This window comes from Narcine bancroftii, chromosome 5, assembly GCF_036971445.1.
Source record: "Narcine bancroftii isolate sNarBan1 chromosome 5, sNarBan1.hap1, whole genome shotgun sequence".
In the NCBI taxonomy this organism is placed as follows: domain Eukaryota; kingdom Metazoa; phylum Chordata; class Chondrichthyes; order Torpediniformes; family Narcinidae; genus Narcine; species Narcine bancroftii.
The window spans coordinates 120,938,474-121,067,196 of NC_091473.1; the positions used below are offsets into that span (position 1 = coordinate 120,938,474).

The 128,723-nt window shown below is 41.9% G+C and overlaps 1 protein-coding gene across 2 annotated transcripts; it reads left to right on the plus strand.

Annotated features, from left to right (window-relative positions):
* Nucleotides 1-1,225: 1,225 nt before the first annotated feature.
* Nucleotides 1,226-65,577, plus strand: faah (fatty acid amide hydrolase). 2 transcript variants are annotated; one of them, XM_069938935.1, is made up of 15 exons: nt 1,226-1,597; nt 8,726-8,839; nt 9,395-9,535; nt 13,624-13,757; nt 16,123-16,329; nt 17,951-17,991; nt 22,151-22,275; nt 30,316-30,441; nt 31,899-31,996; nt 33,999-34,098; nt 36,577-36,620; nt 37,506-37,545; nt 39,045-39,153; nt 42,154-42,299; nt 64,290-65,577. In XM_069938935.1, the coding sequence occupies exons 1-15, from the start codon at nt 1,352-1,354 to the stop codon at nt 64,413-64,415; spliced, it is 1,797 nt and encodes a 598-aa protein (XP_069795036.1). In that variant the 5' UTR covers nt 1,226-1,351; the 3' UTR covers nt 64,416-65,577. The 2 variants fall into 2 exon arrangements, with proteins under 2 accessions (XP_069795036.1, XP_069795037.1); XM_069938936.1 differs by lacking the exon at nt 1,226-1,597 and adding an exon at nt 2,846-2,887.
* Nucleotides 65,578-128,723: the final 63,146 nt, after the last annotated feature.

Genomic DNA, 128,723 nt, shown 5'->3' on the forward strand with positions numbered 1-128,723 from the left:
TAGCATTTAATTCTATGATTAGACCTTGGTTCAAGATGAGAAGCAAACTTTGCAAATATCTGCTCTGGATCATGTTTCTCCACCTCTGTAAACTCCCAGCTATTAAATAAGTCAAGGCCTCGCTCCTCTGTCCAGAGAAATATATAACTGACCTTCTCTTCTGCTGTGGCATTTTTAAATAGCTTTTGAATGCTAAATTGCACTTCTGCTGAAACTTTTTAAATGATTCAACAATGTCTTCAGCCTCCCAGTCCATCGCTGGGTGAATTGCTGATGCTCCAGCCACTTTTTTTCCAGTGATTTTTTTTTCTCTTCTTCCCCTTCATAGTTCAGTGGGCTACAATCAATTGTATGGATTGATTCTTGTTCTCTTACACCGCTGCCACCATGTCAGATCTCTGTGTTACTTTGGAGGCTTCTTAAATAACCCAGGGATACCAGATTCCAAGAACAGAAGCCACTTTACTTACTGATGCCTTCCACCATCTCAGGAAACGTCACACATAACCCCCCCCCCCCCCCACCGTGGTGATGCACTACAGTTATTAGAATCAGAAGGGTGTATTCTTACCCAGTTATGAAATAGTTCACATTATCCTGACCATGTAACACCTTTCTCCACCCACTAGCTCCTCCCACTTCTCCACACCCCTAGCCCCTCCTTCTCCACACCCTAGCTCCTCCCCCTTCTCCACACCCCTAGCTCCTCCCCTTCTCCACACCCTAGCTCCTCCCCTTCTCCACACCTCTAGCTCCTCCCCTTCTCCACACCTCTAGCTCCTCCCCTTATCTCCACCCCCCTAGCTCCTCCCCTTCTCCATACCCCTAGCTTCCTCCCCCTTCTCCACACCCTTAGCTCCTCCCCTTCACCACACCCCTAGCTCCTCCCACTTCTCCACACCCTAGCTTCCTCCCCTTCTCCACACCCCTAGCTCCTCCCCTTCACCCCCTTCTCCACACCTCTAGCTCCTCCCACTTCTCCACACCCCTAGCTCCTCCCACTTCTCCACACCCCCTAGATCCTCCCCTTCTCCACCCCCTAGCTCCTCCCCTTCTCCACACCCCTAGCTCCTCCCCTTATCTCCACCCCTAGCTCCTCCTTCTCCACACCCCTAGCTCCTCCCCTTCTCCATACCCCTAGCTCCTCCCCCTTCTTCACGCCCCTAGCTCCTCCCCTTCTCCACGCCCCTAGCTCCTCCCCCTTCTCACGCCACAAGCTTCCACCCCACCCTTTCTAATTTGGTGCCTGCTCAGCTTTCAAACGTTTGCTTCCAGGAGCTGCATGACCTACTGAGTTCCTGCAGCAGGACATGCTCGAGCTTTCTTGCTTGCCTGCAGGTTCAGCCCCAGCATGGTGTCTGCATGGACTTGGGTGCAGGACGAGCTCCTGCTCAAGCCTTGCCTCTATCCCACGGCGCTCGCGTCCCTGTGTGGCGGCGCTGCGCTGCTCCTCCTGCTGCGGAAATGGACGGGGAGAAGCCGATATGAGGCGGCGATCCGAAACGCTCGGACACAGCGGGACGAAACCCTGAGAGCCATGGAGAGGGACGGACTGGGTGTTGAAATGGTTGGCAAGATGGGCCAGCCGGCTGTCAAGGTCAGATGTAACCAATACAGCGATAAGTAACCACGCTCATTCTATCTGGTTGCTGAACCAATGGAGCTAACGTGGCAGCGCCTTTAAAATTAGTTTTGTCTACGGCTGCTGCGCTTTGTAGATTGTGGTTGATGATTGCAGCAGGGACGGACCCGTGGATTCAGTAAAATCCTGGCGGATCCGGCTGTGGATTTCACTCCACCCCAGGAGCCTGACTGTCCCGACAATGCAATCCTCCACGGCCTGCTTTGGCCGGAGCATTTCACCGGATCACCTCTCTCTGGGAGAAAGGCTTTCCTCCTCACTTTGGACCTTAATCCGAGACCTTGGGGCTATTTTGGGCAAGCTGGTTCTCTTCCCTGTCGGACTCTGGCCTTACCTTACTCTTAATTTAGTCTATGTGTGGTCTGAGTCCAGCGTGTTCTTTGAATGAAGTGATAGGAGAAGGTATTCGGTTCAACAGTCAATTTTTTTACACAGCACAAGAATAAAGCTTAACAGAGCTCTGGATCAGTCGTTAGTTCATAGGTCACCTGCACAGTGAGCTATTCCCCAAGACTGACCCCTATTGTCCAGTTGGCTCAGTTTATATAGATCAACCTTATCATACAGAACAAAAGTAGGCTTCCTTTGCTAGATCTTTTTGCATAAGGGTTATCACAAGTCATCTCCTGTTTTGCAGATATCTGGGGTGTAGTGCTCCCATCTTAATCCTCCAGGCCAGACTATCCTGTTTTGATCAGAAATTAATTCATCCCCAGATATTTCTAATCACCATTCTGTTCCTGTCTGGCCAATTTCTGCTGTTCTCTTTAACACCTGCTCATGCCTTAATCTTCCTCCTAGACTGGTTTTCCCATTCCCTTTGTTTCTTGCAGGCCATTCTTTGTTCTGGTCTGGCCTGTGTCTCCCGTGCTACTCAACATCTTCAGTTTGAGCATTCCTCCTAAATTGTTTCATCCATTTCCTCTCCCTGTATTTGGGAGCAGACAATTTTGCTCAGCCAACTTTGCTCCATGCTGTGATTGCCACTTAATCACAATCCTCTTTTTCCCTGAACCATGCAGTAAATATAAAATTATTAATGAATCATTTCTTTCATAATGTTTTAACCTCTAGATTCCAACATCCCACCCACTATTTTAAAAAATGCAACAGCAGAAGAGGTCAGTTAGAAGCTTTTTCTGCCTGAGTTACCTGCTGCTTTCACTTTATTTCTCCCATTCATCTGAATTGCAGCTCGTACAATTCCAGTGACTCAAAATCTTCTCAGGCGAACCTTCTGCAGAGGTAAGGTTCACTGTGCTTTAGATTGGTGTTGTTTGATCCATCAAATGCACATTGGTTGATTGGCCAAAATATTAATACAGGAAGGGGGCCTAGGATCTGTGATATTGAACAGTACAGCCATCTAAATTCTTCTAGCGCTGGCAAAGGACAGCAAGAGACTCTGGAATGTGGTTACTTTAATGTAGCAATTTGACTTGATTGCAGTACAGTGTTTACTTGACAAGTTAGAACCTCATGCACAGCCACTTCATTGCAGGATATCTACGGCTTTTTTATGCTATGCAAAAAGCACTGACACAGAATGGCGGGGGCGGGGGGTGTGGTGACATTCCAGTCCTGGCTTTTACCCCAGCAGCGTAGTAACAGTGCCAGAATGCCATCTGTGTGAAAGGGGAAATGTAGCATTCCAGCACCACGACAGGAAAGGATGTGTTTGAGTACCATTTTTTAGTGTATTTACAGGTAAGCATTTAAAACTTGGATAAAACATACAATAAGAAAAATATTTTTTAATAATACTGCTGACCTGCTCTCCCATGGCGGCTTGCTGCCTGCTCTCTGTTGCTGTGGGCCGCTCATGGAGAAAGGTGAGGGCAATCACAAAGTGTGGCTGGGTTCAGCACCAACCCAGTAGAGCACTGATTTGACACTAGGTGTGCCAGATTGAGCTGCAATTAACGGCAAAGGTAAAAGGCAGAGTCGATCTGGCTGACAGCGTGTAGTTCACTAAGGAATGCCTGACTGGCAGGCACTTGGGGTTTAGCCCATCTTGGATGTCTACGCATGTTCCCATAAATGAAATGAGCTGGTGATGGAAAAGTGATGCATTCTCTACTTGACTCACCGTTTTGTTAGGTGGGTGAAGCACTGATTACCAAGAGAAATGGTTACTTAAACAAAAGTTGCTTTTAATTATGAAAACAGAATCACACTTCAACTTAATCCCCTTCTAATTCTAAGCGCACGTGTATGTAATGTGTGTGTAAGTTTAGAAAAGTTTTTTGATTCACAGTCCAATCTCACTTCTCATTCCTCCAAGTTTACTGGTTGCAGGCAATTCTTATACTGAGCACAGAATTTAACATTTATGAAGTTCACCAGGCTTTGATGCTTGAAAGGTAAATGGATTCTGCTCAGGAAGGTTCTTGTCAGTTTTCAGAGAGAGATTTGTTGTTCGCTGGACACCCACAACTGATTCTTTTTAATCAGCCACTTCAGTGTCTTGCTGAAGAAACTTGCCCCATCAGGGTTCTCCAGATGATAACCTCTTTCTTTCAAGTCATCACAGATTTCCTTTTTATTTCCCTTATTTCAAGTAAAACATTAAACAGCCAGTCCTCTCCTCTTGTATGAACCACAAGGGCTTTGACCAGGCTGAACTAAGCACTCACAACTTGTCTTCAAAATGGGGTTCTTCCCCAAGCTTGCCACCTTGTCCTATTCCAGTCCCAGCTGTTGTTGTTGACTGTGAAACTGAAGAACTGATCTCTCTCTCTCTGAGAAAAGCCTGTTTGACTCCCTCTCTGCTTGCAAAACCAAATGACCCTCCTAGAACAGCAAGCAGCACTCCCAGACAACCTGATGCTTCGAACCTACTCCTCCGAGTTCTTTCATCTGTTTCTTTTCAAAACAACTATCCATTAGTGACGTCTCTTGGGAATTCTCCAAAGTTTTTGCAAAGGCTCTTGGAGCCGGCCTGTCTGGCTTGAGCAGATCTCCAGTATTTTAAATGAGATCTGTTTTGAAGTGTGGGAGAGGGTTTAAACTAGTTTGGCAGGGGGGTGGGGAGCAGAGTTTGTGAGCAGTGTCTAGGGTGCATGGCCACCTAGTTAAGAATGATAAAGATAACAAAGGAAGGATGGAGGTTAAGGTAAAAGGTAGAATAGGGAATATATGAGAGGGTCATTCTCTGAAATGCATGTACTTTAATGCAAGAAGCATAGTGAACAAGGTAGATGAGCTTAGTGCATGGATTGGCACTTGGAATCATGATGTTGTGGTAATAAGTGAGACCTGGTTACAGGAGGGACAGGACTGACAACTAAATATTCCAGAATACAAATGTTTTAGATGTTATGGAACAGGGAGTAAAAAAGGGGGAGGAGTTGCTCTGCTTGTTAAGGAGGACATTACTGCCGTGAGATGGCAGGATGGTTTGGAGGGATCGTCCAGTGAGGCTGTTTGGGTGGAATTGAGGGTGGAGGAGGCATGAGGGCACTAATAGGAGTGTATTATACACCACCAAATGGGCCAAGAAAATTGGAAGAACAAATTTGTAAGGAGATAGCATATATGTGTAATAAACATAAGGTAGTGATCATGGGAGATTTTAACTTCCCTCACATTATATGGGATAACCATACAGTAAGAGGGTTGGATGGGCTAGAGTTTGTCAAATGTGTACAAGATAGCTTTTTTAATCAATATGTAGAGGAACCGACTCGGGACGGTGTAATACTGGATCTCCAGTTAGGGAACGAGATAGGTCAGGTGTCTGAGGTTAGTGTTGAAGAACAAATTGGGTCTAGTGATCACAACTCCATTAGTTCTAGGGTAGTTTTAGGGAAGAGCAAAGAAGGGCCTAAAGTTGAGGTTCTGGATTGGAGAAAAGCAAATTTTGAAGGTATAAGAATGGATTTGGGGAATATTGAGTGAGACATGATTTTTTCAGGAAAGGATGTAAATGAAAAATGGAGAATATTCAAAGAAGAAATTTTGAGAGTACAGAGTAAATATGTCCCAGTGAGGATCAAAGGAAAGGCTGGAAGTCATAGGGAGCCTTGGTTTTTGAGGAATATTAGAAATTTGGTTAGGAGAAAGAGGGAGATGTACAAGAGATATAAACAGCAGGGTGTTGAGAAATTGAAAGAGGACTACAAGGAGTGTAGAAAAAAATCTTAAGAAAGAAATTAGAAAGGCCTCTGTGTCCACTAGAAAAACAGCATCCTCTTTGTTGGGTCCCACCTGGAAATTTATCAAAGGTTCCCCGTGGGACCCAGGAAGAAGAAACCCCTGAAGTCATCAGAGGGATCGCATCCCTTTCCCTCTTTAATTCGGGACATTCCTGTTTGAAATGTCCCACTTTCCCACAATAGTAACACCCTTTCCTGCTGGGGTGACCCAAAACTCAAGTACATCAACATAATAACAACTGGAACATTTCCATCACTCAATTTCCCTATCAGAGGCATCCCTCTGGTGGAGTCTAATCTCCTGGGTGGAAGGTATGAGTCCTCCTCATGTTGAACTAAATCTTGGGGTCCCACATCTCTTCTTCTGGGCTTCCTGCCAATTTGCCTGGCTGGTAGAGTGGTATCTTGTGTTTTTCTGCTGAGTTCTCTCTGTCCTCACTGAGAACAGCTTAATTTTTAAACTGTGCAAATGCAGACAAACTTGTTTTAACAAAAGCTTCTAGAATTTTCCACAGACTTTAAATCTTAACTTCTTTGTTACAGTGGCCGGATGATTTATCATGGCTCTGGGTTTGAGCACTAACAGGAACCGAAAATACTTTGGGTATTGCTGGCGCAGAGGGGACCACTGCTAGGGGTCTAGATACGGGCAGATGATATGCTAGTGGTGGTCCTTAGGGGGTCCCTGAGGAGTACTCGGGGTCACTCATCTCTCCCTCCTCCATCAGTCTTAGGACTTCCATTTATCCTCCTGTGCAGGAGGTTTCTCCTGCCTATCCTTAGCTTTTTTTTCCTCCTTTCCTGATTTTTTTCTGTCCTGCTCCTTTCTATGTGAGATGGCTATTCTTTCTGGAGGACTTCCATAGGTTTTACTGTCCCCCCTTCTGCCAGTTTTACAGCATTAATTTGGCAACCTGCAAGCCTCTCTCTATTCCTTCTTGTGCTAACAGGTGTCACTTTCCAATGATCTCTTTAATGAATTCATCATCCCAAGTACCCCCCAATGGCTAGCCTTCTCTCCCAGAAACTTTTTGAATTATTTTTTCATCCTGACCCGTGTACAGGTCTGTCACGACCCTTTCAGATCTAGACCACCAAGGTAAATACCCGTGTACAGGTCTGTCCATACAGGTACCTCACGACCCTTTCGGATCTAGACCACCAAGGTAATACTTAAAAGTCCAGTTTTCTTACCTTGTTCCGTGCACAGAGTTACCTGGTCAGCGCTGTTCCTGCCTCTTCGTTGTCCATACCGGTTCACCCAGACTCAGTCCGGTCCTTAGTCAGTTCATCCAAGGTGCCAAGCTCACAAAGTACCAAGACCATTCAAACCGGAAATGGGATGCGTCTTCTTCATACCCTATAAGCCGTGACTCTTGGAAGATGACGGGATCCCAGTCGAGCCCCCAAGTTGTGAGAAACACAGCACACTGATTAAATAATTTCTCAGAGTCAATAGATGAAGCAATATAACCTTTTATTCAACATTCTTGCAAGAGAAGACACACTCATTGATATTCAACAACCTTTTTTTTATATATTTCTTTGTGTTAATAGCCTCTCCTTTGTTAATTTAGTTGGTTAGTTAACTGAGTAATTGATATGTTCCGCTCCTCATCTTAAAGCCCGCCCTTGTTTACTTCTCCCATTCCCATGATTTTTGTGACCGCAACTCTTATTTATTCTTATCCTTTTTTGGTATGATGCTTTGTCACATGTTCCAGTTCTTTCACAGTTTTAAAAAATATATCAAGTTGGCCTTCCCTGCAATCTCTTGCAAGAACTGTCCTTCCTTTGTATTCTAGCAGATACCACCCCCCCCCCCCACTTTTCTTCTCTCACGTCTCATCTCTGTGCAGCCATTGTTAACACTGATTATTACATTTTTTTGAAACAGCACTTTGGAAAATTCTCACGGTGCCTATAATTACCAACCTTGATGCCTTGAGTGGAGATGGCTAACTTGTAGAATTCCCAAAAGGGAATCCCTTTGTATGTTAAGTGGCTGGTCCAAACAGTTCTGAACATAAAACATCAGGCACCTAAAATAAACTACAGTACTTTTGTTATAAAATTGAAAGATGTATCTTCTCTTTCTTTTATTGCTTGCTTAGTGGTGCAAAAATGTACGAAAAGACAGAATATAAAGTGACAAACAGGCTATACAATTCCATGGCTGTTTTTACAGTGTCTTACATAGGATGATTGGTTTCAATGGCCACTTAAAGTATTATACAGGAGATGGCCACTTAATGCTTTCCCTGAGGTTCAATGACAACTGATTAACATGCAGGTCCATTTATTATCTTCCTCTGCATAGTTGCAATAGAACAGAATCAGGTTTTACCACATTTATTGATACAATCTGATTCTGCTTATCAAATTAGTGGGACATAAATTGTTGACAGGATTTTTTTCCCTCTGAATACTGGACTCATTTGAATTAATTCTCACTATATCCAGAGAGTTCCATAACTTGTGAATAAGCTCAGTTCATTCTTAGTTCTTGAGCAGAATGACATCCATCCATTGCTGAATTTTGTTACCATCCTATTGTTACAAAAAAACATTGAAAATCATGTGGTTTGCACCCATGTGCTGACAGGTGGAGGGATTGCCGCAGAGGTAGATTAGTAGAAGTACCAATTAGCCACGATCTTAGAAAAGTGTCACTTTTGTATCCTGACATCACCTTCGCAGTTCTGCTTCCTGACTCAGTGAGGGTAGGTCACACTTACCTTTTTAATGCCAAGTATGCAAGACACTCTTTCTTAGTCCAGCCAATTCTTCCACTCTGCAGCTTGGATATTGGTGCAATTTCCAATTTCCAAGAAGATTCTTCACGTAAACACTACAAGAACTGCAGTTTCATTGCTTTTTGATGCTTTTCTTTAAAATGTAAACTTTTTAAAATTTTCTTTTTCAGAAATGTTCTGGAGACGTTGAATCCATTCTGTCCCTATCACTTCACGAGCTCCGTGACAAATTGCAGGGAGGCTCCTTTGACCCTGATAGTGTACTACATGCCTACATGGTGAAGGTATGAGGCAGTAAAAGGGAGGGGGTGATACTGACTGCTTTTCCCTTGATTGGGACAGAGTGAATCAAGGTGAATGTCCAGCAATTCCCTGAATGGAAAGTGCAATGCAAAACTGAGGCCAAAAATTAACTTTGTTGTTGGGCTTGAAGAGCCCAGTGTCAAGAGGAGAGAATGAGATGTAGAGAGAATGAATATAATCCCACCCATTGTCAATCCTTGCCTGAAAAAGGGATCTGAATATTCCATTTGTTTTTATAAGGTGTTCAGTGTAGAAGCCAACTTTGCATTGCAAGTTAAATTTTGGGAATCCCAAATACTATGAATGTCACTTTATTCAGGTTATTTTTTTTATCTGCTCTTTTATTAATGCTATTTCTTCAGGTTCCTCTGTGAAGAACTGACATTAAAACTATTAATATACGTATTGATTAAAGTAGTGTGCAGGATATCTTGTAATGCATTTAAATGGGTTATCTCATAAAAAATCTGCATGTTTGGCTTGTCCATGTTAGATTTGGCTAATCATACTAGCTTTTTACATTTCTTTTATTGAAGGCCTTGGAAGTCAATAAACAACTGAATTGCCTCACGGAATTTCTTCCTGAATGTCAAACACAGCTTCAGGATTTCCAGGAGAAACACAAGGGGCTACTTTATGGAATCCCTATCAGCATTAAGGACAACATTAACTGCAAGGTATAGGCCTACCAGAGAGTGGAGATAACTCATTGAAAGTTTACTGCAAGAGAAATGATAGTGGTTCAATTATCGCAAATTTATGACAGGTTGAAGCCAGTCCAGCCCCTTGTACCTGTTGGGGGAAAAACAATTATCCAGTCAGAACCTGCCTCGCATTGTTAAAGCTCTACCTCCTGGCTCTTCAATATATCATTTTACCTTTTAAATCAGTTAGTGTTTCAACTCTGTTTTCAGACAGTGAGATCCAGATCCCGTCATCCTCTTGGTGAAACTAAAAATCATTATTTTCTATATAATCGCCAACCAATCAGTTTTGTGAACTTGCTTTTTTATTTTTGAGTATTTTATTTTTGATTTTTTTTTCAAAAATATACAGAACAAAATCTTCAGTATCACAATATATTAAACTTTTTTTTTATAAACAACAACAAATCTGCACACTGTCAGAGCTTGCATATCTGAGATTGAAGGGGGAAAATTATAAGGGGAGCAATGGGGGAAATTTCTTCACGCAAAGGGTGGTTGGGATGTAGAATAAGCTTCCGGCGGAGGTGGTTGAAGCAGGGACGTTATTTACATTTAAGGAAAGACTGGATAATTACATGGAGGTGAGAGGATTGGAGGGGTATGGACCAGGTGCTGTCAGTGGGACCAGGAGGGTGGGGATTTGTTCCGGCATGGACTAGTAGGGCCAAACTGGCCTGTTCTGTGCTGTATATGGTTATATGGTTATCTTTTAAATGCATAGAATACAATTAGGGAAATGACATTTAAATAAGTATAATTAGCAGCATTTATATTCCTTTTTTATTATTGTATTTTGGCCCCAATATGGTCCAGATATGGCTGCCAGATCTTTACAAAATTAGCATATTTTTTCTTTAAATTATTCTTGTTTTTTCTCCATAGATACACAGCTGTTCATTTCCGCAGTCCATCATGCGATAAGTAGAGGGGAGTTGGACTTGCAGTTGATCACAGTACTTATTTTAGCTACTGCCAGTGCTATTTTTAAAAATGAGATTTGATATTTATTCAATATATTGCTTATTTCCATAAAATTACCTTGTAGATAAAGCTCGGGGTCGTCCATGAAGGCCACTCCTGTTATCCTGGTTAATTTTTCTGCAATATTTTGCCAAAATGACCTCACCTTCACGCACGACCACGTGGCATGTTTAAAAAAAAAATGTTCCTGTTTCAGTCCATCATCTGAAACACCTCTCTGATACTCCTGCTTTTGATCTATGTAACTTCTGTGGGGTAAGATATAATGGGTTTAAAAAAAATTGTACAGGACTAATCCATATCTTGCATTTATAATTGATGTCATGCTGTCCTTGCACCAATCTGACCAGTTTCTTTCTGAAATCACGACACGCAACCTTCCGATAATCTCAGTAATCCTGATTTTTGTTCTGAAGATCATAGTCCATTTTTGTTATAAATTTGGGTGTATTCCCCTCCAGACCATTTGTTCCATTTTAATAATTTCAGGTGGGATTAACGTTGGTCCCCATCTTTCTCTTAAGAAAGATCTTAGCAGCAACTGCAAAGAAATGTACAGTGGTAACATGAAAAACTGAAAATGTGGTAAAATTAGGCAGACGGCACATTGAAATACAAAATTGTATACCTTTAGAAAAAATTACATAGTTTAAGAAATCGAGTTGAAAATTTCTAGAAAATTTGGAAACCATATATGGATTTTACAAATAAAATTCCATCCACCTTCTCCACTTTACCCATCCCTCTCAATTAGAAGCTATAAAAATAATCAATGAATAGTATATATGCTCATAATATATATGTCGAAGTAAGTGTTCTTTTTTCTTCTTTTGGGAGGGAAGGGGTTGGGGAGAAAAATTAAAATTTTGTTGCATCATTGTGTATGACTTATGACAATTACTATATTACTGAATTATTCCTTTTTGTATTGATACAAATGATAAATAATTTTTTCAAAAAAAAGATCGATCTTAGCTGGAGAAAACAAAAGAATATCCCATTGGCCACTCTGTATTTATATTTCAGTTGTTCGAAGGTCATAAGAGAGTTCCTTCTGTGTAACATTATTTATTGTATCTTATTCCTTTGTCATACTATCAATTTAATATTCTATTGCCCATGTTCATAGGCAATAAGATATTTTTATACAATGGTGCTTTTATTCATATCCCTACTTTTTTTCTTATACATTCATTAATTTCCTGCCACATTTTGATCATGTATATTAGTATGGAATTATCTGCCATTTGACACTCCATTTATAGATAAAATCCTTTGATCCTTTGATCCTCCCCCACTGAGTACATTCCCATTTGAATCCAAGATTTGGGGGGGGGGGGGGGGGGGTGGTCTGTCTTCCACAAAGAAGGCTGCAAGAAATCTAGCCTGTGAATCTAGGTAGTATTTTTTTTAAAAATCTGGAAATCTAACTTCTCCCAGCCTGTAGTCCCATGTCAGTTTTTCCAGTGAAGTTCTTGGTACCTTGTAATTCCATAGCAACTGTCTAATATGATTTAAAGAAATTTTTAGGTAACATAATAGGTAGCGATTGAAAAAGACACTGTAGTTTCGGCATTACTTTCATTTTGATTCAATTAACCCTTCCCACTAAAGTAATCAATAAGTCCCTCCATTTCTGCACATCTGTTTCTACCTCCTCCAAAAGAGGAGCATAATTTAGTTTATGCAGATTCTGTAAATTTTTGTCAGTTGCTATTCCCAGATATTTTATCTCACCTTAAGCAATCCATTAATAATCACAGAACACCGATGGCATAGGGAATACTTAAAGTGGTAGATGAGTAGAAAGAAAAAGGTTGAGAACTGCAGTTTTATAATAATCTTTGATAATAATCTTCTCAATTATAAATGTGAAGCTGACTAACTTGTGTTATCCTTCTTTCTGGCTCTCTTACTTTTGGAATAAGGGATAACATTTGCTGATTTAATTTAAAAAAAAACATCCATCCCTGAATAGAGAGAATTTTGGAAAATTAAAACAGGCATATGCCACATAGGCATATTAATGGCTTAAATTTTTATGGGAGGCTTTTTTTTATTCATGTGGATGTGTCTAATGGCAGTCCTTAACAGGTGTTGCTGCACAATGCCATCTTAAAAATAAATGCTGTTTTTAAAAACTCTTGATTAACTGTGAGGCTTGATGGATCTGGTGTACATTTACCAAATGACTGAAATGGCTTCCAAGTTGCAGTGGGTGAGAGCATAACACAGATTATAGTTTTCCTAGTGAGGTGATGCAAAAACCTTTTTGCACCCTGTATTGCAACAGTTTATAGCAATTACAGGGATGCCTAAGTTACAGTTGTCCTGTCTTATGGAAATTTGTACCAATTCTCCTTTGTATTTTACAAGATAATAACATCTCATGCATTGTTGATTATTGATTGGATACTGTACATGTTCCATTAATTAAATTATAGGTGGTGCTCGGGTGAATATTTAACTCAATAAAAGAATTATAGCAAAGGCTCATAGAGAATTACAAATGAGTTGCTATATATATATTTAAAAAATTGATGTTTCTGGCTTAGGGAGAAATCAGTTTCCAGGAACTCTTGTGTGCCCAGGGACTTCTTTTTTGTACTAATGCAAAACATATCTTTTGTGAATCTGATGTTACAATGTTGACGTACATTCAGACTTTCTGTATTGTTTATGTACAGATTTAGGCGACCCACAAGTGGTGATTGCTGAGTGCAACATTTGAGGAGAGAAACAGAGGTCACAGTTCAGGTCAATAACATGGAAATTTGACTCTCTTTCCCTCTACAAAAATTCTGTCTGACCTGGTCACTTCTGTAGCATTTTTTTTTAATTAACTTGTGGTAAACCTGGTTGTTTTTAGGACATTGTTGCAAATGTTTGTCTTTTAAATGGAGGTATTGAAGATCCAGTCCAGATGCAACTTTTCTCTTTGTTTCATCCGTTTGTCCTGTGCAGCTTCCCATTGTCTTCATTCTCCACCATCCTTCCACTCTTCTCTTTTTGACTCCTGTGCAAGTAGAAGAGGAAAATATACTTTATGTCAAGAAATTTTTTTTGTTTGAACACAGGGTCATGACTCAACTTGTGGACTTGGTGTATTTTTAAACCAGCCTGCAACTGAAGACAGTGTAATTGTCCAAGTGCTGAAGAAACAAGGGGCTATACCCTTTGTGAAAACTAACGTCCCTCAGTCCTTACTAAGGTAACAAGTGCTCCACTGAACACATGGATGATGATTGATAACTGAAATATTTTCTTAATTGTTTCTGCTATAATTCAAAGGATGCTATGAACTGAAGAATCAAAATTATTTTTCTGTCACGTTTATAATATGTTCATAATGGCTTTTGTGTGGCGATCAGTAGTAATGCAGGTGTGTTTGATATTCAAGGAAATTCTAGTAATTATCTTTCTCCAAACTCTCAGGTCCAAAAGCCATGGTACAAGAAATAATTTATTAAGCAAACAATGCAGATAATCTGTGTAGTAACTATCTTATATAGCTGTCTAGACAGCCTGGATTTTCTTTTTTATGACTCGTTTTTCATAAAAGATCCATGACAAAGTTTAATAGCGTTTTCTGAAGTTTATCAGACCTTATGTGGGTTATTACTTATCAACTTTGATGCTTAATAGATACTTAATACAAGAAACATTACTTGATGCAGTCAATAGAGTTTCAGGACTATACCAAAGTCCTCCATAAGAACTGGCTGTCTTATCGAAAACACAGGAAAAGACCTTGATCTTTGCAGGCTACATTCAAAAGAATGCAAAACAGACTGCTCCAGATTGGCTGTACAAGTGATTTTTAACCCCTTCTGCAGGGGGCGACCTCTGTACCTGTAGAAGAGCACGGGGACAAGGCAACACCTGGCCGGCTGTCAATCACCCTCCAGGATATAAGCCAGATCCGGCCCTTCGAAGACAGTCTCAGCTTGCAACAGCATTTCTCACAGCTATCTCTGTGGAGGATTATGCCGAATAAAGTCTGTAGAACAGACTTTATATTTTATGTGTTTGCTTCTGTTCGATAGCACAGCACATAATCTGACTGAATAATTCTCCTAACAAACCAGGAAATAAAAGAAGTACATTTGTACTATAATTTTGAACATGTAGTAAAATTTGGAACATACAAATAAATTAAAAACACTAAATTATCATGATCACCTAAATATATATGAGTTTCACATGGAACATTTTGTTAATCCTGGATCTCTTTTTGAAAGTGTAAAGTGTATTAATGACTTGGTTCTGAAAGGCTCTTCATACAACCACTAAAGCACTGAATAGATGACCAGTAGTGACCAAATACACTATTTTTGTTGACTGACTAAGTTGTATCTTTTTTTATGATGATGAAACATTTTTATTCACAGCAGTTGTAAATGTCTTTGCAATTTTTCATTGTATGAAAGCCATTGTTGTTTTTCATTGAGAATGAAGTGCATCACAAACTTGTCAAAACTTGAGTAGTAGCTTTGATTAATATTCCATTAGTAGGATACCCCTTTTCTATTCATGCAAGTATTTCTATTAACTCACCATCTATTTCCTATTTCCATACTAGTTTTAGATGCATTGACCCTACCCAACATTTCCAGTCACTCAATCCAGCCGCAGAGAACATCATGCACATATAGCCAAATGCATTTGGGAGATACTGAACCACTTTTCTTACTAGGGCCTGATACTGCTGCACTGTCAAAGCCTTCAGAAAATGTACAGGGAATATCTTGCATTGGATTCACTCTGCAAACTTGGCATAGCGGTTAGCACAACACTTTTACAGCGCCAGCAATCGGGACCCGACTGGGGTTCCAATCCCACGCTGTCTGTAAGGAATTTGTACATTCTCCCTGTGTCTATGTGGGTGTTCCTGGGGACTCCGGTTTCCTCTCACCATTCAAAATGTACCATGAGTATGGGTTAATGGGATGTAAATTGGGCGGCATGGACTGTTACTGTGCTGTATGTATAAATTTAAAAATATGATGGTTTGGACTCTACCTATTCCCTGTTTTTTTTTGTGTGGGATATCTTATTGGGCTTTAGCTCATCCAACAGTGCCTTTGAAATACACCTGTAGAGCTTCTGATTGGATCTTAACCCAGCAGAAGGCTGTCCCTTTCATTTTTGAGGGCCCTTTAATTTACAGCGTTTCCTTCTTGTTTCTTTGATCCTTGTCTCACCAAGGGTGGGAAATGCAAATCACACTTTTACCATCTAGTTACTGCCATTACACATGAAAACAAGGTTGCACGGATCAGTTGATCTCCTTTGCCATTTGGGAGACGAGTGCCTGAAGCTACCACTTAAGTGATGACAAGAAGTTGATGTTCACGAACAGACATCTGCCTGTCAGTGCCTGAATGATTTATAGATGACCAATTTTCCAGGCCAAAGGCTGGGAGGATGAGTTTCCTCCCCCAGTTCTGAATTACTTTGGTATGGTCTCTGAAGGATCAGTTTGTTATGTTTGTGGAGTATAGTTCAAGAGAATGAAGTAGGGTAAATTTGGGAAATCCCGATACTTTGTAATGATAATTTGTTCTTTGCCAAAGCTACGAGTGCTGTAATCCCATTTTTGGACAAACAATTAATCCTCACAATACCAAGCGGACGTCTGGCGGGTCATCTGGTGGAGAGGCTGCCCTGATTGCAGCGGGAGGTTCTATCCTTGGCATAGGAAGTGATATTGGCGGTAGCATCCGGGTGCCAGCTTCATTCTGTGGAATTTGTGGTTTTAAACCAACTGGCAAACGATTGAGGTAAAAAAAAATTCAATAACTTTTGATCCTTAGAAATCTAAGATTTTGTTTTTATTAATACATGATTACTTGATAGTTCTGTCATCAGAGATGGTTTGAAACAAGTTAACTTTAGTGGAAGAGCTCCCTCATTTCTGACTTATGGGGTTAGTAGGGTAATTGGTCACATGGGCTTGTGGGCCAGAGGGCTGTCAAAAAAAAAAATTCAAAGCCACATTGCCTTATTTCAAGCCCTTCAATGAGGATTTGTGCACCCTCTATATTCTTGGTTTCTTTTAAGGCTGCTAATTTGGTGCTGTTTGACCATACAGTATAGTGGAAAGATGACAAATCTGACTTTTAAAATTTTTTTTAAAAAACCTACAATGCTACAACAATGTAAGCAAGTCCCAGCTGGTTTGTGATTTAAAAAAAAATCAGTCCTCCTTCCTGATCTGGATAGAATGTGACTCCACACCTGGCAATGTGCTTGACATTTAACTCCCACCTCCGTTCGATGACTGTTAAGGATGGACATTAAATCCAAACATTTGTCAACTACATCCACATTACACAAAGTTTTTTTTTTAAAAGTGAGGAAATGAGGAGAGTTTGTATTTTAGAGAGGTAGGGATGGACAATTAATCTTTTCACAAGTCATCAACGTGCTTAAAATGGAACAAAATAACATGCTGTGAGAGGGGTGTAGTATAACATTTCTTAAATTTGGCTGTTGTTTTCCTCTGGTGGCAGTAACTATGACTATCAAAACCTGCCACACTTTTTTCCCTTAAAATTGTTAAGTGCCTTTTCTGTCAGTTCTACACTCTAGAGATGCAAGAACACTGAGTTAATCTGGAATTTGCCTATGTTTAATTGGTACATTTTAACTGAAAGAGTAAGTGAGTTTGTGTAAAGTACATGTGCAGAATCACACATTTGCAAATCTAGCATGAAATAAGATGGGGACAAATTTACCTTTTGTGCTTCTGTCCATCTCTTCAGCTTGGATATTGGCAGAGAGGGGCTCTTTATTACATAATTTTATATTTTGTGTATCTACTGCTTTAAAAGAAATAACTTGAGATGAGCAATAGAAAATGGTAATGTTGAAATTGTTACTGTGTATGACAATAGTTAGCCGCCCACGTTTTCGCTACAAAGGCATAGTCAAGCGCGATCTCCATGTCAACCATACTGACTGGTCGGGCCTCACAAAAAATATCGCACTGCATGTCAGTAATCATGCAAAAATCCGCGATTCGCAGTGGCAACACTACAAAACGTTCTGTGAGGGCAGAAGAGCGACAAGGCACCATGTTCATCTTCGCTCATGAAGGGATGGGCCATGACGATAATGACAATAGTTAATTTATACAGTTTATTTACAGATTTTAAAAAATGTATGCTACCTTTAGAATACAAATGAGGTTTGTGGAGTATTTTTAACCCATCATAGAGTAAAGGACTATTTGTGATGATTTAGATTCCTTATTTCTGGTAATGGAAGATGATTGTGCATGAAAACAAGAAACCGATTTCTCAATGATTTTGAAATTAATTTTCACTTTGATCTGATACAAAAGAAGACGAGGGGGAATGTTAATTTTTTTTGTAATAGTTTGATCAATATGTTACACAGCTCTATCGGACTCAGGGGTTCAATACCTGGACAGAAAGCTGGTAAGTTTTAGTATTTTTTTTCCACCAAGCTAGAATGTTATTTTAAGAATATAATTTCAACATTTCATCACATCCTCTCTCACTTTTCCTTTAATGTTTTTATTTGGTTGTCATCGATACTGATCCTTGAATTTGTATACACTCTCTGTACCAAATTTCTTTTACTTAATTCATTTTCAACATTTCTCCCAATTTAAAAAAAAACAACTTTCTAAAAGAATGCAATTTTCCCAGTCTTTCATTTTAATGTGTTCTCTGCTTATTCCTTGAAGGAGGACTCAGGTACTATCTTTACCTCCCACAGATGCTAAGTTCCTCCAGCATTTCCGTGTACTTGTACTATAATCGGTGTCTGCAGACTTAACCATATAACCGTTTACAGCATGGAAACAGGCCATGTCGGCCCTTCAAGTCCGTACCGGTTCACTTGAACAGTCTATGAGTGGTAGGGCTGTTGGAGGGAAGTAGGTCTCCGTTCAGGACAATTCCCCTAATGACAGGAGTGCAACACAAAGGAAGTCTCTCTGCAGAGAGATTTTGAACTTTGAGTTAAATGAGTAAATCTGCAGATGCTGGGGTCGAGTGCAATGCACAAATGTAATGGAGAACCTCAGCAGGTCACGCAGCGTCCATTGGAAGTACAGTAAAAGGTAACCTTTTTTTTTTAATTTTTTATTTTTTTTATTTTTCACACCATAAATCACATTAGCCATGATATACACTATTTCTTTTTCACACATATACAGTGACTTTTTCTCTCCCCCCCCCTTTCCTCCCAAACCACCCCCCCACCCCCCCCTCTCATCCATTTTAGGTATACAATCTAGGTTGCATTAAGCCAGTCAGACAATGTTGTCATTCAACAAAATTACACCAGAAATTCTACAGAGTCCATTCTTTTCTTTCCTTCTCCTTCCATCAACTTAGGTAATGTTTGTCCCCGGTAGGTTTTCGCTATTGTATTTAATCTAAGGCTCCTATACTTGTTCGAATATTTCAATATTATTTCTTAACCAATATGTTATTTTTTCTAATGGAATACATTTATTCATTTAAATTTGGTAGTTTCTTCCTTTTAATTTGGTTATGTATTCCATTAATATTTAAAGACATATAGTTCAGCGTAGCCCTTTTATATTTTGTTTATCTTCTCTTTCCGTTTTTCCATCATTACTTTTCCTCCTTTTCCATTTCTGTTTTCTTATTTTCGACTCTTTATAAGACAACATTCCTACAACATCTAACATTTTCCTTATTCTCCTATTTCTATCTTATTTATCCCCAATCTCCCCTTCACCTCCTGAGTTGTCCTTTATCCCTTGTCGGACAACCACATCTCCCCTCTCCATTTGGATTTGCGAATCCACTCGCAAGCGTCAACTGATTTTGCAGTGACCGCTATTTCCCCCCACCCCGCCTCCCCCAGAAAAGATTTCACTTTTCATATGTCACAAAGGTCACTCTTTTAATTCCCTCCTTATTCTCTCTATTCCATTACCTTCCCTTATTAATTCTTGTCTATACTATCTATATTTTCCTCTAAGTACAGATACATTCATGTATGCTCATTGTCTCTATTCACTCTTATACCTTTTTACCCGCATACATATCAATCGTGATCATTTTTACTCTCATTACCCGTCTTCATCCCTCAGTCTATTTTTGTCTTTACCCACATACATATCAATCGTGATCATTTTAACTCTCATTACCCGTCTTCCTCCCTCAGTCTATTTTTGTAATTGTTCTGCAAATTTTCGTGCTTCTTCTGGATCCGAGAATAGTCTGTTTTGTTGTCCTGGAATAAATATTTTCAATACCGCTGGATGCTTTAGTATAAATTTGTACCCTTTCTTCCATAAAATCGCCTTTGCTGTATTGAACTCTTTTCTCTTCTTTAGGAGTTCAAAACTTATATCTGGATAAATGAAGATTTTTTGCCCTTTATACTCCAGTGGTTTGTTGCCCTCTCTTACTTTTTCCATTGTCTTCTCCAGTACCTTTTCTCTTGTAGTATATCTTAGGAATTTTACTACAATAGATCTTGGTTTTTGTTGTGGTTGTGGTTTAGAGGCCAATACTCTATGTGCCCTTTCTATTTCCATTTCATGCTGTAGTTCTGGACATCCTAGGGTCTTAGGGATCCAATCTTTTATAAACTCCCTCATATTCTTGCCTTCTTCATCTTCCTTAAGGCCCACTATCTTTATGTTATTTCTTCTGTTATGGTTTTCCATTGTATCTATTTTTTGAGCTAGTAGTTCTTGTGTCTCTTTAGTTTTTTTATTAGATTTCTCCAATTTCTTTTTTAAGTCTTCTACCTCCATTTCTGCTGCTACTGCCCGCTCTTCCATCTTGTCCATTTTTTTTCCCATTTCTGTTAAGGTCATCTCCATTTTATTTATTTTCTCTTCTGTGTTGTTTATTCTTTTTCTTAAATCCTTAAATTCCTGTGTTTGCCATTCTTTAAATGACTCCATGTATCCTTTAATAAGAGCAAGTATATCCTTTGCCTTGCCTATCTTTTCTTCTTCTATTTCACTGTACTCTTCCTCTTCTTCTTCCTCTGGGTTGACCATCTGTTGTTTCTTTGTTGCCCTTTCCTCCTCTTCTTTCTTGTTTCTATTGTCTTCTGTGGTCTCTTCTTGCTGCAGGTGTTCTGCAGCTGTCGTTGCCGGCTGTGGAGATCGACTCCCCAGCTGGTCCCCCCTCCCGTCGGTGTGTTTTTTTTCATTCGCATCGCGCATGCGCGGTTGCGCATTTTTACTCGGCTCAGCGAGCCATTTTTGTAGTCCATTATTTACCGACCTGAGGGAGCGGGTTTCTCTCTCCGCAGCGGGCCTCTTCGGACAGGTAAGGCCTTCACCTTTTTCCTCCTTTGTCTTCTCTTCCTCTCTTCTTGCCGTTGCTTTCGATTTTTCTTTTTTTGTCGCCATCTTCTTTCCACCTTTATACTCACTTTTCTGTAACTTTTATTTCTGTGCCTTTGTGTTTTCTCTTGTTTTTCCCGACTTTTCTGGAGAGGGCTGGAGTTCACCGTCCGGCCACTACTCCATCACGTGACTCCTCAAAAGGTAACCTTCTTCAGGAATAACCAAAAAATCAGGTTAATGTCTGAAGAAAAAGATGGTGGGAGAGGGGAGGTGGCGAGGAGTGAGGAAGGAATCAACACAGGCTAACAGGTAAGAGGTCATAGTTGAGAGGGTAGAAGAGACCCAAACAAAGCTGAGAAGTGTGAGAGGCAGAGGGCTAAGAAGGGTATGTTTGATCAGAGAAAGGAAAGGATGTAACTCTGGAATTGTAGATTCCTGCCACCTTTCAAACAGTCATTGTCAGTTTGTATGATTTTATAAATGAGCCTCCATCTTAAATCTCTGGATTAAATGTACATTCCCTGCACACCACCCCCCCATTCCCAAAAGCATCAACCATTGCCAAAATGCTTCCTCAAAACAAAGTGGGAAAATAAAGGTTGGCAAAGGTCATCTAGCAGCTACGGACGATAGAATTCGTTTAGGATTCAAGGTTATTGGAAAAGTAGTGGGAACATATTGGGAATGATATGGGTCTTGGGGAGATGGGTCACTGAAATTGACCTTGTATCGAAACACAGCTTAAATACAATAAGATGAGTGGCTCTGTTTAGAGAGACATTTGGAGTTCGGCAGGGGGGGGGAGGGTGCAGGGAGAGGTGAGGAAGAGGACTGGAGGAAGCTAAAGGCATGCAGAGTGCTGGTAGGGATGAGAGGTTGTGTGTGGAAGGACAGAGAAGAGATGAGGTTAGCCTGGAGAGATGTGGGATAAGATAGGTGGTGGGGAATAGAGCAATTGGGAGTTGAACTGAGTAAGGAGATGGAGAGTGGTTGAGGGATTGGCAAACTGGGATGTGGGAGTAAAGTGCTAGAGAGTGAAGAAGGGTGTTAGAGAAACAATAAGGGAAGAGGACGGTGGAGGGGGAGGGGAATGAATGAGGTTGTAGGGGGGGGAAAAGTGAGGAGACTGCTTTTGACAACCTTTGTTCTATATTGGGGTGCTATCCTATAGTTTTGTTTTTCGAGGTAATCGGTTGGCCTTCCATTTTATGACCAGTTACATACAAACTGTTTCATGGTATAATGCAAGAGATGTTTTTGAATGATGGATTATTTATGCCTCCCAGTTGAAGCAGCCATTGGCCCTCTGGCCAGAGATGTGGATAGCTTGACATTGTGCATGAAAGCCTTGTTGTGTGAAGACATGTTCCATTTGGACCCCACAGTGCCACCACTTCCCTTTAATGATGAGGTAATGTCTGAATTGAATGACATTTTTCTTTGCATGTTTGTCTTGGCTCTCTGATTTCCAAACCTTCTGCTGCTCACAATAATTATTATGTTGTTTACTTGGAGAAGTACCTTGTAGGTATTGACCTTTGCATTATTCTATAACATCACTGCTGAATGATAGTGAATCAGGGTTTTTAAAAAAATAAATCTGGTGGTTTTATAGTCACTGTCACATGACTAACGTTCCATTTGAGATGTACTTAATTATCTGACATTAAATTCCACAGTTGCTTTGCTGGGATTCAAACTTGACGGGCCAGAGTTCCTTCTGACTACTAATCCAGTAATATAACCACAAGGCAGTAATGCCTCTAGCAATCATTTTCTTTCATGGGTAGAAAATCATGAAGAATAACATAGAACACCACAGCATAGTGCAGGCCCTTTGGCCCTCGATGATATGCTGACCCATATATTCCCTACCCCATAACACTTTGTATTTCATCCACGTGCCTGTCTCTTATAATGCACCTAATATTTCAGCCTCCACCAGCATCCCTGGCAAGGCATTCACAAATTTCTCCTTCTTTTAAAAAAGACTTACCCCTGATATCTCCCCAAAACTTCCCTCCTTTAACTTTGTACAAGTGCCCTCTGGTATTGGCTATTCCTGGCCTGGGAAACCGGTGCTGGCTGTCCACCCTATCTATGCCTCTCATAATCCTGTAGACCTCTATCAAGTCTCCTCTCCTCCTTCTACACTCCAAAGAGAAAACTCCCAGCTCTGCTAACCTTGCCTCATAAAACTTGTTTTTCAATCCAGGCAACATCCTGGTAAATCTCCTCTGCACCCTCTCCATAGTTTCCACATCCTTCCTATAATGAGGTGACCAGAGATTTGTAGAGTTGCAACATGATCTCTCTATTCCTGAACTTTATCCCCCTATTAATGAAGCCCAACATCCCATAGACCTTCTTGACTATCTTATCAACCTGTGCAGTAACCTTGAGGGATTCATGGGTTTGAATCCCAAGGTCCCTCTGTTCATCCACACTCTTAAGTAACCAACATTAACCCTGTACTAAGCCTTCTGGTTTGTCCTTTCAGAATGGATCACCTCACACTTATCCGGATTGAATTCTATCTGCCACTTTTGGCTATATCCTCTTGTAATCTTCAACAACTTAACAGCTCTATCTACAACTCCTCCAACCTTCATGTCATCCATAAATTACCCTTCTTTCCACCTCCTCATTCATTTATAAAAATCATAAAGAGTAAGGGTCCCAGAACAGATCCTTGCAGCTCTCCACTAGTCACCGACCTCCAGGCAGAATACTTTCCTTCCACGACTACTCTCTGCTTTCTACCTGCAACCCAATTTTTTAATTCACACACCCAAGGTTCCACTGATCCCATTCCTCATGTCCTTCTGGATGAGCCTCTCGTGGGGGACCTTGTCAAAAGCCTTGCTAAAATCCATGTAGACCACATCTACCGCCCTACCTCATCAATTTCATTTTTGTTACCTCCTCAAAAAAAAACAATTAGGCTCATGTGGCATGACCTTCCCTTCACAAAGCCATACTGACTATCCTAGAGTAGACTATACTTCTCCAAATGCTCATAGGTCCTATTAAGAATCCTATCCAATAGTTTGCAGACCACTGACACAAGGCTTACCAGTCTATAATTCCCAGATTCTCCCTATTACCCCTTTTAAACAAGGGGTCTACATTTGCCATTCTCCAATCTTCCAGCACCTACTCTCTCTTCTCTCACTTCCCACAGCGGCCTGGAGTGTATCGCATCCAGCCCCATGGACTTACCAATCTTGATGTGTTTAAGAAGATCCAACACTTCCGCTTCCTTAATCTCCACATTGTCCAGCACCATATTTTGACCTCACAGTGATCAAGGTCCTTTTCTCTTGTGAATACTGATGCAACATATTCATTTAGGACCTCCCCAAACTCCTCCGCCTCCAGGCACATGTTGCCTCCTTTATCCTTTAATGGCCCCAGCTTCCTTCTCATCATCCTTCTGTTCTCACATATGCATAGAATGCCTTTGGGTTCTCCCTAACCCTACTTGCCTAGGCCTTCTCATGTCCCCTTCTAGCTCTCCTAAGTCCTTTCTTAAGCTCCTTCCTGATTACCATATATTCCTCATGAGCCCTTCCTGTTTCCTGCTTCCTATATCTAACATGTGCTTCCTTCTTCCTCTGGACTAGGTGCCACATCCTTTTCATCAGCCACTGTTCCCTTTTCCGACCATTTGTCCCAGTGGGACAAACTATTCTGAATCCAGCACATGTGGTCCCTAAACTTCCTCCACATTACTTCTGTGGTTTTACCTTTAAACATTGTTTCCAATTTACTCTCACCAGTTCCTGTTACATCCCTTCATAATTAGCCCTTCCCCAGGTAAGCCCTTAGCTATTTTGTCTGTTTTCATCCTTTTCTTATAGCTATGCTGAAGCTCAGGGAGTTGTGGTCACTCTCACCAAAATGCTCCCCACCAAGAGGTTCACCACCTGACCAGGTTTATTACCCAGAACCAGATCCATTATGGCCTCTCCTCTCATCGGCCGGTCCGCATACAGTGTCAGGAACCCTTCTTGAACACACCTGACAAATTCAACCCCATCTATTCCTCTTGTAGTCAAGAGGTGCCAGTCAATATTAGTGTAGTTGAAATCACCTATAACAGCTAACCTGTATTTCCTGCACCATTCCAAAATCTGCCTACTTATTTACTTCTTGGTGACTGGAGGGCTATTTGGGGGCCTATAGACTACACACAGGAGTGATATCTCCCTTCATATTTTTGACTCTCAAAAGCACCTACTCAGTGGACACTCCTTCTGTAGCATCCTCCTTTTCTATAGCCGTGATACTATCCCTGAACAGCAATGCTACTCCACCCCCCCCACACCTTTTTCTACTTCCCATCCTATTCCTTTTAAAACACCTAAACCCCAGTACTTGCATTAGCCAATCCTGTCCTTCCTCCAGCCCATTAACGGTCACAACATCATAGTTCCACGTACTGATCCATGCTACAAATTCATCCCCTTTATTCCTAATACTCCTCACATTGAAATAGACACATTTCAACCCATCTAACTGGCTACATTTATGTTTTGTCCCCTGCCTGTTCTTCCTCACCAACTCAGAACATCGTGCTTTTGTCCTACCCTAATCTCTGCATTCACATTCTGATTCCCAATCCCCTACCAAACTAATTTAAACCCTCCCCAACAGCTTTAGCAAACCTGCCTGCCAGGTTATTGGTCCCTTTTCAGTTCTGGTGCAGCCCATCCTTTTTGTACAGGTCAGTCCTTCCCCAGAAGAGATCCCAATTATCCAGAAATCTAAATCCCTATCCCAACTCTTCAGCCACACATTCATCAACCACGTTTTCATCTGCAACAACTTCCTGTTCCTACTCTCTCTGGCATGTGGCATGTGGCGCAGGCAACAATGCTGAAATTACCAGCGTTGAGGTCCTGGTTTTTAATTTCTTTCCTAACTCCCTATATTCCCTCTTCAGGACCTCATTTGTACTGTTATCTGTGTCATTTTCCCCCACCTGGATCACCCACCCCTCCAGAATGCTATGAACCTGATCAGAGACGTCCCCGACCCTGGCACCTAGGAGGCAACATACCACCAGGGAGCCTCAATCTTGTTCACCAACTCTCCTAACCAATGAGTTCCCAATGACCATATCTCTCCTCTTCTCCCCCCCTTCCCTTCTGAGCCAAGGGGCCGGACCCTGTGCAAAAGACGTGACAACCTCAACGTTCCTGGTAGATCATTCCCCCTCCCCAAAACAATATCCAAGACAGTATACTTGTTGAGGGGAACAACCAGAAGGGTGCTGTGCACTGTCTGCCTCTTCCCCTTCCCTCTCTAACAGTCACCCAGTTATTAATCTCCTCACTTTTAGGGGTGACTGTCTCTCTAAAGTTCCTCTCCATCACTGCCTCTCCTGTTGTAAATGTGCTGAATATTTGTACTGTGCAAGCGTTGTGTGAAATACAAGCTTAGACCCAGAGAGAAATGACAGACACCAGAACAAACCCTTTTATTTGCAATTAGAGAACTATTTATAGTATTTACAATTCCCTTTATCCTGAGGAGCTCTCACGAACCACCTCACACACGTGACTGGATTAGTTGATCGAAGGCTAAAGTCCCGAGAACACTCACTCCTTGTTACGGTGGGGTCACTATGTTTAGGATGTCCTAGCATCTGCCTCCTGAATGATCCTGAGTTCATCCAGCAACAGTTCCAGTTCCTTAACGTGGTCTCCCAGGAGTTGCAGCTGGATACATCTCTTGTAGGTGTAGTCATCAGGGACAATTGTGCTGTCCCAGATTTCCCACATCCTGCATTCAGAACTTGCAACTGCCCTAGCTGCTGTCTACATGAACCCTTCCTAATTTAATTTCAAAGATCTTTCCTTATTGGAATCAAGTTCCCCCAAAGCCTCTTAGTCCCATGCCTACCTTGAGCTATGCACACCCACTGGCTGCTCCACTTCAGCTACTCTTCTTTTTATTTGTCACTACCCCTTATGCAGGTACATAATCCTTTATCTGGACATCTAAAATCCGGAAAGCTCCAAAACCGACATTTATTTCCTGGTGCTGGAGGGAGAGAGTGAAACTGCAGCGCGACTAGGTTGGGCGGGTGGGGGGGGGGGGGGGGGCAGAGAGATGGCAGCGCAATTTGGGTGGGCAAGGGAGGAGAGGGGGAGAGAGATGGCAGCATGACTTGGGTGAGCTGAGGGTGAGAGATGGCAGTGCAACTCGGGTGGGCGAGGGGAAGAGAGATGACAGTGCAATTCGGGCAGGCGGGGAGGGAGAGAGATGGCAGCGCGACTGGAAGGGGGTGGATACGGCAGCACAATTTGGGTGGGCTTAAATCTGGGGGCAGCTGGCTTTTGTTCTGAAATTCAGAACACATTCTCCTCCAAGGGTTCTGGATAAAGGATTGTGAACCTGTATTAATTACTCCTCCCACCAATCGCCTTTCTGTTTAACCCTTAACTTTCTTTTTAAAGGTACTCCCCTCCCGACAATCCCAGCTCTCTCGATTCCCATGCTCCTCTATCAGTAAGTCTGTGCTTTTCAAATCTTGCTTCCCACTGCTTGAGTCACCTGACCTAAATTGCCCAATCAGCTGCTTTCTGCTGAGTTTGATCTTTTCAAATCTCTCCTCCAACTATCTGGGTCATGTGACCTTGATTGCCCAATATTTTGCTGAGTTCTTGTCTGTTTCCAATTTAAAATGATTCTGGCAATTTGAACTTTTAAACTGCACTGAACTTTTCTTCACACACTTTGCAAAAGCACTTCTTTTGTTTATCTATACTCATTTTAATTTCACTTGTGGCTTTACTTGCTTATTCAGTGAGTGGGTTTGCTGATTAGAGTCAAAACACAGATTGTTTAAGTAACAAAGTAATACTACAGGGAAATTGGTCCTTGGGGCCGACTTGTACATGCCAACAAAGTTGCCTTTCTGATCTAGCCTTATTTCCTTGCGTTGACTACATTTCCCTAAACCAGCCATTCTCAAAAGGGGTACTATGGTTCTTCCCCCCCCCACCTTTTTAAATTTTTCCCCTCTCACCTTTAATCTATGCCCTCCAATTTGAGAAGTCCCTATTCTGGGGGGGGGGAGGGGTGTTGAAGGGAAGGGAGAGAGACACTCACATACTTTTCCCCTTATTATTTTCGATACTTCTGTAAGGTCTTCACTGGGGAAAAATCCAACTTCTCCTTGTAGCTCATGCCCTCCAGTTCCAGTAATATATCATCGAGAATCTTTCCTGCACCTTTTCCAACTTATTGACACCTTTCCTGTAGCTGGGTGATCAAAACTACACAATATGCCAAGCGTGGTCTTACCAACTTCTTGTACAGTTGTAACATGACATCCCAGCTCCTGACTAATGAAGGCAAACATACTCAATGCCTTCACCCTGCTTCCTTGTTTTTATGGAACTATGTACCTGTACCCCCTTTGTCTCTCTGCTCTCCACTCTACTGGGCCCAACCAAGCATAAGTACTAACCTACCAAAATGTAACATCTTGCACTTATTGGGTAACATTCCATCTGCCCATTTACTCTGTCTAGATCCTGTTTTAACCACTTTTATGGTCTACCATTACCAGTAAATTTGGGGTCATTTGTAAATGTATTAACCGTGCTAACTACTTTATCATCTAATATTTCTAACAAAAAGTGGACCCAGCACCATTCCCAGCAGTATACCACTGATCTCGTCTCCAATTAGGTAAGCAGCCCTCTATTACCATCCTCTAACTCCTTCCACCAAGCCAATTTTGTGCACAATAGATTACTTCACCCTGGATCCCATGTGGACCTTCTGGGCCAGCTATCCAAGTGGGACCTTGTCCGTGCGTTAAACGTTCGCCGCCTGCTGCCGTCAATCCTCTTTGTCAATTACATTTTCTAGTGTGATTTCTCATGCACAAAGCCATGCTATCTCCAGTCAGTTTTCACCTTTCCAAATCCAAGTAGGTTCTGCCCCTCAAAATCCCCTCCAGTAATTTCCCTACCACTTATGTTAGGTTTATTTTTGGCAGTTTATTTTGCCGGTTGCTTAAATTCTGGATAATGGGGGTTTTTACAACAAGTAGGATCTCCTGTATTTTACCTGCTGAGCTATATCCTGTCAGCTTTTTGTCCTTATGATTTCTCTCAAGTGCACTCCTACAACTGTAATACTCTTCAAGGGATTGACTTGATCCCAACTGCCCATACCTCCCTCCTTTGTCCTTCCTAAAGTCTCCATATTTTTTGTCCAGCAGGGTTCCCAACTCCTGCCAGGCTCGTCTTTCGCTCTTAAGGGATAACACGTTCCTGCTGCTTTCCCGATCTCGCGTTTAAAAGCCTGCCAGTTGTCAGCCATCCCATCAGCTGTAAACAACCTCTTCCAATCAACCTTTGCAACCTAATCCCTTCAGAATTAGACTTGCCTCCATTTGTGGACCAGTCCCGTCTTCTTGCATAACTACTTTAAAACTAAAACAATTAAGGTCGCTGCCTCCCCACTTCAATCACTTGCCCTGCCTCATTTTACTGCTGTATTAGGTCGACTGGCTGGACTGCTTGCACAACAAACTTCTTCACTGCACCTCTGTAGATGAGACCATGAACTTTATTGTGTAATTCGGCCAGTCATGAACAGCAGCTTGGACTTTGCTCAGTAACTCGCATAGTTGCCTATGAGAAATCAGACCAGATCATAGGGTGGCCAACATTGCCTCATTACAATGGTGGGGGGGATTGCTGGTAGTTGGACAGAGAGATGCCAGATTGTTGACCAGTTGAGGGAGAGGTGATGAGCCTCAGGCTGTAGCGATTCATTGTATTGGGTGGATTTATTCCAGAATCTGGCTGTCAGCAGTTTGATTGACTTTAACAGAAATATTGACTATTTTAAAATATTTAGCCCTTTATGTAATGTATATTTAAAAAATATTTATATTTTAATATTAAGACATATTCCTGCCCAGGAGCTCATGCTGCCCAATTACCCCCAATTAACCTACAACCTTGGTATGTTTTGAACAGATGGGGGAAACCAGAGCACTTTGAGGAAACCCACTCAGACATGGGGAGAACATACAAACTCCCTACAGACAGTGCCAGATTTGAATCAAGTTGCTGGTGTTGCACTAACTGCTACATCAACCGTGCTGCCTGAGCTACGCTAACTGTGCTGCTATACATGTACACAAAGCCTGTGGGGTGTTAACTTTGGCGGCAAGCTGATCATTAAATTGTAGCAGAACTGATACAAGATATATCTGTCTACGTGAAAGCTACCAGCCTGTGGTTACCTCATTCCTCTCTATCTCAGTCTTCCTACTGGATCTACATTTATTTACTCTTTTCTGGAAAGAATTATTTCATGAACCAATTTATTTAAAAAAAAATTATTTATAAAAGCTTGCCCAGCTCAGCATTTAAAATTCATTCTTGTCACGTTGGATCTGCTTATTTCCCTTTAGGTGTATTCCAGATCCAAGCCGCTGAGAATAGGTTATTATGAGAGTGATGGGTTCTGGATTCCCACTGCCAGCATGAAGCGAGCAGTCATGGAAACCAAGCACCTGCTGGAGGAGGCTGGTCACACGGTGGGTGAGCAGACATATGGTGTAGGACAGTGGTTTCCAAACTTTTTCTTTCCATTCACATACCACCTTAAGAAATCCCTATGCCATAGATGCTCTGTGATTAGTAAGGGAATGTGAATGGAAAGAAAAAGTATGAAAACAACTGTTTTAATCGTACTTACTTGACTCGTTATGTGCATGGTTTCATAACTCCAAAGCAAATGGGCCAATGACAATTTTTCTCAAGCAAAATATTTCAGTAACAATTGGGCCCAGAGCAGTGATTCTCAACTTGTTTCGCCACTCACATACCACCTTAAGTAATCCCTTACTAATCACAGAGCACCTATGGCATAGGTGAATGGAAAGAAAAAGTTTGAAAACCACCGGTCTAGGGAATCGTAACACAGAAACAGGCCCATCAGCCCATCTAGTTCTGTGCTGAACTTATTATTGTGCATAGTCCCATTGACCTGGACCCAGGTCATAGCCCTCATTACCTCTCTCAGCCATGTAACTGTCCAAATTTCTCTTGAAATGTTGATATTGAATCTGCTTCCACCACTTCTGCTGGCAGCTCACTCTACACTCTCACCACCCTCTGAGTGAAGAAGTTCCTCCTAATGTCTCACCCAACCTCTGGGAAAAAGCCTGCTTGCATACACCCTATTTATAGCTGTCATAATTTTATATAGCTCTTTCAAATCACCCCTCCTTCTACAACACTTCAGGGAGTAAAGTCCTAACCTATTCAATATTTTCATATAACTCAGCTCCTCAAGTCCGAACTTGCACTTAAGGTTTTGGTGGTGGGGGGGGGGGGGGGGGGAAGATGTTTAAAGAGGACGTGCAAGAGAGTGATTGGTGTCTGGAATAGGCCGCCAGGGGTAGTGGTAGAAGTAGATGTAATATTAGCAATTAAAAGGCTTCAAGATAGGAACTTGAATAGTGTGATACATATCATGGGTAAGCAGCAGAAATTTAATTTGGCATTATGTTTAGTATAGACATCATGGGCTTTCTCCTGTCTGTATGGTTCCATATTCTAATCATCACACAGCTCATTCCCTGTTAGGTCAAGATTACATCCTTAGTGCACCTGAAAATTAGTTTAGTTAATACATTTAAGTCTAATAGTTGTTGTAAACCATGCAAATGGAACCAGTTTTAGGAATCCTTAATTACATGTTATAGACTTTAAAAATAGTACAGTAAAAACAATGGTATCCAGCACCTCTGGGGATTGGTAGTTGCAGGGTAAGCAAATTTTCTGATTGCTTGAGATTGCAAATTAACGACGAGGCTCAACAATTTTAAGCATCCGTATTTTTTTTCCTGGTTGCTTGAATTCCATATGATGGGTTTTTACTGTATGTAATCATTTAGGTTGGTAAAAGAAATTGCATATTTTTCCAATAGATTTTATTACTTTTCAGCTGTATTGACTCCACACTAATGTTTTGATTCCTTTTTTCCAGCTGGTTCCTTTCACACCTTTAAGAACATCATATGCATTTAAGGAGTATGTACTGAAGGGTATTTGGGCAGATTGTGGCTTCTTAATCCTTGAAAATCTGTGAGTGTTATTTTGATAAAGAGATTGTGGACAATGCAGTATTTTTCCGTGCCATTTTAAGAATTTGGCTTACAATCGTACTCAAGGGCAGCACGGCTGGCATAGTGGTTAGTGCAAAGCTGTTACAGTGCCAGCGATTCAGACCGGGGATCAAATTTGGAACTGTCTGTAAGGAGTTTATGTTCTCCCCATGTCTGTGTGGGTTTTATTGGGGGATCCGGTTTCCTCCCACTGTTCAAAAATCAAAACGCACCAGGGCTTTAGGCCATTGGGTGTAATTGGGTGGAATGGGCTCGTGAGCCAAAAGGGCCTGTTACTGTGCTGTCTGTCTTGTGGCAAAGGCAGCAACAAATCCATCCACTCCAACTGTTGTGGTTTCCATGCCATTGGTACTCATTGGATGATTTGTGAAGTGGTGTGCACTTCTTGGAGTGCAGCATTAAGTGCACGTTAAACAAATACATGCACAGACATCTTCGCTCCGTTCTCTCTGAGGACCACTTTCCAAGAGCCCGTAGGAATGAAGACCATTATCCTCGACCTTGAGGGATGACAAAAGGTTCCATTATTTTTATGTAATACTACATTTAGAATGTAGCATGCATGAAACTCTTTTAACATTGTCTACCGTAAGGCAGACAGAGACTCGCCACTTTGTCCAGCACCCCTCACAGAAACCTATGGCACTTGGTGTTCCAAGGCGGTCTCCCCTCCAAGTACTGACCAGGCCTGTGCCTACTTAGCTTCCGAGATCAGACAATCTCAGGCATATTCAGGCTATTAAGTGCTGCAATGAGTTGAGAAGGATAGTTGTCTAATTGGAGACGAGGAGGGATTGGGAGCTGAAAGAAAGGAGATGGGTAGAGAAAGAGAGATCAAGGAAGATGGTTAACAGAAATTGGAGGTCAATATTTTATTGTCTGGTTGGAGACTGCCGAGGCAGAATACAAGGTGGTGTTCCTCCAATTTGCTGGCAGATTCAACTTGGCAATATATGAGGCATGTCAGTCTGGCAGTGGGGTGTAGAATTACAGTGGTTGATGGCTGGGAAGTTCTTGCTGTTGCAGCGGATGGAGCGAAGGTGCTCAAGAAAACTATTTCCTGGTCTGCGTCGTCCTCCCAATGGAGGCTGTATCAGGAGCACCGGATGCAGTAAATGATCCCTACAGAATCATAAGTAAAGTGTTTCTTCACTTGGAAAGACTGTTTCAGTCCCTGAATAGTGGTGATGGAGTGTTATGTCTCTGTGTTATTTGGGAGGCTTCTTAAATTACTTAGAGATGCAAGATTCAAATAACAAAAGAGACTTTTATTTACTGATGCCTTCCACCATCTCAGGAAACTGTTCACACACTCACATAGACATGTACATACGCCCCCTCAGTGGTTCACTACAGTTACTGCAGTGAGAAGAGTGTATTTTTACACGGTTACAAAATAGTTCACATTGTCCTGACTAAATAACAGGGAGGAGGTGGAAGTGTAGCACTTCCTATGGCCACAGGAGTAGGAACCAAGGTGGGGGTGGGGTGTGGGGGGGGGGGGAGTTGATTAGAAGGGAGACACTGAAGGAGCAGTCCCCACAGAGAGCAGGGAGGGGAATACGTGTTGAGTGGGGGATACCATTGTAGGTGGCAAAATAAACATGAGGCTGTCAATTATCGAAAGAGACTGTTATTTTTATTTACTTGAGGCTACTTTTTCTAGTTTGTTTGTATAATCAGCTTTTGATATTTTGTTGCTTATTGTATAGTGAAAAAACATAATTTGGTGTGATCTGGAGACTTCAAATAATGCTTAAAGATGTCAATAATCTATGGGTATTTGATAGATCTTGATGTTTGACAATAGATGCTTTTACTGATCATATAGCCACAAACGAACCTGCAGCTGACGTGGACATTTATCCCCTCCATAAATCTTCGTCCGCGAAGCCAAGCCAAAGAAGAAAGAAGACATGCAAAAAAAATAACACTAACTCATTTTACTTTGCATTTCTCAGCAAAGGTGACATCATTGATCATAATCTGAAAGATATCTTGTATACATTCAAGGTTCCTGCAGTGCTAAAGAAAATCTTATCCTTCCTTCTGAAGCCTTTGGTAAGTAAAACAAAATTCAAAAATCCACTTTAATTTAAAAAAAAGTAAGGCCTGAAATAGATGAATAGTATGGATCTTGGGCATTTAAAAGGTGAAGCAGTACTTGCGTGCACTTCTTCCAATCTGGTGTACTGCTTATTTACACTGTGGCCTCCTCGTCATTGGAGAAACCAATGACTATTTTGAGGTACTCCCACTCAGTCCCCAGAGGTGACTTGGGATGCAGATTTCAGATTTATTGTCTGAGTACATACGTGACATCACATACAGCCCTGAGATTCCTTTTTCTTTTGATCTATGGGACTCCCTGTCATTCCTATCCCACTCTTCTAATAATGTTCGATGGAGGCCTGAGAAATAGCATACTCAATTTGAATAATTTTTTTCTTTGGGAAGTGGTAGCGAATTCTACAGCTTCAGGTAACCTGCCCTCTACAACAATCCTATCCATGTGTCTATCCAAATTTTTTCTTAAACATTGCAATAATATCTGCCTTAAGCACCTCATCTGACAGCCTTTTCAATACTTTCACTCCCGTATGTACATGTATGTAATTTTATACACTTTTCTGAGATCATCCCTTGGCCTCCTGGGCTGCAAGGAATAAAGCCCCAGCCTACTCCCTATTGCTCAGGATCCTGAGTCCAGGTAACATCTTTTTTTAAACTTTCTCTGAAACCCCTCTAGCTTGACAACATCTTTCCTTCAGTAGAGTGACCAGAACCAAACACAGTTCTTTAAGTGGGGCCTCATCAATTCTTATACATCAATAGCATGACCTTTTATAATCAGTAATCTGACTGAAGGTCATTGTGCCTTTTTGACCACTCTATTTACCTGTGCCATCACATTCAAGGTACTCTGTATCTGTACTCCTGGATTCCTCTGCTCTACAACGCTCCCCAGATCCCTACCATTCACTGTGTGGGTCCCACCTTTCTTGGACCAAGAACCGATCAACCCACCAATGTGCATATCTTTGGTGCGTGGGATGTAACAGGAAGACCTAGAGGAAGTGGCGTGCTCATAGGAAGAATGTGCAAACTCCACACAAACGGCATCTGGGTCCTTGGCACTGTGAGGCAGCAGTTCTACTAAATGCATTACTGTACTGGCCAATGTGTTGCATTTTTACTGCCTTTATTGACTTGTGGACTGAATGATTTGTACCCAAAATAATCCTAACCTCGTTGTATGAGAGATATTCCTTTTGTCCTATTTAACTTGCCTCTACCTTCTCTGCAACATTATATTAGGTTTCTTGCTCTCGGTGGATTCTGCTGAAGAGTCTTCAACCTGAAATTTTTGCTGTTTCTCTTTTTACAGATGCTGTCTGACCTGCTGAGTATTTCCCAAATTCCCTGGTTTTTTACTTTCAGTTTTCCAGGATGTGCACTAAAAAATCACCACCAAAAAGGAAGCTGTTTGGCCAAAAAAAAGACAGAATTTTTATCAGAGTAAATAAATGACCTTTTAAGCCTTTTTTAAAAACTTTTACTTCCTATATCCCACTCCTGCCAGTCTCGTCTGTGCTCCTCCCATATGCCAAATACATGGCTAGTGTCTTGTTGCTATTCGACCTATTGTATTAATTGCACCTTCCACCCTGCACACAGCACCTTTCAGCTGCTCCTGTTGGGAAAGAGATACAGGAGTATAGGAGCCAGTACCACCAGGCTGAGGAACAGTTTTTTTCCACGGGCAGTGAGAATGCTGAATGACCAAAGGAACTGCTCACACTACCCATCTGAGACTCTAAAACTTACAAAACTATATTTATTTTTTTGTGTATATGAATGCCGTATGTGCCGCCATATGTCGTGAATAGGACATCCCGGAATTTCCATCTAAAACGCAAGTTTTGAGCCGTATTCTTTGTATAAGACGGCCCCCAAATCTTGCACTTACCACTGACCAATGGATGCAGTTAAAAGCAAATCACAATATTTTAATAACAAATTACCATGTAAAGTCTTAATTTTATTTGCATATTTTAAAATAAAGCAGCATTGGCTCCTTTGACAGGCCTTTTAAAGCCTGTGCAGTGCCGACAGCAGTCGGACTGGGTGGATGTATGCGTGGAGGAGCACTAAGACTTTGCTGATGACTGACAGGGCATGTGCAAGATTGCACCATAGCTGGCAGGAAAGTGGCAGCGGTGTTGAGAGTTTGCCGTCAAGGGTCAAATTTTAGATCCAGCTTTTAGGACAACCCCAATTTTAACATGAAGTTTTAAGTTTTCAGGATCGTTCTATCCAAAGGCATATACTTGTCCCGTGTATGTTTTGAGTGCTATGTCTGGTTGTGTGGTCTGCGTGTTTTCCACCAAGGACTGGATAATGTTTCATTGGGTTGTACTTGTGCAATCAGATGACAATAAACTTGACTAAGTTGGAGAGAGGTTTGCAGGTTTAGTTATAGTGTTTAACAATGCTACTTTTCCAATAATAATCTTAAACTTCCTTTACCTATTGTAGAATCCAAGACTGGCAGATATCCTCATGTCCCTTTGTGGAATAGGGCAAGTCATTACTTGATTTTTATTCTTCTCCTGTATTTGTTTATCTTGTGCTATTGAAATCAATAATATTTGTGATATTTCGTGCAAGCTGAGGCTCTGAGATAGCATTAGCTCTGAGGGTTCTAAACTTCAGATGCAAGCTCTGATGCTATTGAGGAATGGAAGACGAGTTCAAATTTCTCTGACGGAAAAATATTCATAAAAGAGTCTGTGGCTGGAAGTGGAGGAAATGGCATATTTGTAATCAAGGATAGTCAAGCGAATGACATTCTCACTGTTAGGACCTGACACAAAATAAAGAAGTGTTTAAAGAGACTTTAAAAGGGAAAATTCCTTAATCTACAAAGAGGGATGGATTGCACAGTTTTGTGATGAAATGGGGAAAAAAAGTCAGGTGGTTGGATGTTTAAACGGAATGAGAAGCTTTGAATCCAAGATGATATAATGGCTATGGGCAACCATTAGTGCTAGTTTTCCAAAGAGTGCCTTCAGGGTTTTCCAATATGGAGTGGGAACCATGAGCAGAGGTGTCAGAAGTCATTAGGCACGTGGGAACGATAGGACAGGAATTTTATTTTAAATAATTTTGATGGAGTTTTGGGTACCTCATGGAGTGCTGTTCTGAGACTGTGTGTGTGTGGTGTGTGTGTGGTGTGTGTGTGTGTGTGTCTGTGTGTGTGTCTGTATGTGTGGCAGATATACCAAAATTCTACTTCCAGATGCACTGACTAAATTCAACTATATTGTGCTATGAAGCAGAAAAAGAGATGGTTAAAAAGTTAAATATTCATTGTTACTGGTAAAAATGAATATAGTTAATCAAAGCTGTGCACTTTTTCTTTTGAGGATGAGGCTCTCCATGTTTTTTTTTATTTGTTATTGCAGATCCATCAGTGAACTGTGGAAGCATCATACTGCTATAGAGGTGAGATCCATTAATATATATTTTTAACCCCACAGTGACCAATCTATTCCATTTACCAGATTTTTTTTTGGCTTTTGTTTATATTCAATATTTTTAAATTTTGAAATGGCAAGTTCAAAAGATTTGTGACTTTATTTTTCTGTAATAACATTAAAATGCTGTTTAATTATATTAGCCAATTTGGTAATTTCTATCAATTAGGGAAAGTAATCAGATTTTTTTTGTTCTCATGTCTGGACGTTTGCATTAAATAAGAACAATACATGTCATGGTCTTCACAACAGAGTAACTTTCGAGGTCATTTCAGAGGAATTGAAGAATAAACCATTGTAGCGGCAGCTATGAGGAAAGAGTCTCTCCTCCACCACATTGGGAGTTTCAACAGCAGTTTTATTCAAAACCAGCACGTGCCCCTTTAAGGGAAGTGTGAGCTCCGCCCCTGCGCGGGAGGTGACTTCATTACGCTGCCTGGGGCGCGTGCTTAGTTCAAACAATGAGGCAAGGAGGTCCCCCGATGCCACCATGTACTCGCCGCTGCCCCGCCAGCGCGGCAGTACAAGCGGGGCAGGTTCGCTACGAGTATGTGCGCCGCCACACCATTTTACTATTTGTTCCATCCAAAAGCCTGGAGAAAGAATTTTTAAAAAAATGAAGGTAGGGAAAAATGGGCAAATCAGAATGAAGCAAAGCCCACTTTAAACTACTTTAAAAATACACTCACTCCTTGTGACACACCTGATTGCTGGAAGTAAGTGCCCTTTCTAGTGCCCAGTCACATCAGCCAGTTGTGAAGCTACATTTGACTTGCTGTATAAACTGCAGTCCAGGTAAAATAACATCAGGAGCTGAATGAAATAATTGAATGCCTTATGAAATTCAGTCACAAGCCAGCCTCCTCTTTCTGGAGGATGAATATGTGACATAGTTAAAATGGAAGTGTATGAATTTTTGCAATATTAGATGCCTACTTTTTCCTATGTCCAGAGGTGCGATTGAACTGAAAGTCTTGTCTATATCTACAGATATATTTTTGTCAATATATAGATTTCACCACAGAACAGGCTTTTTGGCCTAACTCAAGTCGGAGTTCTGAGCTAGTTCCATTTTCTTACCATATGTTTCCAAACCATTTTTTTCCATAAATACCTGAATTTCTTTCGAGCATCAAAATTGCACCCACTTCTATGGCTTCATCTGGCAGCTTTTTCCAAATACAGATTGAGTGGTGTGGTGAGTGGGGGGGGGGGCAGGGGGGGATTTGGTTTTCCTCTTAAATCTCTCCCCTATCACATGCTTTTTGATTCTAGAATTATATACTCTGTGACAAAAATGGTGAGCATTCACTTTATCTATGCCTCTCTTGATTATGCATGCCTCGAGAAGGTTATTCCGGCAGGGAATAAAGGCCTGGCCTATCCAACCTCTCTCTATAACTTGAGCCCTTGACTTCTAGTAACATCTTGGTAAATCTCTTTTGCATCCTTTCCAACTTTTCCCAGGCTTACTGCAGGGAGTATATCAAGATTTGGAAGAGCAAGAATCTTGATGTCCTACTTTGCCCAGCACTGGGTCCTGCCTTCAGGGTTGGATATGCCGGAAGCCTATCAGGTAGGTGAAACATTGAGGGCAAGTCCCGAATTGAAATAAAAAATTAACTCTAATTTTGTATTGTAATGTCATCATCCTATGCGATCGTTGTGGGATACCCCACTTTAACCATATAACCATATAACAGTTTATGGCATAGAAACAGGCCATCTCAGCCCTTCAAGTCCACGCCAGTTCACTCAAACAACTCCGCGAGATCCCCCCCGCCTATTCTCGGCCCATAATCCTCCAACCCCCTTTTATCTATGTATATATCCAGCTTCCTCTTAAATGAAAGAATTGACTCTGCCTCAACTCACTTTGATCTGTTAATTTTCATCGGGAGTGGCATCCTCAGTTTTTTTAAAATTTGGTGCTCAACTTGTTGTGCAAAAAAAACCCCAAAAGCTGCAAACCTTTAGAAGGTCAGGTGGCATACACGGAAAGAGAAACAGTTAACATTTCAGATGATTTGCCATAGATTTTCTCCACTTATCAAAAGTACGGAGTGACCCAGTGGATAAGGAGCGTTCCATAGCTCATGGCCTGCAGCAATAATGTCCACTCAACCAGGATCTTTGGTGAATGTGGATTAGTTTCAAGCAAACTGATCTGGAGACTGAAAATAGAGTTGTTTTTTTTTATCCAGGCCAGACTGCCAATCTGAAATGCTTCTGAGAGCTGCTTAAAAAAAATGTTTTATTTTAATCATTCATCATACTAATGTTTTCAGTTACATTTATGAATAAACATTTATTTATTAGAAAACAAAGTAATAACCATAATTACAGAATTAGAATTAACAAATTATGAAAAAGCAATTTAGAAAAAAAACTACAAGATCTTAAAAAAAATCAACAACCTAACCCCCCCACCCCACCTCTTCCCCTCCCCTTAACCTAAATCTACCCCCATATTCCCCATTTTTAAAAAAAAAGAGGAAAAAAAAGAAAAGTGATAAGGAGAACCGCACACAACCAGTTTCACATTTTCAAATTAAAATAATCCAAATATGGGCTCCAAATCTTTTAAAATCTATAATATTGATTTCTTAATTTATTTTATCGTCTCCATTGGAATGCATGACCTCATTTCTGAATGCCACCTTTGTAAGCTAAGCTCCATCTGACCTTTCCACGAAACAGCTATACATTTCCTTGCTACAGCTAAAACCAATCTCAAAAATGCCATTTGAAATTTATCTAATTTATGTAATAAAGCCATTTCAGTAAGGTCCCCAATTAAAAAGATCTTTGGGTCTCGATAAAAATATATTTTCAAGTCTTCCTGCAAACATTCTCTTAATTTAGCCCAAAATCCTTTAATCTTATCACATGTCCAAACTGAATGCAAAAATGCATCCTTCTGCTCATTGCATCGAAAACACAATTCTGAAGCACTCAGTTTATATCATTTCAAATGTTCAGGAGTTCAATGTAATTGATGATAAAGTTAAAAGTTACCAACCTATTACCTAACGTTAACTAACTTTATCATAGTATCTTTATTAATCTTCCTTCAATTATCTATATTAAACTGAATCCCCAAATCTTTCTCCCATTTAAGTCGTGATTTATGCAAATGAATACCTCAAATAATTAATACCTCATTAGGTAATTCCAAATGTCTCCCTAAACCATCATACAACATTGATTTAAGTTGATAATAACAAAAAAGAGTATTATTAGGAATTTGGTATTTCTCCTTCAACCTTTCAAATGATAATCATAACATTGTTAACTTGTTAACAGTTTAAGTTTAATATCTTAATTTTAAAATTAGATTGAATTTTGATTATTCCAATAATGCTACTTCCATTGGTGCTGAATTACTGCATCTTGCTATCCTTCTGTGAGATTATTTTTTCACCCAAATTCTTTGTCTTAATCTGAGTGTCTCTGTTGTTCTTTTCCATCTTGACTTCAATCTCCATCTTCCACCTTCTGGTCAGAGGCAAAGCAGAGTGTGGCACTATTAATAACCACACGCAAGCACGAAGCACATGGCCAAAGGCTTTAATGTCCTGAAACATCCAGCATATAAAGCTACATGCTTCTGGCCTGTAATCTCTGTGGTTGTAGTAAATACACAAAAATGCTTGTGGAACTCAGAAGTAAAAGAGAGTCACTTCAAAGGAACTGAGTATCCTCTGCAGCTGCGGGGAAAAAAAAAAGCACCAGTTCAAACCATAGGCAACTCGAGCTCAGATTCCAATCTCCAATATGATCAGGAACCCTTCAGTGCCCAAGGCCCTTCAGGAGTCCATCTTACTTCCAGCACCTTCTTGAATCCTGGTTCCGATACCCGTTTCCCATGAGCTAGTCTCCAGCAGCCTGTAGTCCTTCAACCGCATTGCCTGTGTGGGTCCTTCAGCCACTGAGCCCCTCGCTGGACTTCTGCCATGGCAACTGTCCTCTAGGGTCATTTTCTATGCTTCCACTTTATGGGGTGCTGTGCTAGTCCACTGCTCCCCCTTAGTCTTCAACCCCTTGCGATACACTGCCCAGCACAGGTGGCACATCTTGGGCACTGACCCCCGAGGTTACAGGATTAAAAAAAAAAATTGTTGGCTCCTTCCAACAGGCTCAATAAAGCCTTTACGGAGCCATTGGCACTGGGACTGGGCAGAAGGACCCTGCGGAGCAGCACTGTGTCTCTGCTCTATGCTCTGCCCAAGTTCTCACCAGTGAGATCGCTGCCGTTACAGCAGCTTCGGTGGAGTGGGTGGAGGGTTAGTTTATAGAAACCAGAGAAGTTGATGTGAATGCCATCTGGTTGGATGGTGCCCAGGCAAAATATGAGGTGTGGTTGCTCAAATCTGCAGGTGGTCTCAGTCTGTCAATGCATGAGAATATGGTCAGACACATCAACATGGGAATGGGTCATCCACCAGGGCGATGCAAGATGACTGAATTATCGATTGTCCTCTTTTGTAAATAATACCATGTAAACTATTTCTGTAACTCCTAAGATTTATTACCATGGGTTGGAAGATTAAGAAGGTTTACTTTCTTTCTACAGTTACTTCCAGTTACAAAATTATTTTCAACTTGTTAAATTTCCCAGCTGGTGTAGTGCCAGTTGGTACGGTGACCGAGAAGGATGAAGAGGAGCTGAAGGACTATGTAGGTTACTATAACGATTACTGGGAAAAGGCATTCAAAAAGGTTGGTACTTCTGACTGAAAAATTTGACCTTGATTCAGAAATTCACATGTTGAAAGATTGATCTCAAAGCTAGTGCTTTACGAGGTCAACTAGAGGTCTTCCTCTGCTGTGTCACACCTTTTTCTTTGCCTACTATTTGGAAATCTCATTATTTAATTATTTATTACATAACATTCTGGAAGGGGAGGCTGAGCAGCCAGATGCCGTGGTCCACATGGGGACCAATGACATAGATAGGAGTAGGGAAGAGGTCCTGAAGAAGGAATATAGGGAGTTAGGAAAGAAGTTAAAAAGCAAAACCTCAGGGGTGGTAATCTCAGGATTGCTGCCTGTGCTATGCGCCAGAGAGGGTAGGAACAGGAAGTTGTGACAGATGAATGTGTGGCTGAAGAGTTGGTGTGGGTTGCAGGGGTTCAGATTTCTGGATCGTTGGGATCTCTTCTGTGGAAGGTCTGACCTGTACAAAAAGGACAGACTGGACCTGAACTGGAGGGGGACCAATATCATGACGGGCAAGATTGCTAGAGTTGTTGGTGGATGGTTTAAACTAGTTTGGTGGGGGATGGTGGGGAATGAGAATCAATGTGAATGCAGAGATTAGGGTAGAAGGACAAAAGCATGATTGTATGTGCTCTGAGTTGATGAGGAAGGAGGGGCAAGGGACATAAAGGAAGCCAGTTAGAGGGGCCTATTTCAACAAAAGAAGTTTTAAGAATACAAGGGATCAACTTGGAGAAAGTGGAACTATGATGTTGTGGCCATTACTGAAACTTGGCTGGAGGAAGGGAAGGATTGGCTAATGTAGGTACTGGGGTTTATGTGTTTTAAATGAATAGGGGGTGGAATAGCATTACTGGTCAGGGATAGTATCACGGCAATTGAAAGGAAGGGCGCTGTAGAGGGGATGTCTACTGAGTCGGTGTGGGTGGAAGTCAGAAATAGGAAGGGAGCTAACACTATGCTGGAAGTTGTCTATAGGCCCCCAAATATAACTTGTGACATCAAGAAGCAGATAAGCAGGGAGATTTTGGAATGATGAAGGAAATACAGGATTGTAGTTATGGGTGATTTCAACTTCCCTAATACTGACTGGCACCTCCTGACTGCAAGAGGGATAGATGGGGTTAAATTTGGCAGATGTGTTCAAGAAGGATTCCTGACACAGTTTGTGGACCAGAGGCCATATTGGATCTGATTCTGGGTAATGAATCTGGTCAGGTGGTGAACCTCTTGGTGGGGAGCATTTTGGTGAGAGTGACCAAAACTCTCTTAGCTTCAGCATAGCTATGGAAAAGGATAAAAACAGACAAAATGGGAAAATGTTTAACTGGGGAAGGGTTAATTATGAAATGAGGAGGCAGGAACTAGTGAGAGTAAATTGGAAACAGATGTTTAAGGGTTAAAGGACAAAAGTAATGTGGAGGAAGTTTAGGGACCACTTGTGCTGGGTTCAGGATAAGCTTGTCCCACTGGGACAAGGAAACGATGATAGAACGGTGGATAATAAAAGGGATGAGGCAATTAGTTAAGAGGAAGAAGGAAACACATGTTAGATATAAGAAGCAGGAAACAGGGAGGGCTTATGAGAAATATATGGTAGCCAGTAAGGAGCTTAAGAAAAGATTTGGGAGAGCTCGAAGGGGGCATGAGAAGGCTTTGGCATGTAGTATTAAGGAGAACTCCAAGGCATTCTATGCATATGTGAGAACAGAAGGATGATGAGAAGGAAGCTGGGGCCATTAAAGGATAAAAGAGGCAACATGTGCCTGGAGGCGGAGGAGTTTGGGGAGGTCCTAAATGAATATGTTGCATCAGTATTCACAAGAGAAAAGGACCTTGATCACTGTGAGGTCAAAATATGGTGCTGGACAATGTGGAGATTAAGGAAGCGGAAGTGTTGGATCTTCTTAAACACATCAAGATTGGTAAGTCCATGGGGCTGGATGCGATACACTCCAGGCCGCTGTGGGAAGTGAGAGAAGAGAGGGGAAGTGCCGGTGGATAGGAAAATGGCAAATGTAGTCCCCTTGTTTAAAAAAGGTAATAGGGAGAATCCAGGGAATTATAGACCAGTGAATCTTGCATCAATGGTGGCAAACTATTGCGAAGTATTCTTGTGAATAGAACCGATGAGCATTTTGAGAAATAGTCTACTTTAAGATAGACAGCATGGCTTTGTGAAGGGAAGGTCGTGCCTCATGAGCCTAATTGAGTTTTTTGAGGAGGTAACAAAAGAAATTGATGAGGGTAGGGCAGTAAATGTGGTCTACATGGATTTTAGCAAGGTATTTGACAAGGTCCCCCACGAGAGGCTCATTCAGGCACGGGATCAGTGGAACCTTGGCTGTGTGGATAAAAATTAGGTTGCAGAGTGTAGTAGTGGAAGTAAAATTTGCTGCTTGGAGGTTGGTAACTAGTGGAGTGCCGCAAGGATCTGTCTGGGAACCCTGCTCTTGGTGATTTTTATAAATGACCTGGATGAAGAGGCGGAAGGATGGGTCAGTAAGTTTGCGGATGGCACGAAGGTTGCAGGAGTTGTGGATGAAGCTGAAGGCTGTCAAAGGTTACGAGAGGATAAGACAGGATGCAGAGATGGGCAGAAAAGTTGCAAATGGATTTAAATCAGGTTAAGTATGAGGCAATACATTTTGGAAGGACAAACCAGAAGGCTGAGTACAGGCTTAATGGTTGGTTACTTAAGAGTGTGGATGAACAGAGCGACCTTGAGGTTCAAATCCATACATTCCTCAAGGTCGCTGCAGAGTTTGATAGGATAGTTAAGAGGCCTATGGGATGTTGGGCTTCATTAATAGGGAGATTAAGTTCAGGAGTAGAGAGATCATGTTGCAACTCTACAAATCTCTGGAAAGACCACACTTAAGAGTATTGTTTTCAGTTTTCGTCACCTCATTATAGGAAGGATGTGGAAACTATGGAGAGGGTGCAGAGGAGATTTACCAGGATGTTGCCTGGATTAAAATACAAGTCTTATGAGCAAGGTTAGCAGAGCTGGGAGTTTTCATTTTGGAGCTTCGAAGGAGGAGAGGAGACTTGATAGAGGTCTACAAGGTTATGAGAGGCATAGATAGGGTAGACAGCCAGCGCTGGTTTCCCAGGCCAGGAATAGCAAACACCAGAGGACATGTGTACAAAGTTAAGGGAGGGAAATTTATGGGAGACTTCAGGAGTATGTTTTTTTTTTACAGAGAGAGTTGTGGGTGCCTGGAATGCCTAGTCAGGGTGGAGGCTGAAACATTAGGGGCATTTAAGAGACTCTTTGACAGGCACATGGGTGGAGGAAAAATGGAGGAATATGGGTTAGGGTGGGTTTGGTACTTTTTTAAAAGGGAATATATGGGTTGGCACAACATCAAGGGCCGAAGGGTGTTCTGTGTTATTCTTCATGATTTTCTACTCTTGAAAGAAAATGATTGCCAGAGGCATTACAGCTTAGTGGTTATGTTACTGGATTAGTATTCAGAAGGAACTCTGGCCCGTCAAGTTTGAATCCCTGCAAAGCAACTGTGGAATTTAATGTCAGACAATTAAGTACATCTCAAATGGAACGTTAGTCATGTGACAGTGACTATAAAACCACCAGATTTATTTTTTTAAAACCCTGATTCACTATCATTCAGCAGTGATGTTATAGAATAATGCAAAGGTCAATACCTACAAGGTACTTCTCCAAGTAAACAACATAATAATTATTGTGAGCAGCAGAAGGTTTGGAAATCAGAGAGCCAAGACAAACATGCAAAGAAAAATGTCATTCAATTCAGACATTACCTCATCATTAAAGGGAAGTGGTGGCACTGTGGGGTCCAAATGGAACATGTCTTCACACAACAAGGCTTTCATGCACAATGTCAAGCTATCCACATCTCTGGCCAGAGGGCCAATGGCTGCTTCAACTGGGAGGCATAAATAATCCATCATTCAAAAACATCTCTTGCATTATACCATGAAACAGTTTGTATGTAACTGGTCATAAAATGGAAGGCTGTGGTGGTTCTGGGGTCAGGTGGTGGAGCATTTGGTGGGCGTGATCACAACTCCCTGAGCTTCAACATAGCCATGGAAAAGGATATAAACAGTTAAACTGGAAAATAACTAATTATGAAGGGATGAGGCTGGAACGAGCGAGAATAAATTGGAAACAGATGTTTAAGCGTGATTTCTGATTTTTATAAATGATCTGGATGAAGAGGTGAAAAGATGGGTCAGTAAGTTTGCAGCAGATGATGAAGTTTGGAGGAGTTGTGTATGTAGCTGAAAGCTGTCGAAGATTGCAAGATGATGTAGACACGATGCAGAGTTGGGCAGAAAAGTGACAGATGGATTTATATCCGGATAAGTGTGAGGTGATGCATTTTGGAATGACAACTGTTACTTAAGAATGTGGATGAACCGAAGGACTTTGGGGTTCAAATCCATGCATCCCTCAAGGTCACTGCACAATTTGATAGGATAGTTAAGAGGCCTATGGGATGCATGGATTTGATAGGGGAGTTGAATTCAGGAGTAGAGGGGTCATGTTACAACTCTACAAGTCTTTGATAAGTCCACACTTAAGAGTATTGTGTTTGGTTCTGGACACCTCGTTATAGGAAACGTTAGTAATGTATCTGTGCCTTCTCTAGCATTTTGTAATTTTACTTGGAGTATAGAAGGATGAGAGGAGACTTGATAGAGGTCTACAAGGTTGAGAGGCATAGATAGGGTGGACTGCCAGCACCTGTTAAATAGGGTAGGATCAGTAAACACCATAAAATTTATATACAAAATTAAGGGAGGGAAGTTTAGGGGTAAATTTTTTACAGAGAGTTATGGGTATCAGGAAGCTGAAACAATGGGGGCATTTAAGAGACTCTTGACAGACATGTGGATGAAAGAAAAAGAGGGTTACGGGGAAGGGAGGGTTTAGTACTTTTTATTAGGAAGGAATATATGGGTTGGCACAACATCAAAGAGCACAACATCAAAGAGCATGGACTTAATGGTAGAGTTTTGGATACATTGGTGGTTTCTAGTTAATTTCTGGGGGTGAGATGGCATCCCCAGCTGCTGATCATTCAGGTGCTGTCTGCCAAAGAAAAACCTGTTTTAGTACCATGTGTTTGATTTTTTTTTTTTGTCATGTATGGCACAGTTAGCTTCACAGTCACCCCAATGTTTTTATAGCATTAGTGACTGGGGTTCGAATCTAGCACCGTCTATAACAAGGTTGTACATTCTTCCCATGTCTGCGTGAGTTTCCTCCGGGTGCTCTGGTTTCCTCCCACTGTTCAAAATGTACCAGGGTTGTAGGTCATTTGGATGATTGGGTGGCACGAGCTTGTCGGCCGTAAGGGTCTGTTACCGTGCTTTGTGTCTAAATATAAGTAAATTTAAATTAAATGTGTTTGGTTTATGGTAGTCTTGTTTTTATATGAGTTTGTGCTATTCCACAGTGCAGGGGTCATTCGTGTGTTTGTCCTGAAGCATCTGCTTTCTTTTCTCTTTTGACATGTGCCCAGTTGTCCCAATACATTTTATTAAACACTCAAGCATCGTGGAGGTGCTTGTTGATAGTTTTGGCTGCCAGTACAGACCTATTTAACGAAGATTGTCATCTCCAGTCAAGTCACCTTTATTTGTCATTCATACCATAACTACTAATGCAATGCACGGTAAAGATGAGATAGCATTTCTCCAGGACTATGGAGCAAATTTACATAAATAGGAGTTAAATATTAAGTCATAATACAATAAAAATCCATGATATACTTGTACTCGTATGTTCCACGAACTGAGGAGGCTGATGGCTTGGGGAAAAAAACTACTGCACAATCTGGGCGTGTGGGCCTGAATGCTACGGTGGACCAGGGGTTGTGAGTTCCTCACTGGGGCCTCATTTCTGTGTGGGGTGCTGGACAAAGTGACAACTCTCTGTCTTCTTTACGGTAGAAAAAGTTAAAGAATTTCATGTATGTTGCATTCTATTTAGTATTTACCTTTACCTCCTTCCAGACGGCAGAAGGGAGAAAAGTTTAGAAGAGGGGTGTGAGAAGTCCTTCACAATGTTATTTGCCTTCTGCATATAGCTGCCCGTCATTGTAGGAAGAAAGTCCCCAATGATCTCCGTTGATTCCAAACCAGGTGGTGATGCAAATGCTCAGGATGTTCTCGATACATCCTCTGTCGAATGTAGTGAGGATGGAGGGTGGGAGATGAACTTTTCTCAGCCTTCGCAGGAAGGAGAGGTGCTGCTGGGCTTTCTTGGCTAGGAGTTGGTGTTGAGGGACCAGGTGAGATTCTCCGTCTTGTGCACAGTAGGAAACTTGGTACTCTTTACGACCTCTGTGGAAAAGCTGTCAATGGAGAGTGATCCCCAGGCCTTCCTGACGTCAACAACCATCTCTTTTGTTTTATTAACATTCAGGTGCAGGTTGTTGGCTCTGCACCAGTCCGTTAGCAACTGCACCTCATCTCTGTGTGCTGATTCTTAGTTCTTGCTGATAAGGCCCACCATGGTCGTGTTGACAGCGAACATGATGATGTAGTTTTATGTTGCGTTTTGCTGCACAGTCATGAGTCAGCATTCATGCTTTATTCAGCTTAAAGTCTCTGCTGTGGCTAAGCCCACAGTCATGGGGGGCCCCCATGTTCAGTGTAATGGTCTTAGAATGTGCCCAATTAAGAGACTCTCGAAGCACCTCATGACAGTAGACGTGAGAGTGACAGGGCAGTGGTCATTAAGGCAGGACACTGACAACTTCTTCAGCACGGGGACAATGGTGGCAACTTTGAAACACGTTGGGACCACGGCGCTGTTCAGAGATATGTTAAAGATGTCGGTGAGATCATCTGCCAGCTGACCCGCACATCCCCTGAGCACTCTGCTGGGAATGTCATCCGCACCAGCAGTTTTCCGCGGGTTATCCTTCCCTAACACCCTCCTCACATTGGCCGCTAAAACACAGCACCTGATCATTTGGAAGAGAGGTGGTCTTCTTCACTGCGAAATAATTTTTTTGCCTCAAACCTCACATAGAAGTTGTTCAGTACATCTGGGAGGGACACATCACTCGCACAGGCAGATGGTGTAGTCTTGTGGTTGGTGATATCATGAATGCCCTTCCACATGCATTGTGTGTCCTTGCTGTCCTGAAAGTGACTATGAATTCATTGGGAATGCACACGCTTTGCCTCCCTGGTAGTCTTGTACATCTTGGTTCTCGCAATAGCTCAGGCTACCTTGTCGCCCACTCTGAAGGGAGAGTCTCGGCTCCTCAGCAGCTCATGCACCTCCATAGTCATCCATGGCTTCTGATTAGAGTGAGCAATAATGGTCTTGGGCAGAGTGATGTCATCAGTAAACTTACTAATGTAGCTAGTCACTGATTGTGGCACAATCAGTGATCACCCGTAGACACGAAGCAGGCAATCAAAGGCTTTATTAACCAGAAAACCTCCTCACATCCAAGGCAGGTATGGAGGGAGGAGACTAGGGCTCTCAGCCTTTATTACGGATCTTATAGGGAGGAGCTACAGGAATGGAAGACGGGCCAGCCTGAGCAGTCCAGCGAGGTCAAGCCTGCAATACGGTGTTCTACCACACTGATGCAGTATACTTCTCCAGGGTGATGCAGTCGCCATTTGTTGTGACTGATTAATGATCTTTTCATACCTCACTTGGTTTCTTGCCACAACCGCAATAGAACTTTCTTTGGAAGTTCAATTTTACCCCTTTTCTTTTGGTTTCCAATTTTTATGCTTCATCATAACAATGAAGTCTCTTCAGCTGACACTTAATCCTCTCTTGTGCCAGGACATTGGTATTAATGCGTGTGCTTCTGAGTCAGGAGGCTGAGAGAGTGGACAAGAATCAGGCTGCCTCTGCAGAACTGAGGAAGCGAGGTGGGAAACTTGTCCTCTGACACGTGTTAAATACACACTATTGTAGCACTGTGATCCACTGTCGTGACAGTAAGCAGACACAAGATTCAAAGACTGAAACAACAGGCTTTATTCTGCTTAAAGTCTCTGCTGTGGCTAGCTGTGCCTTGCTCCCGAGTGACTGACCCCGAGAGGGGCCAGATGTGGCTTATATCCCGGGCAGCTGATGGTTTGGTTTGGTCCATTCAGGTCGACTGATTGACTGCCGGCCAGGTATTGTCTGTCCTCCAGTGATCTTCTTGCAGGTACAATGGTCGCCCCCTGCAGTAGGCTAGTGGTGTATCACCACAAGCACGTCTGTACTTTGCTTCTACAATTTCTATTGACTTTCGTTGGGTGATGAGCATTTGCGAAACAAAATGAATAAAAGGTTGGTTACTTCGCAACAGGTGTAATCTGTGATGACTGATGTGCGCCTCAGATGCAGTCTGCTGATAGATCATAAACTAACAGACTTAACAGAAATGGCGCAAAAGAGGCCATTTGCTAGCTTTCAACAGAACCATCCTATCAGGTTCCTCCTCTTTCATCTAGCACCCCAAATTGTCTCTCAGTGCCTATTTAATCCCATCTTCCTGTCAGTGAGTTGCAGAGGATAGATTATCTCAAAGTAAAAGAGAAAGATCCTCGCTGGACAGAAATTTTTTAAAAAGGATAGATGGAGCAATCTAGATTGTCCTTTTCTTTTTGCTTGGTATGTTTGTACTCCAGCTAATAAGACATTAATTACACCATCAACTCCAGCCCCAACAGTTCCACTACTTGAAAATAAAAGCTGCCATATTCCAACTTGAATAATTACACTGGACAATGAAGATATTGCTTCCTAAATAATTTTGGGTGTATTTTATGGATTTTGGATTGCTGATAACAAAAGTCACCTTAAAACTTTCCTACTGGGGGCATGGCTGTGTGAAGGACTTAGAGAGAGGTGTTTTGGTTGAGCTCTCCTTGAAGAGTATCAAAAAAGATGGTTAAAAATCTTAAAAATAAGAATCTTTTCACCAAAAATGGATAAAGTAAGTACCGAGGCAGCAAAAAACAAAAACCGAGGAAGTTTCTACTCAGCCAGGAATATTGATCAAAAGCCCGAAAGGGAGTGGCACAAGAATAGCCTTGGGACCAGTGGACGCCAGCAGAGCTGGGGAGTCGGGACAAGATCTAAATATTATCCTGGAGAAAATGGAAAATTTATATCACCGTTTTACGGGTGTCAAAACAGCATTGAGAGATGTCAGAGAGGATGTCTGAATTTAAAGACCGTGTTGAGGATGTAATGCAACGAATGAGCCAGTTGGAAATTGACTTAGCTTTTAGCTTTTCTTGTGTTTTTCCTATGGAAGAAGTGAAGAAATGGGATTCAGACAGACAAAGGTATACTGGACAAGATTGATCAAATGGAGAGCTTCAGCAGACATAACAATGTCTGAATTATTGGGTTAAAAGAGGGGATCGAAGGGAGGGACCCGGTGAATTTCTTTGAAGCACAAGTGCTGAGAGAAAATAAATTCAAAGAAACATTGCAGATAGAAAGGGCTCACAGGACCCTTGGACCCAGAAGAACTGGTGATTCATGATCAGTCCTGGTAAGACTTTTGAGTTACAGCAAACAGGAGATAGTTCTGGAAGAAGCATATAAATACTCTTAACAAAACAATGGTCCTCCTGAGATTGACAATGAAAAGAGCTCTTCTTTCAAGACTTTAGTCATACTTTGATTAAACAAAGGAAGGAATTTGATGATGTAAAAAGACAACTATGTTCTAAAAAAACTGAAATGCTCGACGATATACCCCGCGACTCTGAGGGTCAAAGTAGTGGAAGGTAATCGGCAATTTTTTTTTTAAACAGACTAAAAACAAGGTGGAAGATTTTTTGCAAAGATTATGAAAAGATTAAGGTTACCAAGTAAGAAGACTGAGAAAAATGTTAACACTGGGACTAAGTAAAAGTTATATTTTTGGACCATCTTGTATTTATTGTTAAAAAGGAAATATTGTAGCGGCTACTACGGTAGAGCTACTGAGAAAAAAGCAATCACACACTAGGCTAGTCAACCAAAGACTGGTTTATTGAAGCTTTACAAGCGGATTTTATTCCCTGCCTGTCCTGGGCAAGGTGGGACCTTGTTAAGGGATGACTGCTGGTCCACGGGACCACAGGTTTAAATTGAGACTTGTTAGTGTCCTGTGCCTTTCAGCAGGGGACCTAGCTGATCAACGTGCCGTCCCTCAGCACTCAGAACCGCTAGCATGCCAGCCCTTAGGTAAGTCTGTGAACTGCACTGATGGTGGTGGTTTGCATTACTGCACTGAGCACCCGCTCAGCCCGCTACACAGCCGCTATATCACCCCCCCCGAATGGTCACCGTAAATTAAAACCCCAGACACGCACGTCTTAAGCGGATGCCCACGTCATCTGGGCTGAGGGCACTGAATGGTTGTAGTAGGGGCCGTATGGGCAGGCTTTCGTCTGTCTATTCTGAATAGTTGTGAATGTCCCCCAATGTCCAAGGTATACACTGCTCCATATCTCTTAATGAACTGTCAACGAACGAATACGAAGTCAGCGTTCAGGAGTGATGGGGGCACTTGTTTAGGGTTGCCATACCAGTTGGTAGAAGTCGGCTTGCTGTTAGCAATAACACTGGAGTTGTTGAAGGACATCCAGGTCAGAGTTGACTGCGAAATGAACATCTCCCAGAACTGTAAGGGCCGCACCATACACCTACGCTGCAGATGATGCAGACAAGTCTTCTTTTGGAGCCGTGCGTACCCACAGCAGAACCCATGATAGCTCATCAACCCAGTTGGGGCCGGTGAGTCAGATCTTTAGCACAGATTTAAGCTGTCAGTGGAAATACTCCACTAGGCCATTGGACTGTGGATGGTGTGCCATGGTGTGGTGTAGCTGTGTACCACGAAAACGTGCAAAGGTAGACCATAATGCCGAAGTGAACTGTGGCCCACGGTCCGAATTTATGTACGTAGGCACACAGAATCTAGCGATCCAATTCAGGATGAATGCTCTAGCACATGTTTCAGTATCACTGGCTGGTAATGGGATGGCCTCTGGCCAGCGCGTGAAGTGGTCTACCACTGTTAGAATATACTTCATGCCCTGTGACACTGCTAATAGTCCGACCAGGTCCACATGTATGTGCTCAAACCTCCTGCATACTGTTGGGAAAGGCTGAAGGGGTGACTTGGTATGGCGCTGAATCTTTGCAGACTGGCAGGAGATGCACGTTCGTGCCCATTGAGCAACGTCTTTTTTCAGTCCATGCCATATATACTTATTTGACAGGATCTTGACTGATGTCCTGATGGATGGATGTGACAAACTGTGAATGTCATTAAAAAGACATCACCTCCATGACAATGGGATCAATGGTCTAGGATAGCCTAATAATACGTCGTCACAAAGGAGTTCTGGTCCACCATGCTACGGTGCCACCTGCTGAATGTCCAGTCCAGTAATGGCTGTACTGTATGCCTATATATCAGGATCCGTGGCCTGTGCTGCTGCCAGTTCAGCAATGTTGATTCCACCTTGAATGTGGTACACACTTGGTCGAGACAGCATATCTGCGACTAGATTGTCTTTTCCTGAAATGTGGCGTCCGTCCGCAGTGAATTCTGAAATGTAGGACAAATGATATTGCTGTCTTGCTGACCATGGATATTTCATTTTGCTAAAGGCAAAAATGAATGGTTTATGGACTGTAAATGCAGTGAAATGTCAACCTTCCGAGATATAACGGAAGTGCCTGATGGCTAGATATAATGCTAACAGTTTCCGATCAAAGGTGCTATATTGTACTTCTGCTGGTCTTAAATGGCAACTGAAGAAGGCAGGGGTTGATAATGGCCATTGATGCACTATTCAAGAACTGCACCCACAGCTGTACCTGAGGTGTCGGTGCAGTGTCAAAGTAGCTGCTTTGGCCAATGCTTCTTCGGTGGACATAAACGCGACCTCTGCCTCTGAGGTCCAGATAATGTTCTTCTGTTTGGTGGAGACTATGTTAAGGAGCGGTCACAGGATGTCAGCAGCTCCAGGAATAAACCTATGATAAAAGTTTATCATTCCCAAAAAACTTCTGTAGACCTTTGACGGTGGTAGGTTTGGAAAAGGTATGGACGGCGTCTACCTTCTTTGATAATGGGAATATTCCATCTGCTGTGATTTTGTGCCCTAAGAACTCCATGATTGATCTGCCAAATTGACATTTGTCGGGGTTGATTGTTAGACCAAAGTCTTGGAGCCATTGGAAAAGGCGGCGCAAATGTAGATGGTGATCTTGCTCATTTCAACTTGCTACAAGGATGTCGTCCAAGTAAATGTATGCACAGTCCAAATCCCTGCCTAGAGTGCCCATTAGCCACTGGAAAGTTTGCACGGCGTTCTTTAATCCAAACGGCATTCTAAGAAATTCAATAAGTCCCAACAGGGTAATAATTGCCGTTTTGGGAATGTCGTCCTCATGAATCGGTATCTGATGATATCCCTTTACCAGATCAACCTTGGAGAATAAGTGGCAATGATGTAGATGGGTGGTGAAATCTTGTATATGAGGATTTGGGTACCTATTAGGTGTAGTGACATCATTAAGCCTATGGTAATCACCGCAGGGTCTCCATTCACCCGTTTTCTTGGGGACCATGTGTAATGGTGATGCCCAAGGACTGTAGGAGCGTCGAATGATAGCCAACTCATCCATTGCCATAAATTCTGCTTTTGCCTGTACCAGTTTATTGGCGGGAAGATGACGAGCCTTGGCATGTATTGGTGGTCCTGAAGTGTCTATGTAATGAGACACACCATGGGCTGTTTTGGAGGCATTGAAATTGGGAATGAAAATGTGAGGAAACTCGTTGAGCAGGCCAGTATAGGTATTTTTGTCTAGTGTATGCACTCCAAGCTGGGAAACTCTCTCTTTGCTGCATGCCAATGGGTATATTTGAAAGGTGGTGGCATGAACAATTTCCTCCGTTTCACATCCACTAGCAAGTCATGGAGAAAGCTGGCACCCAGTATGGGCTGAGTGACAGAAGCCAAGACGTAATTCCAATGGAATGTGGTACCTCCTGCACCAATGGTGATTCGTCGCGTTCCAAAGCTGGGAACGGTAGTTCCATTTGTCTCTTGAAGGGCCAGGTGTTGCTGCTTATGTGTCCTTTCAAAATAGGTTGGTGGGAGTAAACTGACCTCAGCACCAGTATCCACAAGAAACTTGCATTTACCTTTGTCGTCTTGAAGATATAAAAGGCCTATATTTGCACCAGCTGCCGAGGCCACTACTGGCAACTGGCTCTTGGCATTTCCTGCCTTTTTCTTGTGATAGGTGCATGGTTGGACACATTTACGGGCATTTTTTCCCCAACAGCAATGATAAAAACACCATTCTGAACGTACATCGACAAGTTTCTCCTTTTTTGACTTCACTGCGGAGACAGGAGGCTCGTTGGGTGTGGGAGGTGTACCTGTTGCCAAGACAGGCTGTATTTGAGCATATTCCTGGGTCAGAGTATGATAGAGCCGGTCAGCTTTTCGCGCTATGTAATGAGGATGGCTGAAATCCATGTTAGTAATGGGTAGGGCAACACTGGCTGGCAGCTTCGATAGGAATATGGTTTCAAAAAACTGGCATTGAGAATGACCACCCGCCAATGCCAGCATTTCATGCATTAGATCTGATGGATTCCTATCATCCAGACCTTCCATATTCAAACGTCTCATGCCACGTTCATGTCTTGTCAACTCCAGTGTATCCAGGAGAAACTGGCGGAACCTGGCGTACTGGGTCTCTGCTGGGGGATTAGCAATGAATTCACTTACCCGAGCTGCAGTGGCGGCATCTAAGGCACTCACAACGGGCCAGAATTTCGTGTCCTCCTCTATTACACCTCATAGCTGAAACTGGGTTTCAACCTGAGGAAGCCAAACCCGAAGTTGTTGGGTCCAGAAAGGAGGCAAGTGAAGTCCCACTGCGTTAACTGCTGCTGTGGCTGTAGCTGTGTCCATTAGGATTGGAGATTCAAGTTTCAGTTGAATCTTGCAGTTGGGGTCACCAATTGTAGCGGCTACTGCAGTAGAGCTACTGAGAAAAAAGCAATCACACACTAGGCTAGTCAACCAAAGACTGGTTTAATGAAGCTTTACAAGAGACTTTTATTCCTTGCCTGTCCCGGGCTCCATGGGACAAGGTGGGACCTTGTTAAGGGATGGCTGCTGGTCCACGGGACCAACAGGTTTAAATTGAGACTTGTTAACGTCCCGTGCCTTTCAGCAGGGAACCCAGCTGATCAACGTGCCGTCCCTCAGCACTCAGTACCGCCAGCATGCCAGACCTTGGGTAAGTCCATGCACTTCACTGATGGTGGTGTTTCTCATTACCGCGCTGAACACTACACAGCCGCTACAATATTGTCAAAATGTTCACAGAGAGCTCAAGAAAAAGAGCAAAAACTTGGTAAATTAGTAGCAGGGTGGAGACTAGAGTCTAAGGACAATAATGGTTCTAGGAGAGGAGTATTTTTACAAGATGGTGCTAAAGGGAGGGGTTCTTCTTCCTTGGAAGATTCCACTGGCTTTCTTTGTGGGCTTTTGGCCTTTTCCATTTACGTAACCATCAGGGCAGGGGTATCTTATGTGTTTCTTAAAGGGGAAAGATCACTATTATTTAAACAACCAAAAAGGTTTCACTGCAAAACAATATTTGTTTAAAAATTGGTAAGGATAGAATTTTAAAGTTTATCAGTCTTAATGTTAATGGGCTAAATGGGATGGTGAAGAGGAAGCTGATCTTGGCACATTAAAAAAAATATTAAAGGCAGATGTAGTCTTTCTACGAGAAACACATCTTACTAAATTACAGCATGTTGTCTTCATGTGGCTCAAAGGCAAGAGGAGTAGCGATTCTAATTAATAAAATTATTCCAATAATAATAGAAAACAAAATTATTCAAATAATAATAGAAAACATGTTGACTGACCAAATTGGAAGATTTGTAATGGCATATTGTAAAATTTATGCAAAATCATGGATGTTTATGAATATCTATGCACAAAATTATGACAATGAAGCCTTTATGAAGGATACCTTTTTTAAAGCAGCAGAAGGAAGACAAAATATATTGGTCGGGGGAGGTTTTATCCAGGATTTAGCATTTGATAAATCAGCAAGAATGGAAACAAGGTCAAAAGCTGCAAAAGCGACCATCTTTAATGAAGGATTTAAATTTGATTGATATATGGAGACAACTTTACCTTGTAGAAAGGATTATTCATTCTACTCAAGGGTGGATGATTCACATCCAAGGATTGATTTGTTTTTAATGTCTGCCCAGTTAAAAAGTAGAATGATAAAAAATTGGCAAGATCATTTGCCATTAATTGTAACTATTGTGATAATAGAAAATGCAAGAAAATACGTATAGATGGCATCTAAATGCCACACTGTTGAGAAGGAAAGACTTTTGTGAGTTTATTAAGAGAAGGAACTATTTTATGGAACTAATCTCCCTTTCACCGATGATAGCTTTTAAATATGGGACACGCTTAAAGCTTACTTAAGAGGACAAATTATTTCTTGTGGGAAAAAATCTCAAAAGAGAATATAATACAGATTTGGATGGACTTAAGAAAGATAAAATTGAATAAAAGTATAGAATATTGGAGAATTAAAAAAACTGAGATATAACACATTACAAACATATAGAATGGAAAAAAAACTATTAAAAACTAACAAAAATACTATGTATTAGGAGAACGGGTACACAAAGTCTTGGTAAGTAAAGGTAGAAGAGTCTTCAAGGATGATTGATATAAGAGTTTAATTCATAAATTAGATTAGCCATGATCGTATTGAATGGCAGAGCAGGCTTGATGGGCCATTTTTGGCCTACTCCTGTTCCTACTTCCTATGTTCCTATGATAAATGCAATCAAAACATAGGCTGATATTTTAACATATAATCAAAAATAAAATAATATTTTTAGAAAATACGAATTACTAGGAGACAAAAATGAAATGGATGAATTTTTAGTGAAAATTGAACTTCCAAAACTAGAGGCTAGAGGACAGACCGATTTAGATGACCATTTTATGAGAGAAGAAATTGAGAACGGTGTGGGCACTTTACAAGCTAACAAGTCCCCAGGGGAGGATGGGTTCCTGCCCAAGTTCTGTAGACAATTTAAAGATTTGTTGATGCCTTTTATGATGGATGTATTGGACCAGGCAGTCGAGACCCAAACTCTTACAGAATCTTTTTCAGCTGCTATAATTACAGTGCTACAAAAAAAAAGAGACCCATTAAAAACTTCATCGTATAGACTAGTGGTTCTCCACCTTTTACTTTCCACTCACATACCACTTTAAGTATTCTCTATGCCATAGATGCTCTGTGGTTAGTAAGGGATTGCTTAAGATGGTGTGTGGGTGAAAAGAAAATATTTGAAAACCACTGTTGTAATCATACCTAATTGACTCGTTATGTGCACTGTTTCATAACTCCAAAGGAAATGGACCAATGACAATTTTTTTACAACCAAAATATTTCAGTAACCATTGGGTCTTGAGCAGTGATTCTCAACCTTCCCTTCCCTCTCACATACTACCTTAAGCAAACCCTTACTAATCACAGAGCACTTATGGCATAGGGATTACGTAAAGTGGTCTATGAGGGGAAAGAAAGAAGTTGAGAACCATTGATATTGACTTAAATCACTTCTAAAATGCTGACTATAATATATTGGCAAAGGCGCTAACTAATAGATTGGGACAATATCTGCCAAAATTAATACATACAGATCAGGTGGGATTTGTAAAAGGAAGAGACTCTTCAAATAGTCTGGGAAGACTATTAACATAATGCATATGGCAAAATCAAAGCTGACCCAAAGTACAACAGTCTTCCTGGACATAGAAAAAAACCATTCAATTTCTCAGCTTGGCCTTTCCTATTTAAAACAATGGAGAAATTCTGAATAGGTAGAATATTTATAAATTGGATAAAAACTCTTTACAGTAAACCGCAAGCCAAAATTATAACTAATAGTCAGATGTCAGTGGTTTTCTCGTTGCTTAGATTGACTAGACAGGAGTCTCCCTTGTCCCCAGCGCTTTTTATTCTAACGATTTGAACTGCTGGAGTAGATTATAAGAAAACATCCAGATATAAAAGCTTCCAAGTCAGACAAGAAGAACATAAAATTAGTCTATTTGTTGATATTTATCTGATCCGGCTGAATCCCTGATAAAATTACAAACTATATTTTCAAGATATGTATGAGTTTAAGGTGACAAAATAAATATGGATAAGAATGAGACAATGCTATTGACAAATTTTGTCGATGAAAGACATCAAAAAGGTAGTAGATTTAAATGGAAGACCAATGGAATCAAATATTTAATGACAGATAATAATTTACAGAACTTATACAAATTCTTTTTGAACAAAGAGAGAAAGATTTACAGAAATGGAAAGACCTCCTGATTAATTTGGTGGGAAAAGTAAATTGTATTAAAATGAATGATGCCAAGATTACAGTATCTATTTCAATTGCTGCCTATTACCCTACCTAAAACAAATATTCTTTAAATTATTAAATAATGATATAAGCCAATTCATATGGAATAATAAAATGTCAAGAATTTCACTGGAAAAACTAACATGGGATTGTAACCTGGGAGGATTTACGTTTCCAAATGTAAGAAATATTATTTATCAGCACAAGCTAGATTTCTTTCATTCTTTTTTGAAGAAGACAGTCCCTCCCCCACTTTGGAAATAAATGGGATTTTATTCAATAAGAGAGTGGACTTCATTTATAAGTGGAATGTTGTTAATAACAATAAAAGATAGATTATCCTATATTAATGCATATAATTAGAATATGGCACCGAATCAATGAGTGTATTGGAAAAAAAAATGCATGGATATCACTAAGCACCATTATGTAAAAATGTGTTACTGCCCATGAACATGGGCAACCGAATACTAAACTCCTGGTATAACAAAGGAATGAGATATATTGATGATTATTATGAGGAAGGACTTCTTAAGTCATTTGAACAACTAAGACATAAATATGGAGTAGCCAATGGAACTTTCTTCTGTTATCTACAGGTAAGATCGTTCCTGAGAGAAAGATGGGGGCCAATTTTGGTCCCACCTGAAATTAGTGAAATGGAATGAATGATCTGGCTGGGGAATACACCTAAATTCATAACAAAAATGTATTGTGCTCTCAAGAGTGAAAGTGCAAAACCAGGTTTTCAGAGGTTGAGAGTTGGATCCAGGTGTTGCATTATCAGAAAGATGCTGGTCTGATTGGTGTTTGGATAATATGACATAAATTATAAATGAAAATATGGATTAGTTCAATACAATTTCCTACGCCTACTATATCTTATACCACAGAAGCTGCATAGATCAAAATCTGAAATATCAGAGATGTATTTTAGATGTGCGACAGAAACAGGAGCGTTTTTACATGCCATGTGGTCGTGTGTGAAGGTGAAACCTTTTCGGCAGGATATTGTTGAAAGAATAACAGGGGTGGCCTTCGTGGATGACCCGGAGCTTTATCTTTTAGGTAACTTCATTGAAATAAGCAACAAATTAACTAAATTCTGTATTTCATTTGTTAAAATAGCCTTAGCAGTGGCTAAGAAATATATTGCAATTACTTGGAAATCCAACTCTCCCCTACATATAGCATGATGGACTGCTGAGATGAATAGTTGCATACCTATGGAAAAAATTACATAAAGAACAAATATAACATATTTGTTAAGATATGGCAACCATATTTGGATCATATAGGGGCCCAATTATAACTACAATAATAAAAAGGACAATAATAGGTGCTGCTACAGTATAAATACTTCCTCATATAGATTTTTATGAGCCCTGACAATGTGTGGATTTATATTATGAAAGGGGGGGAGGGGTAAGAGGTTGTTTTGTTTGTTTCTTGTAAGGAAAAATATTTTATATGTAGAGATATATATTTATGAAAAAACACCTACCATTTTTTTTTAGTTATGATCTATTTCTGTGATTTCTTGTCATATTTTGTATATTGCCCACAAAGGAAGCTGTTTTAGCCAGTCTGCACTTGCCTGGGCATGTGCAGGTGCTATGTAAATATTGTCTTAGGCCTGGGCATGCTGTCAGGATAGATGCAGACAGGTTATAAAAGCAGCTCACATATACAATGTGATATTGATTGAACACATGTTGAAACATATTCTTCAGGCAATAGCATAGTGAGTGTACTTAACAGTAGCATTTATTGACTTCAGGAAGATTCAGTACAGCAGAAATGTCTCGTCTCTGTCGACACAGCTGTGATATGTTCGGTTGCATTTGTGGCAAGTATGTGCTTGATGCTAAATTCAATAAAAGTTAATTTAATGTTTCTCCAACTTCCTATGTGATACAGCAAATTATCTTTGTGTTCAGCTTGAAGTTGTCTGTCATAATCCCCAATTTTCTCAGGAAGCAAAATATTGGAAAAAATTGTTGTGCAGTGTTTTTTAAGTTTGCAGTTGACAGAGTTGTGGATAGTAAGGAAATTGTCAAAGATTAAAACAGGTGGATATTTGGGTAGAGAAATGACAGAGTTTATTCCAGACATGTGTTGAGGTATTGAATATTAGGAGGTAAAATGGCAGGACTGTTAGCATTGATGTACAGAGGGATCTTGGGGCCCCAGTCCATAACTTCCTTTAAGTGGAAAACCAAGTAGATAGGGTGGTAAAGGAGGCATACTTGCCTTCACTAATCAAATTATTCAGTATACTAGAAGTCATCTTGCAGCTGTATGAAACTTCAGTCACCCCTTGTTTCGAGTATTGTGGGCGTGTTTGCCACACTATGGGGAGGCTGTTGAATCAAGTTTATTGTCATCCGATTGAATAAGAACAATCCGACGAAACAGTGTTCTCTGGTCCTCGGTGCAAACGCAACCTGACATAACACACATACATAGAAACAATACGTATGTAGGATGAGTATTCATATGTTCAAATAAGTAAACATTGTTTTGTAAATACGGGAAATTCTAATGGTTAGTGTAAGCAGTTCCTTTAGTCGTTCAGCATTCTCATTGCCCGTGGGCAGCACGGTTGGTGTAGCATTTAGCGCAATGACTTTTACACTGATCGGTATCGGGGTTTGAAAGGAGTTGATATGTTCTCCTCAGAGGCTTCAGTTTCCTACCACCGTTCAAAAGGTTAATTCGTTGTAAATTGGGCGGCATAGACTCGTCGGCCAAAGTAGCATGTAACTGTGCTCTATGCCTAAATTAAAATATTAAGCTGCTTCACATCCTGATGGTTCCGATACTCCTGTATCTTTTTCCTGTCGGGAGCAACTGAAAGATGCAGCGTGCAGGAAGGAAGGAGTCCTCAATGATTATGCGCGCCCTCTTCAGACATCGATCCCGGTAGATCACGTTGATTTTTGGTGGTGGGGGGGGTGTTTGAATGGGGGAGGGAGGGAGATCCTCTCAGCTACTCTTATGGTCTGATAGATTGATCTCCGATCTATTTCTCTGCAGCAGCTGTACCACACTGTGCTCCTGATAGAACGCCTGTAGAAAATTGACAGAATGGTGGCTGGTAGCCTTGCCTGCTTTAGTCTTCTCAGTAAGCGCGGTTGCTACTGTCCCTTCCTGACAAGTGAAGAGATGTATGTCTAGGGTAAGCCAATTTTTAAGTGGACTGCAAGGAGATCGGTTCTCCCTACTCTTTCCACTTCAGAGTGGTTGATGTGTAGTGGAAGGTGGTCATTCCTGGTCCTCCTGAAGTCCACGATCATCTCCTTAATCTTGTCAATGTTGAAACTCAGGTTGTTATTCTCACACCATTTCACAAGATTTTTCATGTCTGTAGTTGTGACTCAATGTTGCTGATGAGGCTAACAACTGTTGTGTCATATGCAAACTTGATGACACTATTGGAGCTTTATCTGGCAATACAGTCATGGGTCAGTAGCATGAACGGGAGCGGACTGAGCACTCAGCCACGAGCTATGCTAATGTTCAGCATGATGGTGCTTGATGTTCTGCTACTGACCCCCACAAGCTGTGGTCATTCCATTAGGAAGTCCAGAATCCAGTTACAGAGAAGGGTGTTGAGTTCCATCAAGGGCAGCTTCTCCATCAGCTTCTGGGGAATAAACCAATTGAAAGCAGAGCTAAAGTCGATGAACAGTACCTGGTGTATGAGGCGTCGTTGTCCAGGGGGTCAGGATAGCGTAAAGTGACAAGGCTATAGCATCGTCAATGGAACAGTTTGTTCTATAGGTGAATTGAAATGGGTTCAGCTTTTCGGGGAGGTGTGCTCTAATGCATTTCACCACCAGACACTCAAAGCATTTCATGATGGTGGAGGTCAGTGCCACAGGGCACAGACCTATTATTTTCACCCTCTTTGGTACCTGGATGATGGTGGTTGTTTTGAAACCTTCTGGGATGATGGACTGCTGTGGTGAGGTGGCAAAGATGTGCATGAAGACTTCTGTTAACTGTCTGCACAATCCTTCAGTACCCAACAGGGTATGTTGTCTGGTCCTGCTGCCTTCGGTCGGTTCATCTCGGATAGGATTCTTCACACCTTGGCTACGCAGGGGGCCTGTCTTTCAGAGAAACATTGAGCTTTCTGATGTCAGCTTGTTCTTATCAAACTATGCCTAGAAGATGTTCAGTCTGTCCAGAATGGAGGTGTAGTTGAGAGAAAATGAATAGGTTAGAGCTTGCACTGTATTCCTTGAACTTCCACGCTCTTTGGGGGTACTAAACCTGTTGTATAGTTGTGACCACACTCACCCTCTGAAATTCATTCCATTGGCTGATTTTTGTTTTATGTTTGGCCTTCCATTTTATGTTTGAGAGTATCCTGATTTTCCACATACAAATGTATTGATCATATAACCAATGAAAGCTAATGACAAATTTTAACATTTTAACCTAATTTGCACATGATCTTATTGTGCTTTTACCCCCCCCCTCCCCCCCCCACCTTGTGTTTCAGGGTATGTCGGGTGCTGTCGGTCTACCAATAGCTGTGCAGTGTGCAGCCTTACCTTGGCAGGATGAACTTTGCCTATATTTTATGAAGGAGGTGGAAAGAGTTACCCAAAAGAATAGGGGTACATAATGCCCTTTTTAAGTCAATTTTACCAACTGAGCAAGTGTAGATTCTATTCTACTCAGGATGTGGCTGCTCTTTTAATATTTTGCAGTATATTTTTGAGATCCTTTAAAAAAAAATCTTGGATTAAGGGCCTGGAATTGGGTAGCATCATTTTAATGAGAGACTGAAAAAATTGGTTTTGATGTTTTCCTGACATTTTCCACAGTAAATAATATTTGTCCATTAATAGATTTGAAATTTAATCTGTTGTCTCTGCTAAAAGGAAAAAGATATTTCCAATTATTGAAGATAGGAATAGTGTAATACATTAAGAAAATAGATTTCAGAGAACACAATCATATCAAATAAAATGCTTGCTTTCTTTTTTTAGCATGGCTTTATCCCCGAATTAATATAAGAACTTTTTAAATCATAAAGGCAGTGAATTTAATGATAAAATCCTAAGAAATCTGGAATGGGAGACCAATGGTTTGTTGACCAACCCCACCTGTTTTCCCCCAGTTACTTCACCTGGACATTCAATAGCATTACAATCATCAAATTATTTACCATTGACCACAAATTAACTGGACCTAGGATATAATGACTTTGTGAGTAGGTCAAGGGGTGAACATGCTCTGTGTATATTTTGCAAGGTACAACTCCCCAGCCTGCAGCCATAACCTTCAAGATCAATATGGACAGCAAATGTGTGGGAGCAACATCTCCCACAGATGGTCTCTAGGTCATCTGTGACCATAACTGGAAATGTGTTGCTAATTCATTGCTATTGGTGGGTCAGAATGCAATAACAGAATTATATTTTTGGGGCAATGTTCCTCTAAAAATCTGTACAATGTCTGACTTTTTATAAGTTTTGAACATTGATTCAAATGTCCTTGTAAGTAATCTTTATAATGAGAATCAAGATTCAACTTATTGTCATGTAATGAAAACAATGTCATATTACACAAAATTGCAAGAATTGGTTATCTCTATCTGATCTAGCACTGCCATAATTTCCATCACTTTTTTGGCTAAGACTGTGCAAAATCTGTATTTTTTAATTGTGTACTTCTCTGTGATATTATTCTTGGACATGAACCCTGATGTGTTGCTCTTGTGTTTTATTTTTCTTGTTGTCCGCAAGAAAGATGAAGAAATGTATGTTCATCAAATAAATAATTGGGCTTTACCTTTGCTGTCTTCTGTTTCATTAAAGTCTCTCCATACCTTCCATCTCTAGAAACCCAATTGCCCCAGCAGATCCACTGTTTCCGCTTGCTCCTGTCCCACCAACCTAGGATTACGAAACCTCAACTCAGTTTTGACCCCCAATCCAGTCCCTCCCCACCTACATCTGCAGTACTTCAGATGCCCTCCATCACCTCAACAACTTCGAGTTCTCTGAATTTGACTCCCTCATCTTTAACTATGGACATCCAATCACTATACACCTCCACCTCCCCCCCCCCCCCCCCCCCATACCAAAGGCCTTAAAGCCTTTTGTTTCTTCCATGACAAGGCAGCATGGTTTAATGCAGCAGCTAGTGCAAGACCTATTTGAGCACCAGTGACCTAGTTTTGAATCTGGTGACATCTGTAAGGAGTCTGAACGTTCTTCCCAGGTCTGCGTTGGTTTCTTCCTGGCACTCTGGGTTTTCTCCCACCTTTCAAAACATAGAGGTTGTAGGTTAATTGGGGCATTTAGGTAGCATGGACTTGTGGGCCGGTGGTGCCTGTTAACATGTTGTATGCTTAAAAAAATTTTTAAATGTCAATTTGAAAATATAGTTAACCAGGTCCCTCCACCACCACACTCCTCTGGCTGGCAGAACTTGTCCTCACTCTCAATATCTTCTTTGACTCATCCAACTTTCTCCAAATCAAAGAAGTAGCTATAGGTACCTGCATGGGCTCCAGCTATTGCATGCCCTTTTGATAGCTACGTGGAGCAATCCATGCTATAAGCCTACAAGACTCCTCAACTCTTCCTCTGCTACATTGACGACTACTTTGATGCTGCCTCATGCATCTATGATGAGCTCATCAACTTTAACCATTTTGCTGCCAACTTCAACCTTGACTTCAAATTCACTTGGTCTTTCTCTAGTAACACACTCACCTATCTTGATCTCTCTGTCTCTACCTTGGGAGACAAAGTCTTGATATACCCTTTCTACAACCACACCAATTCCCACAGCTATTTTGGCTACATCTCTTCATACCCTGTCCCAATAAGGATTCCATTCCTTTCTCTCATTTCTTCTGTCTCTGTCGTATCTGCTCCCAGGACGGAGTCTTCCATGTTAGATCATCAGAGATTCTCCTTCAAAACAATGTAGCTTCACCTCTATCACCATCAACTAGGCCCTCACCATTATTTCCTCCATTATCTGCATGCCTGCCCTGGTCCCCTCTCTTTCTCCCCCCCCCCCCCCCCCTATGTGCAACAAGGACAAGATTTTCCTTGTCTTCACCTTCCACCCCACTAGCCTCTGCATCTATTATCTTCTGCCATTTATGCCACCTACTACATAATCTTACTGCCAGACACATCTTCCCCTCTCCGCCTTCCATGTCTCCCTCATCCACTCCTACCTTCCCATCAATTGCCCCCTTGGTACCTACCCCTGTGACTACAGGAAAATGCTGTACCTGTGCCCACACCTCCTTCCTCACTAACATTTGTGACCCCAAACACTTCACCTGTAAATCTGCAGGAGTCATCTACTGCATCCAATGCTTGCATTGTGGTCTCCTCTACATTGGAGATACCGGACACAGGCTGGAAGATTGATTTGTTGAGAACCTTGACTCTGTCCACTGTAATAGCAGGGATTTTCCACCTCTCCCGGTGGCAACCCATTTCAATTCCCTACCCCATTTTCATGCTGACATTTTTGTCCATGTTCTCAAGTACTGCCAAACAGAGACCACCTGCAAACTGGAGGAACAATACCTCATATCTGTCTGAGCACCATCCAACCAGATGGCATGAACATCGACTTGTCTGCTTTCTATAAGCAGCAACCCCCACCCTTCCCCCCCAATCTATCCCTATTTTTCCTTCCTTCCAGCTCTCCTTTTCCCTGTCTCCTTTCCTCCAGATCCACATTCTCTCCCTATCAATTCCCACCATTCCTTTCCTGTCCTATCCACGACCAGTTATTCAATGATCACCTATTGTCTGTTGGCCTGTGCTCCTCCCACTGCCTTTTCTTTCCTTCTCCTCAACCTTTTAATTCAAGTGCTTGTCTGTGTTTTTACTCATACCTTGAAAAAGGGCTCAGGCCTGAAATGTCAGTTATGCAGTATATGTTTACCTTTTATGGACGCTGCGAGAGACCTGCTGAGTTCCTCCAGGATTTCTGTGTTTTGAAAACATTGAAAAGAGACTTGGTTTTTTAAATCTTAAAATATTAAATATGTAAGTTTCTAAAATTTTATTGAATTTGGACAGATACATGGTTTGGAGTGGTATGGAGGACTATGGTCAAATTTCAGGTCAGTGGGACTAGGTAAAATATCAGTTCAGCACAGACTGTTTCTGTGTTGTAATTTTTTATGGTTCTATAACAGAAGGCAGCCATTGTGACTGCTGTCACCCATAAGTTCATTATCATTAAACATGGCATCTATTTTATCCATTGGGCAATGTACATATGCACTGAAATTCTTGTGTGCTGCAACTGAACAGGCACTTGTTTAAAAAAAACCCCACAGAATAACTACATACTAAATGCTAAATTGAATTAAAATGACAATAAATACTCAAAACTGGATAATAAATATTCATAGTTATCCTCATTCAAACAAAAAGAATAGTGAACAGGTCTTTGCAGCTTTTGGTCCACAGCTCTGTCAGCTGCCACAATGTTATTGACTTAAAATTTCAGTAGCAGATATCTTTTAAGCACACATGTCCTGAACAAACAGTGGCTTTTTAAAATTGAAGCCTGTCCTGCAGACATTTCCTTTCCCTCCACTGGTGAGATCATTCTGCAAATCTTTCAGTAAACAGTGCATATCTCAGTTGCATTGTTTCAAACACCCATTGCTTAATATAACACAGTATCAGAATTTACTGTAAGTTGTAATGCCCAGGAATCATTTTACCATGGCCTCCTTTGGAAAGAGAGGGATAATCCTGGGGATAACTGCTGGAGTTTCTGGGTTGGTGTCACCCCTGCCCCCCCCCCCCCAAATACTCCCATACCAGACTACAAAATCTTTCGTAATGTTTTTCGTACTAAATGTTACTTGTAAATCATAATTCCTGTATATTACTGAATGTAATGGCAATAGTTGTGAGTAAACAACTAGGAAAATTTAAATTACACATTTAAATTACAAAATCATATGCACAGCAGCAATGAAAACAACAGCGTGTGCTTGAAGCGCCATTGTAATTGGGTAATAATGACAGATCTGACCAGAAATGTCAATAGAGGGCAGCTCATATTGCTCTATTGTTTAAAAATAGCTCCAAAATTAACCCAGGAAATAGGCTGGTGAGCTTGACATCAGTAGTAGGTACGTTATTGGAAGGTGTTATAAAATATTGAATATACTAGTATTTGGATAGTCAGGGACCAATTAGGGATAGTCCACAAGGCTTATAATTATTTTTGAGGAGGTTACCAGGAGAGTTGATGAAGGAAAGGCTATGGATGTTGTCTACATTTGTCAAGGTCCTACATGGGAGGTTTAGTATGGAAGTTTCAATCGCATGGTATTCATAGTGAGGTAGTGTGATAGAATATGTGATAGATGTATTTGGGAGATAAATTGGTAAAATTAGAGTAGGTTACATTCATACACACAATTTAAAACAAATCTTATTTGAAATATTGAAGAATTCATATTCAATAACTTTACAGAAACTATGGAGAATGCTAAGCACATTTCACAAGTAGGTGCTAATTGAAATAATGTCATGAAATGAATATACCATTGTCTTGGACTGGAGTCAGGTAGGCGATGTTGAATATTTTTATGAGACTTCTGACCTTTCTGCAAAATGCTCACTCAAAGGTCACTCCTAGGTTTTGTTTACCTAAAGACAACAGCTTGACCAAGAAGACTGTTTGCTGGAGAAGGTCAGAGGTTTTGCAAGTGAGAGAGTCACATGGGCTTTCTGGCAGTTGGAGAGAGAGAGAGAGAGAGAGATTGAACAGATAGCTGAAACAGGCAGGAGAAGCTGGTTGGAACTGAAACAAACTCCAGAGGGGTGGATGGCTGGAAGTGCTATCTGTCTGATGGTTTTCTGGGAATAAGCGGAACAGCCAGAAAGAAAGAGGTTATCATCTGGAGAACGCTGATGGGGCAAGTTTCATCAGGAAGACATTGAGGTGACTAATGGTGGTACCTCAGTTGTGGAAATCCTGGAACAACAAATTTCTCTCTGCAAACTCTACAGGAACCTTCCTGAGCAGTAAACATTTAAGTTTTGAGCACCAAAGCCTGGTGAACTTTATAAATGTTAAATTCTGTGCACAGTATAAAAATTGCTTGCAACCAGTGAACTTGGGGTAATGAGAAGTGAGATTGGACTGTGAACCAAAGAACTTTTATGAACTTACACACATTTTACATATATGCATGCACTTAGAATTAGAAAGGGCTTAAGTTAGGTGATGTAAGTTAATAGTGATAAGTTAAAGTTTAATTCTCTTCATGTTTAAAGATAATTAAAAGCAACTTTTGTTTAAGTAACCATTTCTCTTAGTGAATATCTATTGCTCCTGGGTTTATGGGTCCTCTGGGCTTTTAACAAGAGTGCCATCAAGTTTTCAGATGACACAATAGTAGCTGGCCTCATCAGCACCAACGAATCCAACTATAGAGAAAAGGTGGAAAATCTCATGAAATGGTGTGAGAGTAACAACCTGAGTCTCAACGTGGACAAGACGAAGGAGATGATCGTGGACTTCAGAAGGACCAGGAATGGCCACCCTCCACTACACATCAACCACTCTGTAGTAGAGAGAGTGGAAAGCACCAAGTTACTTAACTAACCCTATCGTGGACACACAACATCTCTTCACCTGTGAAGAAGGTGAAATTGTGACTGCACATCCTGAGAAGACTGAAGAGGACAAGGCTACTGGCCACTATTATGTCATCCTTCTATAGGAGCCCTATTGAGAGTGTCTTGGGTGGCTGCATCGCAGTGTAGTACAGTTGCTGCAGAGAAATGGATTGGAGATTGATCCACAGGATCACTGGAGTCTCCCTGCCCCCAATGACGTGATCTACCGCAATCGTGGTCTGAAAAGGGTGCGCAAAATCATTGAGAACTCCTTCCACCTTGAACACATCATCTTTCAGCTGCACTTGTCAGAGAAGAGATACAGGAGGATCAGAGACAGCACCACCAGGCTGAGGAACAGCTTCTTCCCATGGGCAGTGAGAATGAGGAGTGACCAAAGGAACTGCTCATGCAAAGCATCCGAGACTCTCACTTGAACAAAACAATATTTATTTATTTATTTTTATAATCCTTGTCCTACATATGTATTCTTTGTCTGTATGTGTGTTATGTCTGGTTGTGTGTCTGCATGCTTTTGCACCGAGGACCAGAGAATGTTATTCCCATGGACGGTGAGACTGCTGAATACTGAACGAACTGCTCATACGAATCTTCCAAGACCCTACTATTTATATTAAACAATATTTATTTATTTTTATATATGTATTTCAAAAGTATCATTTGTCTGTATGTGCATTACATCTGATGGTTTGATTGCATGTTTTTGTACTGAAGACTGGAGAACACTATTTCATCAGGTTCTGCTTGAACTTGATTTTTTTCCCCCAATACAGAACATCCTCAGTATTCCACCACCCTTAATGTTACAATCAGCCTAGAGTGAATTGATCAGTCATTAAGTCTTTGAAATATCAGGGGATTGGGGGCCACGGGGAGCTGGCGCAGAAGAGCAGATGAGACTGGGGCAGATCAACAAGGATCACAATGGATGATAGGATAGGCTTGAGACCCTGATTGGCCTGTTCCTGCTCCAATTTGCATCTACTCTAATGACCCAAATTGGCAATATAATGTAATGAGGGACCTAACCTCATGTTCATGATTGAATGCAAAAGTAATTGCAATGTGCTTGTATTAATTTGGATCTGGTGTGAATGTAACCTATGAACAAGAAAAAAAAATTGAATATATTTTTGATACTATTTTAATCGTGGTCAGAGAACTAAGAGACATGTCTGAGGCACTATTTGTTTCCTTATTTGTAGATTTGCTCTTTATCAGCACTTGATGCAATATGAAATGTGTAACCTAGCCTTGGTACGGTCTGCTGTGGCTCAGTGGATATAATTATATTAATGTATATGAATGATTACTGTATCTATTATAGTAATAGACTGCAGTATGGACCTCTGAAGAATTAATGACACATGAAACTATTTGGGTTTTTACTGCGCTGAGATGGCTGGATTGAAATGTGTAAATATTCTTGGAATTTTTTTTTAATGCATTTAACAGCAAGATTCTCCTTATCATTTTAACCTATACTTTAGTGGGGAAAGAAATTTTTAAAAACCCACAACTTGTGGTAATACAAATAATGTTCTGTTGTCCCTCATCAATCTCCAAAGTCAAGAAGTGGTCAGATCATAAAGAAAGGTGATGCTAATTTCAGAGTTTGAACAGTGGGGAGAAAACGGGAATGGATAAAAAAAAATCTCATTTTTTTGAAATACATTTGTAAAGCACTTATAGCAAACATGACCTTGAAAAAGTAAATTGTGACCTTGAAAAGGAAGTATGCAGAATTTGAATGGAAGACATGCCCAATGCCTTTTCTCTCTTATGGGATATATAGGTTGAAAATGCCTTTCTAATTTCACATGAAAACATACTAAGCGTTCTGGCCAGTCACAGCAAGAAGTGAAGGTTTAACATAGTTGAAATATGTAAGTACAATTACAGGCAAGAATTGCAAGGTCAGACCTTACTGGGGCAGAATATAAGATTGCACCATATTTCAGTCCTCGTTTCATTTTGGAGCATTCCCTTCCAAGCAAGAATATCTTTGGATTATTATCCACGTGAAATTCAGGATTTGTAAAAAGTGATTCTCTGGGTTGAATGGTATTTATTTCCTAGTGATACCTGTCTCATCACGCTTGGTTACTCGGTTAGTACATAATTGCTCATTCTGTTTGGGCCATTTTGGAGCTGGTTATGGAGTGAAAGGGATTGTAAGAATTGTGTATTATTTCATGATAATATTGACAGGTCAGCTAGTCGTGAGCATAATTATGACACCATTTTGGGATTTTTATGTATTTAAAGCAGTAGGCCTGAAGAATCCTTCCCCATTAGTCTTGCTCTCCTACAGCCTTAACCACCAGAATTAAAGGCCACCAGTTGAACTGACTGTCCTGAATTGCTGTATTCCTGATTACCTGGTTCCGCCCCATCCTGTGACTGTACCTGTGGCCCCTCCCTCTCTTTGCCTTGTATAAAGCCTCTAAAACCTTGACCCTTCCCCAGAAACCCCAGGTCACGGCACAGAATGAGGTCCCCGTCCATTGTGAATAAAAGCCTGTAAATCAGTGACACAGTCTCAGCCTCTCGAGTTATTTACTGTGCGTCAATTTTACTCACTTTTTTGGTTTCATCGCCAATAATGGACCAACTCCTGAAACCCAACAAGCTGGAGATCAATCCACAGTCACCTGATGCCTCAGACAGCTTTGAACTCTGGCTACGCTATCTTCTTCCAGAACTCAGCCAGCATCATGGCCACCGACACAAACACACTGCATCTTTTCTCCAGGGTCGGACCCAGATTGTTCCCAATGATCAGGGATGCCACCACATACGTGGAAGCAATGGATATACTCAAGGGAACAATACAGGGAGAAAGATAACAAAGTACAGGACAGGCACATGATGGCCACCTGCAGATAGCAACTGGGCAAATCGAGCGATGAGTTTCTCTGGGCCCTATGGGGACTCGCGTGGGCATGCAATTTCCAGACAGTATCGACCATCCAAAACATGGAAGACATGATCCGGAGTGCCTATGTTGCAGGCATCAGGTCTGACTACATGCGCCAGAGGTTACTCAAACAGACTAAGTTAGACTTAAAATGGGCGATTAATCTTGTGAAGTCGTTGGAGATTGCCCTCTGCAATGCGGAAGCATACTCTGCAAATAGGCCCATGTGGGGGTCGCCATCTTTGACGTGGGACTACAGGCCACTTGACTGCTACCGCGCCTGATTAATGAGCCCATCACAGCCACTATATCCCAGGAGCACCTGAAGTGCTATTTCTGCGGCCAGGCAAAGCACCCCCGAAAACGTTGCCCAGCAAGAAATGTGACATGAAGGAAGAAAGGCCACAACGCAAGAGTATGGCAATCACAGTCCTCCAGCCTCAGCCCCGCTGCGTGCATGGCATGGCAGCCACCATCTTGGATTCCAGCATCTTCCAGGTATGACCACACTGCAACATGGGGGCTGCCATCTTGGATGCTGCCGATTTCCCGAGAGACCCACGCTGCTGTGTGGGCACCACCATCATGCCCCCAGATGACAAGTCAGTGCAGTAGGACCACAGACCGACCCTGGCCTTAGTGGTGCTGGACCAGAACTACCCTCACCAACTTACCTGATCTATGATGGACTTGTCCAGGTGACTAAATGCCTTTCAATAGTGGGAGCATCGAGAACTTTATTCATCCTGACACTGTCCAACGTTAGTCCCTTGAGGCAAAACCGATCGCCTACAAAGTTTCCCTAACCTCAAAGTCTCACTCCGCAGAAATCAACAGCTACTCTACAGTGACGCTGACTGTGCAGGACGTGACATATGGAGACTTAAAGCTCCTCATTATGCCATAACTCTGTGTGCTGATACTGTTGGGGCCAGACTTTCAGTGCCACTTAAAGAGTGTCACTATGCCCTATGCAATATGACAGCCCTCTCCCACCCCTCATAGACGGCAACCTGGAATTCCTTAACTGGCTGCTCTGTTCCCCCCCCCCCCCCCAACCACTGGCTCAACCAACATGCAGTCTCCCTACCCTCTGAATTGACCCCCCCACCACTGTTTGTCAAACTCACCCCCAACTGTAAGCCAGTCACCACAAAAAGCAGGCAATACTGTGAGGAGGACAAGGTATTTATAAAGGCGGAGGTATGACCACTCCTGGATGAGGCCAGCACCAGCCCCTGGAAAGCTCAAGTAGTGGTGGTCAAAGCTGGGAGTAAACGCAGAATGGTGATCGACTATAGTCAAACCATTAGTTGCTACATGCAACTGGATGCATATCCTCTCCCTCATATTGTGGATATGGTTAATCTAATCACCCAGTATCATCTGTTCTCCATGATAGACCTGAAATCTGCCTATCATAACTCCCCATTGGCCCTGAGGATCACCAGTAATCAGCTTTCAAGGCGGACAGTAGCCACTACCACTTCCTCAGGGTCCCCTTTGGTGTCACCAATGGCATCTCCGTCCAATCGGAGATGGACCAGATGGTAGACCAAAGCGATCTGCTCGCCACCTTCCCATATCTGGATAACGTCACAATCTGTGGCCGTGACCTGCAAGACCAAGACATGAACTTCCAGAAATTCCTCACCACCACCAAGCACCTGAACCTGACCTACTACCCGACTGGTGATCCTAGGCTGCGTTATGAAGAATAGGGTCATTGGCCTCAACCCTGACTGCATAGGGGTTCTGTTAAATCTCCCCCTTCCCCAGAGCCTCCAGTCCCTGAAAAGGTGCCCAGTGGGTTCCAAATTATGCGGATAAATTCCGCCCCCTTATCAGGTCCACTTCCTTCCCCCTGACAAATGAAGCACAGGCAGCCTTCTGGTGCATAAAGGAAAAGATTGCAAAAGCGACAACATTTATGGTGGATGAACCTGCCCCTTTCCAGGTGGAGAGTGATGCACCTGATTTTAATTAGCCCAGCTGCCTCATTGGCTTTTTCTCCTGCACCCTTCAGGGCCCTGAAGTCCTACACTCCTCTATAGAGAAGAAGCTCAGTATGGCATTGGAAGCACTATCTAGCTGGCAGCTGTTTTATCCTGCTCATGGACCAACTGGCCGTGGCATTCATGTTCAACAATAAACATTGGAGCAAGATAAAGAACGATAATATTTTGAGGTGGAGGATCAAGCTTTCCACCAACAATTATGTACCGGCTGGGAAAGGGACATATGCCAGTGCGCAGGTGGATCCCCTCAAAGCCCTCCACAACCACCTCTGCCACCCCAGTGTAATGAGATTTTTTTTCACTTTATCAAATCTTGGAATCTGCCATACTCCATTGGGGATGTCAGAGACATGACCTGCAGGGACTGTGTGGAGTGCAAGCTGCACTTCAACCAACTAGACATGGCGCATCTGATAAAAATCATGCACCCTTTCAAGTGCCTGAGCATGGACTTCCAGGGCCCACTTCCCTCCAAAAACCACAATATATACTTCCTCACGTTTATCAATGGGTATTTGCGGTTCTCCTTGGCCACCTCCTGCTCTGACATGACCACTATCACAGTCACTGGGGTACTGTTCACCCTGTTCAGGTACCCGTCATGCATCCACAGCAACCAGGGGTCCTCATTTATGAGTGACGAGCTGTGCCAATTCCTGCAGGCCATGGGTGTCGTCATCAGCAAGACCATGACTTATAACCCCCAGATGAACGGTCAGATAGGGAGAGAGAACGGCATTGTGTGGAAGGCCATCTTCCTTGCCCTAAAGTCCAGGGACTACCTATCTCTCACTGGCAGGAGGTCCTTCCAGGGGCACTCCATGCCACTTGATCTCTGCTATGTACTGCCACTAACGCTACCCCTCACAAAAGAATTTTCTCCTTCCCCAGGAAGTCCGCATCAGGAACCACACTACCCTCCTGGATGACGTCTCCAGGGCTGGTCCTGCTACAAAAACACATGAGGGGTCATAAAACCGATCTCCTGGTTGAAAGGTTCAGCTTCTCCACGCGAACCCCCAATACATCTATGTAGTCTAGCTGGATGGGCGTGACGAAATGGTCTCCATCCAGGACCTTGTGCACGCGGGGGTCCCTGAGGAGCATACCCACCAAACAGCAACCCCCTTCATCTGCAGACTGTTTACCTTCCCTCCACCCCAGTCACTCCGGCTGAGCTGTCATGCGCCCAGCAGGTTGATACAGCGCAGGAGGCCCCAGCTGCAAACAAATAACCGGCACTCTGCCGGTCAGTACGGAAGATGAAGCCACTGCACTGGCTTAACCTGTAAGACTTTGTGCCTCATGTCACCCTGTCAGGCATGAAAAAAACAAGAGGTGAATATGTCCTGAATTGCTGTATTCCTGATTACCTGGTTCCGCCCCATCCTGTGACTGTACCTGTGGCCCCTCCCTCTTTTCACCTTGTATAAAGCCTCAATACCTCGACCCCTCCCCAGAAAGCCCAGGACATGGCACAGGGTGAGGTCCTTGTCCATTGTGAATAAAAGCTTGTAAATCAGTGACTCAGTCTCAGCCTCGAGGTATTTACCGCACCCCACTTACAAGAACCTAAACCACATACAAGCAAATTTTACTGTAACTCACCCAAATATGTTACACTTTGTTGCATGAGCACACATATCACTAATGCTTCATCCTGACCTAGTCTAAATTTAGAATTTCCCTGCCCAAGAGCACTGCAGACATAACTTCCCCAGAAGGACTCCCTATCCCTTAATACCATGAGCCCCTATCTTGTTTGAAACACGATAGGTTTATCAGCCTCAAGTGCAACACCTTGCCAAAGGCCTTCTGAAAATCCAAGTGAACAACATCCAGTGATTCGCCTTTGCCTCTCTTGCTCATTACATCCTCAAAGAACTCTAACACATTGTGGTGCGCTATTAGCCAGAACCAGACACACACAAGGTAAAGACTGTTCAACAGGCTTTAATCCACAAAGGCTTCCACAGAACGAGGCTGGCTGTGGCTGCAGCAACTCAGTATGAGGCCGGCGAAGGCTTATATTCCTGAGGATGATTGACACCCGACCGGGTGGGGCTTGATCCATTCAGGCCGACTGATTGGCAGTTGGCCAGGTGTTGTCCTGTCCCCTTACACTCCTGCAGGTACAGAGGTTGCCCCCTACAGTAGGCCGGTGGTGTACCACCACACACATTTGTCCGGCAAAATCTCCCCTCAAGGAAACCAGGCTGACTTGAAAATTTAATTTTACTTGAAAGTGGTACTCTGAAACCACATCTTAATGATGATTCTAGAACGATGGACTCTATAACCACTGAAGGTGGGCTAACCTGCCTTTCGCATCTCTCCCTTCTTAAAGAGTGCTGTGACATTTGCAATTTTCCAGTCCCCTGGAACCATTCCTGACTCTTGAGATTCATGAAAGATCACTATTAACACATTCACAATCTCTTCAGCTACCTCTTTCAGATCCCTAGGGTGTAGTCCGTCCAGTTCAGGTGAATGGCCTAAGTATGTCTCTAAATTTTATGGTTTAAAGAACAGGCCCTTCAACCTATGATGTCTCTGGTGACCATGATGTGAAATTAAACTAAAATTCTGTCCAGAGGCCGCTTAAACACGACTGTCAAGACTGCTACCGGTCACGATCCATTCCAGGCACCTGCCACTCACTGTGTAAAAAAAACTGCACCTCCGGTATTAACTTCATCCTCCCTCCCCCTTCACTTTAAATGCATGTCCTCCAGTTTGTGACATTTTTACCCTGGGATAATAAGTTTCTGATTGTCTAACCTATCTCTGCCTCCCATAATTTTCTAAACTACTATCATGCCTGCCCTCAGCACATGCTGGTCTAATGTCTATTAGAAGGCTCATGCCTTTGAATTCTTGCAACATTCTGGTAAATCTGTTTTGTACCATTGTAGCAGGCCGAGCGACCGCGCAGTTAGACGGGCCGAATCGGCGCCCCAGTCGTCCAATGACGCGGCCCCCCCTTCCCTTCCGAGGAGAAGCCCGTGGTTGGCACCACGCATTCCCGGGGGACAGCGCTGCTTTCGTGTTGGGTGCCGCTGGATGGGGACATCACTTCCTAAGGCCAGCAGGCCCCCCAAAGGAAGTGGGCAGTCTCCTCGAGCAGCTTGAGGAATTCAAAATAAAGTTCAGTTACTGGTTCACCTTGTGCTGTGTGGATGTCTCTTATTTTGGTAGTGCTGCTGTTAGCAGGTGCTGCAGTGGTGACCCCGATGGTTCCAATGTCTTTGGAACCCACCTCAAACATGACAAAATGCAGAATGCTTCTACTGCTACAGTCGCAGTGGCTGTGGCCAATACTGTGGGCATGGATTTGTTGCCCTTCCTGGCCAATCAGCCCAGGAACCGGTTACAACTGGCTGAGTCACAGTTCCACATCAGAGGCATTGTCTCAGAGGATACCAAGTTCTGGAACATTGTCAGCACCCTGGACGCCGTTACCGCAGCAATAGTATGCTCCTTCATGGAAAATCCTCCTATGGAATGTAAGTACAAACAATTCTGGTGTTTCCTCCTCAATTCCCTGGAACTCAGCTGGCTCGAGCGTGCTGTCTGCATCCTGAATATGCAAGGTCTGGGTGACAGGAACCCCTCTGAGCTCATGCACGAATTGGTGGCCTGAGAGGACGGACACACAAACTGTTTCTTGTTTGAGGCCTTGTTCCTCTCCAAGCAACCGGAGCACATTTCCTCAGCAAAATCTGACATGGATTTTAGCACCCTACACCTGGTAGCCAAGGAAGCAGATAGACTTTTCTGCACCCCACAACAGAGCTCCATACATGTGCAACTGATCTACACCATTGACCCCACCGGTTCAGCCCCCCTGCCGCGCCCCGCAGTAGTAGCCGTGGCCCAGCCACAACATAATAAGTGCTCAGACAAACAGAGCGATTACTGTTTCTACCACTGCAGATGGGACCGTAACGCCCGGTAGTGCATCCCTCTAGGCTCATACCCCAATGCCAAGTCAAACGGGATGGCGGGAAAAGGACAGGCCGGCCACTAATAGTGGCCTCAGCGGTTGGCACACATAAAGGCCTACTCTACCTCAGGGAACAGTAAACAAAGAGGGATTTCCTAGTCAAACACAATTCCAAGGGCCTTTCCCTACAGGCAGCCAACGGTTCCTCCATTCCAAGTTTCGGCACCGCCTGCTCACAATCCACACTGTGGACATGATTTTCCACTGGAAGTGTACAATTGTGTCCATGGGACAAGCCCTACTCAGAGCAGATTTCCTCTGGGCACACAAGCTCCAGGTGGACATGAACAGATGCCATTTGATCAAAGCTACCACATTCAAGTCATACCCCCTCACTCTACAGCAATGCTCCTTTCTGCCATGAGGAATCCACACTTTGGACCATAATGAATATGCCCATCTACTGGCCAAATACCCATCACTGTTGGTACCAACTTCCACGACACTAAACCAGCATATGTTGTGGAGCACCACATTGAGACCACTGGGCCTCCAGTGTACGTATGGGAATGGTGCCTCCCGCAAGACAAGCTCCTCCAAGCCAAGACTGAGTTCACTGCCATGGAGGAGTTGGGTATTGTCCGCCCTGGGCAACCCCATTGCACATGGTCCAGAAGAACTCTGGCGGTTGGTGCCCATGTGGCAACTAAAGACGAGTCAACGATGCCACTGTCCCAGATAGATACCCCATCTCACACGTCCAGGATTTTGTCACGAGGCTCCAGGGCTGCCAGATTTTTTACAAGGTGGACCTCATCAATGGGTACCATCAGATTCCGGTGCATCCCAACAATGACACAAAAATGGGCATTATTACACCTTTTGGCCTTTTAGAGTTCCTTTGGATGCCTTTTGGACTAAAGAACACAGCCCAGATGTTTCAGCATCTTATGGACGTGGTTGGCCGGGGACCTCGATTTCATCTTCATCTTCCTGGATGACATTTTCATTGCCAACCCTGATGCCAGCACACACAGAACACACCAGACTCACCTTTTTGACAGGTTGCAGGAGTTCGGACTCATGGTAAACCCAACTAAGTGCCAGTTCTTCCTGGAAATTATTGATTTCCTGGGACACAGAATTTACCGAGAGGAGGCCACACTGCTGCCGGATAACGTGGAAGTCATCCAACATTTTCCCAGGCCAAGCACCATCAAGGGCCTACAAGAATTCCTAAGGATGGTGAACTTTTATCATTGTTTCCTCCTGCAAGCGGCTACTCTCATGCAACCCCTATTTGATCTCATCAAACTCAACGTCAAGGTTCTCCAGTGGATACGTGAAACTGTTGAAGCAACCATAGCGGCACTGGCAGAGGCCACATCTTTGGCCCACCTAGACTCTTCCTCCCCTCTGGTCAGCGTGGTGCTGGAACAGTAGGTTGATGAACAGTGGCATCCCCTGGCTTTTTTCAGAAAACATCTCTGGACACCAGAACTCAAGTACAGCACATCCACTGTGAGCTGTTGGCCCTGTACCTGGCAATACGACATTTCTAGTACATGTTAGAAGGAAGGGTTTTCGTCACCTCCATAAACCACAAGCCCATGCACTCAGCAAATTCTCGGACCCATAGTCAGCAAGGCAACGCTGACACCTCTCCTACATTTCTGAGTATACAACGGACATTTGCCACATCGCAGGCAAATCCAATATGTTGGCCAATGCGCTGTCCAGATTGGCCATCGCCGCTACTTCAGAAGGGTTCAATGTTACTCAGCTGGCCAAAATCCAAACAGAGGATGCAGATGTCCAGGTCTTCTGGACCGCCATCACCAGTCTGAAGGTTAGCGATTTCTGTCCTTCACCGGGGAGCCCAACTTTACTGTGTGACATGTCCACAGGTTTCCCCAGACCCATCCTACCAGCAAGCTGGTGATGGCAGGTATTCAACCAAATACACAGTTTATCACATCCTTCCATAAGGTCCATGTTCCATCTGATTGGACTGCCAATGCACAAAAGTGCACAGACACACCAAGGGCCCACTCCAGATTTTTGACCCAGTGCAGCACCTTTATGACCATGTGTACGTGGACATCATTTGCCCGCTCCCCTTGAGTCATGGTATGTGATATTTATTCGCAGTCATTGACCATTTTACCCATTGGCCGGAAGACACAGAGTCTTACCAGAGATTTCTAGTACACTTGGGTCACACACTTTGGAGTCCCAACCCACATCACCTCGGACCGAGGGGCCCAGTTCACGTCCTCGCTCTGGGCCAATCTATCCAAGTTCTGTGGCAGCCAGTTACACCACACCATCGCCTACCATCCTCAGGCAAATGGCCTTGATGAATGTTTCCACCGCCACCTGAAAGCAGCCCTGAAAGCTCAACTACGTGGCCCTAATTGGATGTACGAACTCCTATGGGTGCTGTTAGGAATTCGCACAGCAACAAAGGAAGACCTACCAGCGTCATCAGCTGAGATGGTGTACGGCTCCCTGCTTACCATCCCAGGGGACATTCACTTCAACCCTCCCGGCCCACACCCAGTACTCTATACATCCTCCAGTGATTTAGGGAACAAACGGGTAAACGGAAACCTCTGCAACCTTCCTGACACAGCTCTTCACCCTGCAATGTCCCAGTGAACCTGCAGTCCATTGAATTTGTTTTTGTTCAGAGAGGACAGGAAGGGACACCCGTACAATGCCCCTATGATAGTCCATTCAAGGTGTTGCAGTGCGAAAGTGTCATTTTCACCTTGGACATTGACGGGTGGCAGGATAGGTTTACCATTGACCGTCTCAAGGCAACGCATCTGGACTTAGACCAGTCCGCCCCGGACCAGCAGGTGAGACACGGAGGCCGACTACCCAAAGACAGTATGGTAACATGCTTAAAGGGTGGCAGCTATTCTTGGAGGGGGGGGGTGTAGCGGGCCGAGCGACTGCGTGGTTAGATGGGCCGAAATGCTGCCCCAGTTGTCCAATCGAAGATGGCGTGGGCCCTCTTACCTTCTGAGGAGAAGCCCACAGTTGGCAACATGTGTTGCCCGGGAATAGTGCCACTTCCGTGTTGCATGCCACTGGACAGGGAGTGATGTCGTGACGTGCTGACATCACTTCCTCAGGCCAGCGCGCCCCTCACAGGAAGCGAGCAAACTCCTTGAGCAGCACGAGGAATTCAAAAATAAATTCAGTTATTGGTTCACCTCATGCTGTGTGGACGTCTCTCATTTCAGTAGCACTGCCGTTGGCAGACGCTACACCATTTCCAAAGTTTCTGCATTCTTCCTGCGATGGGGTTGATCTGTGTGGCTTAACAAAAGTTTTATTTAGCTGCAACATGACTTCCTTACTCTTTACTCAATGGTCCAACCAATGAAGGCAAACATGTCTTATACTGCCTTTACAACGGACATTGAAGAGGCTCTTTTTTGCTTCCCTTTCTCTCTTACTGTCAGGGTCACTGGGCAACACAAACCTTACAGGTTAAAGTCTATCATGTATGTTACATTTTTAATGTATTATTATGTGACAATAAAATGAACTTTGAACCGTGTAGTTGTGTGACCACTTTGAAAGAGCTATGGTCCTGGACCTCTGAGAAAATAGATTTTGGAATATAATAAAAATGTAAGTTTTAAAATGTTGATTGGAAAGGAAAATGGGCTGCATTCTTTTCTTGTTATCAACTTGTGAACTGATAAGAAGCTTGTATTTGATAGGGTGGTGTGAGACTAATGAATTCTGAGAGAATGTTATGGAATATGTACTTTCTGGAGCAGATCAACTTCTCCTGTTTCTGCTCACCTGCTCTCCTTCCCACTTCCCTTCTTTCCCTCAGCCCTCCACCCCCTTCCCTCTCTATATACTTAGCCATCCCTCCTCCCCTTTCTTCCTGTTGTGCCTTCCCTCCCTTCTCCATCTACTAGCTCCAACCTTTGTGACCGTGCTCCCACCCCCATTCCTCCCTCCCCTTACCTCTTTATTCAGGCACCTGCTGACATTTATTCCATACTTTGTTGAAGGGCTTAAGCCCAAAACGTTGGATATTTATCTTTATCTTTGTTGAATGAAGGGCACTGTTTTACCTGCTGAGTCTCTCCATCATTGTGTTTTCACTATACATAAAGTCTCCTTTGCAGTGAGTTAGCTGCTCGTGGCAGTGCTTCTTGCTGTCATGGTGTCCTCACACTTTGAAAAGTGATTAAAAGTTTGCTTATGCAGCTGTATTTATGTTTGCTTTCAAGCAACCTCAGGTCCACTTTAGCACCTCCAGAACCTCTGCACATTAATGCTTCGACTGTTTTAGCTGGATATGTTCCCCTTACATGTGACCTCCCCAAGTGACTGGCTGGTTTACACCCTATGAGTTTTACTGGCTGCAACTGATCATCTGGCCCATTGCTTCGAGGAGGTGGTGATGGGGTGCCTTTGTGGGAAGTTGCAGTTCTCACAGTGATGCAATTCTTGCTGTGGCAGAAACAAAAATCAGTGTTTATTTCTGTCACAATTTAGGAGAGGCTCTTGCTGATGTAAAACATTGCAAATGGCTGAGTGGTTTGGATCTGGCAGATCATTTTGTTTGGAGAATCAGTAAAGTTGAACCCCAAGATCAGATCAGTCTGGAAGACTTGCTCCTGTCTCTGTTTCCTATAATCCCGTTCGCACTTTGTGCATTGTGTAAGAGCATCTTAAACCTTGGCCACCCTGTTTCTGAGAGGCAGCACTCATTTTTGGTTGAATTGAGGTAAAGGCATGGCTACAACACATAAATGCTGGAATTAGGGGTGAAAATAAGGCAGTGTGCTGACTAAGGAATGCCAGTAAAAAAAACTGGCTGATGACTGTTTGAGATAAAACTGAGTGTATAAGAAATTTATGCAGCTGCCCCCTTGGCATTTGGTTAATCTTTGGTGGTGGATACAGCCCAACTAATACAAGGCAACTCTTATTCCCCACTGGCACTTCCACTCATCCTTCCTCTTCTGAATGCTTGTGAAATTGTTGCATTATACAGTTTCCTATTTTCAAGGCTTGATGATGGCACTGTGCACAAAAAAGGAAATACTAAATTCTTCAAAAGTAGTTTTGCTCATTTTAGTAAGCATACAATGTTTCATCTTGTATTCGTATGTGTGAGTTCTTAGACAACAGATGGATGAAGGGAAAGGTTCTTTACTTTAAAGTTGTTGTGAACAGCACCAAGAGACATGCCATGAGGTTGCAAGCCTCCATTACAGATCTTACATACTGTCTCTTGCTCTATGTCAGCCCCCTGCTGGCAGCCAAGTCTAATCAAACAGGACCTATAATCAAGGCCTTGCTAGTGGCCATGCAAACATGATCACTATCATTACATCTCCCTTTCTTAAAACAAAAGGATCTTACTTTTAACTAACATGTTTTCTTTGTATAAATCTGAAATTTTACCTTTAACACCAAGAACTAACATTTTCATTATTATCAACATTGTTAACATTTTTTAAACTTGTCTTGTGTTTTCACATTTACATATACTAAAACTTGAAGAGCGAATAAGATAGCACTACATTCTATAACAGGAGTCTTTAAATTTGCTCAATAAGAGTCTCTTAGAAAGATTCACATGTCTTGATGATCTCCTCATCGATTGTCCTTGAATCTGAGTTGTTGCCTCAGAAAATGTCTTCTCAGATGTGCATTCAGATTGTTCAACAATATCTGTCTTTCCATCTATTGTGGCTGGTCCCATTTGAAGATCTCGACGATTTCTTTGCAGAACATTACCTTCATCTGTGAATGATGTATGATCTTGGTTGGATTTCACTCAGGACTATACCCTTCTGAGTCCGTAAGTTCGTTTTGTCTTTTAGCCTTACTTGGTCACCAGTGTAGAGTTCCAGTAGGTTTTTTGTTCCTCTGTCAAAGTAATACTTTTGCTTTTCTTACTGTTCTTTGAATTTCCTCACTTTCTCCCCCTCGTTTGTTTTTAGGAGATTCTCCTGAATGGGTAGGTTTGATCTTAGCCTATGTCCCATAAGGAGTTGTGCTGGTGACATACCACACTCGAGAGGCGTTGTGCTGTATACTAGCATACTCTGGAAAAAGTCTGTTCCACTGTCTTTTGCCTTGTTCGTCAGTCTTTTCACGGTCTGTACCATTTTTTCTATTGGACCATTGGACTGTGGAAAATAAGAACTTGACATGGTGTGTACAAAGTCCAACCATTTGGCAAACTATTGGAAATTTAAATCACAAAACTGGGGTCCATTGTCTGTGAAGACCTCACTTGCCACGCCATGTCTGGAGAATATGGCTTTCATAGCTGTTATTACAGCATCTGCAGTGGTAGTGTTCAGTTTACACACCTCTGGATACAGGGAATAGTAGTCTGGTACTACAAGATAGTCCTTCCCTTGACATTTGAATAGGTCAGCGCATACCTTCTGGTAAGGTCTGTCTGGTGCTGGATGTGGCTTTAGTGATTCTGCAGGGTTGCTTGCTTGATATTTCCTTGGGGTGCACCTGTGTTGATAATCAGCGAGGAGGAGACTTTTTTTCCCAATTCATACTGATTGTGGTCTTCAGCTGAGGAAGTCAAAGATCCAGTTGCAGAGGGGGGTACAGAAGCCTAGAGTTTGTATCTTCTTGACCAGACCTGAGGGAATAATGATGTTGAAGGCTGAGCAGTAGTTGATGAAGAGCAGCCATATATATGAAATGCTGTTTTTGAGGTGATCCAGAGCTGAGTGGAGAGACAGCAATATAGCATCTGGTGTGGAGCAATTGATAAATGCTGATATGTTATATACAGGAAAATATAGGTCATCTGGTGATGTTTTATTAAGCAGTAATAACAATATATTTGGAAAAAAAAAATCAGATGTGAGAATAAAAAGAAAAATATATTAGAAATTCTCAGCGGGTCAAGCAGTGTTGTCGGAAAGGAAAAAAACAAAGTTATTTTTAGGTTGGAAGTTCTTTGTTGGAAACTGAAAACTGAACGCTGAACCTCTCTCCTGAACTTGTTTCCCACAGTCATGTTTGAAGCTTTTATATTCACTATACAATAGCTTCACTTGCACGAATATGAATCAGTCATTTAACATCACCCCTTAAATTGTAAGGTGTGTTTTATCAGAATTATAACGGCAGTACATTTGCACAAAAAAATGAAAGAAAAAACATGGATTTATGGCCATTTATGTGTTCTCCCAGGCTTATTACACTCAATGCAGTTGCCATTTTCCAGGACAGAGGAAACATGACTGTCTCTCTGCACAGCAAGATCTCACAAACAGGTTTATCTCTTACGTTGAGAATCATGGGATGGTTCTGAGGCTTTGTCCTTCAAAAAGATGCCCCAATCTCTCTGCCACTAAATTTCATTTTGAGCTGTGTGGTTTATCCCATATTAATGCTACCTCTTTCAAGACCCATAATAGTGATCTCAAATAAGTGACATTGGTGAAAAAGTTTGACCTTAATTGCAACAGAGTTCTGTGCAAAGTGAGAAGGATATTACTGCAACCTAGAAATAAAACAATCTAAACAGTTAAGTTCAGCCAAGGTATTGTAAATTCTTTTTCTTATTTTAATTTCTTCCTCTTTTTCCCTCTTCATTATATCTAATTGAAGAGGTCAGACAATATCCACTCCAGTACCGTTCAGGTTGACTTCCCACTTTATTCTATCAGTTTATTGAGCTGCAGCAGGTAAAATGAAATCCATTGTTGCCACATACCTGAGGAGAGGTTTTCTTCCGAAGATAGGTCGAACGTGCTTTGTTGGTTTCTGCGGGTGAATGAGAGGTAACTTGATTGAAACATAGATGATGTTGAGGGACCTTAACGGGATGGAGGTGGAGAGAATTCCTCTTTAAAGGGAGTCTGGAACTGGGTATCAGTTTTCGAACAAGATTTTGCCCACTTTAAAAAAAAATCTCATAGAGGATTTTAAATCTGTGGAATTCTCTTTCTTACAGGCAAGGAGAGGCAGTTTATGAGTATTTTCATGGAAGATTTTGCTAGATTCTTGATAAACAGGGTGGTTAAAGGTTACAGGGAATAGGCAGGAATGTGAAAAGATGCCTGATGGGTTGAATAGATAACATTTTATCCTAATTTGTACGTTCAAGATATTTAGCATTATAAGCACATTTGGACCACATGAGGGCGCTGACCACCTTCCTTCAGCATCATCGACCTCCTAACTGAAACGGTTAAATACATAGTTTTGGAGTGTATTCACACTTAAAACACTTGTGAAGATGCTTATCCATGGCATGAATTTAATCCTGGAGAGTAATGATGATAGAGGAGTTGTGTATTTTGGGGAGTCCTGTGATTAAAAGACACTGAAGGTCAATTTCCATTTTATTCAATTCACTTCATTGAGATGCTTTAGTGAAAATGAACCTCCTCATTACCTGACAGATCTGAATTGAATGAAACCCATTATTTGTGATCTAAGTAAATCAGGAATCAATCAATCTTAAGAAAATGTCTCTCATGAAAGAACAGCAACTGAATAATCTAATTAGTGGAATTAGGACTCTATATTTGTAATTTCCCTGTAATCAATTACAAATCACTCTTTGATAAACTTCTGCAAGTACTGAACATAAAGGTAAAACCTTTGGCACCCTCCAGGATGAAATGGAGAATTAATAAATAAATAGGAAAATGGCAGAGTCTCCAGACACTAAAGGCATCCAACGATATTAGAAAATTTGGGGGCATATGTTAAGGAAGAACACAAATTGTCACATTCATGAGAGCACCATGGCTGCTAATGGGACAAGGCTGATAAGATTGTTGGACATGGGCACCTGCATCTGAGGATATTTAAAGAGGGAACTGCAGAGATGATGGATGACCTTTCAAACTTTTGGAGATTATGGAAATGTCCTGTTGGATTTGATACTGCAAAAAAAGTGCTTTATTTCAAGACAGGAAGGAAATGGAAAGGGGGAAACCTTCAATTGGTTGGTGGAGCATCAATGCTGGAATCAATTTTTATAAAAAGTTCTATTGATCATTCAATATGGATTTTTAATTTAATTTAAAAATACTGCATGGTAACAAGCCAGTTCGGCCCATGAGCCTGTGCTGGCCAATTAATCTACAACCCCTCATGTTTCGAATGGTGGGAGGAAACTGGAGCCCCCGGATGAAACCTACGCAGACACGAGGAGAACATGCAAACTCCTTACAGACAGCATGGGATTCAAACTTGATCCCATTTGCTGGTGCTGTAAAAAGCTTTGCGCTAACTGCTACGCCAACCATGCCACCTGCTTTTTATGAAATGAATTGAGCTTGACAAATTTATTGGATTTCTTTGACAACATAAAAACTCAGTTGGAAAATGGGGATTCTGTAGTCTTAGTGCATTCAAGATTATATGGGTTTGGGATAATGTTGATGGAGGAATTGTGAATTGAAGGAAAATAGAGAATAGATGAATAGGTATCTAAATGGTGGGGTACCACTAGATTTAGTGTTGGGTCCTTGTCTCGTTATATTCTAAGTTAATGGGAGATGAAATAACGGAGTGAATGAAGCCAAATTTACTAATGATGCAAAGATAGGTGGGAAAACAAGAGTCTTCAAAAGGATACTTAATATAAATGAATATAAATATAAATGAGAGATTGCAGAACATTGCGGCATAGAAGAATGCACAAAACAAAAAGTCACCATGCAAGATCACCAAATAATTAGGCAGTGAATTTGAATGTCATCCTTAATAGCAAGGGATTCGACTGCAAAAGTTCAAGTTTGAGTAGGTAAGTCCACTATCTACTATTTAATATATTTTCAGTGAACAAATGGGATTTATGCCTTTCTGCATTTTGTAATCTATCCTGAGTTCGCTCTGCCAAATTCTGGTCGTCACTGGAAGTTCAGCTGGTCATGTCACTAGTGGGGTTATCATTAGTTGATGTACATTAAGCCACAGAACATAGAACATATGTTCTACGTTATCCCTATATCATATTGGAAATGAATCCCATAGAGAATGAATTAAATAAATGGTTTCCATATTAATTGAAAGTGCTGAAATAATGAGGATTATCTGCAATTTAAGAATTAAAGCTCTGCCTGTGTGGAACACAATTGCTCAGGTGTAGTTGTTTCTTCTTTGCCTTGGCTTCACGGACGAAGATTTATGGAGGGGTAATGTCCACGTCAGCTGCAGGCTCGTTGGTGGCTGACAAGTCCGATGCGGGACAGGCAGTCACGGTTGCAGCGGTTGCAAGGAAAAATTGGTTGGTTGGGGTTGGGTGTTGGGTTTTTCCTCCTTTGCCTTTTGTCAGTGAGGTGGGCTCTGCGGTCTTCTTCAAAGGAGGTTGCTGCCTGCCAAACTGTGAGGCGCCAAGATGCACGGTTTGAGGTGATATCAGCCCACTGGCGATGGTCAATGTGGCAGGCACCAAGAGATTTCTTTAGGCAGTCCTTGTACCTCTTCTTTGGTGCACTTCTGTCTCGGTGGCCAGTGGAGAGCTCGCCATATAACACTATCTTGGGAAGGCGATGGTCCTCCATTCTGGAGACGTGACCTACCCAGCACAGTTGGATCTTCAGCAGCGTGGATTCGATGCTGTCGGCCTCTGCTATCTCGAGTACTTCGATGTTTGAGATGAAGTCACTCCAATGAATGTTGAGGATGGAGCGGAGACAACGCTGTTGGAAGCATTCTAGGAGCCGTAGGTGATGCCGGTAAAGGACCCATGATTCGGAGCTGAACAGGAGTGTGGGTGTGACAACGGCTCTGTATACGCTAATCTTTGTGAGGTTTTTTAGTTGGTTGTTTTTCCAGATTCTTTTGTGTAGTCTTCCAAAGACGCTATTTGCCTTGGCGAGTCTGTTGTCTATCTCGTTGTTGATCCTTCCATCCGATGAAATGGTGCAGCCGAGATAGGTAAACTGGTTGACCGTTTTAAGGTTTTTGTGCCCGATGGAGATGTGGGGGGGGGGGGGGGGGCTGGTAGTCATGGTGAGGAGCTGGCTGATGGAGGACCTCAGTTTTCTTCAGGCTGACTTCCAGGCCAAACATTTTGGCAGTTTCCGCAAAACAGGACGTCAAGCGCTGAAGAGCTGGCTCTGAATGGGCAACTAAAGCGGCATCGTCTGCAAAGAGTAGTTCACGGACAAGTTGCTCTTGTGTCTTGGTGTGAGCTTGCAGGCGCCTCAGATTGAAGAGACTGCCATCCGTGCGGTACCGGATGTAAACAGCGTCTTCATTGTTGAGGTCTTTCATGGCTTGTTTCAGCATCATGCTGAAGAAGATTGAAAAGTGGGTTGGTGCAAGAACGCAGCCTTGCTTCACGCTATTGTTAATGGAGAAGGGTTCAGAGAAGTCATTGCTGTATCTGACCTGACCTTGTTGGTTTTTGAGCAGTTGGATAACCATGTTGAGGAACTTTGGGGGGCATCCGAGGCGCTCTAGTATTTGCCAAAGCCCTTTCCTACTCACCGTGTCAAAGGCTTTGGTGAGGTCAACAAAGGTGATGTAGAGTCCTTTGTTTTGTTCTCTGCACTTTTCTTGGAGCTGTCTGAGGTCAAAGACCATGTCAGTAGTTCCTTTGTTTGCGCGAAAGCCGCACTGTGATTCTGGGAGAACATTTTCGGCGACACTACGTAAGATTCTGTTTATTGTCATGTAATAAAAACAGTGTCATATTACACAAAATTGCTTTTGTCTGCTGTGAAGCAGACAGATTTGCCATCGGCAGAAGTTGCCTGAAGTGCCTCTTACAGTCAGAGAAAGAGAAGCAAATGAGAGTCCTCTCAGTGTCACCGAGTGTCTGTGGATTCACCTCTAGCGTTCCTGCTGCCCTCAAAGCCACACAAGTCCAGTCCAAACCATCGTCAACCTGACCTCCAGATTCAAACCCTTTATACCAGTAGGAACCCTTCAATGCCCTCTCACATCCTGTTTCCGATACCTTGTACCCCTTAATCCTGTTTCAAACCAGTCTCCAGCAGTCCATAGCCTGGAGCGAGTCCCTTGACCACAGTCTCCAGCAGCCTACATCCTCCATGGGTTTCTCACTTCAAGTCATGAACAGCCCGCTGCCTGTGTGGGTCCTTCAGCCGCAGAGGCTCCTCACTGGTCTGCCGCCATGGTCTCTGTCCGTGGGTCATCTCCTCCTCTTCTTCCTCTCAGACAGGGGTGAGGAAGAGGAGTGTTCTCCTCGTTTTCTGGTACCCTGCGCCCAGTCTTCCATTTCCATGGAGTCTGCAACCCCTTGTGGCTGCTGCTGACCATAGGCGCCGCCATCTTAGGCGCAGACCATTTTAGATGAAGCTACCGTCATCTCCTTTAATGGGCCGTTCTAAGCCTGTGCGAAGATGATGGCAGCAGTAATGGGCGGTTGGACCCCACAAAAGCGCTGTGTCTCCACTCCCTACTCTCCATGGGTCCACACCAGTGGCAACACTACCACTACAGCAACTCTGATGGTACCGATTTTTTAATATGAGTTCCAATTGCTGAATATAGGCTCATTAATTAGAGTCTTTTCCAAAGTCAGTGAGGGAGTTGTTCCCTTTACTGACTCAGCTCAGTGGTTACAAACCCCTGATCCCTCTGCGGGACCACTAGTTTGCCTTTCTGTTCAAAATTTATCCCAACAGAAGTTTTTTTATAACTTGCCTCAGAATTTCCAGTGACTCAATGGCTCTGACATCGAGAATCCCTCACGCATCGATTTAGCAATCTCTGTGGTGAGACCCTTTCAGTGTCTGCTGCTGGGTATGAGTTTCTAAGGATCTCTGTTGTCGTCAAGTTGGCTGAACAGCTTTCACACTAAAACCCAAAGGAAGCAAGTTAACAAATACCAGCAACAACAAAGCCCAGATCAGATTGGGATTATTCAGGGGAATCTGCCTACAATATTAATCCAGCTTTGCATGGAGGTCAAGTCAAGTTTATTGTCATTTGATTGCACAAGTACAACCTGACGAAAAAGTGTTCTCCAATCCACAGTGCAAGACATGCAGACACACAACCAGACATAACACACATACAGACAAACAATACACACACACACACACACACACACACACACACACTCACAAAATATAAATATTGTTTCATGAATATCATATGGTTAGTGTAAGCAGTTCCTTTGGTCATTTAGCATTCTCATTCAGGTATTCCTGTAACTCTTTCCCGAAGTCAGGAAACAAGTAAATATAGTTTCTTTTAACTTAATTCAATGTTTTCATTACCTATTGAGGCAACGAGTGATACAGCATTGAAACAAATCTTCCGGCCCACTGAGGCTGCATTGGCCACCAAGTACCCATGTACACCAATCCTGACTCGTGAACCCCTTCGCTGATTCTGCCACTCACCTATAGGGTCTTTGGGATGTGAGAAGAAAATGGAAAACCCAGTGGTCAAAGAGAGAGCCTGCCCTTAAAGCACAGAGATACAGCAGTGAAAAAGCCCCATTTAGTCTAATTTGTCCATGTAGACCAAGTTATCCATCTGAAGTAGTCCAAGTAACTGAATGTTCTTTAAATGTCACAATTGTATCTGTCTCAACAGCTTCCTTTAGCAGCTCATCCTAGATACCCATCACGCCCTGTGTGAAAAGGTTTCCCCTTTTAAACTTTCACCATTTACCCTCTAGTTTTGGACTTTCCTACTCTGGGAAAAAGACAGTGACAATTCACCTTATCTACAAACCTCTACAAATCTATAAGATAACCCCACAGCCTCCTGTGCTCCAGTGGGAAATCTCCCAGCCTTTTCAGCATCTCCTTATAACTCAAGTAGTCCAGGCTTGGTAACAGCTGTGAATATTTTCTGTATCCTTTCTAGATTAAGGGCATCCTCTTTACAGCTGGGCAAACAGAACTTCCATAATATTCCAAATGTGAGCTCATCACTATCTTGAACAAGTAATTAGCTCCTGGACTTAATGCTTCGACTCCTGAAGGCAAGCCTGTCAGAAGCTTTCTTCACTACCCTGTCTGCGTTTCCACCTTCGAGGAACTAATTAACTATATCCCTGTATCTGTCTGTTCTATCACTACATTTACTGTGTAATTTCTATGCTTTGATTTAGCAAAATACAACACCTCACATTTCTTTGTGTTATATTCCATCTGCCATTCCGTGACCTATTATCCCAGATGATCCAGATCAGTGGTTCCCAACCAGTGGGCCACAACGTGTTCACACTTGGACCATGGAGACTTCCCAACCCACTGAGGCTAGGAAGGGACTGAGATCGTGCCTCGGTCTTCAGAACGAATCTGGATGCAAAGATGTGTTTGAGACTTCATCTATCTCTGAGATTTGGCCAAAAAATGACAAATAGTTACCCCAACATTGTGAGGGAGTGTCTTCAGAAGATCCTGCCCTTCACGACCACTTATCTGTGAATCAGGCTTTTCAGCGTGCTGCAGTTGAAGACAAAGGCGCAAAACTGTATTGAAGTGGAGGCTGATATCAGGTGTACATTGTTTACAAAAGAACCAAGGATGTGGAAACTGGTGAAGACACTTCAGGAACAGTGGTCTCATTAAAGTGGAGTGAGCTTTGATTTCACTTCGGAGTTTTTTAATGTTCAGAGTATGCTTTCAGTGTTTTTTGTTCTTTAAAAATGTTTAATAAACTTCTTTAAATTAGATAAAGATAGGTTTCTTGCAGAGATGCCTTTGACTTGAAAGTATTGTTCAGTCATTGCCACTGGTGGTCCATGGCATGTAAGTCAGATCAAAAAAATCATCTTCTTGGAGCACCATTCTCACTGTGCAATTCAGCTGTTATCTGTAAACTTACTAATCATGTTAACCACACTGTCATTCATATCATCAATATAGACAACATTGGACCCAGCACTGATCCCTGTGGCACACTATTGGTCATAACCTAGCACTGTGGAAAAGCTGCCCTCTACTGCCAACCTCTGATTCATTCCATCAAACCAATTTTGAATCCAGTTCCAGCCCATACTAAATCCCAAATACTTTAAGATACTGAACTATCTTACCTTGGAGCCTTGTCAAAGACCTTGCTAAAGTCTTTGATGTTGTGAGGCAATCTAGTAGTGCCACAGTGTTACCTAGTTATTGGTGATTTAATGCGATTTCAATCAATTTCATAAATTTCTTAAAAATACAGCATTTTTAGAAAGTATTCAAAGCTAATCTTTTATTTATACTGCACATCTGAGAGATAATAAAAGCATGGACAACTTTGACACTTGGCAAAGGTCAACCTCCAGCCATGCCTGCTGTCAACCGTTGTCTAGGCCTTCTGGGGAGAGACGTCAGCAACACATTATTGTTGAGGCCACACATTCATATTGTCTCACTGCCTAGTCCTGTCTGTGGATGGCACAGGGTGGTGATTTCTGCTGCTGCTTTTCCTTGTTAACTCAAGGGTGTTCAACCATTTTTACCTGGATTCTCGATGATCTGCCTTGTATTAAAACTCCTTTGTGCTGTGCCCCTTAATGCCTTTACAAATTAAATGTTAATCTCAGCAACCAAAATGTTCTTTTAGAAGATAATGAAATTTCCACATTGGGTATTACATGAAGATGAATTCCATATTTCAACCTTGTGTGGTCCACCCCACACTGTGTCTCCATTCATTAACTTGATTTCAATAACTCAATATGTTCTCAGGCACATCTGAGGTGTCACATTCACCTTCAGAGACATCAATCACCACCATTAACAAAATGGAGCAGTACTATGGATCTCTTTTGGTTGCTAATTTGTTCACCTAAATAAGATCAAAGGAATTTTTTACTCCCACTAAATTATCTCCAGTCTTATTTGTGTGTTTTTATTGTAAGGGATTAATGTTCCAACAACAAAGCTGCCTGAAACCTGATGAAAGTATGTGCCAAGATTTCTTTTATTGCAATGCTTCACATGAAAGCTTAAAAAATAACCAGGCCAAGGGTTTTTGGAATTTTTCCAACAGTGTACGGAACAAATGTTTCTGCTGGTCAGATTTTTTTCCACATCCCTGCCACCCTGTAGTGGGGAATGGGAAGGGATGGCAGGGGTGGAGAGGGCCTTATTTGAAGTTTCTTAATCATGTTTTTCAATTTCTCACGTTAAGATGGCAATTAAATGTGATGTTAGCCTGTTAGCTCCTTAAAAGCCCTGGATCTCATCCTTCTAATGTATGTTTTTTGTTTGTGTAGAAGGTTCACCTCTTTCTTTCCAGAACCTTGTTCCTTTTCTTGGAATCAACAGTGTTGGTCTTCCCAAGGTCATACTCAAAACGCCAATGTGGCATTGAAAGTTGAGTTCCCAGTGTTCTGAATGCTGCCTGTCAACTTATTTATTCTTGGTCAAAATATTTAGTTTAATTTCAATTTAACTGCTCCAAAATGTTCTATAATACCTCATTATTATGAAATTATAGTTCCATCAATGCTCTAACAAAATATGAAAATGAACAAAAATCTGTGATTACTGAACATCTGAAACAAAAAAAAAGCAAACAAGTATGGAAACAATCAGCAGGTCAGGCAACATCTCTGGAGAGTGAAACAGTTATTGCTTTGGTTTGAAAAGGCTTTGCTATATAAAGTACACTGTTTGACCTGCTGAGTTTCTCCTGCATTGCATTTTTACACAATGAGTTGCTTCCGTTCATTCTGTAGAGAGCTTTTCTTTGTTGTTGACTGAGTGAATGAGGCCCTTAAGTTCAGCTGAAATAATAATGGGTTCCTGATTCCATCTGTGGCATCTGGAGCTGAGAGGAACATGTGAAGTTAGTGGCAGATGCAGTTCTCTGAATGTGTTGGGTGAAGTTTACAAGAATTAATTTTACTTCATCTGCACCCATATCTCACTTCTCCATCAAATTCACTCAGACATGCAGAAATGCCATCAATGGTATTACAAAGATCAGACTCTTCCTAAATAACAATCTGGTTTTCTCTATCCCACAAGTACAACCATTCTTTCTGTATCTCTCTCTTACAATCATTCATCATTTTGAAAATTATTATTCACCCAGCCTGTTTCAAGGAAACAATTCGGACAGTTCACCGCTTCCTGATGTGTAGGCTCTCACATATTTGTTATAATAAATAATTATTACACCTTCTTGTCTTTATATTCTTGTTATAATGCAGCAATCAGAACTATGTGGAGCATGCTATGTTTGGTTCAGCATAATTTCCTTATTTTTCAACTCAATCCAGAAGTAGACCCTCATGCTTGGTTTTCATTCTTTATGGCCTTGTTCACCTTGTGTTTGGTGGTTTTGTTCCTCTGCCCAACTGAGCTCTCAACTTCCAATAGTTAACCGCCAAGTTAATTTTCCCAAACCAAAAGATTATATATTTATTGTGTTGAAAAATCTGCCAATAATTTGGCAGTTTTGCCGAATTGTTGTTTGCTTGTAATTTGTTGCCCCCTTCATTGCTGACTGGTCCAACCCAATTTGATTCAAAAGTCTGAACGGATAATGTAAAACAACAAATTTCATGACACGTGTTCGTGATTCTAATTTTGGATTGTGTCATACTTCACCACTCTCATCTCCTTCCACTGGGAATCGTTACATTTCACTTGCATTCTGCTACCTGTTTCGAAGCCAACTAGTCATCCACTCTGCCATGTGTCTCTTAAAACTCCATGGTCTCTCCTTTGACCTTATGCTGGCACCTTATTATTTTCATTCTTGCCTTACACTGGCACCCTGCTTAGCACCATCATGTAGATTGCAGTTTGGCCCAAAGGGAATTTTTCTTACTGAATGGCACAGTAAAACAGAAGAAAGGATAAAATAATCAAAAACCAACTAACTCATCAGCTTGCCCAACGCATTCGTGGGGCACAATGCGACTGGAGCACCAGCAATCTGGGTTTGAATCCGGTGCTGTCTGTAAGGAGTTTGTATGTTCGCCCTGAGTCTGCATCGGTTTCTTTCAGGTGCTTCAGTTTCCTTTTACATTCCAAAGACGTACGGGATTATTGGGTGCATTTGGATGGCATGGGCTTGTAGGCTGAGAAGGTCTGTTACCATGCTGTATCACTGAAATTAAAAAATGAAGATAGATTGCTGAATGCAGCAATGATTTGGCCAATGAGGGCACATGACATCTTTGATACTGGGCCAATAAAACAGCAGTACATAAAATTATCTCTTTTAGAGGCAATTCAGTTGGCACTGCCATTGCTGGGTCTGCATCCTGAATGTTAAATGAGTACCAATGTAATCTATTATGTGCACTTTATTGAAAGCCTCTTAAAAAAACCACATAAATTACATCTGCTGCATTATAATTGTCGACTTGCTCTGTTAACTATTAAAATTCAGTAGCTTGGTCAAGTAAGACCTTCTTTCTGAAATCTTTTCTGAATTTGTAAATATTAATTTTTAAAATTTATTTTGACAAACTGGGCATTGCTGGCAGGCAAGCATTTATTGTCCATACCTAATGGACTTTCAACTGTGCGGTTTACTAAGCCAATGCAGAGGGAATTTAAGAGTTATCCATACAGATTGGTGTGAAGTCACACATAGGCCAGTCTAGGCATGATCAGCAGATTTCCTTGCCTCAGAAAATCAGTGAAACTGGTGACTTATGACTTACTACTCTTTTGATTTCAATAACATAACTTAATATCTTGATTTCTAATAGTATTATTCATTTTATCATCCTAAGTTTATCCTCAGCAATTTTTTCAATACGATTTTCATCATTCATGCATCTTTCTCTATTATGCTGTTCAGGTGTGCATGGTTTGAACAAAGAAAGCTAACAGAATGCTAGCATTTACTGAATATAAAGCAGAATAGTCCCTGTTGCTCACTGTCTCATTTACGTTTCAGTACAGGCTTTAAACGGAGATGTTAAAGGAGTCGACGGTGGACCTTGTGATATCTGCCTCTGAGGCCGACATCAGAACGTCATTGAAGAGGGTGTACCCTTGCAAGGCATCAGACCCTGATGGTATACCTCGCCGATGATATGTTTGGAAGAGTATCAGCTTCGATGGATTCACAGAAAGATGAGTCTGGACACAAGTATTACAATCACAGGTAACTTTATTGAACACACAGAGACAAACAGGAGAACATCCAACAATTACTAAATTACCAAGCAACTCTATACACATTCATGTCAGACCCTAGTTTGTCTCCAATACCATTAGCTGCCTATACTCTACATCACACATGTCAAACTCTGGCCCGCGATATAATTATATTTGGCCCGCAAGATCATATCAAAAATGTATTAGAGGTGGCCCGCTGGCCACCGCGCCAGTATAGCGCATGCACAGTAACCGCTGTGTCCCAGGGTGAGAGAGAGAGAGAAAAATCCTGGTCCTTGAAAAGTAGTGGTGGGTGGTTTTATAAACACGCTGTCATGTCCCCCCCGCCCACCCCTCCACCGCAGCGCGGCCTGGCCGGTGTCAGGGGAAGCCAAGGCCACTTCCCAGCGCCCAGAACCCCAGAGGCACAGCGTTTCTTGGAGCTGCAGATGGAGTCGGAACGCCGGAGGGAAAATTGGGGCTCCCCACCTGGCGATGGGGCCGCCGGCCGCCCTGCGCCTTCCCACCGGACCAGCGGTGGGTGCCCGGAATACACGTGGAGAGCGAGGCTGGTCGAGCAGGTAGGGTGGAACCCCCCGCCAATCTCGGGAGTGCCGTGGGCTGGAACGGGATTAGCCGCGCTCACCTGCTCCTCCACCGCTGACCGGGATCCCAGCGCGGTCCTGAGCGCAGAGACTGCCCTGGAAAGGTCCTGGGACACCGGCACGGAAAGAAAAGGGGGATCCGGGAGAAACTCAGCAGGTCAAGGCGGGTCCGGGAGAAATTCAGCAGGTCAAGGGGGGTCCGGGAGAAACTCAGCAGGTCAAGGGGGTTCCGGCAGAAACTCAGGGGGGGGCCTGACCTCGCCAGGACCGTTGCCCACTCCCCCTCCCTGCCGCAGGCCGACCCGCGACTCACGGTGACGGGGCCGCTAATCCGCCGAGATGCCGCCCTGCAGCGAGAGCCGATGCCCCCGCACTGTCGTTGTCCAACCCGATCGCCCGCAAACCCCACCCTCCCGCACACAGGCCTGAGTAAGTATTATGAACTTTAATCTCAGGATAAAACGATCTTCCAATAGTTTCATGTCACAGTGATAAATATATTCCTGGTTAAAAATGGTCCTGCACCTGGATACAAGCTCATTAGGCATAAAACTTGAAAAGTGTGTAAATCAAAGGATATCTGTTCCAATGGAAAAAGGGCATGGCAAATAACCCTGCTAGAGTTCATGCCCACAATCAGTCACCCATTTGATTGTTTCAGGAATCATGTTATTCTCCCACTTTCTCAATAGCCCTCAGATTTTACTATTCGACAGCACACTAGCAACATTTGGCAAATCCTCTATAGAGAATTATTATTTATTGAATATTTTATTTCTCATTTGTTGATGCTTCTGGAAAGAGTTTATCCAAAACTATTATTAAACATTTATTTTAATAAGAAAAAGTTTAACATTACATATGTTGAAAGAAGAGAAAACATGCACATGTTGTTGAAAATTTTCAATAAATATTTAGTTCGGCCCTCGACTTAGTCCAAGTTTTTAATTTTGGCCCTCCGTGAATTTGAGTTTGACACTCCTGCTCTACATGCTCACACTCTCAACAGACAGGGATTTTCACACACACTCCAGGTTCCATGTACCAACGGCGGTGTGGCTCCCTGCAAACACTGATCTGTCGCAGTACTACAGCTCAACTTAAATGTAGTGTACACCTAACGCGCAACATTTCCAGCGATATCCGCAGTAGAGATCTGACATGGAGCGATGTCTGAAACTTGGTCCACAAGGCAGGGAGAGAGAAGTGTCCAATGCATCAATGTTTTGTACAGTTCAGACCTGGGCATCTAGTCAATATGACCCTAAGTAATTTAAATGAGCCAACAGCAAGGTGTGCACTAATGGATGACTGGAGTCCAACCTTGATTGACAGGTGATGTGACTTCCGAATAAGTTTCAGACAGGGAGGACACATAACCACCTGAATTCCACAATATTCCAAACAGGCAGTGAAGCCACACGTTTCTCCATGATCCACATATAACAGCAGGGTTAGGGTTAGGGTTATACGTGCCAACCAACTAGCTGGAGTGTTCATAGACATTTTCAATCTCTCACTGCTGCAGTCAGAGGTTTCCATCTGCTTCAAAAGTACATCGATCATCTCTGTGCCCAAGAAGAGTAGAGTGAGCTGTCTCAATTACTATCACCCAGTAGTACTCATATCTACTGTGATGAATGCTTTCATGGCTAGAATTAACATGAATGTAAGTAAAGACCTGAACCCACTGTAATTCGCCTACTGTCAAAATTGCTCCACAGCAGATGCAATATCACTGTCTCTCTACTCACTCTTGATCACCTAGAAAACAGAAACAGAAAATAGGCTGTTGTTCATTGATTGCAGCTCAGCCCTCAACCCCATTAGTGCAGGTCAACTACCTCCAGACCCTGGGCCCCTGCACCCACCTCTGTAACTGGATCCTTGACTCCTTCATCAGAAGACCACAGTCAGTATGAATTATAAACAGTGACTCCTCCTCACTGTTAAGCAACACAGGCACACCCCAAGGATGCTAACTTAGCCCACTACTCTACTCACTCTACACCCATGACTGTCCTGGAGCTAGGCACAATTCAAATGTTATCTACAAATTTGTGGATGATACCACAGTTGTCAGTAGAATCACAGACAGCAATGAGGAAGCATGCAGGAGGTGGATAGATCAGCTCATTGAGTGGTGTCACCACAACCTTGCACTCAAAGTTAGCAAAACCAAGGAGAGATTGTGGACTTCAGAAGGAAATCAGGAGAAAATGAACCAGTCCTCATCGAGTGGATAGGGTCAAGAATGTCAAATTCCTGGGTGTCCACATCTCCGAGGATCTGTCCTGGAGCTTCCATGTCGATGTAATCATGAGGAAGGCTCACCAATGGTAATACTTAGTGAGGAATTTGAGGAGATTTGGTATGTCACTGAAGACTCTCAAAACCTTCTAGCTGGTTGTATCACTGTCTGGTATGGAGGTGCCAATGCTCAGGGCAAGAAAAAATTCCAGAAGGTTGTTAACTCGGCCTGCAACATCATGGGTACCTGACCTCATTCCATCAAGGTCAGCTACAAGAGATGGTGTCTTAAGAAAGCAGCCTCTATCCTCAAAGACCCCCACCACCCAGGCCTCTTCACTTTGCTACCCTCGGGAAAAAGGTGCAGGAGCCTGCAGACGAGCACTCAGCAGCACAAGGACAGCTTTCTCTCTGCCACCAGATTCCTGAATGATCAATGAATCACAGACAATGGCTTACTTCATCTTTTTTCTTTTTCTTGCACTATATTTATATAGTTTTTAAGGTGGTTTATATAAATATTTGCCCTGTGATGCTTTGGAAAAACAACAAATTTCATGACATGTTCATACCAATAAATTTTGGTTCTGATTCTGATTTATTTTGAATTCCTGAGATTGCAGGATCTGGACCCAAGATGGCGGCACCTGTGTTCAGCAGCCTCGAGGGGTTTCAGACTTTGGGGAAGCAAAGGGTTGGTGCAGAGCAATAGGAAATAGGGAGAAGGAGAAGAGATGACCCTACAGGACGGTGACCATGGCGGGCCAGTGAGGAGCTCTGTGGTTGAAGAACACACAGGAGGCAGGCTTTTGGTGATGCAAGGTGAGGAACCCACTCAGGCTGTGGGCTGCTGGTGACTGTGTTCAAAGGACTCACTCCAGGCTGTGGACTGCTGGAGACTGGCTCAAGATTGGCTGAAGGCACATCAAGTCTCAGAACTGAGATGTGAAACGGTACCCAGAGTGCTGAAGGCTTCCTGATTGTGTTAGAGATTTGAATCTGAAACTTGGATTGTCTATGTTTTGAACTGGTCGGTGTGGCTCCTGAGGCTGCTGGAGGTGAATCCATGGACTCAGTGACTCTGTGGGGGGGTGGGGGGGGGGGGTGCGGGGCACTCTTTTGCTTCTTACACTGACCATAAGAGGTGCTGGGCATTTTCTGCTTATAGTGAATTTTTGTCTGCTTTACAGCAGACTAAAAGCAAATTCATGTAACATTACACCTGTTTTATTACATGACAATAAAGGAATCTTGAATTTTGAATTTCTACTTCACTTACAGTATCTGGCCTGACTCATTCCTCATTGCTCCATGCAATAGCAAATCCTCCTCTAACCATATAACCATATAACAATTACAGCACAGAAACAGCCCAGTTCTATTCGATGCCGAACACCTACTCCCACCTAGTCCCATTGACCCCGCACGTGGACTATAACCCTCCACACCAATCTCATCCATATACCTACCCAACTTTTTCTTAAATATTAAAATCAAACCCGCATCTACCACTTCAGCTGGAAGCTCATTCCACACTCCCACCACCCTCTGAGTGAAGAAATTCCCCCTCATGTTTCCCCCTTCGATCTCAATCATGTCCTCTTGTTTGAATCTCCCCCACTCTCAATGTAAAAAGCCTGTCCACATTGACTTTATCTGTACTCTTCATAATTTTAAATACCTGTCAAATCATCCCTCAACCTTCTACAATCCAGGGAATGAAGTCTCAGCCTGTTTAACTATTCCCTGTAACTCAAAACCTGAAACCCAAGTAACATTTTTGTAAATCTCCTCTGCACTCTCTCTATTCTGTTTATATCCTTCCTATAATTCGGTGACCAAAACTGCACACACCTGACATCCCAATTCTTGTATTCTATACTCTAATTTATGAAGGCCAACATACCAAATGCTTTCTTCACCACCCTACCTACATGTGAATCCATTTTCAGGAATTTATGTACCAGAATTCCTAAATCCCTTTGTTCTACTGCACTTCTCAATTGTCAACCATTTAACATGTATAACCTTTGCTGATGAGTCCAACCTAAATGTAGCATCTCACATTTATCAGTATTAAACTCCATCTGCCATCTTTCAGCCCACTCTTCTAACTGTTCTATATCCCACTGCAAGCTCTGATAACCTTCTTCACTGTCCACAACAGCACAAATCTTCATATCATCTGCATACTTACTAATCCAAATTACCAACTTATCGTCTAGATCATTAATATTTATGACAAACAACAATGGGCCCAGCACCAATCCCTGAGGCACTCCACTAGTCATCAGCCTCCAATTTGACAAACAATTTTCCACCACTACTCTTTGGCATCTCCCATCCAACCATTGTTGAATCCTTTTCACTACTTCAACATTAATATCTAATGATTGAACATTCCTATCTAACCTCTTATGTGGAACCTTGTCAAAGGCCTTACTAAAGTCCCTATAAACAACATCCAACTTCCCTTCGTCAACCTTCTTAGTAACCTCCTTGAAAAACTCTATAAGATTTGTTAAACATGATCTACCATGAACAAAACCATGTTGACTACTCCTAATCAATCCCTGTCTTTCCAAATAATTGAATATACCATCTCTAAGAACACTCTCCATAAATTTACTCACCACCGACATCAGACTTACAGATCTATAATTACCAGGTTTACCTTTAGAGCCTTTTTAAAAAAGTAGTCAACATGAGCTACCCTCCAATCCTCCGGCACCTCCCCCGTGGCCAGTGACATTTCAAATATTTCTGTCAGAGCCCCCACTATTTGTACACTAACCTCCCTCAGGGTCCAAAGGAATATCTTGTCAGGACCCGGAGATTTATCCACCTTTATTCCCTTTAAAATAGCCAGTACTACCTCTCATTAATCTGTATATTATTCATGACCTCACTACCAGATTTATTTACTTCGCCTGGTTCAATATTCCTTTCCTGAGTGAACACTGAAGAAAAAAAAATCAATTAAAATTTCCCCCATCTTCTTCTGACTTCTCACTTACCCTACCCCTCTGATCCTCAAGGGGCCCAAATTTTATCCCTCACTTTGGATTTATTTTTTACTTTGCCTGTCTAAGCAGCCTCATATCTCCTTTTAGCTTTTCTAATTTCTATCTTAAGATTTTTTTAAAATGTTCCTTCTATTCAAGCACCTCATCTATTCCCTGCTGTCTACACCTGTTGTACACATCCTTCTTCCTCTGAACTAAATTCCCAATATCCTTTGAAAATTAAGTCTCCCTATATTTTCTAACCTTTCCTTTAATCCTCACAGGGACATATCAACTGTACTCTCAAAATTTCCCCTTTGAATATCCTGTGAAGGTTATCATGTATTGGGTAAGAAAGGAGTCTCTGTGCCCTTTTTTTGGATTCTCTTATCCATCTCACTCATCCATTTGTCTTAATTAATATTTAAATATTTGAACACTCAACCGCCTATTATTATTCCATGTTGTTTGCTCATTTCTCTAGTCATAGAGGCATTTATCTTGTGCAGCAACTGTCCACGGTGACCAATTTGTCTGCATATTTCATCCTCCCCTTTCTCTTTCACTATTAGATGGTCTTTAGAGACTCGTTCTTTATTATATTTTGTTCTATTTCATCTAACTATATGGATTTTGTTTTTGCCATTGCTGTGTTGCTTTTGCATACTGTAATTATGTCATTCCTAATGTAAACCACTCCTCCATTCCCCCTTTTATCCTGTCAATCTTTTCCAAATATGCTTTGCCCTGCAATGTTTAATACTCCATCCTGATTTGTCTGTAGTTTGTTTCAGATATCTGTAATAAAGATGAAGTGTGAGAAACACTCATCAGATCAGGGATTATCTATGAAGAGAACAGCAGGGTCAACATTTCAGGTCAATGATACGTCTCAGTAATCATGCCTGTGTATACAGTAATCCTTCCTGTGTGTGCTTGTTCCCAGCTCCTCTATTTCATTATGAACAGTGTTGTATCATTATTTACTCCCACTTTATAGTTTTTAAGCACGAGAAAATAGTGATTGAGAACCAGGTATTGCAGTTAATTGGCTTGAGATTTTTTTTCTGACTGCATTTTGTTTTATTCCTCCTCTGTTCACACAAAGTGCAAGATATGTGGGATGAGTTGCCAGAGCCATTGTGTAGACAGGTACAATTGCAAGATTTTAAAAATATTTAGACAGTCACGTGGATAGGAGAAGTTTAGAAGGAAGTGGACCAAAGCTGAGGTAGACTATTTGGTTGGTATGGACAAATGGGCCTGAAGAAACTGTTTCTGTGCTGTAAAATTATGACTTTATGACAATATGACTATTATTTCTGGGAGCAGAGCGGAATAAAAATTTCAAAGGACATCCTTCACTGACTGATACTCCTTGTTTCTTTTTATTTGTCGTGAGGTTAATTCTAATGGGCAAATGATAGCTTCAGAGAGACTTGTGTATTCCCACAGCTGCCAAAGATCCTGTTGAGTGGGTGTCATTTCTATGTTATGGTTCTCCTTCCTTCCCTGAATGGATGAGGTCACTACTTAACTCCAGTGGCCTCTTGGCTCTGAGATCTACGTGTACCAGTGCATGGTTTGTAAAGAACTAGTATACAGGTTCATCAAGTAATTATGAAAGTTGAAACAATAGTTGGGAAATTGGGATAAAAGTGGGTAAAGATAAAGGTTCAATTATTGTCACGTAACACTACATCTCAAAAGTAACATACATGAAATTTTTCACTTTGTCTACCATAAGGAAGACAGAGAGTCACCATTTTGTCCAGCGCCCCTCACGGAGATGAGGCCCCAACGAAGAATGAACTCTTAACTCCTGGTTTACAAGACCAATGCTCTAACCATTGAGCTATCGGGGCAGCTTATGCTTCAGTTATATAAGGTTTGGTGAAATTATATCTGGAGTACTTATATTTTTGAGAATCAGAATTTATAGGCATGAATATGTGGTGAAATTTGTTGTTTTGCAGCAGCATTTCTATAAAATAACGTTGAAATAAATAAATTAGTGCACAAAAATTAGAGAAAGTGAGGTAGAATCTGTGGTTTATTGTCTGTTCAGAAATCTGATGGCAGAGGGGAAGAAGCCATCCTTGTGCCTCTGGCTGTTCATCTTCAGGCTTCTGTACCTCCTTCCTCATGGCAGCAGTGTGAAGAAGGCATGGCCTGGGTGGTAAGGGTCCTTGAGGATAGAGACTAGTTTCCAAAGGCACTGCATCTTATAGATGTCCTCAATAACTCTGTAGTTCTTCCTTGCCTGGACACTGGCACCTCCATACCAGACAGTGATGCAACCAGTCAGAATGCTCTCCATGGTACACCTGTAGAAATATTAAAGAATCTTTGGTGAAATCCCAAATCTCCTCATGAAGTATAGCCACTGGAAAACTATCTTTGCGATTGCATCACCAAGGAGGCTCCAGGACAGATCCACAAAAATGTTGATACCCAGAAAATTAAAGTTCTTAACCCATTCCACTGCTGACCCCTTGATGAGGACTGGTTCGTGTTCTCTTGATTTCCTCTTCCTGAATTCCACCATCAGCTCCTTGGTTTCGCTAATATTGAGTGCAAGGCACTTTGTGGCACCACTCCACTAGCTAATCCCTCCTGTACGCTTCCTCATTGGCTTCTGTGATTCTGCTGACGACCATGATGTCATCGGCAAATTTATAGATGGCATTTGAATTGTGCCTGGCCACACAGTTGTGGGTGTATTGTGAGTTGAGCAGGGAGCTAAGCACGCATCCTTGAGGTGTGCCTGTGTTGATGGTCAGTGAAGAGGGGAGGTTGTTTCCAATTCATACTAATTGTGGTCTTCGAATGAGAAAGTCGAGGTCTTCTTTTTTAGGGAAAGCATATTAGTGAGTTGGAACTAGTTCAAGGAGCATTTACTGAATTAATGCCTAGAATGGATAAATTGTCTTTGAGGAAAGATTGGACCGGCTCGGCTTCTGCCCACTGAAGTTTAAATGAGCAAGAGGGAATTTGATTAACAGCTGAAGGAATATACAGAGAATATCGCCTCGTGCAGGAGCATCTACATTTGAAGTAGCTGTTCGAAACAAGGGGTCACCCAACTAAGATGGAGCTGAGGTGATTTATTTTCATCTGAAAAGATGGTCAGTCTTTGAAGCTCTCTTTCTCAAAGGATGAAGCAGAGCCCTTGTATGTTATTGGTGCAGAGATAGATCCATTCTGATTAAGCAGGATGGAGAGTACACGATCTGGTGGAGAAACCTAATGGGCCGAGCAGCATCAGTGGGAGAAAAAGAATTGGTGTTGATTCTGACCTGAAATGTTGACCTATTTCTCCCCGTTGATGCTGCTCGACCTCCTGAGTTCTTCCAACAGATTGTTTTTTTTTTGTTAATAATCTCTAGTAAGGCTATTTGAATTCATGGTTCCATATTGCTAGTTCAGGCCTTTGGATGACTAAGTCATAGAAACATAGAAACAGAGAAAATAGGTGCAGGAGTAGGCCATTTGGTCCTTCAAGACTACACCGCCATTCAATATGATCATGGCTGATCAGTACCCGGTTCCTGCCTTCTCCCTATGCCCCCTGATCCCCTTAGCCATAAGGACCAAATCTAACCTACTCATAAATATTAGCAAGGAATTGGTCTCAACTACTTCCTGTGGCAAAGAATTCCACAGATCCACCACCCTCTGAGAGAAGACATTTTTCCTCATCTCAGTCCTAAAAAACTTCCCCCTTATCCTTAAACTGTGACCCCTGGTTCTAGTTTCTCCCAGCATTGGATCAACCTTTCTGCATCTAGTCTGTCTAAACCCTTCAGAATTTTATGTTTCTATGAGATAGCCTCTCAATCTAAATTCCAGAGAATACAAGCCTAGTCTATCCAAACTTTCTTCATATGCAAGTCCTTCCATCCCTGGTATCACTCTACGAACCTTCTCTGCACCCCCTCCATTGCAAGAACATCCTTCCTCAGATAAAGCGACCAAAACTGCGCACAGTACTCCAGGTGTGGTCTCACCAAGGCTCTGTACAGCTGCAGGTGGATTTCTGTACTCCTGAACTCAAATCCTCTTGCTATGAATGCCAACATACCATATGCCTTCCTCTCCCACACATGGCAGAATAATAGCAGCATAGAAGCTGAGAAAGTGTGTTGTGGGTTAATTCTGCGCAAACCTCAGTTTATTCAAGCTTTCTGGCCATCATTACTGGCTGAGAGATGTTCATTGGGGTATAGGAAACACCTCGGGGCTGGTAATGACCATAAAGATTGAGCATAATCATGTTCTCTCTATTGGATATCAACATTATATAAACACTCACAAAAAAAATCTGCAGATGCTCATTCTATGGCTGGCAAAGTGTTAGCGCAACACCGTTACAGCGCCAGCAATTGGGACTGGGGTTCAAATCCTGCACTGTCTGTAAGGAGTTTGGATGTTCTGCGTGGGTTTCCTCCCACCCGTCAAAGCGTACTGGGAGTTATAGATCAATTGGGTGGCACAGGCTTGTGGGCTGAAAGGGCCTGTTACCATGCTGAATGTCTAAATTTAAATGTAAAATGATCTTCCACCAATGACCCCCAACAGAGATTAAAGTTAACAATTACTTATTTTGTGTATGGGTCCTCGATCAGAGCCACCACTCACTGCATTGGTTGATAATTACGTTTTATTCAGTTTGTTGCAATTTTAAGATCTGGATTCAATAAAATAATTTTGTAATGATGTTGTGCTGATATTAAATGTTGGCATAATAAAATGGTTTACCAGAGAGTCATGCAGCAAGGACCCAGGCCCTTTGGCCCATTATGACTGTACTGACCATCAGGCTCCTATTTATGCTCACCCCTTTTTTAAATCTTGCATCTCTCTTTCCTGCTCCCACTTCTGACTCCATTGTCTTCCTACCCTCCTTCTAGAGGCAATTTGACTACGCATGTCTTGAGGTGGGGTGGGTGAGTAGCTGGGGAGATGAGCCACACAGAGGATGTCCACGCAGTCACAGGGAGAGCATACAATCGCTGCACAGATAGCACTGGAAATCAGGGCCTAACACGGGGCTGAGGAGATGTTTGACAGCACCATTAACTGCTACAAATCTGTCCTCCTCCATTGCATCTCTCAAGTACAGGTTAACATTGACAAAAGGATATTTCAGTACATTTGAGCTTTAAAGTAATTTTGAAAACAATGGTACCCTAACCTCTTGCTCCGATCCCTGGTGACCGTTATGAACAATGACTTAGAAAAGGGAGCAGCAAAAAAGCCAAAATGGAGAGGAAAGGAAATGAATATTTCAGCTAAACTTCCAACCGTTTAGTGCATACAGAGATGACAGATAGTCTCTGGGTGAGTTAAAGATCAGGATCCAATAGGATGGTTAACTGGTGGGAGAAGCTACTAACTTTGAGAACAGCAACTGGATTTTGGGTAGTAGCACAGCTTCCACTCACTTGCTGGCAATTAACTTTAAATGTTATCAGTGGAAGCATATTGCCAATATACTGTGGTGCAGAGCCAATTGGTAACAGGTCAAAGAAGATGTTAGCCTGCAGAAAATAAAGATAAATTGCCTGATGTCATTGTTAAGCAATGTACTGGTTTCTCTCTTCATCTCTGCCTGCCACCTACCTGTTTTTATCTGTCAGTCAATCTACGAGCATAGTTTCTTTCCGTTTTTTATGTGATAGCCAATATAAAGCCAGGATATACAAAAAAATCAGGCCATTTATGCAACAGAAGCTGGATTTTCGGAGTTGGGAAGTTTCCAAGTACAATATCTGCAAGAAATCCCTGGACTTGGGATGGGGACGCCGATACCCCTGAGTGGAAGGTCCGGCAAAAGGTAGTGGACACAGCCCAGGACATCGGAGACAAAACTCTCCCCACCATCGAGAACATCTTCAGGAAACACTGCCATTAAAGAGCAGCAGCGATCATCGAGGATCCATTCCACCCAGCACACACTCTGTTCTCGCTGCTACCATCAGGAAAGCGGTGTAGGTGCCACAAGACTCACACCACTAGGTTCATGAACAGCTGCTACCCCTCTACCATCAGACTCCTCAATGACAAACTCAAGAAGAGACTTGTTTAAGGACTCTTACCTTTTGCACTTTATTGACTTTTTTCTCTCTGTATTGCACAGTCATTTGTTTACATTTCTTAATTTGTTTACATGTATATATCTTCTTGAGTACAGTTTTTTGGAAAAAGAATCTCAGGGTTGTATGTGATGTCATGTATGTACTGTGACAATAGACCTGGAATCTGAATCCAAAATCTTCATCTTATGGCTAATAACATTACTTTGAACACAATCTACCAGTTGCTTCTTCAACATCTTTCCCCAGAGTCCATGGGTCATGTGACAGTTTTTAGCATGATGCCATCACTTGCATCCCTTTGAGTCTTAGAACCTTCCCTTCACTGGACCTGGGATCTTGGCCTCCCGTTCTATTTGTCTGCTTCCTCCTTGTCATCACTACCCTTGCCAAGTGTTGAGCCTGGCCATGTGTTTTTTTTTTCTTTCCAGCGGTTCACTCCTTCAATCTTGTTTTGCATGCAACAGTAAGGCAAAACACTGCATTTTGGTGAGAATATTTCATTGATTAAATCTAATTGTGAACTTCTCTCATAACAGATGAAGGAATTACTCCCCAAAAATTTAATTGTTATCAGTGAGTCCAGATAAAGCACAAAGTTCTTTCTGCACACAGGATGGGAAATTGAGGAACGGCTGGTTAGATATTCCCTGTACAATGATGCTGTGAGTTGTTGGGCCTAGACTCCTGGAATATGACAGAATAAGCCAGTTTTCAGTATTGAGTTATCTCCACCACCTCATTTCATCCATTCGCGCCTTATTTAATCTTTATAAACTTGTCAGTGAAGACATTTAGCATTTGAGCTTAGTCCATTAGCTTGGTAAAATAACAAGAAACAAGACATGATCTGATGATAGGCCTTTGTGAGACTTGTACATTTAAGCAAATTAAATGCTGAACAAAATCATGTTAATTATTTTCAAATGGAATTTTTTCACTTCAAACATTAAGAATATTATAGGCATATTCCTATATTATAATTCCAAAGAACAAGTGAAGAAGGTTGTCTCAGGTTATAACAGGATCTAGATCAGCTGGGAGATTGTGGGCAAGGGAATGAATGTAGGAATTTAACTCAGGTGAGTGTGAAGTGATACATCTTGGGAAATTAAACCACTTCAGGACTTGCACAATGAATGGCAGGGCCTTGTAAAATGTTTTTGAACAGCAAGACTTTGGGGTGAATAGGTATAAAAAGAGCAAAATATACAATAAATGGGCACGGCAGAGACATGTCACTGTTTGTAGAGGAAAGAGTGGGTGATTGGTGGAGTTCACTAAACTATAAGAATAAAATCAGTTGACTATTGCACCTGAAGTGTATTAGATCAATTCCCCATACAGTTATTATTCTGTGTGAGGTTGAGAATAATTACGGATATCTTTTCCGAATCATGTGGTCATATTTCCTCTACTCTGCCTTTGACAGCCTTCTGAAATTTAACTTCTTTCTGTTATGTCATTGTATTGGTCATCAACGGCAATGAAAATGTCAGAATCAGAATTATAATTTATTGTCATGGACATGTCACGAAATTTGTGTTTTGCGGCAGCGTCTCTGTGCAAACATTTATATAAAACACCTTACAAAAGAAATAAAAAATAGTACAAGAAAAAAAGTCAAAGTGAGGCAAGGTCTGTGGGTTCATTGTTCACTCAGGAATCTGATGGCAGTGGGGAAGAAGCTGTCCTTATTTCACTGAGTGCTCATCTTCAGGCTCCAGTATCCTTTTTCCCCGATGGTAGCAGAGTGAAAAGGGCATGCCTGGGTTGTGGGAGCCCTTGCTTTCTTATGTCACCACCTCTTGTACTTGTATGGATGGAGTGAAGACTGCTATGATGGTGCAGGCCAAGTTAACAACTCACTGGAGCTTTTTCTTGTCCTGAGTGCTGGCACCTCCGAACCAGACAGTGATGCCACCAGTCAGAATGCTCTCTACAGTACACCAGTAGAAGTTTTCAAGAGTCTCAGTTACATACTGAAGATGTACTGTTTTAGATATAATATGTACTGTTTTAAATGCAGATTGAGGTTATTACATCTAGTGTAGCCACAACCTTGCAGCACTAGAGACTTGGATTCACTCCATACCATGGGTACTATCTGTGTGGAGTTTACATGTTCTTCTTGTGATTGCAGGAGTTTCCTCCAGCTGCTCTGGATTCATTCCATATCTCAAGGTGTTTGAGTTTGAAAGATAACTGGCTACTGTAAACAACCTCCAGTGGTGGGATCTGGGGAGAGTTGATGATAATGTGAAAAGAATGAAAAGAATTGGGATTAATGTAATTATGTGTTTGATGGTCACTGCAGACTCAATGGGCCGAACGACCTTTATTTGTCCTGCGTGTCTCTTTGAATTTCTATTGCTGGATATTTTTGAGCCAATAGAACCAGTGAAAAATTCAGAATGTAACTATTTACAGGACTCAGGACTGTAACAATTACTCAGAACAGCCTACCTTTCTGACACTGAAGGTTGGATGTATTCTTATGAAGGGTTTGAGGTTAGGGAACACAGGGTAATTTGGCTCAGTATCAAGTAAGTAGTATATTTTCCAATTTTCTACAAATGCCTCACAAAATTACTTCTTGGTTTATTCGATTACCATGTGAGCAACAGCATGTTTGAGATCATTATATTTGTGAAGATGGCGAAGTTGGTGAGGATAAACATTATTTGTATTGAAGTCTGGGTTAGATTTGGATTGACCATGGTGGGGCTTGGCAGGGCTTGGATGGGGTTTTAGTTTTAAATCTGAACACATCTCTACTTCTTGGCTGTAAGGATGAAAAGTTTCATTCAGCAGTTGCTCACCGAGTGTGCATTTCTATGTTAATGGGATGCTGTGACCAATTTAGAGGCTGACTATTTGTGGCTCAAAGATTTTGCTTATTCTGGCTAAGCCTTTGCAGAAATATTAAAGATATATTATAATGCACGGACTCTGCAATGCACGGATGGGTTTAGCTGAATGAAGCATTTTGTTGTATTGCAATCAATTTATTACTGTTAAAGTTACTATCTCTTCTTTGGCTTGGCTTCGCGGACGAAGATTTATGGAGGGGTAAATGTCCACGTCAGCTGCAGGCTCATTTGTGGCTGACAAGCCCGATGTGGGACAGGCAGGCACGGTTGCAGCGGTGGCAGGGGAAAATTGGTGGGTTGGGGTTGGGTGTTGGGTTTTTCCTCCTTTGTCTTTTGTCAGTGGGGTGGGCTCGCTCTCCACTGGCCACCGTGACAGAGGTGCACCAAGGAAGAGGTACAAGGACTGCTGAAAGAAATCTCTTGGTGCCTGCCACATTGACCACCGCCAGTGGGCTGATCTCGCCTCAAACCGTGCATCTTGGCGCCTCACAGTTCGGCGGGCAGCAACCTCCTTAAAGTTACTATAGTATTTATCTAAACTCTCGCTTAAGGTGACTCCTAACTGAGGAGAAAATCGTGTAGATGCATCAATTAACCCTTTCCTCACTGCATCAATTTGCACAATTTTTTTCTTAATCTCTTGAAAGCAACATAATTAGCTGCCCTCAAGCTTAGGGTGAATTGTTTAACTTGGTCTGTTTGTCAATAGCTGTCACCTTTATGTAGATAAATCTCTTCATCAAGTGAAGAATGTTTATTTGGTGAATTGAAAAAGTTCCAAGCTCTCTGTGTTTTCCTTTTATACAATTTCTGTGGAAGCAAGACCATTCAGAGAAGGCTCCCACTGCTCTACCTGGACAACACAGCTTGACTCTACCCGCAGTGAAGTTTCTAGACTACTGACAAAAGTTGACTGAATATTTATAATTTACTATCAGCAAGTGCTAAACTAGCTTTGCTGTGAATGGGAGGCAGCAGTCCAGATATGAAGCTATCATGACTAACAAATCTCCTGCTGAAGGTTGAACAGGGAGGGTTGGAAAAAGAAAGCCAGGACTGGAAGGGCAGGGGAGACATACAACAGAGGGCTGAGATTGTGCATGAATAGGTAGCTGAGGCTCTAAATTGCATCATTTGGGGAAGCCCATCAAATGATATTTTGGAAATGGATGAACATCCACTGGAGGTTTCTCTGGAGAAGAATGGGAGTTTTGGAGGTTGCGATCTGTGAAGGGTGACTGGCAAAAAGAGCATCAAATATTTATGCCTTGATGTGAAACAAAGAATGAATAATGGCTTCATTGCCAGGAATAAAATTGATTTTTATTGGGTCATACCTAGACAACATTAACGTCCTTTTCCTTTAAAGTCTATAGAATAGCATACTTAATGCACAAAGCAGATTCCCAAGATGATCATTGCATTTTAAAAAGGATTGAACATTGTCCCCTTAAATTTGATGTGATTTATATCGGTGCAGCCTCTAATAGACTGTTGTAGATCCAAATAATGTTTGACAAGCCGTTTTATAAATTTTTAAAAACTTTTCTTTATAACTGCAAGAGTCTGACTGCTCGTGCCTGTATAAAAAAGAAAGCTAACCTAAAAATGGCTTAAAAGAGCAGGAACTGCCTTCTTTAAAATGGTCATACCACCTCAAAAATATTTATATCATTCCCTTCCCTGTAAAGTTAGTACCACACATATCTAATTTGCTTGCAGCTCTATTGCTCTGAGGTTGATTACTTCCCATCCTTTACTTCTATTGCATGCCGTCTACTTTCACATGACCCCTTTTTGTGCTGTTCTTAAAAAATAAAACACCTAAACCTACTGCTTGTGAGTCTTAGGAGCTTACATGTCTCTGTGCCCATAGATCATTCCATATGAATCTGTTTCTTACTGTGTTCGTGTGTGTGTGTCTCTGTGAGTATGCGCCTGGGTGCCTAGGCTCATTAATTTGAAAAATGACTTTCTGTGGAAATGGGACATCATACACTTTATCATTTGGAGTACCATTTAGCGTTTAAAGGGGAGATAATTCAGGTTTAATCTTTTCTTGAACTTTCTAAACCACATACTCAGCAAATTTTACTCAACAATCTCCCTATTGCTAATTAGGTTTCCTACTCCTTCTGCCACCCATCAAGAAAAGATTGACTCTGGTTGTTGCCATAACTTGATTCTTGTTGACCTTATTTCGATAATTAGTGGAGACAACCCTGCTTTCCTGAAGGCAACATTTAGACTTTTTTTTAATCTTTGATGCTTTGTGAGTTCTGTGGATTAAAAAAAATTGACTGCAGCATACCTTGATCTAACGCAAGCTCTTAAAAATAGAAAATGAGAAAGTATTGCCAAGAGGTTAGACTGGAAGCTAGTTTGCAATGACTAACAAATGAAAACAGGGTGTAGAATTTGAGACCTATGTGAGAATATGTAGGCCCAAAGCCAATCTGATATTCAATCTAAATCCTAACTTGTTTCAGACTAGCAACATTTACAGCTTGCTGACAAAGACCGCTTTGATTTTGAGCTCTTACTAATGATGTTGTTGGATCTCATGCATGGGAGTAGTTGGATGAGAAAGGGAAGATGGATTAGGGAGATGGATGGCCCACAGAAGGGGGAGTGATTAGAAAAGAGGGGGTGCTGAAAAGAGAGAGAGAGGGAGAGAGAGAGAGAGACGAATCTGGTCTGAATTGACATTCTGGAACCTTGTTTCGATATTTAAATAAAGTCTGTGCTTATATAATAGTTGTGTTTTAACAAAAAAGGACACTGGTTTATTGAATAATAACACAAATGTCCTTGAAGACCTGATATGGGTCTCTGTCCAATCACATTGCATATAAAAATATCAGAAGTAGAAGCAGGAGTAGGCCATTCAGCCCCTGAAAAATTAATAAAATCCTAATCCTCCAATGTACTCACTCAATTTTCAATTCCTTTCATTCTCCAAGTATACAAAAACTTATTGACATCAACCTTGAGCATAGACAAGAAGTGAACTTGCCTAGCACTCCAGCAAAGAGAATTTGAATAGTTACAGACCTGGAAAAAATAAATTTTTTTGCATCTCAATGTTACAATGGGGGCATTGAATATGTACATTATGTATATGAATTTATGATGATGCATTTACACCCCACAGTGATAACTGTAGTGAAAACATTCCAACTACCTGGTGATATAGCATAATCCTGTGTGAACTGATCTTAGCTAAGAATGAATGAAAAGCTCCTGAAGAATAGTGTTTATTGATATTCTTCCTACAACTGATCTCGTCCAGATATGATCACCACTGGCTTCTTTTCTATCATTAAGGCATCCCGTCATTGTTGGAATGCAGAATGTTTGCTGTCAACATTTAGCTTTGGATGTCACTTTAAAGAGTTAATGAAATAGATAATTTTCATTGCCCTTGGACAGGCACGAGAGAATTATTTGATCCATAAAGGATCACTCTGCTGGAAGCCCTATCAGTCTCTTCAGCGTGAAATTACACAACAGCAGGGGGTTGTTCTCAGTCCTGTAAAAACATTACAGAGCTACATTTTCATGTAATGTGTCCAACTCAATGTACCGAACCCCAAGCCTTGCCACTCCGGTTCGTGAAGTTACTACAGTATGTATTAAATCTAATTCATACAACTTCCAAAGTGAATTCAGTGCAAACATAAACTTTGGGCTGAAACTGGAAGGCAATTTCTGCAAAGTCTATTTCATGTCATCAAGGTATTTATTACCACACCATTACAGCTATTTTGAGATTATTTGATAAATGTCGAATCAAGTGGCATCCTGCTTCAACAGTCCGTAGTCGATAGAACGTCCTCCAATCTTAAGTATTTCTCGCAAAGAAATGCTGGAGAAACTCAACGGGTCTGGCAGCATCCATGGAAAGCAATAGACTGTCAACATATTGGCCTGAAATGTTGATGATCTATTTCTCTCCATGGATGCTGCCAGACCTGCTGAGTTTCTCCAGCACTTACTTTGTGCTTTGCTCCAGTTTTCTAGCATTTGCAGACTTATTTAACCATTTCTCATTATTCTTTCTTTAACATATTTATTAAAGTAAAGGTAAAAACAGATGATTCACACTGATCATTGTTGAAACTTTGCCTAAAACTATTTAGAAAGGATCCTTTACTTTATTCTATTTGAAGTGCCCATTGATAAAATGTGATTCATGTGTGCAGGACTGCAGGATGATCAATTGAATCACAGCTCCCAAACTGATAATAAGAAAGGAATGGAGCCCAAAAATGCAGTCCCCTTTTCCCTTCCAATCAACATTATGAAACTTACATTTTTATTACCTTCAAAAATCTATTTTATCAAAGGAGATTTTGAGAACATCCTTGAAAGTTTTTTTTTCCCTCTCCTCTTAGATACCTTTCATTATGATGTGGCTCAAAGTAGAGTGCACTTCATTTTTCGGGGGTCTGGGGCCAGGCATGTGGATCACATGGCTAAGCTTCATTAAAGCCTTAATGTTGGGGATGTAGGCCTACAAGAGGACACCAATTTTGATTTGCATATCCTGCAAGTGGATTTGGAGGATTTAGCAAAGACGCTTTTGTGGCATCTCTCTACTGCTCAGGTTCATGCTATAGTTTCCATGTCTCCGAAATCATACAACAATATCAACTTTGAAGTCTTCAGCTTTGGACATCCTTTTCCTCAGATGGCCAAAGTTCATGTTGAATTTCATCACTGATATTTGTGTCAACTAAGCAGTGGAAAGTGATCCCTGTGATCTTTTATCTTGTGGTGGATAATGAAATGCTGTTGTCCAGTGATCCTTTTGGTGCAGGACCTTCCTCTTTTGAGTATTGAGTGTAAAGCACATTCCCTCAGAAGTCTCATTGAATGGATCAACAGTGACCTGAGCTTTAGCTATGAATATGTATGTCCAGAATAATTATCTGCTATTTGATGACTAAAGCTGAGGCGACCTTGATTCTGGAATGGAGGTGATGAATTTTGAACAGTTTCTGATTCATGTGGTAGGTTAGCTTTCATGTCATCATATTAGCAAATGTTCAATGAATAAGTTTCTGATGAAAACAAAATCTCAGAAGGTTCTCCACAATCCTTTTTTCATTGACGAAGATTAAGGCTTTTGAGAGTTTGAAGGCACTGATAATTAGAGGTTGAAACCACTCCCTGTATAGTTATGTAGTGAAGATTATTGCCATTGCATTGGTTCAAAAGTAAAATACTGCAGATCCTGGAAATCTCAAATAAATACCAATAATTTTGGAAATACCCAGTGGGTGTAAATAGGAACAGAGGAAATAACTGGGAAAAGTAAGAAATGAAACAACCTATTGCTGAGAAATGGGGAGTGAATGGAAAAGCCTAGGGTAGAAACCAGAGAAATTGAAATGCCCAAGTGGTGGTGTGCTAGTGAAAAGAAGGTAACAAAAGATACGAAGGAGTTGGTGGAGATAGAAGAGTGAACTAGAGTTCTGAAGAAAGAATGATTCTTCAGTGTGTTGAAAGGAGAAGAAGTGAATGATGTGTCCAGCAGTGAAATCCTATGGACTGTGGAGGAAATTATAGAGACATGTCACGTGGCGGGGCCTTTATCTCTTGATTGATAGAATCCACATTGTGATTCAGGGGTATCTATCTTTTGAGCCACTAAAGCAGGAGGAGGACCAACCATTACAACGATCTTTCCTTTAGCACATTGCAGGAGATCTCTCCATACAATTGATATGTCTTGTTGGAATTCTACTCAGGGATTTTAAAGCAAAGCCTTGTTTTCTCACTTAGTTAGATATAAGATATAAATTGGATCCCTTAAAGAAGGGTAATCTTTTGAGATGGGGGTGACAAAGTGTCGTGGTGGGAGATGGGGCACGATAGGGGTTGGAGAGACAGTTGTGTGCTTTGTCGATTAACGTCCTCAGGAAATAGATAACACAGCCATTTATCTCACTGGTATGTGCTAAATCAATTTATGTGTGTGTTTCCTCCTAATCAAATACTTTGCAGTTGGCGTAGTGGTTTGCATAATGCCTTTACAGCTCCAGCAATCAGGACCAGGGTTCGAATCCTGCACTATCTATAAGGAGTTTGTATGTGTCTCCTCATGTCTGCAAGGGTTTTCCCCGGAGGCTCTGGTTTCTTCCCACCATTCGAAATGTAACGGGGGTGTAGGATGATTGGGTGTAAATTGGGCAGCATGGACCCATGGGCCGAAATGGCCCGTTACTGTGCTGTATGTCTAAATTTAGATTTAAAATTAAATTAAAATTTTAAATACACTGACTGTAAAGTTCTTTAAAAATTTCTGCAATTAAGAAAGGCATTAGAAGATTACTAGAATTTGAAAATTAGCCAGGGTGTAAAATGGGCAACCCTTGTAGTTTGGTGCATCTTCTATCCTTCTCTAGTCCAATCTCACCTGCAAATAATCAAAATAAATACCTAATCAATTTCCTTCCTGGAACAAGTAGTGACTGCACTCCTAAGCAAGCAGCTGATTGTCAATACAAGCTCGGTTTAAGAACTGTTACTGCCAATAAAGGTCACAATGAAAATAGTTTTGTGGAGGAAGGGTGGCATGCTAACACTGCGAGATGAGATACCAAACTCTGAGTATGATTGAAATGGTTTCAGCCAAATAATTTGACAATGTTGAGGAAGGGAAAGTAATGCATTGCTGTATGTTTCTGGTGGTTGATCTCAGAATGGGATCTCTGAATGACCTGTGTTTGTTATTTGTATTCCCAACTAATATTTCCTGCAAACTTGCACATTTGCTCCAATAAAAAAAATTCAATATAGTGCATGAGTGTCCACTTGGAGAAAGAAAGGTAAAAATGTATTCATTGAACATTTTTATGACTGGCAGTGAACATTGCCATTGATTTTATTAAATGGAGTTTGACCTTGTTTCAATTTTGTTCAGGTCTCCTCCCTCTCCCCCTTTTATCTGATGTAAGTTTTTGTGCTGTTTCCTGCACTTGAAGAGAATATTAACATTTCAAGAAAATGTTGCTACCTCTTAACTCCAGCAGCAAGGGTTTAATCCTCAGCTCTGGTGGTGGTGCGTGTGCGTGTATGAAGTTTGCAGATTTTCCCCATGACCATGTGTGTTTTTCCTATGTGCTCCCACATCTAGAAATAAAATTGCTGGCTGGTAGGTTAACCTAGTGGTTCTCAATCTTTTTCTTTCCACTCACATACCATTTTAACTATTCCCTCCCTATCCCATAGGTGCTCTGTTATTAATAAGGGATTGCTCAAGGTGGTATGTGGGTGGAAAGAAAAAGTTTGAAAACCTCTGTTTTAATCATACCCAATGGACTCGTTATGTGCACGGTTTCAGAACTCCAAAGGAAATGGGCCAATGACAATTTTTCTCAAGCCAGATATTTCTGTAACAATTGGGTCTAGAGCAGTGGTTCTCAACTTTTTTCTTTCCACTAAGTAATCCCTATGCCATCAAGGCTCTGAGATTTGTAAGGGGCTGCTTAAGGTGGTATGTGAGTGGAAAGAGAAGGTTGAGAATCACTGCTCTAGACCCAATTGTTATTGAAATATTTGTCATTGGCCCATTTCCTTTGGAGTTATGAAACAGTGCACATAAACGAGTCAATTAGGTACAATTACAACAGTGGTTTTCAAACTTTTTCTTTCCACCCACAGACCACCTTATGCAATTCCTTACTAATTACAGAGTATCTATGGCATAGGGAATACTTAAAGTGGTCTGTGAGTGGAAAGAAAAAAGTTGAGAACCACTGGGTTAATCTGTACGTGGGTTAAAAAAAAAATCAAAGGGAAGTAGATGGCTATGTGAGAATGGTTATGGTGAAAAACATAGGCAAACAGGATTGACTGGTTAAAATAAAAAGACATTTAAATAGAAAGACAGCTTCTGAAATGCCTCAATAATAAAAGATGAAATTTGTGTTTATTGCTATTATTACAAAAAATCTAGACAAAAAAATATTTGGTGCACACTGCACATTGGTTCCAGTGAGACGGTGTTGGCAATCCCACTTGGAGCCCATTTGTTCGGGTAATCAACCCTGACACAGGAAATTGGCTTAGGGCACAGAGGTGCCAAATGAAGTGTGCCCTGTTTCTTCTCCAACCCCATAATGAATGCAAAGGTTAACAGGCTGCATCTTGGGAAATCTATCCCAGAACCTCAGGTGCTCTTGCCTTTTAAGTCAACTAGACTGTGCAAAGGAATTTAATTTTTCCTGCATTTGTACAGACACCTCAAGCACTAAAGCACTGCACATTTACCAGCATATGTGAATGCCCTAAGGTTAATTATTGGTTATTGAAGAAGTAGCCCTTCCTTGCCTTCACCCTTGCTATCACTGACCACCTATCTTGCCCCACCACCCCATCCTCCTTAAATATAGTAACATTAAATATAGTCACCTCAAAAGGAAGTTCCTGACCAGTCAAGGGATACAATATTTTTGTTCCCAGGCAGCTCTCTGCAATGGTTTGACTACCCTGTCCAATTACCTCAGGAAAATGATTCAGGTGTGGAGTGGAATAGAGTGGACATTATATGTTAATGATTTGGATTGCAGAATAAATGGCTTTGTGGCTAAATTTGCAGATATACAAAGATTGATGGAGGGACAGGTAGTGATAAGGAAATGGAGCGGCTGCAAAGAGGCTTAGACAGATTAGGAGAATGGACAAACGAAATACAATGTTAGAAAGTTTACAGTCATGCATTTTGGTAGAAGGAATGAAAGGGCAGACTATTATTAATTTGGAGGTACAAAGGGACTTGGGAGTCCTCGTGCAAAGTACCCTAAAGGTTAACCTCCCGATTGAGCTGGTGGTAAAGAAGATGAATGTAATGTGGGCATTCATATCTCGAGGAACAGGATGTAAGAACAAGGACGTGATGTGGAGACTTTATGAAACACTGCTGAGGCCTCAAGGAGTACCGGCTTCAGTCTTGGGTTCCTTATTTAAGAAAGGATGTGCTGGTATTGGAGAGGTTTCCGAGAAGTTGCACAAGAATGATTCCTAGAATAAAGGGATTAGCACATGAGGAACGTTTGATGGCTCTTGAACAGTACTCTTTGGAGTTCAGAAGAATGATGGGGGGGGGGTGGGGGTGGAAAACCTCATAGAAGCATTTCAAATGTTGTAAGGTCTGGACAGAGTAGATGTGGAAAAGTTGTTTTCCATGCTAGGAATGTCAAGGAAAAGAGGGCACAACTTCAGGATTGAATGGCACCCATTTAAAACAGAGATGTGGAGGAATTTCTTTAGACAGAGAGTGGTGACCCTTGGAATTTGCCACCACAGGCAGCTATGGGGGTCAGATGATTGGGTGTATCTATCAGAGAATGATAGATATCTGAATTGTTAGGGTATCAAAAGTTATGGGGAGAAGGCGGAGGAGTGGCGCTGAGTATGGGAATGAGTCAGCTCGTGGTGGAACGGTGGAGTAGACTTGATGAGCTGAACCATCACTTGTGATGATGGAGAGACATTAGGAACAACAAAAAAAGATGAAACAACTCTTACAAGTTAACCATTGCTTCAGTAAACCCAGTGTTGTAATTACAGTACAAATTGGAACTTTTCTGTTTTGGCCTCATTCTAATATAGAGGATATTTACTGCTTTAAAAAAAATTAAATGAACAGTGCCAATATATTAGGTTTCAGGCCTGTATCCTTCAATTTGAAGGAAATAATTTATCTTGGAGACAGTGGGTCACTTACTTAATTGCTATTTTACTGCCACATCAGAGACAGGTTCTTTTGCCTGACAGGCCTCCTTGTTTTATCTATTGTATGTTTCTAAGCACTCTTTGATGCTTATCAGTGCCGTAATGCCGTTTGAGGGATTTGGTAAATGACAGGCTGAAGAATGCAGGAGAGAATTGCCACGCTGAATGACAAAAAGGATGTTCGAAACAGGATTAATATCATATTCTTACAGTGGCTGACAGCTACTGAATAGAGGGAGAATTCTTCAATGGTCCATAGTGACCAACTTCCTTTCTTCTCACTTTTCCTGGCTTAAATCCATTGCAAGTACTTTAGAATTTAACCATGTGGCATCATTATAAAATTGAACATTGAGTACAGTGATTTAAAAAAAAATCTGGGTAAGCTATTTTGTGGAATGAATGAACCATCATTTCTCTGTTGTTGAAATTTCTAATTCCTTTGTTGCTTCCAGCGTTTTGCTTAAATCTGCTTCGTTTCAAAAACATTCCCTCCCTGTTATGTCCCAGGCTTTCCAGCGATCCGAAGCAAAATAATTTAATTAGTGATATCAATAGAGTTGTCGTTTCTGTGCAAAAAAAAAAGGACTTTTCAATGCTCTCCATGCACTCAGTTTTATAGCACGTGAATATTCCGCCAAGTGACCATTCTTTATTTTCATAGTTTGTCCTGAACTATTGAATGTTTATAATTTTCAGTTGAACTTGTGCAAAGCAGCTTTAGTGTTTGCTTTGTACTGTTGTTTCATCCACTTCTGCTTCGAGACTAGTATCTAACTTCACAAAGAACGTGAAATGACACTTAATACCTTCCTTTACAAAGTTGTGCCAAGGTGGCAATCTTAGCAGGGTAGAGGGGCCATTTGACCTGGTCCTGATCTTCTTACTTTTTAGAAATGATTGCTGTTTAACAGGACTTGTGATCAGTTTTAGGACCAGTCTTCAAAAGGGGATCAATCATTCTGGAGCCCAAGAAGAGTAGTGTGAGTTGCGTCAACGATTATCGCTCAGTAGCACTAACTCTGCTGTGGTAAAATGCTTTGAGAGGCTGATTATGGCCAGAATTAACATGTACCTAAGCAAAGATCTGGACCCATTGCAATTTGCCAATCGCCCCACAACAGAAGCAATATCACTGTCTCTCCACTCAGGTCTGAATCACCTCGAAAACAGCAATTCATACAATTCATACCTCCATGTTGATGTAATCACGAAGAAGGCTCGCCAGTGGCTATACTTTGTCAGGTGCTTGAGGAGATTCAGTATGTCACTGAAGACTCTCATAAACTTCTACAGGTGTACCGTGGAGAGCATTCTGGCTGGTTGCATCCCTGTCTGGAATGGAGGCGTCAAATTTCATGACAAGGAAAAACTGCAGAGGGTTGTTAACTCAGCCTGTGACATCACAGGCACCAGACTTCACTCCATCAAGGACATCTACATGAGGCAGTGTCTTAAAAAAGCAACCTCTATCCTTAAAGACCCCCATCACCCAGGCTACACCCTCTTCACTCTGCTGCCATTGGGAAAAAGGTACAGGAGCCTAAAGACAAGCACTCAGCGGCACAAGGACAGCTTCTTCCCCGCTACCATCAGATTCTTGAATAATCAATGAACCAAAGGTACTGCCTTAGTTTTCGTGCAGTATTATTTTTATTTTTGTGTTTTATATTATTGTTGTAAGATGGTCATAATATGAATGTTTGCACTGTGATCCTGCTGCAAAGCATTGAATTTTATGACTTGTTCATGATAATAAATTCTAATTCTGATTCTTACAGGACTGAAGCTTCTCCATTAAAATCAGGTGTACTTTCAAAGAGTTATTATATTTGCAATGCTTATTAGCCAGAACCATGGGCAATATTCCTGTTTCTGGTTTCACTGCAGAACGGAGAATCAAACAAGGCATTTAATTTCACCTGAGGGGACATGTAATGAGACCTTTGTTTGCATATGACTTGCGGCCACTGGAAACCTGCAGTCCATGACAATATAATGAAGATTCATGACACAGTGATATTTTATGAGTATTATTATTTTGACAGAATCTTAAGGGTAAATTGTTTTCCAGAAATAAGTATCTGTATGTACCAAAAAGACACAAAGGGCTTTCTTTTGGCCTCAATGAGCTCCCTTTATTTTTGGCACATTGGAGCACTTTTGTTACACGTTCATCTCCAAAACAAGGCAGTTTTACCTCTTAAAAAAAAATTGCAGCTACAATGATTTTTGCCCCAAAATAAGCTTTGTGTTATATCAATAGCATTTATCTTAAAAAAAAGAAAATTGAAAAATATATTTGTTTAACTAGGTGTGTTTACTGGCTTGACAATTGTTGAACTGCTAACCACATCAATGTGGCCCTCAATGCAATGTTGCCATGGAAATATTTCACCCTTCTAAAGCACATATACATGAAAATTCTGAGAACAAGTGTGCAAATTATGAAAGGAGATGTTCAAAGAGCTAACTATGATTATTTACTATTAAATCTTGGGCTTCTCCTGTTGATTAAAGTATGTGTTAGATTGAAGAAGCACCAGTGCTGTGGAAGATCCCAGCTGAGACAACGGGCACTTGAGAGCACAGCCCAAAGAGGGATGAAGAGCAGCATTGGCAGAACGTTGCCAGCAGTGACCTCAAATGGGAAATAGGGAACATTTAACTGCATGTAACAAATGGGGTAACTTTCAGCATTTGATTGTCTTAAATGAGCTCAAAACTAGGGAGAAAATAAAACAATTGCTTGCTTGAGTCATGACTTAGCTGCTCTTGATTTTCCATCCATCAGTTCATACTGCCATCCAGACAGTTCAAGTCAAGTCAAGTTTATTGTCATCTGACTGCACAAGCACAACATGACGAAACAGTGTTCTTTGGTCCTTGGTGCAAAACACACAGACACACAACCAGACATAACACACACACACACACACACACACACACACACACACACACACACATATACACACACACACACACACACACACACACACACACACACACACACACAAAGAGACTGACAATACATATGCAGAACAAGTATTCATACACATAAATAAATAAATATTGTTTTGTGAATATTAGAATTTCCGATGGTCAGTGTGAGCAGTTCCTTTGGAGTTGGGCATTTCAGTGGCTGTGGAAACAAGATGTTTCTCAGTCTTGTGGGTGCTCGCTCTGATCCTCCTGTATATCTTTCCTGATAGAAGTAACTGAAAGATAATGTGTGCAGGGTGGAAGGGGTCCTCAACAATTTTGCTCTTCGTCTTCAGACAATGATCCTGGTAGATCACATCGATGGGGGGGGGGGGTGGAGAGGGAGACTCCAGTGATCCTCTCGCCACTCTATGGTCCTGTGGATTGACTTCTGATCCATTTTTCTGCAGCTACCGTACCACACTGTGATGCAGTCAGCCAGGACGTTTTCGATAGAGCTCCTGTAGAAGGTTGACCTTATAGTGGCCAGTAGCCTTGCCCACTTCAGTCTTCTCAGGAAGTTCAGTTGCTGCTGCATTTTCATGGCAACTGAGGAGAAGTGGAATGTTCACAATAGGTCACTAGTTTCGTGAACACCATGGATCTTGGTGCTGCTCTCCACTCTCTCTTTGACAAAGACTTGTTGATGTGTAGTAGAGGGTGGACGCTCCTGGTCCTTCTGAAATCCAAGATCATCTCCTTCGTCTTGTCCATGGTGAGGTTCAGGATGGAACTCAATTCAACCTCACTGTCTGACCATTTCATTCACATTGAGCAGCAAGTCCTCAAGCACACTTCAAAGAAGAAGGAGGCCTTGATAATTTTAAGAGGAGCAGAGGACAGTACACGGTGCTTCATAGGACTGTTAAACTTAACGAGTGTCACCTTGTCTTTCTCTATCTTTTTTTGCACACAAGGTATGGGGGACCATGCTAGCGCAGAAGCAAACTATGACATCTCAGGATAGACTGCCCCAGCAGGACTTTTAAAACCAGGTTAAATATAGGATCAGGAACACTGGTAAAATAAATAACACAAGGAGCGAACTGCTTTGATACAGCAACTTCCCCAACCTTAAACTATCTGAAAGAGCTTCACAATTATATTACTCCGATCAAAAACAAAGGGGCAAATTTGTGGAAAAATCAAAGAACCACAGATGCTGAAAATTTGAAATAGAAACAGATGACGCTGGACACATTTTGTGTTTGTATAAAATGTGGAAAGAGAAGCAAAAGTAAAGCTTCAGATCAAAAACCTTTCATTAAATTACTCTTAACACCCAACAACCTGCGTGTGATGGATAAATCCGCATGGAAGGTTAGTGAGAAAGGTTTAGTCACAAGGGATTAATAGAGAGATAGTGAGATGGGTTCAGAGATGGCTGGAAGATAGTCATGGTGGACAACTGACTGTCAGGATAGAAGCCTGTGACGAGTGGGGTGCCTCAGGGATCGGTGCTGGGTCCCCTGTTGTTTATCATTCATATTAATGATTTGGAGGAGGGGTGGTTAAATGGGTAAGCAAATATGCGGATGATATGAAAATAGGGGGAGTGGTGGACAATTTACAGAAGGTTTTCTTGGATTACAGAAGGATTTAGTTTGTTTGGAAAAGTGGGCTGAAAGATGGCAGATGGAATTTAATGTAGACAAGTGCAAGATGCTGCATTTCAGAAAAAAATAACCAGAATAGGACATATGCAGTTTAGGGCAGGGCATTTAGGTATGCAGAGGAACAGAGGGATCTTGGAGTTATGGTACAGAGTTCCTTGAAGGTGGATTCCCATGTAGACAGGGTGGTTAAGAAGGCATATGGTAATCATAGTGTAGAGTGTAGGAGCTGGGAAGTGATGCTGTGACTGTTTAAAGGGTTGGTGAGGCCAGGTTTGGAGTATTATGTTCAGTTCTGGTCTCCAAATTATAGGAAGGATATAGATAAGGTGGAGAGGGTGCAGAGAAGATTGACAAGGATGTTGCCTTGCTTAAAATACCTAGAGTACAGAGAAAGATTAAGGAGACTGGGACTTTATTAATTGGAACATAGACGGTTGAGAGGGGATTTGATAGAGGTATTTAAAATTATGAAGGGAATAGATAAACTAGACATGAGTAGACTCTTTCCCCTGAGGGCAGGGGAAATTGGAAAAAGAGGGCATAAGTTGAGGGTAAGGGGGCAAAACTTTAGGAGAAATATTAGACGATGCTTCTTCACTCAGAGAGTGATGGCAGAATGGAATGATCTTTCAGAGGAGATAGTTGTGGCAGGGTCCTTTCTATCATTTAAGAGAAGGTTGGATGTGTACATGGATATGAGGGGATTGGAGGGTTATGGTCGGAGAGTGGGAGGGGGGAGCTAGTGGAGTTGTTCAAGTGAACCGGCACAGACTCGTAGGGCCAATATGGCCTGTTTCTGCATTGTAAACTGTTATATATGTTATATGGTTAATATTATGAGGACACTATGAAGAACTTCACTCTTCTTCAGAAGGATACAAAAGTTAATTTACACCAACTGCTTAGTTTTCCAGCTCATTCCACAACCTAGCACCAAGGTCAGTGAGGATACTTTTCAACAGCATTGCACTCCCTCAGTGCTGTTCTTTAACAATACATAATCCTCATGACTGAAGATGGACACAGAATAAGTACTCAGGTACAAGACCACTGCAACACCACCTTCTAGTCCAATTCCTCCAGTTGTTCAGCAAGGCTACACATTGATGAGGAGCAGGGGTGCAGTGCTAATTTATTTAGGTGCTAGAGCTCACCAAAAACGACGACAAGGATGTCTCGCGAGCCC

What these genes read in the sequence shown, in the direction of transcription:
- faah (XM_069938935.1), top strand. Translation starts at nt 1,352, where the DNA reads ATGGTGTCTGCATGGACTTGGGTGCAGGACGAGCTCCTGCTCAAGCCT. An exon ending in AATACCTGGACAGAAAGCTG is followed by an intron (nt 17,992 to 22,150) that starts GTAAGTTTTAGT and finishes TATGCCTCCCAG; the next exon opens with TTGAAGCAGCCATTGGCCCT. An exon ending in CACTTCCCTTTAATGATGAG is followed by an intron (nt 22,276 to 30,315) that starts GTAATGTCTGAA and finishes ATTTCCCTTTAG; the next exon opens with GTGTATTCCAGATCCAAGCC.